Genomic DNA, 144179 nt, shown 5'->3' with positions numbered 1-144179 from the left:
TACATTTACATAATTTGTATTTTTTAATCTCAAAATAAGTATGTAAAAGTCTAAATGTACATAAAAAAATACCTTGTTGTGACAAACAGCATTTCTAATTTGGAAAAGGTTAATTTCTCTCAAATGCTTTTTTTAGAATGTATTTTTTTGACAAGGCCATTTTAAAAAGTGTATCTTATTATGAAGTAAAACCTTTACTATAGGAGCTTGATACACAGCCATTTTAAGGGTGCAGAGAGCCCTGTAATTGATTTCAACATTGTTGGTGATGAGACCCACCTCAGTAGTGTCATCCAAAACTTGATGATGGATAAGGTCAGTTGCTGAATCACCAGGGTAATGATTCCAATTTTCAGCACTCACTGACTCAAATAGACCGAAACATTGAATAAGTGAGTGACTAAGCGTAACCAGCGTCCATAAAATAAACTGAGTCAGCAGTATGAAGAGCATTGGCTTGAACACACTAATCTAATGTGTACTCTCAGTGCTCAGCATGGTGGTCTTGGAGGTTTTTCTGCCAACTCTTACAATTTTTTGCCTTCCTGACAGAAAGTCCAGAGTGAGGCTTTGAGTTGAGAGAGTTTGAGATTTTGCTTGAGTTTATGGGAGACGATTGTGGTGAATGCTGAGGTGAAGTCCGCTCCCTACCACCAAATGCCATCTATGAAATATCAGTCTGTGCTGCTTGTTTTGCAAACAGTCCCGATTTTTGTTTTGTTTTACAGTGAACGACGATGGACTATCTGCGGTATGGTTGTGAGGAGTGGGACAGTAAGGAGCTTCACCCCAAAAGCTGGAGGAGATAGGCGTTGCACTAAGAGAGATAACCAGATAGCACAAGCAATTTTGAGCTGATGTAACTCTCATCTATTAACAGTTAAATTTCGGGCTTGTGTATGTTTTATGTTTTGTTATGTGTAGGGATGGGCGAGTATCTTTACCAGGTATTGTATCGGACCAATACCCAGCCTTATGCCATTTAGGTGTAGAACACATATTTTGATTGGGACTTCTTCTGGGCACTGGACTATTAGCTTAATTTTATTCATTTGTTTAAAAGTAAAATAAAAAAACTTTTTTTTATTGAATGTTCTATACAAAATATGTATTTCATGAACAATTTAAAAAAGATAATAGAACATTTTCATAAATTTCATGCAATTTTAATGAAAATTTATATATTGGGATATATAGGTCTTTCTTTAAAATGATCTCTTAAAAAATATATATTTTAAATCCAAAGTGAGATTTTTTGGGGGGTGGGGGCAAATTTCATAATATGCACTTATTTTTTGTAATGTGTCTGTAAATGTATGTGTTCAATATATACACAATAATAAATATACTAATAATAATAATAATGCATGGGATTTATATAGCGCTTTTCTAGACACTCAAAGACGCTTTACAATGGAATGGATGATGGAAGCGTGGCTGCCAGTGTGCCCCTCCGATCACCACCAAACATTCACACCTTCCATACACCAGTGTGATTAGCACTAGAAGCAATGTGTGTGAAGTGCCTTCCCCAAGGACACAACGACACATGACTTGGGAACAGCAGGGATTGACCTGCCAACCTTCTGGTTACTGAACGACCGTCCCATACCCTGAGCCACGGCCGTCACACTGAGGCAAAAACTCGGACAAGGGAGGAGTTCGGTGAGGCCATGGAAAACGACTTCCGGATAGCTTTGAGGAAATTCTGTTCCATCATCCGGCGTCTCAGGAGAGGAAAGCAGTGCACCATTAACACTGTGTATAGTGGAGATGGGGTGCTGTTGACCTCGACTTGGTACATTGTAACTCGGTGGGGAGAATACTTCGAAGACCTCCCCAATTCCATCAACACGTCTTCCTTTGAGGAAACAGACTCTGGGGACTATGAGGTGGGCTCTCCTATCTCTAGGGATGAAGTCACTGAGATGGTTGGAAAGCTCCTCGGTGGCAAGGCCCCGGGGGTGGTTGCGATCTGCCTGGAGTTCCTAAAGGCTCTGGATGTTGTGGGGCTGTCGTGGTTGACACACCTCTACAACATTGCGTGGACATCGAGGACAGTGCCCCTGGATTGGCAGACCATGGTGGTGGTCCCCCTTTTTAAGAAGGGGGATCAAAGGGTGTGCTCCAACTTTAGAGGGATCACACTCCTCAGCCTCCCTGGTATGAGCTGAGCCAAAAGGCGATGCTCTTGATTTACCGGTTGATCTACGGTCCTACCCTCACCTATGGTCACGAGCTCTGGGTCATAACTGAAAGAACAAGATCCTGGATATAAGCAGCCGAAATGAGTTTCCTCCGTAGGGTATCCGGGCTCTCAAAGATAGGGTGAGAAGCTCGGTAATCCGGGAGGGACTCAGGGTCGAGTCGCTCCTCCTCCGTGTGGAGAGGAGCCAGTTGAGGTGGCTCAGTCATCTGGTTTGGATGCCTCCTGGACGCCTCTCTAGAGAGGTGTTCTGGGCATGTCCCACCGGCGGGAGGCCCTGGGGATGACCCAGGGCACGCTGGAGAGACTATGTCTCTCGGCTGGCCTGGGAACGCCTTGTGATCCCGCCGGGGGAGCTGGTTGAAGTGGCTAGGGACAGGGAAGTCTGGGCTTTCCTCCTAAAACTGTTGGCCCCGCGACCCAACCTCGGAGAAGCGGTAGTAAATGGATAGATGGATGAATAAATACACTTATGTGCAAAATCCCTTTTTGTGATTTGTGAGTCTCAAATTTAGATTGCACAACTGTACATGTCTGCAAACTAACATGCCTGATTTTCATTTTACCATCTGTGCAGTGTAGCTCCTTTCCAATTCTGTCTCTGCTTTAACAAATGTATGTCTGTTCCATGTGCTCAGATACTGTTTGTATTGATGCAATATATACCTTAGTAAGTATGGACATTTTTATAGTGCTGTACTTTGTTCTGCACAAAAATGACTTTGTTTACCATCTTGAATTCGAAATATCTTCTGCTTGATCCCATTTTGCCCAACATTAAGTATGATGACAGAGAAGTTTTACACATCACAAACGACTTTATCAAAACAAAAGTTTTGACTTTAAAATTAATCCCTTTTGAGCCTAATGCGCTTTTTCTGCTATGCCTTGATGCACTCCTGAAAGGATTCTTCTCGGATCCTCTGCAGCTTCATCATCATGCCCATATTCAAAATGGCTCCCCTTGATGACCCCCTTCAGGTGGGGAAAGAGAACAAAACTGACCAGGGAGGTGGCTCCAAGATGGTCGTGTTCTTCTCAGCTCGTGTCAGGTGCTCATTGTATCGTGAGCAGTCACGTCAAGTTGAAGCAATCACAGGCCCGCGGAAAGAGTCCAACTTGTAAAGAATTCTGACAACATGGATTTGACTTTGGACTGCAACTGTCTTATTGTCTTTGCCCATGGCACTATCGTACTCTAACTCTGGTTACACCCTAACAAATCTGGTCTCATTGGGCTCATCATCAGTTACTCTTACTGCTTGAAGACCTGCCACAGAGAATATGTGGATAAAAACATGGAAAAAAGTTCAATGGATGCAGAGAGATGCGGTCACAGTTACAATATGTACGTACGCGTACATCAGGGTGATTATACTCAAAGGGAAATCTTGCAGGTGGTAATTTGAGTTTGAATATACAAGTATAACTTTCACTACACTAGACTGAAAAAACTCATACATGCAAATGCTGTTTCCAGACTTTTATGTATATTTGTCCAGAAGTCCATTGAGTGTAGATAGATTCTCATTTGCAATGCTGACCTACCTGGCTGCAGACAGCAGAGTATAAGGCAAAGTAGAAGTAAATATAGATAAAGATATATACTCCAACTTGTACAATGTGATGTACACAAACTATACACATAACTAGGGTTGTTCTATACCACTATTTTTCAGACCAATACCAGTACGAGTCCTCAACTTGAGTAGTCAATAATATTGATACCAAGTACCTGTCATGTTTGTGTTCTGTTTTTCCTTGTGTGTCTCCCTTGGTCTTGTTAAGTGTAATCCTGCCCTTCCTCGTGTCAACCAATCAGAGCCCTCAGCCACTTGTGTCTTGCCCCATGTGTGTCTTGTGTCATCAGCGTGTGTGTATTTATCATTGTCATTTTCCTCCCGTCATGCTGCCAGTTTTAGCATTGTTGTCCTCCCCACGCTTTGTTTTCACTTGCCATTTGGAGTGCGCTTTTGTTTTGAATAATTAAATTTATTTTTGTCCATCACCTCTGCCTCCTTGCCCTGCTTCCCTGCGTCTGGGTCCTCCACCAAACTTTACCCTCATGACAGAATGAACCAACCACAGAAGGACCCAGCGGGGTCATGCCACGAAAAAATTATTGCCTCCGGAACAATTGCTTTGTTGGACGAAGCCCTGCGGCACCTGGCTTTGGCTGGTGGCGCTCTGGGGGTCAGGTCAAACAGGCCTCAAGTCCCCGAACCACGTCTGCCGCAGCCTCAAGTCCCCGAACCACGTCGGCCGCAGCCCTCAAGTCCCCAAACCACGTCGGCCGCAGCCCTCAAGTCCCCGAACCACGTCGGCCGCAGCCTCAAGTCCCCGAACCACGTCGGCCGCAGCCCTCAAGTCCCCGAACCACGTCGGCCGCAGCCTCAAGTCCCCGAACCACGTCGGCCGCAGCCCTCAAGTCCCCGAACCACGTCGGCCAGAGCCCTCAAGTCCCCGAACCACGTCGGCCGCAGCCCTCAAGTCCCCGAACCACGTCGGCCGCAGCCCTCAAGTCCCCAAACCACGTCGGCCGCAGCCCTCAAGTCCCCGAACCACGTCGGCCACAGCCCTCAAGTCCCCGAACCACGTCGGCCGCAGCCCTCAAGTCCCCGAACCACGTCGGCCGCAGCCCTCAAGTCCCCGAACCACGTCGCCGCAGCCCTCAAGTCCCCGAACCACGTCGCCGCAGCCCTCAAGTCCCCGAACCACGTCGGCCGCAGCCCTCAAGTGCCCGAACCACGTCGGCCGCAGCCCTCAAGTCCCCGAACCACGTCGGCCGCAGCCCTCAAGTCCCCGAACCACGTCGGCCGCAGCCCTCAAGTCCCCGAACCACGTCGGCCGCATCCCTCAAGTCCCCGAACCACGTCGGCCGCAGCCCTCAAGTCCCCGAGCCACGTTGGCCGCAAACCACGTTTTGGACTATTTTGTTTTAGGGACGTCTGGGAGCCGTCCCTTGAGGGAGGGGTACTGTCATGTTTGGGTTCTGTTTTTCCTTGTGTGTCTCCCTTGGTCTTGTTAAGTGTAATCCTGCCCTTCCTCGTGTCAACCAATCAGTGCCCTCAGCCACTTGTGTCTGGCCCCAGGCGTGTCTTGTTGTGTATTTAGTCTCCTGTCTCCCCTCTGTCTGTGTCGGTTCATTGTCATTTTCCTCCCGTCATGCTGCCAGTTTTTGCCTTGTTGTCCTCCCACCCGTTTTCTAAAATATTTCTGCAGGCATAATGAGCAGAGTAAACAAATGCCATTTTACCCAACTCCGTGCGAGCATAGGGGGACTGAAAACAACAAATAATCTTGTGACCAAGTGAATAGGATTAAACATTTTAAATGCAAATTGAGGAATATAATATTCAGGAATTTTTTTAAATTAATATAATTCATTTTCCAATCTATTTAAGGTGCAACAATTGGCTGGTGCAGGTCTAGCAGAGTGACCAGACGTCCCATTTACCCGGAACAGTCTCAGTTTTGAGCCTTGTGTCCTAAATCCCAACGAATTACGCCAGCCCCATTGTTTTGCCCCACTTTTACATAGGTTCTGTCTCACTTTTACGCAGGTCCTGGTCCGGTGTCCCACATTTTTAGTCAATTGTTTGGGCCATGTATATGTCAATCACAAAGATGTCATAACAAGGCATACATGAAACCAATTAAAAAGAAATTCAGCTGTTATATTCCTTCCTATGTACATTCACATTTCCGTTCTTAATCTTGTTCTCATCCGCTAGTAGGCGTGTTTTCATCATACCGGAGCTAGAACTACTTCCTGCTTCTGTGTCTAAGAATGATGGGAAATGGCCTGATTCTGTGGTTGCCAGTCAGACCCAATGCAAGCTGAGCTTTTCTGTTGGTGTATTTCCAATGTTAAATGTGGGACTGATGTGAGGGAAACCGAGCACAGGGTCATGATCCAGATGATGGACACTTTGTTGATATAGGTGTTGAAGTTCTCCACAACTTGCAGAGTGTGACCCAAGCATGCTTTATGGACTGATCTACGCATTCAACTTGAGGTATCCCAAAAGCCTTAAGGGTACATTCCAGGTGTACCAGAAAATCCTGATGGACCTGGACTCAACCAAACTTTCACCAAAGGCACGGGCACTGAAACTCAAATTGCTCCAGTGATTTGGCTGGTAATAAAGCACTTACACAGCCCTTCCTGTTTTTTTCTTCTGATTTGTCTTAATTTTTCTAATCAAACTGGATCTTGTGTTTAAATGATCTCTTAGTTCTTGAAGGTTGCTCCAGGGAAATACCTTTTTGATAAATGTATATCTGTAAAGTTGTTATTCTTTTTCTCTTGGTGCCCAAGCATTTAACAGAGGAGTGAAATGATGTATGAGTGTGGCTGTGTAGGTAGGTTCATAGATTGTGTTAGCTGGCAGTGCTACCAGATTTTTCTTCAATTGTTCACAGATTCAGTGGAAGTTAGTTTAGCATTTAAACAATATGTTCTGAAAAGGCACTTGAGTTCCTGTCAAAGCCTGTCATCACTTAAGTAACCCCCCCACGCCTAATATTTAAGGGAAACTATGGCCAAAATGTACTGTAGGGTCTTGTTTTGAATGTACACTATAGACTAATTTTGCTTCAAAGTGCCTTTTGAATGCATGTATGAAGTTATTATGTTACTATGGTTGCTTTACTAAGTTATTGCATTGACAGTTTTGCATTTGGCTCTGTTGGGATGAATTATTCATGACTTTTTAGACAGATTTGTTGAACTTTGTGTGTTTGCCTAATGTCATGCTTTGTATGCAAATGTATTTATTTATTTTTTTACAATTGAAAATTCAACTTTATTTATTTTTACTTTATTTGTTTTACAGTTATATAAAGTTTAACATGCACTGACAGTTTTGCATTTGGCTCTGTTGGGATGAATTATTTATGACTTTTTAGACAGATTTATTGAATTTTGTGTTTTTGCCTAATGTCATGCTTTGTATGCAAATTTATTATTATTTTTTTTTACAATTGAAAATTCAACTTTATTTATCTTTACTTTATTTGTTTTACAGTTATATACAGTTTAACAGTGGTTTTCCCATTTCTGGATGGAGAAGTGAGAATTATAATAAATCTCTGGAATCAACAAGGTGGTTGTTCATTTGTACTAAATGGAAAATAATTACATAAATGTGATGGATTTGGATTATTTGGTTTATTATATAAGCAAAAATAACATGTCATTCAAACAAATATATGCTTTTTATCTTGTATAGACAACCTGATTATTATGCAATTCAAACAATATACTTTATGTATTTTAAATGAAAATGTATTTGGTTCATTGGCAAGATAAAAAAAACATCAACATGGATAAAAACAAATTCCATACATAAATATACAACCGAGAGGGTGTTGACAGGGCGTAAAATTGGCATGTAAAAAAAAGTAAATAGGAATTTGTTATATAATAAAATTACATAAATCTTATTAAATGTAAGGCTTAACTATTTCTGTGAGTGTGTGATGTCATTTGAAGGCACTTTCAGTGTCATTGATGAACCAATTCTCCATATTTGTTTTTTCATGCTGCTGTTGACAGTCTAACTGTGTGCATGTGACTGTAGTAGACAATAGGACATGGACAGACAGATTACTATGGTAGTAATGTCAACAGCCTCTAATGACAGATCACAGCAATAATTTGACCCCTTTTATTATATGACACATACCCATGCCTAATGAGATTCCCGCTATCAGAGGATTATGATGAGCTAGCTCCTTTTGTACAGCAGTGCTGCCATCATACAAACATGTAAAAAAAGAATCAATTTGACACACACTTTGTTAGAAGCAGTTTACATATATTGTCTCCGCAAACCCCTCAAAAGAGACCAAGACACTCCAGTATGAGGAATAGTATGATTGATGGTGAAGAAAAAGTATGAGGATTTGTGGTGTCGAGGCATTCTTTGAAGATAGTCTCATCACTGAGAATATTACTTCATGAAACACTTCAGAGGATCACGGTCCATTACACTAGTCCATTGATGACAGAGGATTATTCCAACTGACAGGTTGTAGGAAAGGTAGGCTCTTGCCTGGCGCCTTGACAATTTATTTTATGATTACCCACTGAGTGTTCAACGCGTAAATAGTATGGGTGATTCGTCATGGACATTGCACTACGGCAAGGGGATGATACGGCTTCAAACAATCAAAAACAAGAAGCCGATCAGACAATTTTCCTGCATTAATTATGTTACCTCCGTAAATCTTAATATATCTTTTTTTGTTTTTTGTTTTTTTTACATATAATGTTCTGACTAACTACCATCAGAAAGAGATCATTCACAAAGCAGTCTTATCTTAAGATTTGATTTTCTTGTCCTTCTCAGAGAAAACCACAAGATTATATTTCAACATCATCCCAATGATCGCAATAATATATACTGTAGTAGGGATGTTCAATAAAAACATTTTTTTCAAAGTCACTGATACCGATACCACTAGTGCTTATGATACATAAAATCTCCTCCCCAACAAACAATGACGGATAATTTTACAGAAAAACCTACACTCTAAATACATTCTGTAAAGTAATTTTGACACTATTTAGAGTGGGACCAAATATACTCAGTTTTAAAGTAATATTTACATTTGGAAGAGAGTAAAAGAAAGAATTGCAGAAAAAAAGTTGCTCAAAGGTAGAGGAACGAACTCCCGACCTTCAGCTTGGGAGACTGCCACACTGCCACCTGAGCTATGGCACTCTTAATGTTTGCTTATATCCAAGAGGAAGATTCCAGCTGACACGAGCGATATACTAACACAGCAGGAGGTGTGTGGCCCAGGGGGTATATTGGCTGTCTCCTAACTCGAAGTTGTGGGTTTGTTCCTCAATCCTTGAGTGACTTATATATATTTTTTTTTTATTTTTTTTATTTTACTCCCTTCCGAGTCAGACCAAACAGACTCAGTTTAGAGTAAAATTCACTGGACAGAATTTCACCCTAACCCTGTGTCCATACTGAAATGTATATTTATAATATCTGTATTTCTAATTTCTAGTTCCTGATTGTAAAACGGCCACAAGATACCTGTATGGGCGTGAGTATCAATACATTCAAATAAGGCCAGGTATCAACCTGATACAGATACCTGCTATTGGTACTAGAAATAGGCAGTTTTACGGGGTGGCAAAGGTGGCAACCAAATTCAGATTCAGATTTATTGTCATTACAAGTGCAACAAAACAGTAAAGTGCAGGCCATTCAGTGCAAAGACCAAAATAAAATAATTTAAGAACTATGATAATAAAAATAATAAATAAATAAAAAACTAAAAAGAACAGAGAAAAAAAACCAAGATAATAATCAGCACATATTATAGAGTGATCATTTAGGTCATCTTGTTTTTAGTCTGCTTGTCCTGGTTTTAATCCCTTGCCACCTTGCTTGACGAAGGATTTTTATCAGTAAACATTCCATCAAAATGAATTCACATCTAACTTTGATGAAACGGACATCATGAAATACAGTACATGTGCAAGCTGGACAGGGGCCAACCCGGACTGGTTGGTCTCACTCTCACCGCTGCCTTGCTCAGCGGAAGTGAGAAACACAGTTCTCGCCGGAAAGACCGCCGCGCAGGGCATGCGGCCTTTATCGCCGCAGGTGGCCGTTGAGGAGATGGCGTACCATTGGTTAGTTTAGTGGGCATTTTTTCATTTAACCTTTATTTAACTAGGTTGGTCCCATTGAGATTAAAAACCTTTTTTAAGAGAGACCTGGTCAAGACAGGCAGCAGCAAAATAATACAAAGTTACAGACATACGGTACAGAGCGGGACCAATTAAAAAAAAATTACAAAGTACAACAAATGACAACAGGCGCACGGAGTTTCGTGCGGGCGACCCGGAAGCAAGCAACAAGATCTAGGCAAGCAGGGGGCTGTGCTGAGACACAGTGACACAATGGACAATGAGAATTGGGTCGTTCCTCAGGGCAAGTTCAATAGATGATTAAAAGAATAGCTCAAATGTGGGCCAGCACCCTCTATGATGCACGTCAATAGACTGTCACCCCGAAAAAACGGTAGGCTACACGATCCTTTGACAGTCTCACAACCTAAAGTATACTTTTTTTTATATAACTATATTTTCTGTGTGGACTATATGTACACTTTAAGGACTGTTGTTGCTATAGCAGCCGTGCTTCTATTCACTCTGGAAAATTGACTGATCGGTACGGATGTACAATACTACTGAAAAAATACATTTAGTCTAAAATCAACCACTAACTAACCCCTGTACACACAAGCATGGGGAAAACATGCAGACTACACACCAAAAAGCCTGAGCTGAGATTTAAATCCAGAGCCTCTTGACTGTGAGGCAGACATGCTAACCGCTAAGTTGAATAATTTTGATTTTGATGAAACCAACATAAATAATTATAGTGTGAGTATTAAACAACGTAGCCTTGTAGCAATTTAGAATAGATCTGTAAAGTGATTTAAACTATCTTTGGTTTGAGTGTAATTGCATGATGGGACTTTAACTTTAAGTTGCCTTGATGTTAATAACATCATAATAACCTTTGGGAAATGCAAGGCATATTAATTACAAACTTAGCCATGTGTAAATTAAAAACCTCACTCACAGATCCAGGACAAGTCGGTAATCGGTTTATGTTAATCCTTCAACAGTGTATCAGAATGCTAAATAAAAGCTTAGTTGAAAGACAAAAGCTTTGAAATCTTAAAACCTGATGGATTAAATGTCATGCTTCAGACATTTTGAGAGCTTGGAGACGGGATCTGCAAATGTGGATAGCAAATAATTCATAAAGAATGTGTTATGTGAAGACTTTCATTTAAAATACTGGGGTAAATTTCCTAGCAAGTATGGGAGGGGGACAATATTGTTATATTATGCAGACACTGTTTTGTATGTAGATATATGAGAAGGAAAGGTTTTTATTTAAAAGCCTAACAATACTTGGTGGTGGTCAAAGATAGTGTTGAAGGTGGCTGTCCTGTACACGCCACTCAAAGTATTGGAAGACTGAGGCCAATCATCTTTTATTTATTTATTTTTTGCAGTATACTGATAATATTGCGTCTGACATGAAAAGACAGCATTGCAGCTCTTATTTCCAGGTATTTACTTCTTCTTTTTTAACCCATCCAAGCAAAGCATTTACAACAGAACATGGTGGTAGTGGGCACAAAAAAGATGCTAGGTATTTTTTCAGGTTGTAGCGTTGGTCTTTGATTGATGTGACGTTTGAGAAAACAGCTGAGTTTGCACAATTTGGTAGCCTCATTTTACATCAGTGACATTATTTCTAAATCATTCACATTTGACAGGTTTGTTAACACAATAGTATCTGTAATTGTGTCAAATTTTGAAGACATTTATTTTCACTTTCCACTTTCCAAATGTGACTGGTGTATTGCCCGGCCAAAGACGTTTGGGTGCCAATTGAAAATTGGCATCACCGGGTGGTGGAGGTGCACCTAAGGCAAATGTCCAGGGCCGTAGCATGCCGCAAAAGTGGTTTGATTATCTGAAGTATAAGAATTTGAAATCAGGAAGAGGGTAAATAAATGTTCAATACGTTGCATCAATGGTTCATATTTAAGTGCTTTTAAAAATATATCAAAGATGATAATAATAATGTGTTCAATTACTAAGAGAAATTGATGCACACAATTGTCTATTTATGAGTGAGATACGATCACATGACACACGTCCCTGGAGAATCTTTTTGCCTGCACCTCGAGCAAATCCATCAATATCGTGTTACACCACCTGCGCCACAATTTAGACCTGCTTTGAGCAGGTTGAAAGATTAGTCTTTCTGCCACCAAACTGTTAGGTGTGCCGGGGTCTGTAAAAGAAAATGCCCTCAGTCTGCCGGAACACCCAACATGGTGCAGCGTGGTCTGCCAAATTCTCAATCACGCTAAATGAGGCTTGCACCTGCACAAATATCAAGATGCACCCGTTTTTGTTTTTGACTGCATGTGTGCTGTCTACGAAAATAGAGCCCTTAGGCTTCAGGACATTGAAATGCTTTCTTAAAGGATTTCCTGTTGTCCATACAAAAGCTTTATTGCAAGCTGGATAAAAAAAAAAAAAAAAAAAAAATACTTAAAATTAAATCTTCTTCAATTTGAAATGACATACATGAATTGGGATTTTTTTTTTTAAACATGCTCCTAGATTTTACAGGAATGTGCTATGCTGTTTCATTAATTTCTTTTTAGCGTTGTCTCAGTGTTAGCTGAGTAGAAGGAACAACAATAGTGTCCCATAAATGTAAAATGTTGTTGATGATATTTCTCAATATCAGCAAACTGACTACATTTACTACAGTCAACTCAAAATGGTTTACTTATTGACAATTGGCTGTGCCCTTTCTTGTAAAGGTTGTCCCTGGTCAACCTCCTAACACACTGAGCTGTGACTCCAAGGAGCAATAACATGAGCAGCAGCTGAAACTCAGCTTAACCATGTTGGGTAGCTGTTGAGTTGTAAACTCTCAGCAAACACGAGTGAATGCCATCCTAAACATGCAAAGTCTGGATCTCAGTTGAAAGCCAGAAGTGACCATCTTTTGCTCTGACAGGCAAACTTAGCAACCCTTGAAGAAGAGCTGGGGAAGAGGTACTGAAATATAAATCTTAAATAGTAACAAATACAATTTTAAACCAGTCAATTTATTGAGTTTAGTCAGACCACATTCATAGTTGGATTAAGCCTGGGTTGATTGGTCAGGTCTGGCACAAGGATGATGAAATAGAAAGACAACTGATGTTGCATTACCACCAGAGCTAGCCCAGTATCCCTTAGATCATGATATAAACGATAGAAGGTTATAAGGTAGGTAGTTCTACAGTGGCCGCCAAGTTCAACCTGTCACTAAGGGGCATCGAGATTTACAGTACATGGACAACTGACAAGAAACACGAGTTCCAATTTAGCATGAATACATTTCAACAAAATATCACAAGTTACAGTTTGATTCAATACTGATCTGTAGTTCCCATTGCACTAACTGAAAAGCTGTAAAGCTCCGTATCACCTTTCTTTTTGGAATGGTAAACAACAGATGTGTGATTGGTAGTCAAATAAGTCATCAATATCCTGATGTCCAGGGACTGATAGTTGCGAATGAAAACCTCTTTAGGAAGTCAAGGTAATGAAGAAGCGATCTATTACAATAAAAATTGTAAAACCAAAACAAGCAAACTGACACTGTGCAGTTGAGTCATGACACGTTTATGGTCTTTGGCATCATCACAGCCTCACACTACTTTCCCTATATATTCTCTGTTATCTGAGGACTTTTTAATTGAACGGTGGAAATAGCAACCGTCTTGTAACCTGAGAAAGAATAGCTCTTATGTTGCCAATTAATCAACAGTGTACTGTATCTTTTACAACTTTTTATCTGTTTGAAATCATGCTTTGTATTGTATGGTTCTAAATTGGCTCATGGTCTTGGCTTCAGTTTGTTCTCTAAATTTTTATCAATGGGTGATTTTCTTTTCTTTTTTTTTCTCTCCACCTCTGACATAAGTCTCCCCATGTCCAAAGTGAGTTATGATCAATCTGGTAACCTGAGAATATCATGCTCCCCAGGGCCTAAGTACTCTTTCCCTAAGATTTCCATTCTGGTATTATGGGGGAAGTGTTCCTTTTTCAAATGAGAAAAACATCTGACTGAGAGACAGTCATGCTGATATGTGGCTTAACAGGGGAAAAGCTAGCCTGAAAAAAATCTTTCTGTGTACGTTCCACAAAATGGACTTTTATGTATTTTTAATATGGAAAAAGTATAAAAGTGTGTGTTTGTTGGACAGCAGCATTTTATTTGACGTGTACGGCACAGTTTGTGTTGAAGACACTCAATGGCAATGTAATGACTGACTATAGGCAGTTAATATACAGCATAGACCAAGAAAGTGATGTAATATGACATATAAAGCATTTTCATATATAAAAAGTACGAAGCAAATAAAAATTGTTCATTCGTTCCTTCACTCATTTGTTTTATATTGCCAACCTTAACAAATTTTGAGCAAATGGCGGTCTACATCCTGGATTGGGCACCAGTCAATTGCCAGTCACATATTGAACACATCTTTTGAGACCTATGGAAAATTTAGAGTCTTCAATGAACCAAACATGCAAGGAAGGGTATCCAAAAAATAAACGCACACACGCATGGCAAAAGCATGCAGACCACACAGCACGGTTGACAGATTGAGTTGAGCAGACAAGAGACATGTGCTGCTTTCCCAGCCCATGTTTTCTTTTCTAAATTCATTGTTCTAATCACATATTTCCTCTCAGGCTGATAATGGTATTGCAAAGTAGTATAACAGTAATATCTCAAATTTCCACCCTGGAATCAATAAAAAGTTGTCTCATTTGACCAAATGTCTATTAGTTTTATCTTTTGAAACACTTTTATTTTATGATGACTCCAATACTCCACTTGGCCTTTAAATATCCTGCTTTGATTTCCACATATCATTATTTGAATTTTTCCTTTTGTATTTCACTGGACAAAAATAGTTATTATGCTTCTATCTCAAATATACACATCAATTAAATTCAATATATTCCAGACAAAAACAAGCAATATATATATATATATATATATATATATATATATATATATATATATATATATATATATATATATATATATATATATATATATATATATATATATATATATAATAAAAAAGTTACACATTAAGAAGACAGGCATACCAGTGTTACCATATGTTTGACTGGTAGCAAATTGCACTACATCCAATATTTGTGAGTGACACTGTCACGTTGGGGAGGAGGACCCAAATGCAGGGAGGCAGGAGAACCATGGCAGGGATGCATGTAATACTGAAAACAATTTATTTAACAAAAAACACTAACGGGGGAACTGCGTAAAACTCTAAATAAACAAAACCAACAAAGTTATGAAAATACCAAAATTCAAAGTAACAACAAAACACAAGAGTGGTGACAGCGACAATGATCCAACCCAGACTGAACTAAACCTGGAAACTAAATACAAGCCAACCGACGAGACAACGAGAGACACCTGGACAAGACACAAGTGTCAGGAGGAGATGATTGGACGACAAGGGAACATGATGACGAGTACAGGTGCAAACAACCCAACCAGCAAGACAGGACCCAAAGCCAAAACGACAAACCCAAGCATGACAGACACAAATCACAACAGTACCCCTCCCTCATGGGACGGATCCCAGACGTCCCAAACAAAAGTCAAACATGGCAGTGGGGCCAGGAAGAGGGCACAGGCGAAGAGGCCAGGGGCTGCAGCGGCATGATGTGCGCCGCCGGAACGGGAACTGGGTAGCCATTGCGGTAAGGAGACGCCAAACTACTCAAATATACAAGGAACATAATGCTAACAAAGAAAACCGTAGATGTGTGCTGTGCTTAGAGTAAACATGAGAGCAAAAACAGTAGGCAAAACTGTTGGATACACCAAATCTACAAACTGCAAAAATACAAAACTCCAATGTGACAATGGAGGTAAGCCTGACATCCTCATTCCAACACTGCTGCGATTGCCCTTGACATTGACAGCATGTGGGAAGCAAGCAGCTCCATCCATCAATGTTCACCAAGGAAACTGAAAAACAAAACACACACAGGCATAGAACCAGGAACATAACAGTTCTGACTTAAGTACAAATTCATGTTTAGTTATTGGAACGGAACGCTGTCATAGAAAAAGGCTCCTGCACTTGTGTTTGTCATTTCGTCACAAATCTGATAACTGAAGTGTATTTATAGTGTAACTAGTGTAAATTGGCAAAATGTCAATCCATCCATCTATTATGATAGATCCAATCTGGGAACTGACTGATTAATGTGTGTAAAATCCCATACTGAGTTTCTGCACCGATGACTGGGAGAATGTCCGCCAATGTTCCTTGCTATGACTCCAGAAAAGCAATTTCCTGTCAAAGCCAAAAAAGGTAAATAGATTTCCAGCTGTAGGACAGAGTATTAGTAATCTTAACATTAGCCAACAGCGTTATCAGCATTAACTTCTGATAACCCGCACATTTGTCCAGTCAAATTATTTACTTGGGGGCGGGTATTTATACATATACAAACTGCTCAGTCAGATAGATGCTCATCTTCCAATCAGATGACTCGGTTTCTAGTCCCAATAACTCCACTTATGGTTCACATTACTATTTATTTATTTATTTTTTGCTATTTACATGGCCGATAGAGGTTGCTAAACTTCAATACGTAACACCTGGTCGTATTTTGGTTCATGGTAAAACGGACCAATGTGGTCGTATTATGTTGGAGGACTTGTTGCCTCTGATTGCTGTCAGAGCACGGCTGAGGAGTATTCTGGTGAACAGGTTACTGGGGATACATAAGAGGGTAATGCCGCTGTGGTTGCTGCAGGTGAGCTTGTCACCTTTCTCCTTCCAAAAGGGGAAGATAAATGTCAGATGAAATAGGGCTGGACTGGCATAAATAAAAATGAAAATGAAAATGGCCCTGGCATTTAGACTATGAGACCGGCCCACCCGCCTTTTCTATATTGTAAATGGATTAATGGGCTGCTCCCTTTAAATTGTGGGTCAGTCTTTTGAGGTAAAATGGAGGAAAATAATAATTAATAAATAGCACCAAATTAGCCCTAATAGACCCCGGCCCACCGGGCCTGCCCTGAATGCCAAATGGCCAGTCCAGCCCTATCATGGACAGGCAGGATATCCACCAGTACAGTACATCCACTGGCTGTGCCGCAGCAAGGCGTCTTTTGAACGATAGTTTTAGCTATCAAACTACTGTTTGACATTTTGGAACTATGAACATGCTTTTGTAAAAGGCAGATGCAACCGAGTGCCATGAATTGATGAATTGTAAGGACACCATATCAGCATAGATGGTCTTTAATGGAAATTTATGACTGACTGTGAAATGCAAGCCATTGCTGTGGTTGGAAACCTACTGTGTGTGTGACTCAGATGGTGCAGTCATCATGCATGGGTGTCACTAAGCTAAATTACAGAAGTGCTGTTCAAGACAGTGTAACAGGAAACATTGAGCTAAAGATGGAAATCCATCAAGCATCATTTTACTGCTTGAAAGCTCAAATGGAGGAAAAGAATCCCTCATTGATTTCCTGTTTCCAAAGAGTTTTACTTATAAGGTACTCTATACACCTCAACACTATTTCTGTAATAATACTGTGCTTTGTCCATCCCTGTGTCTATTACTGACACTGAAATGTATTCTGCACATAGCTTCAAAAACAAGCAATATACCTAACAGTCTAACACATCTTTTGATAGTTCTTGTCATGTTCTAGGATCTATTTTGGAAAGCTGAATACAGGACTCCCTAAAAAAAAAAAGTGACAGAGAAATGATGCTCTTTCTTTCTTAAGCCCCAGATTCCATCACTTTCATGTTAAACAGACAAACACCAAGAGACTTCACTAAAAGGCAAGACAGAATCCTGTGTCCCAGTGACCTAAATTTGCTTTTCAAAGAATTGGACTATAATTAGACTGTATTCACATCCGTTTGCAATGTTAATGAATGGATCAACCCCCACACACTACAAAAACTCTCTTTGCTATTTTGAGTGTTAAGTGTGTTGCCACAGAGACAATGACAATTCTATACAAGCTACCATGCATTAATAAATGAATTACAAAATGCATTGTAACTGAGAGCCAAAAACATATTATGTATAGACATAAATAATTAATTTAATTAACGGGTACTGGCAATTGGTTGTGTTTTAAAGGAACTAAGAGACAAATGTTTTGAAGTTAGGGTTTCCTTTTCAGTCAACATGGAATTTAATATTTCTGTTTTAGCATAATTTTCAAAACTTACTTGTAATTCTTAATGTATGTGACAGGTATTATAGCAAAGTCAGGAGTGACTTGTGTCAATCAAAGATGAGGAAGAAAATGGCCATAATCGAAATTTGAGGAGCTCTTGTTCACTAATTTAAAACTCACATTATATGGCAAGCATAGAAAAATCTAACCTAATCTTTTGCTCCTCATTCATTTCAATAGGCTTCACAAATGGGACTCTACTACACATCTGTCACACATAATTTGTTGTTGTTTGCTTTTTGTCAACGGAACTGAAAAATTCATTGCTTTCTTTCCAATATAATTTTTTTCTCATGCAAGGCCATAAAAAGAAATATCACACTCATTAAAAATGTGCTCTGCTATTAGAGCTGACAAGCTCTATGACAAGAACAAATATAATTTTAATTGGCTTCTGTTACATCCCTCAAGATCAAGCTCATAGAATAATGCAAAATGTTATAGTCTGCATTTCAAGGTTCCTTCTCTTGACGGTTAAAAGACCACAGCATTTCTTTTTCCTACCAAAAAATAAATAAATACATGATGATTTCATATTCTCTCCATAGCAAGGAAAGTAAGGTGTTTATCAAGGTTGCTTGTTCAGCTAAAAAACAAATCAACCTTATGGTGCACAATAACATAAAGGTAAAAAAAAAAGAAAAAGGTCTCATTACTACACATCTCAAGAGAAAAATACATTCATACAGTACATTCTAAAAGGCCTCAGGACCTGAAATAAAACGGTATCTTGCTTCTTTGGCCAAAGGAACTCTATTTTTTTTTTAAATGTATGCTTGTTTCCAGCCTTCTATGGAATCACTTCCATACAGTTAACAACAAACACACACAGTTAATGGCCGTTGTACTGCAGTTGTGAAGCATAGTGAATAATTTACCACCTCAAAAGAGATAGCTTCTCCATTTTCCCTCAAGATAATATATGGCGTAAATTGAGAAAAGTAGATCCAAAAAGGTGGCTCCAATTTTTTTTTTTATCTTTGTTTGTTTGCAATAAATTATTACAACTTGTAGCACAGTCCATGTTTTAACTATTTTTTTATTGGTTTGGTGTGATAGCAGTAACATGTGCAAATACGAAATTCAGTTGACAATGTACTTAACAAGAAAGACACACAACGTAAAAGAAGAGTTAGGGATTTATTTAGAATGTATCCAGTGATTACATGTTGGCTGTCCATATGGTGATCGGTAAAAAAAGAAAAAAAAGAAAGGTAACTTTTAAGATTTGGACTGTAATTGATGTGTGATTGTGTTGAGGTAGTCAATATTACCTCAAATTGACAGACTGTGCACTGGTTTCCCTTTTCAAGAATGGATGAAAGGAGGATGTATTCAAATTTAGAGGATTCACACTTGTCAATTCCCAAGGAAATCTCTACAGCATTCATAAGTGCTGGATAGGCGACTCTGACTAATAGTCAATGTTATTATTAGTTCATCCTCCATTAATACTCAAGGGGCTGATGAACCCAACAGCAAAGCCCTTTGCCATTTCATGCCGGCACAGCCCATTAAGGTGCATTACACACTATGTCATATATTTTAACAGATGTTTTGAGGATTTCTGGGTGAGGATAATTGTTTCCAGTGTCAACTATGCCAGTAAATATACCATGAGATTTTTCTTTATTTTTTTATTATAATGTTTTTGCATGTAGTGGTTTCAGTCAACAAGCCAACAAAATGTAGATGAACGACTTACTGAGGTTCTAGATGAAAACAAAGTGTCACAGTGGTGGATGTGATAGGAAATGTTAAAAATTATTCACTAATTTGCAATAGCCTACATATTATTATTACTCCAGTTCGAAAATTAGGAATTAAAGTTAATAAACACGAACGCTCAGCTCTGAATTAAGTTCCAAAATTTAACTTAAAGTAATGAAATCAATTTTTTTTATCATTTACACATTCATGCATCAGCGACTTTAATTTTTGAAAATGAGGGACAGTGAGTTTGAAATTTTAATTTGAGACCTTTTATATTAAATTACGTGAAATTAAATGTTCTTAATTTAACTCATGACCATGTAATTTTTTTTGTGTGTGTTTTTTTAGTTTGTAGCTGCTTTGTAACATTGTTGTTGCTTTTCACAGCAATTACAATTGCAATAATACAGGTTATTGAATTCTATAGTGGACACCAGGATGTCAGGAAAGCAAATCTTTCATTCTCCATCTCAGCAGTCATTTTCATAATGTGAGCAAAATGGGGTTTAGCATTGTCTTGCTGAAATATGCATCAAGGCAGCATATGATGCTCCAAAATTTGGTGTCCTTTCTCGCATTAGCTATGAGGGCAGGTTACTATTGCCATGGGCATTGACACAACCCCTTAACACAGAAGACCCCAGCATCTGGGCCTATTGCTGTCCAACAGATTGGGTGCTCTTTTTGGCATCAGACCACATGGCTTACATTTTATTCCCACCCCCTCCAAAAAAAATAAATAAATAAATAAATAAATAAATAAATAACATATATATATATATATATATATATTTTCTTAACTGCTTGTCCTCACAAGGGTCGCGGGGGGCGCTGGAGCCTATCCCAGCTGGCTTCGGGCAGTAGGCGGGGTACACCCTGAACTTGTTGCCAGCCAATCGCAGATATATATATATTGATTTAAAATGATTTGATTGACAATGATTTTAGCTTCAGAGACATTAAAATGTCTGTAAATGTAAATATTTACATTTTTTATTTTGAAACGGCGTAGCACGGAACCTCCGCTCCCACGGCCCATGGTCATGGCTCCAGCTTCAGAAATGGCGGCTTTAGTGGCCACCGGAGGGCTATAGCTGCCCGTTGAGTGAGGACGACTAGCGACCCAATGAATGACACTGTGAGGGTGTGTTCCATTTGAGCTCTCCATTCAAAATGAATGAGCGCTCGCGGTGAGCTTGCCTGTAGTGAAATTATGACGGCACAATTTACTCCACGGTGGAAATGCAAAATGTTTGTCGTCTGTGTATATATATTGTGCATTTTTGACATGACGCTGGCCGGCTGGCTAGTGCCTGGTTCCCTTTCTGGATTAAACCCGGAAATAGATTTTTCAGCTATATGTAAAAAGCTTCTGTACATTTGATGGGCTGTACTCTGCAAGTTGCAACGGAAATTCATATTTTGAATCCAAGAAAAAACAGTGGCCGATGCTTCCCACTCATGAAATGTTAATGAATGAATGCTTTAACATGATAATAGTCATATTCTTATTGGAACTCTTAAAGTATGTTGGCTGTAAAAAAAAATAAAATGAAAGTGAGGCAGTTAAATTTACAGAATACATGCACGTCATTGCGCATGGTCAGGATTAGGAATATTTGATGCCACTTTGAGTAGTCACCGATACTGATACCAAATACCAATACCACTAGTAAGTAAAATTCTCCACCCAAAAATGACAGATGATTTGAAAGAAAGACCTATGTATCCCAATGTATAATTTTTCCTTAAATGTGCATGAAATTAATGGCAACTTTCTATTCATATAATTTCTCCTTTCTAGTTCCTGATCGTAAAACAGTTGCAGGAGGGTGGCCGATAATGGTATCTGTCACCGCTGCGAGTACGATACCTTAAAATAAGACTGGTATTGGCATCAATACGATATATGTTATCTGTAGTCAGGATGGTACCACCTATGCCTTAATTTGAGCCAGGAAAAACCTTGTAAGAGAGAACAAGAGAGAAACCAAATTATTGTGCTGGAATCTGTCGTTTTAAAAAAGTACAACAGTACAAAGTACAACAAATTATTCTGGTTCTATTCTATTCTAATCTATTCTGATAGTGGTGCATAAACAGATTTAATAATGTTCAGTTTCATTACACTGATAATGCTCGAAAAAACCTAAAGTATGTCTGAATTCAAATGATAAATACTCCTGGAGATTGTGATAAGATAAACATGAAGGGAGACCAACAAAATAAAATAACCAACAAAATAAAATAAAAAGTAATAATAATATAATATATATAATAAAAAATCTGACACTATTTATAAACCTGAGTCCAAAGTTGTGATGAGCATAAATTGAAATTAAACACAGCAACACAAAAGCCAGTTGCATGCCTAATACAAACAACGCCGAACAGTCTTAAATGACAGATGACTTGTCATTAACTGATTTAGTGTGTGTGCTGCACAGTGAAATCTGACCGAGCCATTATGGTGAAGAACAGCCGCACGGGTGTGTAAGATGATCGAAGGTATCGCCTTCCCTCAGACACCTCCATATTAGCCGGGCCTTTGGACAGCCGGATCTCTGTTGCTTTGTGAAGATGAATGACACACTGTCATCATTTGTCATGTCAAAGTAAAAAGACTTCAGGGTTAACTATGATCCACTGACTGAGTCACAAAGGTTAGTGAAAGACAACAAAAGAACATCCACGACAAAGCAGCAGACATATTGACTTACAACAGTGCAATTGCAATAGCATAATTTTTTCTTTTAAAAGTTTTTTTTTTCTCGGGCATGTATTTTGGGTTGACTTGAAATTGCATTCTCTTTTAAATTGCATGTGAAAGCGTACTGCCAAGCAGAAATTCTAATGGAAGATGATACATGATCATTGCAAGCTCATTGCAAGCTAGTAATATACTTACCGCCATCACAACGGTTCACAGTTAAATACTGTGCTGTATAACTATTGCAAATCTTTTTACCAATACCAATATTTCCTGTGTGATACTAGGCGCCATTCACTGGCATTACCGCACTCATAACAGAATCCTTTGGACCTTTGAACATGGATCCTGTCCGACGGCCAGGTCTGACACCCTTTGTGAATCATCTACAAGTGCGCTGCTGATGAGACCTGCTGCTGCAGGAGAGGAACCGATGCAACTCGGCGGGGGGCAGCTCACAACAACCGAGAGACATAGACTGATGCAGGAGAGGCTCTGTCTTTACTGCGGTCAACCGGGCCACTAGGGCCTGCACAGCGGCGACTCCGACTCCCGAGCAGGTCCTCGCCAAGTCCTAACAGCGGGAACAAATCTACAGCACCAAGTCGTCCCATCAACAGCGACCAGCCATGTGAGTTATTCGATGAAGACTCAATTCCGGATGAACTGAGAAACTGTGACAGCAAACAGACTGCAAGTAGAGGGTGAAATATCAGGTTTTGGGGGCAATTTAAGGGTGACTGCATTAATAGACTCTGGGGCAGATGACTGTTTTGTTGACCACTGTGTGGTGGAGGCCCTTAAGTGCTTATCATTTTGCCTAAAAAAACCTAGGCGGGTACTGGACCTCAATGGTCTACTCTTGGCAGAAATTACGCATGTTACAGCCACGTTTAATTTACGGGTCTCTGGTAACCATATCGAATCTCTGTTTTTTTGTGACGCCCTTTAAATCGGTTCCAGTCGTGCTCTGTCTTGCGTGGTTAAAACTCCACAATCCTGATATCAACTGGGAAAAGCCTCAGATCAAGAATTGGAGTGTATTCTGTCACACGCATTGCTTGCAGTCCGTTGCCAATCCAATTCCTCAATCTTAGAAGGAAAACGTGGAAAACGTGCCCTTTGACTATCATGACCTACAATTGGTGTTCAGTAAGGACCGTGCCAAATCCTTGCCTCCTCACCGGCCGTATGATTGTACCATTGATTTGGTCCCCAATGCTCAATTACCTGTTTCTAAGATGTACCAAGTTTCCAAACCAGAACAAGAAGCCTTACGAGAATACATCACCTCACTAGCCGCAGGGTTAATTTGTCCTTCAAAGTCTCCCATTGGCGCGGCTTTCTTTTTCATTGACAAAAAAGACAAAACCCTTCGGTTGTGTATAGATTCCCGGGGGCTCAATGAAATAACAATTAAGAATAAATATCCTCGTACCCCCATTGTTGGGCTCTGCTTTTGCGCCGTTGCAAGCCGCTACGATTTTCACTAAATTGGACTTCCGCAACACCTTTCATTTGATTAGAATGCGAGAAGGAGATAAGTGGAAAACGGCATTCAATACTCCGCTTGGTCATTTTGAGTACTTGGTGATGCCGTTTGGCCTAACAAACTTTCCCGCTGTTTTTCAGTGCTTGATTAATGACGTGTTACGGGATGTGTTGATGTGTTCTGTTTCGTCTACTTAGATGATATCCTGATATTTTCCAGGAATCTGTAGGAACACCGTCAGCATGTTAGGATGGTTTTGCAACGGCTGTTAGAGAACCGCTTGTACATAAAGACTGAAAAATGCCAATTCCACTCTGAGTCAGTCCAGTTCCTGGGGCACCTAGTGAAGAACAGTCAACTTCGTGCTGATCCAGCCAAAATCCAAGCTGTGGTCGAATGGCCGATTCCAAGATCAAGAAAGCGCTTGCAGAGGTTTTTGGGGTTTGCCGATTTCTACAGACGATTTAGCCGCAATTACAGCATGAAAGCAGAACCTCTGACTCGGCTGACATCCAATAAAATTCCATTTACATGGACTCCCAGAGCTGAGGCCGCCTTTGCGGGTTTAAAACAATTGTTTACTAACTCACCCATGTTGATCCCTCCTAACACTGATCTTTCTTTTGTTGTCGAGGTCGACACGTCGGGTACAAGAGTGGGGGCAGTCCTGTCCCAGAGATCCCCAGTTGACCAAAGGTTGCACCCCTACGCCGCCTTCTCTCGACGCCTTAGCCCGGCAGAGGTTAATTACGTTGTAGGCAGAGTTGCTCGCCATTGTCTTGGCTTTATAGGAATGGAGGCACTGGCTGGAGAGTGCCAAGGAACCATTTCAAATATTCACGGACCACAAGAAGTTGGCATATGTCCGGTCAGCTTGACACCTTAATTCGCGTCAGGCACGTTGGTCTCTGTTCCTGACCCAATTAAACTACATCCTTACTTACCGTCCTGGTTCCAAGAATAGCAAGCCTGACGTGCTGTCAAGACTACATGAACCAATGGTGAGGGGGCATTCCATGGAGACGGTCGTCCCTGGAACACAGATTGTGGGTGCACTTGAGTGGGTAGTCGAGAGGCTGGTGGAGGAAGCAGTGAGCAAAATCCAAGTTCCAGACAGCACTGCAACGGGGAAGCAGTTTGTTCCAGTGGCACTACGAGCTGATGTGTTAAAGTGGGGACACTCCTCAAAAGTGGCCTGCCATCCAGAAGTAAGACTGACACTGTTCCTTGTTGCTCTGAGATTTTGGTGGCCTACGATGCGCAAAGACATTGAAGAGTTTGTTTCTACTTGTCCTGTTTGCGCCTGCAGCAAGTCTTCGCATCGTCCGCCTGCTGGTTTGCTTCATCCGCTGCCCATTCGCTCTCGCCCGTGGTTCCACATTGCATTGGACTCCAACAAGCCTCCCAAGTTCATCAGGAAAGACTGTGATTCTGAATGTGACTGACAGGTTCTCAAAGATGGTTCATTTTGTTGCCCTGCCTAAACTACCTTCTTCCATGAAGACAGCGAGCCTGCTTGTTGAACACGTTTTAGAGTACATGGCATCACCTCTGATCTTGTTTCCGATAAAGGCCTGCAGTTTTTCTCGAGTATGGAGACGATTCTGTAAAGCATTGGGGGCCTCTTCGAGCTTGTTAGGATATCACCCATAATCGAATGGCCAGACTGAAAGGTTCAACCAGGAATTGGATGCCTTCTGTGCAGGTTTACCTTAGACGGGACTACCGGATTTGGAGAGACATAAGGGCGGCCCTGGCTCCAAATGCTGCTCGCAACAGTCATCTCACCGATCGCCACCGGAGGCCGGCTCCTTCCTTTTTTTTTTTTTCCTTCAAAAAGAGCTCAGTATTGTTCATTCGGTAATGTCATCATCATCGCTCTTCTTTTTTTTTTTTTGTATGTGGGTGAGTATGTGTACGTGTATGTACGTGCGTGCGTGCGTGCGAGTGTGCGAGTGTGTGTGTATTCGTTAGCTCACCAAAAACCTATTAGAAAAAAATCCCATACCGTTCACCTAAAGCGAACACCGCCGTCAGGAGACCCGAGGGGACCAAAGAAAACAAAGGAAAGTGAAATCCAGCACCGGCCAGACACCACCCACCGGGCCACCAACCAGAATTCCTCACCAACTCCAGAAACATCTAAATTCCAACAAATCCAAAAAATCAGGGAGACCTCAAGAGACCAAAGGAGAGACTGAGGAAAGGAAGGAAGGACAAACGAAGCAGAGTGAGATCCACAGACACCAGCCTCCACCGATTCAATGACCTGAGGAGGAAGCAGATTGTGTCTGAGTTTCGATAGATGCTGGTGTGGTGGATCTGGCATGCATGAAAATCTCCACCAAAGAGGGGAGCCGTCGAACCCTGCCAGGACAGAGCAAGCGCAACACCTCAGGGCCCCCCAGGCCGCGGCAGCGCCAAAGGACGACCCCCGGGCCCCGCCAGGGCCACCGGCCGGAGAGCAAACCCAGGAGCAGGAGTGCCCCCCACCCCAACACGGCCCGCGCCCCCAACTCAACGCAGCAGGACGGGGCACTGCAGGCCCGCCAGGCACCCCACCGGTCCACAGCCCCCGCTCCCAGAGGGAAATGATATCCCCACGCTCCGATCCACCCGCTTCCCAGGCATGTCAGTGAGTGTATGTGGTGCATTAAAAAAAAAATAGGGGGGGGGGGGGCGTACACGGACAGGGGACCGCAGCACTGCTCTATACTGCAGGAGACGACAAGAAGGGCAAGGGGCAGCGGCAGGGCCGCAGAGAGAGGGGGAGAGGAGGAGGAAGGGCGACGAGGGAGAAGGGACAGGGAGGCGGAGGATGGGCGGGGAGAGGCGAGGAGGGAGAGGCAGCAAGGGGGAGGAAGGGGGAGGGGAGAGGGAACCACGGGGCACCCCGGCGGCACACAGGCCCCGAACCGCGTCGTCGGGCCCAGAGCGACGGACCGCGCCGGAGCAGCGCCGCCCCGGACACCAGGGAGAGCCCCGCAACGCAGCACCCCCCAAGAGACCCAGGGAACGGCCAAGACGCAGCCGCCCCCCAGCAGCCAACAGAGGGGCAGACCCGCCCACGCCCAGCCAGGGGGGGACAGCACCTATAGAATTAACCCACTGGCATGCAGTGAATCCGAATATTGACCCTTAGTGCCCAATGGAGGCGAATCTGCTCGATCCTGTTGGCAGCAGCCGGGTTCCTGACTATAAAAACACAACCATTAGTTACAAATTGCCAAATACAGAAACATCAATGTAAGTTATCACGCTGCGGTGCCTCTCGCTAACAGGCAGAATTAAGTAACCAGGTTTAGGTTAAAAAAATCTATATACGTAGACCTTGTTTCTTTAAATTTTGAAATTTGTTTTTTTTTTGAGGCAGATATTTTTTCCATTAAGATGTGATTTATGAGGAGGTTAGACCATTGGTCGATATTCAGAGTTTGTTCATTTTTCCAGTTAACAAGAATTGTTTTTTTTTGCGATAGTAAGGGCTACAAGTGTAGATTGAAATTGTTTATGTGGTAAGTCAGTTGTTGTTAAGTCACCTAGCAAACACAAGTTTGGAGAGAACGGTATCCTACAGTCCGGCTCCTTCCTATTCTCCGGGGCAACAGATCTGTCCGCAAGGGACTTACACCTGGCCGGTGGGGCCTCGAAGTTGGACCCGAAGTAGATTGGGCCATTCACTGTTGACTCTGTGGTGAATCCTGTCGCTGTGAAACTTATACTGCTTCAGTCAATGAAGATCCATCCAGTTTTCCATGAGTCTTTGCTTCAGCCAGTTTCTTCTAGCCGTGCCTCCTCCTCCTCGCCTTGTCATTGGTGAGCAAGTCTACTCTGTTAATGCTATTCTAGATTCTAGGAAAAGGGGCCGGAAAGGGGGCGGGGGGGTGCAATATTTAGTCGACTGGGAGGGTTACAGTCCTGAGGAGCGTTCCTGGGTCCTCCGCTCATGGATCCTTGATCTGTCGCTTCTATGTGATTTCCGCTCTCTCCATCCGCAAAAGGATGGTGAGCCGCCTGGGGGTGTCCGTTAAAGGGGGGGGGGTTACTGTTATGTCTGTTATCTGGTGTTCTTTGTCTACCCCTATTGCAGAGTACTGGTGGGCGGTGCCCTGGCAACACACCTGTCACCCATCTGCAATCAGCAGCTATTTAATGGTGGCTGTAGCAGTGTGCTGCTGCCAAAGGATTGTTTGCTCTCTGCCATGTGCCTGTCAGTGTTTAGTGCTCTTTATTGTCAAATTAATGTGCTAAGGTTTTTTGTCTTTTGTTTACCCCTGCTAACGTGAGTAAATTATGTTTTGTGTCTAGAACTTAGTCCTTTTGTGTTGAACTTTTAGGCCAATCTCTTGTCGAGTTGTGGTGGTCTTTCCCCTTGCAGTTGCGAGCATTTTTTGTTTTTTCCACGCGTTTCGTGGGCCTTGTTTAATAAACCTTTTTTTAAACCTTTTTTTTTGTTTGGGATTCAGTTTACTCTGCATTACTGAACTCGTAACACCTTCATTATCATAGTGAATTAATATAAATGCATAACATGCTAATAAAATGTAAATGCTTTTAAATCCAGTTTAAAAAATATTCTCTATTTCCCATACCTATGATCAAGGTCTTTCAAAGTATTTTTAAAATCATGTTTTCTAAAATCTTCGCACTTTTTTTTATTTAATAAAGCTTTTTGCTTTTAAAGATTACTTTGCTTTTAAATCACTTTACTTTAACTGCTTTTAAATGTTTTACTTTTAATTACAGAATATGCAGCATTTTGAGTTATGTTGGGTATACAATGTGCTATAAATTAGTGATTTTATTTTGTTTTACAACCCTAGGTGTACTGGTAAATGTCTAAACAATGTGAACAGTTTTTTGCTTATTAAGCCCCCTTTATAATTTGAGGTGGTAAATCCAAATCCAAGTGGTAAATCCAGGTGCGAGCTAGCGCGCACCTGGGGCTAAACCTAAACTGTGACAGGGTTTTTACTTTCTGGACATCCCCAGGTGCTAGCTATAGCACCTGGATTTGCCACCTTTGATTATAAAGGCAGCTTAATAAGCGAAAACTTTTCAAATTCTCTTCTCTCTATTTGGGATAATTTTATGATATTCATAAAATTTTACAGTACATATTTATTCACAAAATAAACTGATGTGGAGACAAACAAAATGATCTTTTCAAATCTTTCAAAACACAATTTGTTCTCGTTCGTACACTGGGCAATACTGTAACTGGAATGGTAAGAGGACACTCATGTTTAAAAAAATTTGGCCAAATCATGCGTGTTGCTTCCGTGCAAGGTATCATTCTTGAGCTTAATAGAACACATCAGCACATATTTGACTTTTCTTTCCTGCTGTGGAAGCTGTGAATACTTGAGCCGCATGGCGTGCCGTACTAATCATTAGAGACTCGGCACATACTACTACTCCGCCGCAAAGACACTGGGGACATCTGTCATTCAGATGAAGACAAATGTAGGTCAGCGTTCCTCGTGCCTTAGCTGAGCAGTGCCTGATTAAAGGAGGAACCTGCATAAGTCCACAAGCAAGTTACACAACATTTGGCATTATTTGCCCTTGTCCAGGCGTGCTGATTCAGTGGCTGATGATCCTTACTCTCAGAGATTGGACTGCCCAACTGTCAATCAATCATATAGCCGATGATGCCAGCCCACTATGAAATATCCCAAACAGATGGCCAGCCACCACCACCACATGCGTACACCCCCTTCCAGCCTGGGTGTAGTCATTTGGTAAGAGACTGTAAGCTCCTTAGATTTTTTTCATGCTTATCACTAATTTAGTTTCTTTGATTAAATCTATCATAGCTTTTTTTCCCATCTCTACAAAATGCTTAAAGAATATATTTGCACTAAGTCAGCTGCTGTAATTCCCATTGTCAATTACTGATATGATCATGCAACAGCTGAGAAATGTGTGGAAAAGTATTAATGAGCGCCTAAATCCACAGCAGTGCTTAAGACAATAGCATGTGAGGGGGCTGAGAGATGGGTATAATTTGGGGCAGGGCAGCGACCCCCGACACCCGGGCCAAGCAGGCAGCATTGAAGGAGGCTGAGCCAGAGCAGGTGTCTGTGCTGACATCTGCTTCGCTTCTCTGGGGAAACACAAGAACCCTGCAGCTACAGACTATGCCACTGGAGTGTCCCGGGTCCCTCTAAATAAGGTAGACATCTTCTTGATTCACTTTTGGGATCCAGAGGGGTAAATTGTGCGGTGTTGTATTGGGAGCTTCTCTTTTGTGACTATAAAATGAAGCAGATATTAGAGGTTGGTTGATTTATTTTCCGGAATAATTAGTCTCATTTGTGCTTGACACTTTCTACATTTCATGTTCAGATTCTCAATGCTGCTTAAGCCATGAAAAAAAGAGGTTTTTATGCAGAGTATTAAGAGGATTCGACCCAGATCCCTTCCAAACATTAAAGGAAGAAATCGTTGGATGCTCAGTCTCATGCAATATTGATGCTGTCATGTTTACTCATCAACCCACTTTCCTCGGAATCTAATCAAGTTGACAAACCCTCAAGGCTGTTGATTCAGGCGCATCGATCCAACTTTGCCTTCTATTGACCCAAGTGCATTTATAAAAGACTTTGTAGTGTAATCAAAGCCTCTGTGGAGCCCCTTTACTTCTGGCTGACTTGCGCTGCGTAGCTGTAACAGATACAGACTATTTTTGTAGCTCTAACTGGCATTCGCATCAGAATATCTTGCTTTGTGAGTTTGCCGAACAGACATTGATCCCCAAAAGCTCCTTATAGATCTCTCTAGGTTGTAACAGGACAATGAATGATGTGGAATGTGGGGGTGGCAGGAGGATGATGTGTTGAGGGAGTTGTGCCGATATTGGACTAGGGGCAAAAGGGGGGCGGGCAGCTGCGAGGAGTACCTGATAGACATTCTGAGCATGCACAGGAATGGCAGTGAATCCCACGCAATGTGTGAAAAAACACTTTGGATTTGACCTATTTCCAAACTCAGTGGAAGAAACAATAGATTATAAAGTGTTCCATGTCAAGTTTGTCCAACTAAAAATTTGCAACCTTTATGATTTAGATTTCAAGTGCCTGGAAATATCGGCGAATGATCGAAATAGCAATAGGAAAAACATATTGTGACAAGATGAAGTGTCATGGTAATGGCTTGCTCTCAAGCAATGTGGCGCCCGACATCATTTCATTCTGATCACGCAATCTTTTTTCTTGAACCAACACAGTGTCTCGGCATCTCCGTTTCCATTAAGCACCTGTAAATACCAAAGGTCAGAAGGTGAAATTGATCTTATGTTATAGCGCGCTTTGTATGTTTGTGCATTGAAGGCGCTTGAGCATGAGCGGAATGTGCCCCTGCTCAAACGTTGTGAGCTTAGAGCAAATTCAGATGGTAGTGAGATTAAGCATAGTGCTTCTCCTGTTTTTTTTCTTCATTTTTACCCTTCCCTTTACATTTATTTTAAAGTTGGGAATTTTATAATGGAGGCTACAGCAACCCTACGAAAGGTCCCTAAGACCTTCACGTCAAATCTACCCTGAGGAAAGTCCTCCATATGCCCTTGTTTGGAGTGTCTTGATCGGCAAATGATGATGGAAATGATTTATGTTAAGAAATATGGATTCTATTCAACTGATGGATTTTCTGGGGAAGTATAATATGTTGTACTGTTCAAAAGTTGTGAGATTTTTCTGATCATTTGTGTGAAGAATTATAAAATAAGGAGACTGTTAATGGTGAATGCCAAAAGTGTTCACATTGAAGGCAATTCATTTGTTTGGAGGCCATATTCAGATATCTATGCTATACTCATTTTGATAAAAGGCCAGATGCTGCTGAATTAATTTCCAACACAATATTTTGCTTTATGATGTCAATGAATAGCAGAAAGGTAGCATAACACAATCACAAATGTATTTTAGAGCTGTAACTTATGGGGGTGATTCATTGACTAGTGAACAGTATTACCGTTTTGAGTGAGACAGGGGTCCCTCCAGCCTGAAGTCCACTGATCTGGCATCAGTCTGTCTGGGGACAGGATTAGGGGTGCTATAGAGATGAGGACTTGCTGTTAGATCAACAGACACTGGCTGAGCCATTCATGCAAACAAGCGCATTAGATTAGCAACAGGAACACTTAGCTTTATATATCACTTAGCGCGTTTCAGTCCACTGTCTTATAAATCGAGCTGGAGCTTTATACTCGGGGGGCGGGGAGGGGGGGGGGGGGATACGATAATTACACAGTCAACATGAAGCATATGAGTGGTCATACATGTCATACAGTATATTACAACAATCAAATGAGACATCCCAAGTCTCCGCATGTGAAACCCCGTATAGCTATGATAATAATAATGATAATAATAATAATGATCATAATAATAATAATGATACGTTCAATTAATTGATTTCTACAATCGGAGGTATTGACCACTCTATTTATTCATTAGATATGATGACATCCGCCACACATATCCACGGAGCTCAGAATCTGTCTGCCTGCACCTTAATCAAATTCACCAAAGATATGTTACGCCACAACTTAGACCTCCCTGTAGCTGGTCTAAAGTTTAGTGTACTTTCAGCCACCAAATTGTCAGGTGCGCCGGGGGCATATGAAATAAAAAAATGCCAAAAAGTCATGGCGCGGCACGGTCTTCCAAATTCCCAAACTTACTAAATGAGGCTTGCACTCATCAAGATGTGCCAGGTCTCACGCCTGAGTGCATGTGTGCTGTCTACAAAAACAGTGCCCAAGGAGACAACTTGCCAGCATACTTGAATCCAGAGAAAAACCTTAGTGGGAAAATTATTAAAACGTATTCACTCCCAGCCATTTTAACTGAAGCAACCCCCTTCGCTCGCAGCTGTTTTACTGGATTTTGTCTGATTTTGCAAGGCCCACAGAATATTGTGTTCTATTGCTATAAAAACATGGAACCCACCAAAAGAAAGATTAGAGTTTCTTCTTTCATCAGGAAAAAAAGTATATTTCTATCTGTTTCCATTTTGCAGCAATTAGCATTAGAATATAGCTAAGTTTTATCATTATTCACAAACCTGTTAAAAACACTGGGGAAAAGAGCTTGTTGCAACATGGCCATGGTTGATCTCTTATACTCTGCTGCCACCTGCTGGCCATTTTTGTAATAACTATCATTGCTTTAAGCGACCTCTTCAGGTCAGAAGCTGCATCAAAGTATTCTGTATGCTTTAACATAGCAAAATATTATTATTATTTTAAACGTATAAATACGTTTTTGAGACCATGGTAATATTTAAAATAGAACGTTTTTATACGTTTTTGGGAGCAAGTGAGTTAATTAAATTAGTAGTTTTTTTTTTTTGAAGTTACAGCAAACTGAAATGTCAACCAATATCTCTGAATGGTCGACTTTGGAGGTTTCATTATGGTGGCATATCTGCAAAGTTCCAGGACTGGTAATACATAAGATATATCAAACCTACACAACAAAAAGCGAGTTTTTCCTTTCAATGTGGGCCAGATTATCAACAAGCATATCAACAAAGAGGTCCTGTTGTCTTTCCATCATTCAGTCCACAAGAAAATACAAGAGTTGTGGCAGGACAACTCACAATGCCCTGAGCATCCGACAGTTCCTGGCTGAAAAGAAAATTGATGTGCTGGATCTCCCCACTGTGATCACTCCCTCTTTCCTAAGCTCAAGTGGGTCTTTTCAGGGACCAGATTTGAAGAAGTGGATGATATCAAGGGAGCAGCAGAGGATTCTGCAAGGAGTGCATCAAGACATGGCAAAGAAGGCTGAGAAAGTTGTGCATGTGAGGAGTACTTGGAAGGGAAAAACTTGCCGTTTGTAGTTTAGAATTGAAATATATCAGTGTCCTGGAATCTTTATGACACACCTCATATTTTGTTCACATCTAGATACAACGTCTACAGTGTTTCCAAGGGCAACAGACACATCTGCATATCCCTATTTGTGTTGCTATGGTACAGCTCTCCAATCAACAATAAACAGACAAAATAAAGTTTGGGGTCAATCGGTTTTCCATGGTGATTAAAAGTAAGGATAGAGCGGAAGATGAAACGTAGGATGAAAATGGTAACCTAGCCAGTTAGAAAATAGGGCTCTCTTTAACACACGTACACACACGCGTGCAAGCACTCATGCCCACGCCCTCCAGCAACGAGATATGCAGGAGATTTAGTTTCCTTTTGAATATGTAATGAGTTTAACATGCATACTGAGCTGGTGGTAGACTTCTGGGGAAGCAGCTGTGATCCATGCAGCAAATACAGGATTATCTGCAAGCCAAGATAACGGGCACAACAAAGCTAGGGAAATAGCTCCAGGCAGAGGAAACTGCGGCCATTCAGGAGTGCCAGGCCCTCGCAGCCAGTTGATTGGAGAGCGTCTTTCCACACACGTTACCTTTGCATGCCTCCAGGCTTTGCTCCACTTAAGGGTAGGCCTTGGGGGTGACGGTATTGGCTCAGCAGACAGCACGCATATGCTTACGTCTTGAGGGTGCAGCATAAGTTCTAAGCTCTGCTTTCCATCAACTCAGCTTTGATCTCAGTCAGGCTCCCGGTAAACTGAAGGCTGATGGCTTAATGACATTCAGCGAGGGGATACACTGTTATTCTGAGTGCAATTTTGCCAATTAAATATATATAATAATAATATATAATATAAATAATCATACAATAGATATCATAGATGATTGTACTTTGCATTCATTATAAAATGATAAGAGATTTACTGCAGCAGTCAAAACCAAAGACTTTTTGGGGTCAAGCTGGAAGGAAATTCTGCTTATCCCATGATGCAAACATTTCTGCTTTCACGATTAGTGGAAGTGAAAGTATTTTCCTGGATAAAGCAAAATCTTCCATAGCCACAAATGACTGTGACAATCGTTTTTGTTGGCAGACTTCAAGGTTACTGAAGAAAGCCCTTTTGACTCTCTGAGACCTAATAACCCATAACTAAAATCCTTAAACTACTTTGCAAACCAATGGATGACTCAACTATTAACTACATGAACATGAAACTCAGCAGTACGGTTGTCATAACCTAATTATATAATAATACAAAAACATGGAAAATCAAGCACACATTAAACCCCTTCGGACCCATAGATGTTTGCAGTGTCTAAACCAATAAAAACGCATAATTTGGATGGTGTCAATACTTCTGGTTCATGCTTGGATCCTAGCTAACCAATCATGCTCATGTTAAAATTGTTACATATAAGTTGGTAAGTTTACAACACAGCCATACTATCCTGGCGTCCACTACAACAAATTAAAACATGATCCCCCCACCCCCCCAAAAAATTCCATGTTGTTCTTATGTGGGAAAAGTACTGGCGTATTAGGGCCACGTATAAATATATTTTTTATAAGAGGGCGGGGGCAATATTCTGCGAGAAAAATCTCAAATTTGCCACTTTATAAAGTCATACATTTTCGAGTTTATGAAGTGGCCAATTTGCGAGTTTATAAAGTGCCAAATTTGTGGAAAAAATTTTCAGAAACCTACGAGAAACACACATACTACTCGGATATTTGTGCCAATACTTTTCGGCCGGGTTTTCAAATAAGAAGATAGTAATTGCTTTAGCAGAGATTAACCATATGATGTAAAGCATTCACTCTTTGAAGCGTTTTGTACGGCCAGCGACAAAGATGCCTCGCATTGCGAATGTCCACACCCTGAGGTTCAAGTATTTTAAATTAGTTAATAAGTTAATAAGTTAAATTATTAAAATGTATATTCACTTGTACATTTATGTTTCTAGAATTATTTACACATTCATACATTCTGATATTTTTTTGTACAAGTAGCGAAGTGGATGTGTCGAATCTGCTGCTCTCCGTCATTCACTTGCATTTACCTAAAGTATGCTAGCTTCTGATTGGTTAGTGTTAGTCAGCTGATAGGGGATCAGGAAGTGTTGTCGCTCTATCTCCCGGGTATGACGAGTAAAGTTTAAATTAAGAATGAATCCATCTTCATCATAAACAGTGTCCCATTAACCACCAACGAATCCTCACAGAATATAGCTGCGCTACGTGTATTTGTCGTAAGTTTCTGAGTTTATTTATCTGAGTTTTTTCTTGCAATTTTGCCAAATTGGCAAATTTGGGAGTCTTTTTCTCAGAATATTGGCCACGCCTTCTAAATTTTTGGGGGAACGTGGCCCTAATACGCCGCCATAAAAAAGAGTCAAAATCTGTTAAAAAAAAAAAAAGCCCAGCAGCAAAAATATGGATCTGAAGGGGTTAATAAACCCATTGCAGCTTTAAGTTTCCTCAACAAAAAACAAAAATGTGTTGGACTGAAAAGTGCATCACCTGTTCAATAATTTTACTTTAACCGTGCAATGCTGCATTCTGTTTGTAGTACAGTAAATCATTTTTGAGTGTGCGTGAGAGCAGGGTTTATGTACAGTAGTATTTGCTAATGATCAAATATGTATACTAAATCCGATTGTGTGTTAAGAAATAATATCAGTTTCATATTACTTTATCCCTAAAAAGCCAACTCCCCCAGTCATAATGCCACCAAACAGAACCTGTTGGGTCATCTTTCAGCGCTCCAAGATTATTATTTTTTATTGAATTTTTTTTTAGAAAAACATTTATGCACATATGATTTTTGTACATTCTATCTATCATTTCAATTTAAATGTTTACCGGTTACAGTTAGAAGAAAGCAAACCCTCCTGCCTTGGTACACCTGGAACTGCCTTGCGATTGGTGACCAGCACTGGTGACCAATCGCAAGGCCAGTTCTCACGCAAGCACAGGGAGGAACCCAGGATTTGAACCCAGGCATTTTGACAATGATGCAGACATAATAGAAGAAGAAGAGGAAGACAAAGAATCACTTCAAGAATATTGGACTTTTTCACAGAAAAAAAAAGCTATTTCAATGACACCATGGCGACTGCCTCAAATCACTTTCCAAGAGTCTATCCATATTGCTGTGGTGTCATCCCTCTGCTGCTTTTACGGATCATAATTGTAAGGTATCTGGGAATTGCTATATGCTGTGTCTTAGATTTCTGAATTGAACTCTTAGGCAGAAATGGCATTTTCCAGTTGGTTTAATAGTTCAACGTTTTCCAAACCATTTGAACATTACTAATTCTGTAGTGACATTAAGGGCTGTTCCGTTGCCAAAAGTTGGGCAGTGTGTGTCATGCATTGCACATCACTGAGTGCAGATGTTTTAAATTAGCCAGGTTGCATGGCCGAGCAACGATTTCCCCTCACAGTTTTCTGTGCCACCTCTTAACAAGGTTTCCTGTGGTGTGGGTGTGGGTGGGTGTGTGCGTGTGTGCGTGCGCGTGTGTGTTGGGGGCGGTATTTGTAGTGGTGGCGTGGGTGAGTGGTTTGTGGCGCATCTCTTGCTTCCTGACTCTCGCTTGACTTGATCTAGTGACCTAGTTAGGAGACCAGTAGTATCCCAGTCTTTGTGAACCCTGGCCTGGGAGGAACAACATTTTTCCGTGATTTGCTCTAAGCAGGGATTTCCTTTCAAGAAAGTCAAGAAGTCCTTTCAGGCTAAAACCAGCCTTGTGTGACCCATAATCTCAACCTAATCTAAGCATCCAAGCATTCGTGCTTGCTGGCAAAACGTGTATCTCATTTGGTGCACTGTTGGTGTTGGCATTTATTTTTGTATTAGTAAGTGGAAATTTATTTATTTTTTGAAAACAACAACAATTTAATTCTTCTCTTTGTCCATGATCCCAATAGCACAAGCCCTTCTAAATGTCTGCTTCTGCTCGAAAGAGGTAACCAGACTACGGCTTCAACCCCAGCTCTTAATCCAACTTTGTGTGGATGTCTTTACTTGCCAGCAAATATTGTAACCTGAAGACTGGAATGAATGAATTGGCCTTGCCCCCCTTCTCTTGTACTTCTGAAGGAAGACTCTGTTTCCCATCACTTTTTCCGCCCTTTTTGCTCCCCCAAAGAGAAGGTGGCACTCTGTCTCAGGATAGTCTGCCAATAGAGCTAAAGTCGTGCCAACTCTTCCTCATTCACACAGAATAAATGGCTGCATTATTCAGACTGCCATCACTCTAGAACAGCACTTGTTGGCTGCTGAGTGACACACTTGTGAAGAGATAACGTTCACCGTTCAAGTTAGATCTATATCCTTTTAATAGTCTTTTTCAGGGCAACACGGTTTGGATGTTTGGAACTGTTCTCTTTTTCTTCCATTTCTCTCTTTTTTTTAAATCATAGTCATTCATTTATTGATCTTTTTCAGTTGACAACAGTGTTGGGAACATTACTTTAAAAAAATAATTAGTTATAGTTACTCATTACTTGCTTAAAAATTGAACTGTGTTAATTACTTTATAATAAAAGTATATTCGTTATCAGGCAAAGTAAATATTTTCACTACTTACATTTTTTTTATATAAAATTATTTAAATGTTTTTATATTATTATTATTATTATTATTTTATACAATGAATTCAAATTATGTCCAGGCTATATAGGGTGTTTTCATTTATTTTTGTGAATATTTATGTCACACAAAGGCCTCACTCCATAATGACATATCATATAATAATAATAATAATAATAACAATAATAATAATAATAATAATAATAATAATAATAATAATAATAATAATAATAATAATAATAAATTAAATTTGGAATGGAATGGTGATGTATGTTCTACCACTGCCAATTACTAAAACAATCATAATAAAAATATAAATAAAATAAATAGTGGATATAGGGTGATTTGTGGCACATATGTCATCTGTAGGTAATTTGTAAACAGTCCTAGCCAGTCCCTCCAGGATTTCACGGGCATTTTTTATGATTGTTGCGGGCTAAAATAATCAATAATATATAAAAGAAATCGGCAACGCTATGACATATACAGTGCCTAATGCTATCATGGCCCAAATCATTGCCATAACTACTACTACATTTTCTCCTGAAAATCATCAGCTTTCACTTGATCTCTCTGAAAAACTTTTGTAGACTTTCAATTAAGAGAATATGGTGATATATCTTCAGTTTATAATTCACTCTTGTCAAAGTTGTCAAATTACTTCCAGGTGAGGGACACTAAAATGCTAAGCCTTAAAGGAAAGAAGACATGTCTAGAAGGAAGACGCGTCATTCATGTCATGTTACGCTTCTCGCGGCACCTCCAAAATAAAAGTCACTTTATATTTCAGCTGTCATGACACTTTTATTGTGACGAGGCCCGACAACAACATTGCCTCTAACTGTGCGCAAATGACATTTTTAGAGCAAGATTTCCGCAAAAGAGCAACACGACTGCACGTCTTGTAGCTTACTTCGAGCCTTGAAACTAATAAATGAATTGTAACGCAACGCATTTCACATACAATAACGATAACAGCGTTTCAATGGGAAGAATAATTAGTTAGATTAGTCCGTTCATGAAAAAATAACGGATTGTACTATTTGTTGGTTTACAGTACTATATAAGCAAGTACATTGAGATGCACTCAACCAGCAAACAATTGAAACAAACTTAGTGAAAGCAAGCAGACTTGGCTCGACAGTGCAGCAGCCTCACTAAGTAGCAGTTAAAACGCCACCCTTCTTGCCTTCAGCCTGGTTAATGGCCAAATGTTGATGTGTTGAAGGTCATATGGCAGGCTACCATGCCAGTGACCCAGTGTGTCAGAGCAATCTGCCAGCCTGCCTGCTGTTTGCTGTCATTACACTTGCTGTGGTTTCTCTTCCACTATCCAAACAGATAGTTTAGTTTGTATCACTGTATCTAAATGCAGCAAAACTGATGTCATTATTCTAATGAAGTGCTTGTAATTGATGTAACAGTTGAGACTATATACACAGGGATTATATGCATACTGTGCTCAGACCACGTCTAAAAAAGTACATTTTAAAAACATGAAACTGAGGTCATACACAGTATAAAGACAATAGGGATTGGACACATTTGGCCCTATTTTCGTGCCCAGTGCAAGTCTAGAGCAAAGCGCAGTCTAACAATGCAGATGAGTGGAGTTTTCTTTCTTTTGGTATTTTTCAGATTAAATAGGACAGTTTGCGCCATTGTGGGTCCGGCCAATCAAAGTGTCTCCCCCTCAATCCCATCAAAATCAGGGCAGTGGAAGCGCACACAGTGCTTGACGAAAGCAGAAATTGACTGGCTGAGTTACGTGCATGAAATTGGTGCGCACAATGTGCGTTTAGATTTGGAGACCTTCTTGTCACCCTCGATCGTGCATCTATGTGTGATAGTGGTGATACTTTTAAGATGATAATAATAATAATTCATTCAATGAATTGATTTTGACAACAACTCAGAGGGATTGTCCTGGGCAGTCGTCATACTTATTGACGAAATATGATCAACAGGGTTGGGAGAACTACTTTTAAAATGTATTCTGATACAGCTACTAGTTACCTAAAATGTAATTAGTAACGTAATCCAAATGCCATAATATTAAAGTAATGTGACTTGAATACTTTTAATTACTTTTTGGATTACTCCAATACCAAATATGTTGAAAAATGCATCCATCCATTCATCCATTTTCAAAACCGCGGGGTGCTGGACAAATGAAAATGAATTCAAACAAATGAAAAAAATAAATCTCTTCCGTGAGCCGACACCTTATCATGGTGGAGGGGTTTGTGTGTCCCAATGATCCTAGGAGCTATGTTGTCTGGGGCTTTATGCCCTTGGCAGGGTCACCCATGGGAAACAGGTCCTAGGTGAGGGAAAAGACCAAGCACGGCTCAAATGACTCCTTATGATGAATACAACCATTGGCAAAACGTTACCTTTGCCCGGGCGCGGGTCACCGGAGCCCCCCTCTGGAGCCAGGCCTAGAGGTGGGGCTCACTGACGAGCGCCTGGTGGCCGGGCCTGCACCCATGGGGCCCAGCCCCGTGTGCAACGTGGGTCCCCCTTCCCATGGGCTCACCACCGGTGGGAGGGGCCAAAGGGGTCGGGTGCAGAGTGGGCTGGGCATGAAATGTCACCTCTCTGGTAGGGAAGGAACCCGAACTGGTGTGTGAGACTCGCCTCCACACAGTTTAGACTCTGGTACCAGTCCTCTCGAGAGGGGTTGGACTTCCACTCTGGAGTTGGCCCCGGTGAGAGGCGCAGAGCAGGCGAAGGAGTCGGTGGGGAGAATACTCAATTCCACTGACACGTCTTCCTTTGAGGAAGCAGAGTCTGGGGACTCTGAAGTGGGCTCTCCTATCTCAGGGTTCGAGGTTACTGAGTTTTTGGAAAGCTCCTCGGCTACAGGGCACTGGATGTGGATAAGATCCGCCCGGAGTTCCTAAAGGCTCTGGATGTTGTGGGGCTGTCGTGGTTGACACGCCTCTAGGACATTGCATGTACATTGGGGACAGTGCCTCTGATTAGCAGACTGGGGTGGTGGGCCCCTTTTTGAGAAGGGGGACCAGAGGGTGTGTTACAAATATAGAGGGATCAGACTCCTCAGCTTCCCTAGTAAGGTCTATTCAGGGGTGCTGAAGAGGAGGGTCAGTCGGGAAGTCGAATCTCGGATTCAGGAAGAGCAGTGTGGTTTTCGTCCCGGCCGTGGAACACACCCTCTGAAGGGTCCCCGAGGGTGCGTGGGAGTTCGCCCAACCAGTCTACATGAGTTTTGTGGATTTGGAGAAGGCGTGCGACCGGGTCCCTCAGAGAATCCTGTGGGTGGTGCTTCGGGAGTACGGGGTACCGAGCACCCTGATACAGGCTGTTCGGTCCCTGTACGACCGGTGTCAGAGTTTGGTCCGCCTTGCCGGCAGTAAGTCGGATTTGTTTCCAGTGAGGGTTGGACTCCGCCAAGGCTACCCTTTGTCACGATTCTGTTCATAACTATTATGGACAGGATTTCTATGCACAGTCGAGGTGTTCAGGGGGTCCGGTTTGGTGGCCTCAGCATTGCATCGCTACTTTTTGCAGATGATGTGGTGCTGTTGGCTTCATCAAGCCGTGATCTCCGAATCTCACTGGAGCGGTTCGCAGCCAAGAGTGAAGCGGTTGGGATGACGATCAGCACCTCCAAATCTGAGACCATGGGTCGGGGATGAGATTCTGCCCCAAGTGGAGGAGTTCACAAGTGAGGACAGGATGGAGCGGCTGCAGCATCTGCAGTGATGCGGACTCTATATTGGTCCGTTGTGGTGAAGAAAGAGCTGAACCGTAAGGCGAAGCTCTTGGTTTACCAGTCAATCTATGTTCCTACCCTCACCTATGGTCACGAGCTGTGGGTTGTGACCAAAAGAACAAGATACATACAAGTGACCGAAATGAGTTTCCTCCGCAGGGTGTCCGGGCTCTCCCTTAGAGATAGGGTGAGAAGCTCGGTCATCGCCGCTACTCCTCCGCGTTGAGAGGAACCGTTGAGGTGGCTCGGGCATCTGGTTCGGATGCCTCCTGGACGCCTCCCTGGAGAGGTGTTCCGGGTATGTCCCACCGGCGGGTGGCCCCGTGGATGACCTAGTACACGCTGGAGAGACTATGTCTCTCGGCTGGCCGTGGATCGTCTGGGGAGAGGGCTTCCTTCCTAAAGCTCCTGCCCCCGCGACCCGACCTTGGATAAGTGGCAGGAGATGGATGGATGGAAAAAATCAATATGATATATAATTTCATATATTTGTATGGTCTATCTTATGGCTTTATTAATATGCATTGTTTGGGAATGCTGGAGGGAGCCTTAGCACCCGCAATTCAAATCCAAAGCACAAGAACTGTGAGGGAGAATCTGCCACTCCCGTTGCCTCAGTAGAGCTCAGAACATTCACACAGGTCACCATCTCTTTGACCTGTTACTCTAGGGCAGGCGTTACAGGACATTAAAATCAAGAACAAACAGATTCAAAAACTGTTTTATCAAAGAGCTGTTCAACTCATACTCATCCTGATCATTTAAATGACAAATTTTTTGCACTTTACACAACTGGGTACTTTATTATCACAATGTGTAATTTTTCTAATCTACCCTTTTAATCTGTATATACTATTATTTATTCCATACTGTGTGTTGATAATTGTTTTAATTTTGCATGAGGGAGCAACACAATCTCGTATCTTAATGTTACAATTACAATAATGGCTATTCCATTTTATTCAATTCTATCCATCCATCTTCTCAGGGGCAGGAACAGGCCTACATTCAAGGCTGCTTCTGTGGACTGCAGCCTGATAGTTGGTAAACTAAATGTGCATATGCAAGGAGTCTATCTGAAATAAGTGCATTTTTTCCTTCTTCTCTGAGCTCATTTTATGTTTGGATGTTGGCAAAGTGCATGTAGCAGTCTCTGTGATAGCTGCTGTTGGCTGGAAATGCAGCAGATTCCTTGAAATTTAACTTCTATATATAAATTATAATGGGACAATGCTTGAACATACATATTAGTCAAAGCTAATTTTCATTTTCAGTCTCTAGGCAAACATAAGCTATCCATTTAACATGTAACAAACTTTGTTTTTAAGGTTATGCAAAGCCTCTTCTGCTACTTGTACCAATTGGTCTGTCCACAGAAACACCAAATTTATACAGCAGTCCATTTCTGTGTTGTTAGCTAGAAAACTGTTTCAACAAATGTGGGCGTGTAATTGTGTAGGTCAGTTTTGTGACATTATGCAGACTATAAGGAATTATTTTTTTCCTTGTTTATTTAAGCGGCAAAAACAACACTTTGGAGATCAAATGTGGGAAGTCTGTCATATTTATTATGTGCAAAGTTCGCAATCACATTTAGACATTCATGTTAGAGAAACATTCATGTCTAAATGTGATTGCGAACTTTGCACATAATAAATATGAGCCTTACATTTTAAGAAGAAGGCATGACTTTTCAAAGAAAGTAACAATAAGGACTATTCCCAGTCAAGTTTAAAGACAAACTTCAACGACGTTGACGCATTTTACCTTTCTGAAAGTGACTGATGTACAAAAGTGTTATTTTAGCAATAAATGTGTCGATGTGTGTAGTAATATTTAGACACAAGGTATGAACTACAACAGCGCTTAAACATTAAAGGTTGTCAAGGCGCTATCTAAACCCGAAAAAAATAACCAAAAGGGCTTATTTTGAAGTGTGCCACTGGACAATAACCACAACTACGTCATGTAAGACGGACCTCGAGCATAGCTGCCCGCTCAGTTCGACGGAGCCGGTAACCCACAAAAAGTTACCGATCAATGCAAAATGTGCAAGAGATAGTCCTCCCTCGTTGGGGAGCGTTCAAATGTACAAAATCATCTAGTTTTTGTTATAACTTGTGAAAGGTAGAAAATAGAAGATCGCTTCAATCAAGTCAATGCAGACAATTTCTGTGAAGCCTGTTTTCAAATTTTAAATGCTTTTTAACAGACTGATAATCATTTAAGTAAAAAAATGTGTTGGTATTGAAAATAATGCATGCATGTACTAATACCTCCCTCAAATTGCATTCCTCACCAGAGTCCAACTTTAAATCTATCGTTGATTCCATTTGGGTAGCTTGAATTTGATCTACAAATAAATGATAAGGTTGGCTTTTGTTGGCGGAAAACATGCATGTTATCTTCATGCAAGTCTTCATGTAATATAATACAATGTGTGTATCATTGCCACAGGCGGGAACAATGCCCCAATGTCTACATTCTAGCCTCAGGTTCTTATAAATGTGATTTACAGCATCACTCAAGACAGACCTGATCTAAAGCCTGTGTGTTTATGGACTGCAGGTGCTTTTACAGTAGGATCTGTTACTGGTCATTTTTTTGTAATACGTCTCCACACTCTGAGGTGGTATCATTTACAAAGGCACTTATTGGAGTGACTGCTCATAAATTCTAGAGCACAACCACTCATGAATACTAAAAGGCATCATGATGTAACGTGCACCCCATAAAGGTCCTGTCGGTCACATTGTATACTGGATGTATGTATACTATGCCACCTTTCCCAACTGACTGGTGAGAGGCAGCGTATACCGTGTCAATAGTCAGGTTTCCATCTAATTGTTTTGAATCTTTTAAGCAAATTTATTGAAAATGCGCAAAACGGACATGTGACTTATGCCCGTTTCCATCTGTTCTTCTTTTGCGAATATTGAGAGGGGACTCCGCCGCTGTAGGTGGTTGTATACACCATAGAGATGTGATCCACCAGTAATTTAAAAGAAGAAGAAGAACAGGAAGCGACTCTGCCGTGCGATGACGTCGTATGAGTTTGCTTTTGTAATTCTTGATGAACCGTAGTGTTTCTTTGCTGTTTTCCATCTAAATTGCATCAATATTTGCTTCTTTAATTAATTCCAAAAAGATTTGTTTTGACGTCTCCCCAAACATACCTTATTTTATCGTCTGCCATTGCTTTGTGACTACAAACGTACATGTGACGTAATATCCAGTGAAAACGTGCGACGTGTATCCGGTCTTGTCAGCGTTTATTCGCAAAACCTGTTTCCATAACCAAAATTCGCATTTTCCTTTTTTCGATACGCTCCAAAATCTACCCCTTCCAAGCGTAAAAACTTTTTTTTTGCGAATTTTGGACCCTTTTTTGAATTTGTAGCGTTTCCATTCAATTTTATTTTCGCATTTCTTGACAATTCAAATAAAAATGGTTGGATGGAAACCCCACTAATCACAGAGCATATCAGGAAAACAACCACTCACACACAATCCCGAAAGAGTCAAATCAACCTTTTTAGTCTCTGTTTACATCGTTTCGAAAATCTCTGTGCTTTTGTTAAGCATTTATTTGTGAATCCAGCCAATAAAGTTCAAAAGGACCAAATAAACAATAACAGTTTATATGACAGTGATCAAGGTGTAAGCTAATAGAGATGTTCCAAAGCCTCAAATATCCAATGGCACAATAATCTTTTATATCACCCAGCATACTTATTATATTACATTATATGATCAGGTCCCTTTAGAGGTTGTAGCTTCTAATTAAATAAGTACTCCAGAGACTAGTTCACTGAAATGCTTATATTGGCTTTACCACAAAAACATTCACACAACAACACCATAGAACAGTTGTTATCATCTAACTATAGAAAATATTACTTATATGTATGTTTGTTTGTTTATTAAACATATAAACCAGTAACGGTCGGAAATATTGTAATTCAAAATAAAAAGATTTAAAAAAGAAACATTTTACATACATTGTCATCATTAAGCACAGTTTACATGTTGAAAAGAGAGTAGGAAGGAGTTAAAAAAAAAAACGTATCTAGTCCTACCCCTTATAGGAAAAAAAAACATTAACTTGCACATATAAATAACTGCACTTATACGTGCATAGATATGCCAACAGCATTGGGCATTTAGTTCATAAACTAACACATTTAAACATATATAAATCAGTATGTGTATATTAACCTGCCTAGACCAGACCGATTGTTCTGATAAGGCTAAATAAATTAATGAAGGTGTAGGCAATCTCGAAGAAGGTCATTTTTAGGTGAAAGTTTCATCACCTTTTTTTTTTTATATATATTTTCAGGATGAATCGAAAAAGATATGTTGAAAGTGATGAGAATGGAAACAATATAGGACAATATTTCACCACTCACTTTTAAAAATGCTTTCCCAATAATGGAGAATTGCTCGAGATAGGGGCTTGAAACAAATGGTGCAGGCGAACGGTACAGCAAAGTAGCCGTGCGATCAATCCAGGCTTTGGTTGACATGTCATCACAGCGTCTGTGTAGAAGCGCTCAATCAGGCCATGGCTCAGTGCTCTTAACAATGTAATACCGTCCATTCCTCTCCATTGCCGTCAAATGGTCGTTTTTTAGGTTCACGTGAATTTGTGACACAAGAAGGTGGAAAGTGGAGGAGAGCAAAAACTGTTTTGAATTAGCAGGAGCTCAAATTACTTCTACATTCAATCAAAGTGGATCAAAACCAGACCCTTGAAATAAGTTCAACTGAACCAGGTGGTGTCTGGTGAGGAAACGTGTTTGTGGCCACATGGAAAACGATAGCTCAAGATATCTTCTTTAACATGCAGGATTGGTCCCAAATGCCAGTATTTTTTTTTTTCTTGGATTAGCTAGACATCGTCTCAAAGCTGATACAACTATGTTTAAAGTATATATCCCAGGCTGTATTAAAACACTTTGCATGGAGGACCAAAACTGCCCAAAATAAAAATAAATAAATGACTAAATAAATAAATAATGTAAAAATAAAAATGTATATAAAAAAAATAAATAAATATATATATATATATATATATATATATATATATATATATATATATATATATATATATATATATATATATATATATATATATATATATATATATATATATATATATATATATTATTCATTTATTTATTTTTAATTTGGTCTGTTTTGGTCCTCCATAACTTTGTGATACTGGATCGTCTGTGAGACAAATAGTTGGTGATGGTCTACCAAATGCTCTCTCTCTCTAGTAATTCAGTTCCTTTTAATCATTTTTTCTTTAATTTCTTAGTTTCATAGTTTAAACACCGAAACCCAATTGAGGGAGATTTTTCGCTTGTTCAGGTCACACTGTCTTTTAGTTATGTAACGACTTAAATACAACTAATCACTATGTCTGCTTTCCCTAAATCCAACTCAAACTTTCAAATCCAATGTTGCGAAAAGAAAAGCCATATTGTGAGGTCTTTTCACCATCTGTTAATCCAAGAGTCATGGTGTCTGTGTTTGGTTTGACACAAACCTACTGTATAAACATTGTTCCTGTCACTCTTTTCTTCACCTACACATTCACACACTGAGCTCTTTGTATCACTTCGACAGGCACTTGCCTGATTGTGTATATGCTAGTGGAAGGGGAAAGAAGTGGAAATGACCGTGAGGAAACCACACGTCTCTATCTACTCAATCCAAGGACTCAGTCCATATGCCGATGTAAAGGCTTTATTCAAATGACACGGATTGAGTCACTCACCCATGCAACAAGACTGGCGAAACACAAGTATAGTACAGCACAATAATACCTAACACTTATGGGCTTAGAGTGATGAAAAGGTAAAACCATGTACGTTTTTCCAGCTTTTAATATGCAATCTTGCTGATGCATAACTGTTACTCAATCAGACAAATAGGATGAAGGGATGCTGCAGAATGATTTATGGGTTATTGAGGAAGAAGGTATTTTGTATTCTGTGCTGTCTTGGTCAAAGTTTGCCCAAGTTTACACTTTGAAATGTTGCTTTGGCCCAGTGGGATGGGATCACGCTGCAAAGCTGCAAAGCCACCGCAGGCTGAGTTTGCCAACATGAACTCCTGAAAATATTTGGATTTAGCAACCCCCTGCTGGCGCCATGCTATACCCAATTTAGTTGCACTTCTACGGTTTACAAGCCCTTTTCGCAATCTCAGCATGAGCAACGTACATATTGATTGACACACTGACACAAGTTGGCTAAAGCCTTGCTTTTCTGTTCTTCCATCATTGATTTACGCAGGCACACATATTTTGCTTGAACATCCTTTCTGTAGAAATCAAAATGTCGGGATGTGTCCACTCAGTGTCGTAGCATGGATTGCCAGCACCCAAAGCAAGCAGGATATTTCCAGCATCTGATCCGTGGACCTTTAGTGTCCATGGGTCCACCAGACTTGTGCCTCAAGGACCACAACAGTTTGGTTTCACATTAAGCTCAAGTCAGATTTAATTTGTTTGTGGCACTCACTCCATTTACATGCACAAGTAAAACAAATATGGCAAAGCTGCCAAAACCTCACAGCTTTCTTTGGTGATGGCTGACTGGGACCCTTAAACAAGTATGGATCAGTAAGTCAATATGTCCTGTTACAAGTAGGGCTGCTCGATTATGAAGAATATATTAATCACGATTATTTTGGAAATAATTGAAATCATGATTAGGACGATCATTTGTTTTTTGGTACAAAACAAGAAAATGTTTAAATGTAAAAAAAAAAAGTAAGACAAATAAATATTAGTGCTGTTCCGATACCATTTTTTGGCCCCCAATACCGATTCCGATACCCAGCTTTGCAGTATCGGCCGATGCCGATACCATTACGATACTTTTTTTTTCTCAACATGAAAAAGCTGTCCTGCCATTGGTTCAGAGCATTCAAGGACCAATCGAATATCTTAGCTCGGCATGCAGTGAACATATCACACATCAGTGAATGTCGTGCACGAGCAAGACACAAGATGCTGCATCCAAAGTCCTATATTAGCGTCAAAATTAATGGTATCGGCATGTTACTTGTTTTTACTCACCGATACCACTGTTTTAATGCAGTATCGGGGTCTCTGCCGATGCCAGTATTGGTATCGGAACAACATTAATAAATATAATTCTGCAAGTTCCTTTTGGTAAAATAAAATAAAAATTAAATTTGTTTTGGGATTTTGTTTTAAAAGGTGCAAATGTATAAATTTAAACAACTCAAAATTTGTATTAATGTGGAGTGTAATAATTGAAATTGTATGTATAAATTATGATGACCATAACTTACATTACTCCTACTTTTACCGGGTCATCTGTCATGTTCTTCCACATTTGACCGAATAATCCAATATCAAATTGTACTTGATGTTGGGAGCATTTGTGGCTTTATGGCTGACTACCAGTGTGCTGATATCCTACATGTTTGTCAGAATGATACATTTAAAACAGTTGCCATGTGTCAAAATACCCCATGAGTTATAGAACACTTTAGACACCCTCTGTTTTGTCTTGTTGTTTAGCTAATTTGTCAATGGGGCCATGGCAAGTACTCATTTTGTTAACAGGTCCACTGAGGACAGAGTTGGAGGTGACTGCACTTATTCTGATTCTAAAAATGAAACTGCCTACTGATGGACACACATGAGCCCTCACAAGGACAGCATGAATGACGTTTTCCCTTATGGTGGTAGCAGTTCATCAGCGAGTGTAAATTAGCGTGCAGATCTTTGTATGTGGTGCATGCAGCAGACATTTGTCTTGTTGTTGTTTTATTATGCAGCGAGCAAACTCTTTGTGGACTCAACTTCCACAATACTTGTATGTCAAAAAAGCTTAGTCTCAATAGCATTTGCTTCCAGTTCACTAACATTTTCCTCTGCTGATATCTTCAGGATGCTTCGGATTCTACTGACTTGCAAAGGCATGTGTGTGTACGTGTATTTAGCGTCTTGTGCTGTAATTACTTGGTCATGCTTTGAAGAGGCCACATGATTTGTGTTCCCTGGACCTAAATACAGTTGACATAATGTCACAAATGCAAAAGACATACAAATAGCTAATTGACAGTTCTTCGTTGCTTTATATATGTCAATTGTCCTTCAGAAATACCTTGTACACGCAAGGTGGTTTCAAATTGCCCACATGTGAATGTACAAAGAAATGACAAACAATAAACATCGTACCTGTGTGCATGAAACAATAAGTGTGTGCACCCGCGACATCCTCGTTAGCTCTCCTAGACGTCGAAAACAAATCTCAGTAAAAGGCGCTTACTATTGTTAGCAGCATTAGCGCCATTCAATGACAGACCACGGCTCAAAATATATAGTATAAGTATAGCGAGCACACCACTAGCTCTTAAGCACGGAAAACATCCTTAGCAATAGACACAATAACATGGTGCAACCCAATTAATAAAACACCCAAGTTTTTATTGCATTAATCATCGCGAGTAACGGGAGAGAGCGGCATATGTGTTTTCCCTCGGCCACATTCGGAGCGATAGTGCCCGAGGCTCGCGGATGTAAAGTGACGTCACCGTGCAGCTGTCATCCGCAGTGTGCACACTAGCTCACGTTCTCTCATGCACAGGTCATAAAAACAAAAGAAAAGCATTAATATTTGATCACAAATATAATGAGTGCTTTTGGTGAAATGAACACTATAACCTGTTACACCGGCATACTAGGGTTGACTGCGCTGAGCCCTGCTCCTTCTGCAAATGAGGGAGGCGCTTACGATTGGCCGGGAAAACATTTTGTGCTATCCCACAAGGCGCAAAATCGGCGCAAACAGACCTATTATGCCTAATTCTACTGGCGCAGTTTACAAAAATACCAAAAGAAAGAAAATCTACCCATGAGCACAGTTAGACTGTGCTTTGCACCAGACATGCACTGAGAAGGCAAATAGAGCCCTGTGAGTCCAACGGTGAGACAATGATACAGATTGTGTTGAACAATGAACACTAACTTGTAAGAGGAAACTCACAATAAGTCGCGCTAAGGTTTGTTTGTTTGTTTTTTTAAATGCTGTGTGCTCGAGAAAACGAGCTGTTTAGTCAAAGCGGAATATGTAGTAGGTTTCTGAACAGACTCAATTACATGTCATCACATTTAAGTTCAGCAATTGCCTTATTTTTACACGTTACAACGATAATGTCAAAAAGTTCTGCCTTTGTGTATATCCTATGCGTCACACATTACACAACCTAAAAGGGCCAGCAGTTGTATTTGTTTGTTTTTCGTTCAAGAGAAGCAAACTTCTTTAAACTTACACTACATGACAATTAGTGGCACAAAAAAATGTTGGAGATTACTGTACTTTGGTAGGAAAATATCAATGACTTCAACTAGACTTCAATGGCATTCTAGTCAACTAGAGGTAATGATCATTATTAAGAATGTGTGAAGGTGCCCTTTTTTCTAACAGTAAAACAAAGGAGTGCAGAGAGACTTTTACATACAGTGTGTCTTTTGGACTCAATTGCTTGAGTTCATCCATTTGAATAAGTGCTGAAAATAACGGAGCTATAGCCTACTTCCTTTTGCATTCTTAGTGGCAATTACCCAGCAGGCTACCTGCACTCTTCTCGAGCTGCCTATATAATTAAAGTATATGCTTCTGGTACAGGAGCTATAGCTTGTCCTCTCTGTGGACCAGACTTGTGTAAGCAACATGAACATGCACGCATAGATGTCCAAGCAGGAACACACGCAGCTAAGGAATTTGTAGGAAACATGTACACACCATATACTGTACACGCAATTGAGTAGTAAACAGTGTTTTTGAGGCAGTGTGAATATACAGAAGGACACAGCTGGGGAAAAAGAAGAAGCTTGGTGGCTGAGCAATGTGTGGTGTCTTTTTGTATGAGCAAAAGTATAACATACACATGGAAGCTATTACATTCCTGTGCTACTGTTTCAAAGAGTGCACCTCTGCAGTGTGTAGTCATTATCGTGAACAAGCAGAGCAGCAAGCAACCTTCAGCTGCACTCTCTCTCTCTTCTCGGCAGCATTCACAGTTTCTGGCTGGTGTGCTGGTGGCATACAGATGTGCAACATGGCTGCTAGTTTTATTTTTAAAAAGGGGATAAAATATTGTGGAAGTGGAAACGCAACAAATCTATTCAAACATGTAGGAAATCAGCTATTAAAAATGGAAAGCTGCAGAAATAGAGGAAGAGAGATATACTGTCGTGCTAAAGCACTTTGAGCACAACGTAGGTAGAAAAGCGCTATACAAGTGAAAACCCATTTACCATTTGCTTGTAGTACTTGTATGCATCTGCAGGTTTAGGCTCAAAAGCACAAATTTCACTCCAGGGATGAATGCTGATGATGTAGCTCTTAAAACCCTCATTATAAGGATGCAGAATATACACTATTTAACCAGTTCATGTTGCATAAACACATCATCATCGTCATCAGGGATGTTCAATACCACTTTTTTCATTCTAGTATGAGTACCCAACTCTTGAGTATACCGATGCCAAGTACCGATCCCACTAGTACTTTTGATACATCAACCCCCCCACCACAAAACAAAACAAAACAATGTAGCCCCTTCAGACCCACACTTTTTTCTGCTGGGCAAAATTTATTTTATTTTTATTTATTTTTTGCTGATTTTGACTCTTCCCACGTAAGAACATGGAAATACTTCTGGGGGGTTATCATGTTTTTAGTTGTTATAGTGGACGCTGGGATAATATGGCTGTAATGTGTGTGTAAACCAAGCTTAAATGCAACATCTTTAACATGAACATCATGCAAATCAACTTGTGATTGTGATTGGTTCATTAAGATCCAATCATGAACCAGAAGTGTTGACATCATCCAAAGTATGCATTTTATTGGTTTAGACACGCAAATATGTCATGTCCACTGGGACCATCCATGGGTCTGAAGGGGTTTTAAAAGAAAGACCTATATATCCCAATATAGCATTTTCCTTAAAAAAATAAAAATTGCATGAAGGCAATATGTTTATTCTTCTAATTTCTAGTTTCTGATTGTAAAATGACCATCGGCCATCGTCACAAAATAATAATAAGAAGAATATGGGATGAAAGTGATGCCATGCATTTGTACACTACTGAAATCTATAACTACAACAATAAAATGTGACAATGTCAATCATGAGCCTTGTTCCAGTATATTCTAAACTCAAGAGTCTTTGATGCAATCCTGTTATTTGATCTCTCAGCGTAGTGGTGTCAAACTTTAGACATTTCAGCACATACTTCATGCTAGTTATTAGCCCACATTCAAGTATAGTACTAACACAAAATACATGACATCTCCCCTCTGACATTAACTATCCCCTTATATACGTGAGGTAGAATTGTATTTTTTCTTTCTTTCTTTTTTTTGCATAACACCGTCAACCAGTTAAGACCATCTAGACTGATTAAGTACTGAGGTTCAACTGTCTCAATTCCTCTACTGATTTGGAGGGGATTATCTTGCCCTGAATTTGGAACAGTCACTTTACTATTCTAAAGATTTAGAATGCTGAGGAGGCTGTCAGACTCTTGTAAAATAGGTGCACTCCATTGGTGCATCAGTCCCTTCATTACCTGACGGGGAGATATACTCAACTGCACAACTGTCTCAACTCCCTCTAACTATTCGTCTGTCATGGGGGCCATTGTGTCTGGTGATAAATAATGCCATATTGTGCAAAGGAACAGGCACATTAGTCAATACATCGGTCGAGCGCTCAGAAGGCCCCACATCTGATCCGGGTGACAGTGATAAGTGCTAAGCTATAAGCTTCTGTCATATCAGGTCCCCTGCCTGGACAGTGAAGGAGCCTAGTTCAGTCTGGACGAATCACGATGACCATCGTTTGAATACATTTAGGTGCTCAGTTATAGTTCCCAGCAAAGAATATCTCTCCTGACTTGTAGAGTCAGCCCTGAGCTTGCCATTGTACCTGTTTCTACCATTAGCTTTGAACGTCGCTTACTCCTGATGGCTTCAACAGGTGAGAGGTCTTGAGCAGGTCTCCTTTGAATGTTAATATTGTAGCAGACTCCCTTGTGGTGCTGCGTGGGGTGTTTCTGTAGGCCAGCAGAAAATTATGCAGTCTTTGGTGTTGAGTTACTTGTCCTTGAGATATTTTAATAGCACGCTTAAGAGTCTGCACAAGCTTTGCAGCTTGGTCATTCATGGCAGGGTGGTAAGGAGCTGAGATGTTTTGGACTCCTTTGGCATACAGAAAAGAGGACATCTCAATTGTAGCTCATTATCTCACACTAGTTGGATGGGAGATCCAAATAGAGCTTTTTAATGGTCTTCATGTAGTGGTCAACCTCATTATTGAATAATCAGGCCACTTGATGGATGCATGATGGTCACCAAGAACATCCTGTCTTCTGGTGGAGCTGCAAATTCAATGTGGACACGCTGCTATTGTTTTGGTGAAAATTGGCATTGATGGAGATAAGCTAATGGTTGGTTGTTTCTGGTTTTGGTGGCACGTGGCACATGAAATGGTTATTTGATCCATCTTTTTGTTTCAAGGTTACAATTACACTATGCTCTGTCTGTGTGCAGCTGCTGCAATGTTTTTGCGACAGTTGCATTATATCCCTTATCTCCCATACCCTTCCTCCTCCTGTTTTTCATGCTACTGTCAGGACTCACGTGAAATAGGTATACGTCCCAAAGACCAAGTGTCAACTAGTAACGCAATTAATTAACCCAGTATATATATATATATATATTTTCGGTACACTCTATTGTCATGTTTCAATATAATTTGCAAGACATTTTGTGAGGCTTAATAACTAAGCACAGTGGGAGCTCCAAATATAGTATATTCTCTTGAACATGCCTGGCAGGTTGTTTGATTAAATAGAGCAGACTTGAAGCCCACCGGAGTTGCTCGTTTATCATTAAGTGCTTAGTGCAATTCCCATTCCCTTTCCCATCAGCCTTTGTACCATCAAATTTGGCAAAGATGAAAAGATCTTTAAGAGACTAGAAGAAAACCTTTTTATAGTAGGGGAAACATTTTTTTCATACATTGGCAAGTAAAATCAATCATAAAATGTCAGAATCATATTTATTGACCAAGTATGTGAAAACACACGCACACACACACACACACACACACACACACACACACACACACACACACACACACACACACACACACACACACACACACACACACACACACAAAAACCAAATACGGCCCCTGGGTTACCCCTTTTATAGCCCGAATTCTTGTTCATATAAACGGCATTCGGAATACCTCTTCTTCTTCGTCTGGGGAGGAGGAGGGGTGTTATGGTTGGTTGAACGATTTGGTGAACAAATCTTTTGAACGGTTCTTTTTAATGAACTGATTGTAATGATTCAGTTCATTTAAAAGAACTGTCATGCCCATTACGAACTTGAATACATTGACTACTCCGCGGCATTTTCATGTTATTTTCTGTCTCTAAGGCATAGGTGTCAAACTCCGGTCCTCGAGGGCAGTAGTCCTGCAGGTTTCGGAGGTTTCCCTCTTCCAACACAAGCTGATTCCAATCAGCAGGATCGTTATCAGGCTTATGCAGATAACTGTGTTGTGTATCAGCTGTGTTGGAGAACGGAAACATCCAAAACCTGCAGGATTGCGGCCCTCCAGGACCGGAGTTTGACACCTATGCTCTAAGACAACAATGCCACAGTCCGTGCTTCTGGCGCGCAACCCACTGGAAATTTCTCACGCAGATGTAAACAAACATGGTGATGCAGGAAAGAAATCACACTTTTCGAGCGAGGAGGAAACTGACTACTTTTCAGCGTGGTGAGTGACATTAATATGTTTTTTTTTATTGAACGCTAAAAGCTACGTCGCGCACACGAACGGGGTATTCCAGGCGAGCACAATAACCATACGCATGTTGAATGTTTCAGAAACCAGAATTCTGACCTTAACCCGAATATTGACAGCATGTAAACATAGTCAATGAAGTGGATTCGTCAAAACATGCAAGAGATCTAGGGAGTAGTGAAGGGTATGTCAGGTTTTTAAGTGGACTGAATCATTAGAATCAGTTCTTTAAAAAGAATGGGAAGTTACATCACTGGCTTGTTTATGAACGCCAATAGCGTGGCAATATGTACATTATAGTCCCGCCCTCGTCTGACACTGGTTGATGATTGGTCGTTCACAAAGATTGATGACATACAGTAGCTGAGCTCAAATGAACATAGCAAAGAACAAATCACTTCAGGAAGTCACCCGTTCACTCACATTCACTGAAACGATTTGTTCTTTTGAATGAAACGGTCGTGAATGATTCAACACGACTAGGGAGTGAGGGGATGGGAGCAGTCTATGTGAGCCCATGTGTATGATGTGGTAACGCAGTAAAAATTGTGACTCTTAGCTTCTGACTAGTTGGCCACCACGGTTATAAAGTGATTTCAGTGATTGAACAACCCAACGGCCAGTCTCTTTGGGTGTGTTTCCAATGCATTCAGCAATCACACCCACGGCATCTGAAAGCTGAGATTACAACTAAATTCTGCACCAAGTCTAATTTCATGTACTTTATGTTTGTATTGATTAAAGTTTGGCAGGCTTGTTAACAACACTCTTCTCAGTGGTGTGCCAAATTTATATTTAAAAATGAAATTAAATTAAACTTTACAGGGACTTTAAACTTGTTTTAATTGGCCCATCAGGAGATAACTAAGAGCACAGTATCGATTTAATGGGAATGATGAAAAAATATGTTTGAAAAGTGAGCAATTCACAATCATCGTTTTCAGTGTGTAGCACAACCTTGACACAGCATGTTTACTAATGGTTCATTCTTCAAGCTGACTAATAGAACAATAATGGATGAGGAGAGTAAGTGCAGTATCTCATGCACTAGTTCCCAGCTGCTTAATGCGGTTCTTTCTGTTGCTCCTGATTTCTGCTCGCCTGTCTGCCCTCACCCCTCATCTGTATTCATCACAGCAGCCATCAGGTTATGATAGATAGAGGGGGGTGGGGGGGGGGCGTGCGTGCGTGCGTGCGTATGTGTTATTGTGATGCTACTTTTGGATCATAATATCTCGTTTATATACTGATAAATAAAATAAAATGTATAGATACTGAAATTGCAGTGCATTTAATGTACCTCTAATTATTCTGCATAATAGTAAAATCTGTTGAGATAATCTATAAAAGTTAACGCCCTGCATCAAAATACATCCTTCATTGGGTTTATTTTAGACTTAAGCTCACAGTAGAATTTAATTAAACCCTTGTTCCCCAAACAACTTTCTTTAGAGCTGAAATAAATGTCTCCAAAATTATTATTATTATGATGATTATGATGATGATTATTTTTTATGATTATCATCATCATCATCATTATTATTTTATATTGTCATTTATAATGTCTTTATAATAGCCTCTTTATTTGACCATTTGTAACTTAAACGTCTTCTTATTAGCAGATTAACACCTTAGCTGATCACAATGGGTACTCCTGCAAGCTTCTGGCCAATAGTTTTCAGACTGGATTTGGTTTTTAATTTGCCGCCATATCTCTGCAGTTGTGATGTCATGTATTCCGTGAAGAAGGGAATGTGCAGTTTCATTGAGTGGACATGACATATTTGCGTGTCTAAACCAATAAAACCCATAATTTGGATGATGTCAACACTTCTGGTTCATGATTTGATCGTAACTAACCAATCACAATTGCAAGTTGATTTGCATGACGTTCATGTTAAAAATGTTGCATTTAGGCTTGGTAAGTTTACAACACGTTACCGCCTTATTATCCTGGCGTCCACTATAACTAAACTAAACTAACAACCCCCCAAAAAAATTCACTTTCCTTATGTGGGAAAAATCCGCACAAAAAAAAGAAATTTTGCCAAGCAGAAAAAAATGCGGGTCTTAAGGGGCTACAAAGCAAAAGAAGGTTTTGGTCCCTATTTAAGTGTAGTGCAAAGTGCATCCTGTGCGGATGGATGGAGTTTTCTTTCTTTGGTATTTTGTTTGACTAGCGCAGATAGAATAGGGTGTTTTGCACCGTTGTGGGATAGAACACAGCCGACTCTTGCCCAATCGAATGGGTTCCCCTCATTCTCATTAAAATCAGGGTTGATCGAAGCGCACACAGTCACAGAAATTGACTCGCTGTGGTCTGTGCATAAGATTGGTGCACACAAAGTGCGTTTATACAGGTAAACTATTCTCCCCTTGCAGTTGATGCAGTCGGCCACGCATGTGATGTGGGGATTTGGAGACCGCCTTGCACCATCCCCACCCCCAGATCGTGGTAAAGTTAAGTTAAGCCACATGGTCGGAGGGAGGGGGTTGGGTGAGGGCAATAAAAATATTTTTAAGATAATAATTTGTTCAATTAATTGATTTTTATAATGATTCAGAGAGATTGTCCCACACAGCTATGTTTATGAATGAAATACTATGACGTCCACCAATCATGTCTGCGGAGTGACATGATATGTCTGCCTGCACCAAGATCAAATGCACCAAAATGGGCATTACGCCACCTGTGCCACCATTCAGACCTGTCTTTTGGGAGTCTATACTTATGTCACCAAATTGTCGGATGCGCCGGTGGCATTGTAGATACCCTCCACCGGAATGCCAAGTGAGGCATAACGCTATCTACCAAATTCACAAACTCGCTAAACTAGACTTGCCCCGGCACAAAAAGAAGATATACTCGTTTTTACAACAAGCACAGTGTACTTTCCGTCACCGAATTGGCAGATGCGCCAAGGGCACGGCAGCTGTGTGTGCGCACTACAAAGCCCAGCGAGGTGTAACACGGACCCAAACACGGTAGACAGATTTGCCGCGGCAAGAAAATGACGATGTGCCTGTTTTTACGCCAAGCACATGGGCGCCTGTCTACGAAAATACATGTGTCATTGTGATATGACGTAGACAAGAGGTACAACTCATCCACCTTCAAGGACCACAGCAATCTGTCAGAGCGTGAGTGATATGAGCTGTACCACATTGTCTTTTATACATGCTGGCTGTTCTTTATTCAACAAGGAAACTGTGAGTAATTCTGTGAGAACAGAATTAATTGCAACGTCCATGCATCCGTCCGTGTTCGGTTGTTTCCCATTGCCTCAGCGCTTCTTGTTTTCACAACCACATATCCTGCTCCCAAACACAATGTTGCTTTGTGATTGGTCCGACCCACTAATGGTACTGATCGGTGAAAATCAGCGGGCTCGGTACAAGATGGATTCTCTGGGTTTCGTGAACTCACAAATCCCGCGAGAATTCAGCTTGCAGTGCAAGGTTAATAGACAGTAGCAGCAGAAGAGAATATGAATATCAAAGAATCCAAATGGTGCTTTACATAATTAAAATATAACATTTACTGGAATTTAATAACAAAGAACTACAGACATTTATTTATTTATTTAACACTGGCTTCTTCACTAATAACGGACCCGTACTTGTTCAAATTCCAGTTATTAAATTAATTAGATTTGGGCCACACTTCAGCTTCTCCTCTCTCCTAAGAAATATTGATTCTGAGAGGAATCAATATTTCTTATTTGGGTTACATATAGCTGTGGGCAAAAAGTGCAATTTGCCCTTGCATTTCTGTTCTATAAATGAAATAATAGTTGAGGTTATAATCAAGCAACAGACCAGAAAATCCACTAAGGAGTTTGCAGAAAGCTGGTTGGGTTACAAAGTGAATAAAATAAAAAACTCAAATTACATTTGTGATAAAGTGACATTTAAAAAAAATAAATCTTAAAACGAATAAACATTTGCTTGATCCCAGGGAAAGGGCAAAGGAATATATTGTCACCGATAACAAAGGGGAAATATTTATGTTCAGAACATCTGTGACAGTATGGAGCAGCTGTCAAAGCAGATTTTTTTTTGTGTGTGTGAGTGTTGAATTGTAGTTGTCTTCACATTGAGAAACAGCAAGGGTGGTAAAATGTGGCCATTATTATTTATCTCAAATGTCTTCTCTTGAGAGACTACATAGCGTTGATAGTTTTTTTTTAAATATATACTGTATATATATAAAATTATTTTGCTGTGTGCTCTTTGATATTGATCTAATAGAACTGAGCTGATGTTGGCAGTTGTACTATGACAAATTGGCAGATTCAAGAGTCTTTGTGCACAATGTTTGTTGTTTTCCCTGTTTGGTAACTATTCTGGTGAGTCACCAAAACACAAATCTAAAAGCCTTTACCAGAGGTGAAAAGCAATTCACAAGTACTTTTTCCCCCCATCCACCCATCCAACCATCCATTTTGCGCATGGAATTTAAAATACATTTGAAATATATTAAAGCTGCTCTTTGTAACAATTTGGCCAAAAATACAATAGCCTTTTTATTTGGCCATTTTCATTTATGACTGAAACATATAATTAGTAGATTAACACCTTAGCTGTTCGCAATGGGTACTCGTGCAAGTGTTTGGCCAATAGTTTTCAGACTGGATTCGGGTTCAAATTTTCCGCCCTCTGTCGTCGGATGTGACATCATGTGCGCGTTGTGTACGTGAAAAAGGGTGTGTGCAGTTTCATTTTTCATCAACAAATGGCGGTAGCAATTTGAAATGGAATTTTCTGCGTTCAGTCGTTTTAAGAACATGATTTCTTATTTAAAATATTACTGCATATTACTTTTCTAGTTAGTATTGCACCAATATGTATTTTTGTTGTAAGTAACAACAATTCCCAGCATTTGTACTGTTTAAAAGACAAAGGTGGGGTAGTAAAGCTTTCTCTTTTTGTGCAAAGTTTGTAACAAATATTCAACCCAAGTGTCGATCATTGCCTGAATGGCGGGGGTGAAAGTTGAAACAACCACATTCTGGTAAGATGTTATTATTTGATGTCGACCTGTAGTAAGTTCAAATCAATAGGCTGCAGCTGGATAGGGTGCAACATTTAGGTGAAACCCCACCTCCTTCTCCCCGTTGATGGATGAAGTGTTTTGAGTGATCCTAGCAGCAGCGCCCCGCATCTTGCCACTGGAGGTTCTCACGGCAGGTCGAAGGTGGCAGCAAGCCAGATTGGTTTTGCATGTGTTTACTTGGTCTCTGACATTATGTGGCTATTTGTCACACACAGAAAGCCTGGCTAAAAATGAAATATAGAAGCAAATTGACATTTAGGTGTGCTTGAGAAGGCAACCATACATTTATACAGATGTTAGGAGTAGGTTCTAGATACACCCTGGAGTGGTCGCCAGTCAATCATAGGAGAGAAAAAAAACCACACAACTCTTAAAAAGTACAAAACAGTGTGTCATCCATAAAAGGCAATAATTTACCGGCTTTCAGCAAAGTATCAAAGGTGAAATACGGCCAGTTAAGACCACATTGTGAAGTTTAGCACCTGTCTTACATCCCTATATATTGAAAAACAGCAATTTTTGGACTTGGCAATGTCCGTCTTCGTTGGGTTCTTTCTGAAAGACAAAAACAAATAACTCTTGGACCATTAATTAGACCTTTGATGAGCCATAACCACATAGAGGGGGGCTTGCCAAACGTTAAGCTGCAGCCGGCAGGTCATTCCAAGGATGTCAATGAACAGGTCCAACAGCTCTCAAGGTTGGACTCTCTGGTTCTCTTTAAAAGCCTTCACAGTTCTGGCGGTACATAGGATCCACCATAGCTGGTATAAAACCCAGATCTTCAGCCGTAGTGCATTTAGATTTGGGCTAGCCTAATTATCACTAAACATAGGTCCTGCTACATTTTCCATGTTAACCACATCCCCAATCAGAACTAATGGTTGCCATAGAGAAGCATGCAATCAGCTGGTGTTCGTCTCCCTTTCACCACCCGTCAGCTCTGCCCCTTCCTCCACCCGTCAACAGTCTGAGCCTGTTGTTGTCAGATAGTGACAGAGCATGTGCTGTGTGGAAGGAGGATCTCAGCTGTTCATCTTGCAGAACTCATCTCCCCTCCCGTTCCGGTACTAGGTGAGCCTCAGACCTCCCTTTTCCTTTGGGTTGACATTACCCAAACTAAGCTCATTTGTCCCCCTCAATAGACCCATGATCGGCCTTTTGTTTGGGCCAAAACCTTCCATTCACATCCTCTCTGAGAGCAGACAAAAGAGGAAAAGACACAGGCCTGAACCCTTTGCCCAGACAGACTGTGGTAAAGCGACCATAAAGAGATGCTAGGCTTGAATGGAACTACGCAATGACAGAGCACTCACAAGCTTTAACTGTAGCCTGTGTGGGTCCTGTGTTTCCTTAGTTGTAATAAAAATATGCAAAAACAATCAATAGCAGAGCTGCCAACTGTTATGGAATGTCTGTATTTTGTTTTGAAAATCACAGAACGCTAGCTTCTTACATCTGTAACACTGATTGTTCCGGTTATAAAAAAAAAAAAAATCATGGGTGTCATTGCTCAAACAGGTTGAAAACCAGCAAAAGACTAGGTAGATAATTACGATATTTGACAACACGGCAATTGCAGATGCGGCCTTGTTCTACTAGTATGCTCTAGTAAAGCAGTTCTCACACATGCGTGGTTGAAGTTAGCAGACGAGTCCAACGTTTGCCGAAAGCTAACAACTTGAGGCTCACACTGATTTCCACGAGTCTTGATAAACTCATATGAGTAGCAAGGATCAGCAGCGACACAGTGAAACTTCATCGTCAGTCTTATTATGTCTACTAATGCACAGACAACACCTGTGTGCTAAAGATTACTTTATTCACTTAATTAACACTTATTTATAATACTTAACGGTACTGTGTTGTTATTGTTGTAATATATATGTCGGAATTAAGCTGCAGCTCTTTGATGAGTAGTTATCGCTAGTGAGCGATATTAAAACATATATATATATATGTGTTTGCGTGTGGGTGTGGGGGTGCGTGCGTGTGCGTGTGTGTTTTTTTTAGTATGAGCTATTTTTTTTCTTTTTCTTTTTTACAATATTGTGACCTTTTTTTGTATCGCCAACCTCCCCACAATATCGTGATAATTATTGTACTGTGACCTTCATATCATGATAATATCGTATCGTGATGTTTGGATATCGTTACATCCCTAAATGAAGAACCAAAAAAAAGAAGAAGAAGAAAAAAACACAACAATCACAGCGTTTTATCAAAAACAAACAATGTAGCTTGCTGAGATGTGGCAGTTACAGTAATTAATTGTTGGGTACAGTCCCAATAATAAAATATTAACATCTACAACTGCAGAAAAAATAATAAAAGGCATTTGCTCTTACCTGAATCAAGCTAAATGTAAAGTATGATGTTTTTTATGGTACTTGCACTATAGGAAAGTCCTAATTGTGTTATTTAAAATGTAGATTTCATTTTTATTTATGTGAATTTGTTGTTCATAAATGATTCTTCATACACAGATGTCAAAACGTTTTATGGTGATTGGCATTGCAGACAAAAAACAGTTTCATTATGTGTGATTTATTGTTTAGCCATTATTTCAATTAAGAATTTTGCAATGGATACCCCAACACACACGCACACACGTACGCACACACACCCCTACATACACACCCTCTAACAATTTCCTGAGCTATTCATCTACCTTAAGCACCCCCCAACCCTTCACACATGGCGGCTCTGTGGTGACCTGGGTTCGAACCCCAAGTGACCCAAAAGATGTGTGAATCATTAGAGACGCAACCCGCTGGCAGATGCGCTTTGACACCTAGTAACAGGTAGCGAAGGTAGCGACACAGCGGCTATGTCGGTCACGTGGTTTTCACAAAGCGCTACACGCAGCGACACGGGGCTTCCTCTACGAATTTGACACACGCATCGATGCATCGGTGTTGCCGGAGCCATAACTACTTCCTAGCATTTTTGTCATTTGTACATGCACTGAGTCTTCAGGGACTCCACAGACAATCGGATAGGCCAATTTGTGTTTGAGCCTTGTGTGAGCTGTTGAAGAAATATAATACAAGACTTTAATTTTCCCTCAGCGGTAGGGCAAATTGCTTCTGATGGTGAAATATGAACTCTGGTTCCATGTTGTCAAACTGACTCCTTCAGCTTATGCTTGTGGCATAAATTTCATCCTATTGAAACTATCAGCTCTATTAATGTAAACTTTATAGGCTTGTTAAAATGTTCTGAACTCACTGACATTTTAATCTACAAAGCAAGAAAGCCTGACATATAGTGCTGTTGTATCTGTCTCCACCTGTTTGATGCGAATAGTGAGCTGGGGTTCAGCTAGGAGACAACGGGTGGGATCTGCCATAATGTTCTATAGGGGCTGCTCGGCAAAGCTTAAAATAGAAGAGATAAGCACAGAGTCTCCGGAGGCGTTGTGGACACATTATTACGGGGAGAAAAAAATGGTATGTGCTGATATGTGTTCCACGGAGAAATGAGGCATGTAGAATGCCAAGGCGAAATTAGAGGCTTAAAATGTGATAAGGTTTTATACCTGTTATCTGATGAAAGCGATGTCAACTCCTAGAAAATTGTGTTGGTATGAGAGTGAACACACACAGCAACAAATAAATCACACCCTTCTTTGTCAGTTGCTTTTCCGTAACACACAGTGAATGAAAAGTATTGTGAAAGGTAGTTTACCAAGCTGCTCCATGATATCAAATACACTCACTTCCCTCTATTGTTTAGTCAAGCATTTCCACAGGAAATTAAAAAGCTCATAATTGAGTAATGCAATGTAATCTTTCACATTAAAGAGAGAGTCTGCAATACAATACAAAAATTTTTTTAAATAGTCATTATAGCTTGGCAGTAGTACATCATCAATCAATCGATCAATCAAAACCTTTATTTAACCAGAAAATATAACCCATTGAGAGCAAGGTTTCGTCTTCAAAGGTGATCTAGCCAAGAAGGCGGAATACAATTTATATCATAATAATGATAATAATATAATGTGTATATAAAATAACACAGTAAGTGAACATAAAAGTATACATAAAAGAGCGCAGTAAATTTGCAATCAGAAAATAATGCGTAATCTGTTTTTCTTTCACAGATCATATTTATCATATATAACTGTCAAGTCATATTAACTTTTTTTTCTCAAACAGCACCCACAGGATTTTGCTTATTTATTTAGTATTATTTTTTTTAACTATTTAAAAACTGCCTCACAGTCAAATGTTCTGGGTTTGAATCTCACCCCTCCCCTTTTTTTTGCATGACGTTGCATGGGTTTTCTATGAGTTTCCTTCCACATCGAAAAATACTCGTGCTCTAAATCGCTCATATGTGTTAATATGGGTATGAATTGTTATCCAAATGCCAAAACATCGAAAGCTTAAAAAGATCTCCAAATCCTATCAAATTTAACCTTATTTCAGAGAGCATTAGCATATTGTGTTTCATCAATTTGCATCTTTTTCTTTTCTATTACCTGGATTTTGGCATCTGGAATCGTAGCTTGCTTCGCACTTAATATATTTTTGTAAGCAGTATCATCAAAGTAGTCACATCATAGGATTCAAGACGCGAAACAAATGGTATTCCACACCATCTTCTGAAGTTTTGAGTGTCCCATGGGTCAGTTTGACATTGCTTTTTTCAGTTTACCTTTGGCGGGGGTCAGATAAGGTCATTTCACCCAGGAAGTCCAAGCTCCTACATTCCATTGAAATGTGAGGAATAGCACATGCAAACCTTTTTTCTGCACAGGAAATTTAAGTCTTCTTTTTAATGAATGTTTGATTTATTTCATAACTCTAGGAATATATTATATATATATTTTTTCCCACATCAACCTTTCACCACTTTGGCTTGCATTCAGCTGCGATATTACAGATATTATAACAGTGAGCAATATAATAATATATATAATATATATGTAATATCCATCCATCCATTTTCTATAAATGTTTATTCTCACGCTGATGAGATGAAGTCTATCCCAGCTAACATTGAGAGATTTGCATTACTGGTCACCAGTCATTGGCATTGCATATATAGACAAACAACCAGTCACACACATTCACATACAATATATTGACAATTTAATCTTCAATTAACATAAAATGCTAGTTGTTGAAATAAGGGAGGAAGCAAGAGTATCTGAAGAAAACACACAAAAAGCACAGAGAGAAAATGCAAACTCCACACAGGAAGGGTGAAGCCGTAATTCAAACCCGTGCGTCAGACCTGTGAGGCAGAAGTGATAAACACACACAATACAACCGAGCTGCCCACAGCTGAGGTCAAATGTCCCTGTTTTCAACAGATTGTCTTTAAATGACTCGTTCTTTGTCTGAGAAAGAGCCCTGCTGTATTTGAGTGATATACTGACCAAGGTGACTATGGTCATTGTGCGGTAATTGTGGTCAAAGGTCATATAAGTACACATTTCTGACTTCTAGTTGGAAATTTCTACCGATTTTATTCACCAAGGACAACCAGTTTTCAAGAAAGGCTATTATGGCATTTCAGTGTACTACTTGATTAAAGGGAACAAAAGTGGTCAGCGCTTTGCTTGGTGTACTTGTTTTATGTGTACCTGTTAGACCAAACTGATTCATAGCTGTACCTCTGTGCACTTTCGGGCCAATATGACTGCAGCAATTGGAATGTCAAGGGGAACCGGGAGCCAACTGTATCAACACGCAAGGTGAGAGGAGCACAGATAGAGTTCAGAGGTCAGAGACCAGAACACAGATACAAGGTCTTGACATTATGTTGAGGAAATTTCCAGGTCACTTATACAAATGGCTGCAACAGTTGCGACTGTGTGTGGTCCTAACACACCCCTACCTTGTATGCACCAACAGAAGGTTCCTTTTCTTCAACAAAGAGCTGAAAAGATGTCATTATCATTTTATGTGCCGTGCAAAATCTATTACCATCCACACATGTATGTCAGGTATTTAGCCTTTTCAACAATTCATGGGAATTAAAGGCATTGCCTTTTGTGCCAAGAACAAAGCTGTTGTCACGTTTGTCAAAAATGGAAAGGGCGTTATCAACTTGGACGGCTCTCTGCTCTCCCGAAAAGTCTTATTAATGCAAACCATCTATTCTTTTCTGCCACACAGGTCTTCATTTTATGCATTTACATCTCTTAATCATTAAAGTTATTCACAAAAACTGATCACATTGAGACAAGAAAAACCTTCACGCTCACTTTCACACCGACACAGAGTCTAAGCTGAACCCATGATGCAGGCACTGAAGTCGGGCGAATATACCACTGCACCATTAGTGGAATATATCAAAATGAAATAATAATAACATAATATTAATAATAATAAAAACAGCTCCCAGTATGATGCAATGAAGTATGAAAATGTTATAAAATTACATCATCATGTTTCTATAGTCAGGAACCCGGCTGCTGCCAGCGGGATCGAGCGGATTCACCTCCGATGGGCACCAGGGGTTGATATTCGGATTCACGGCATGCCAGTGGGTTAATTCTGTGGGTGCTGTCCCCCCTGGCGGGGAGTGGGCGGGTCTGCCCCTCTGTTGGCTGCTGGGTGGCGGCTGCGTCTTGGCCGTTCCCTGGGTCTCTTGGGGGGTGCTGCGTTGCGGGGCTTTCCCTGGTGTCGGGGGCGGCGCCGTTCCGGCGCGGTCCGTCGCTCTGGGCCCGGCGACGCGGTTCGGGGCCTGTGGGCCGCCGGGGTGCCCGGTGGTTCCCTCTCCCCTCCCCCTTCCTCCCCCTTGCTGCCTCTCCCTCCTCGCCTCTCCCCGCCCGTCCTCCACCTCCCTGTCCCCTCTCCCTCGTCACCCTTCCTCCTCCTCTCCCCCTCTCCTTGCGTCCCTGCCGCTGCCCCCTGCCCTTCTTGTCGTCCCCTTCCCTCCTCCCTTCCCCCTCCCCGGTACGCCTTCCTTCCCCTCCCCTGGGCCGGGGGCTCCATCCATGGCCCGGGTCTCGGTGCTATGGGGGCCGGCGGGGGTGGCTGGGGTTTGGTGTCGTGCCCGCCCCGCTCCGGTGGGCGTCCTGACACCTCGGGCGGGACCCAGTATCCGGGGGGCGAGCCCTATCGCCCCGCCGGACGGGTCCCATGTGCCCGCCGGGGTCCTGGTGGGGTGGGTGGGGGCTTGGTGGGCCGGTGCGCCTCCTGCCCCCGCCCGGTTGGGGAGGGCCCCGCTGGTCACTCCTCTTAACTCACTACACTAGGTTTGCACAATACACTTTTATAGACATATAGGGCACATAACACACTTTGGGGGGTGGGGTAGGGTGGAAACACCGTCTTCACCCTACAACTCCCCTCCAATTTTAATACACCACACAACTTGTGGGTGGGGGGGGGGGCTTGTGGGGGTGCCATCGGTTGGGGGCCGCAGTATAGAGCAGTGCTGCGGTCCCCTGTCCGTGTCGCCACCCCCCCCCCCCCCCCAGCCCTATCTATTTTTTTTAATGCACCACATACACTCAGCAACATGCTTGGGTGGCGGGTGGATCGGAGCGTGGGAATATCATTTCCATCGGCTCCGGTTCACCTGCTCCTCTTCGGCGCCGGTGCCTGGGTGCGGGTGGTCCCCGGGGGCTGGGGGTCGGGGGTTGGGGGGCTGCCGGTTGGTCGGGGTGGGGTCGGGTGGGGGGGCGGCTTTGTTGGGGGGGCGGTGGTGGGGGTTGCGGGGTGGGGGGGTGCTGGGGGTGGGGGGTGTCTGGGGGATTGGGGGCGGCTGGGTTGGGGTGGGTGGCGGGGGTGGATGGGGGGCGGGGGGTCGTGGGGGGGCGGGGGTTGGGGGCCGGTGGGGTGCCTGGCGGGCCTGCAGTGCCCCGTTCTGCTGCGTTGGGTCGGGGGCGCGGGCCGTGTTGGGGCGGGGGGCGCTCCTGCTCCTGGGTTTGCTCTCCGGCCGGTGGCCCTGGCGGGGCCCGGGGGTCGTCCTTTGGCGCTGCCGCGGCCTGGGGGGCCCTGAGGTGTTGCGCTTGCTCTGTTCCGGCGGGGGTCGACGGCTCCCCTCTTTGGTGGAGATTTTCATGCATGCCAGATCCACCACACCAGCATCTACCGAAACTCAGACACAATCTGTTTCCTCCTCAGGTTATTGAATCGGTGGAGGCTGGTGTCTGCGGATCTCACGCGGCTTCGTCTGTCCTTCCTTCCTTTTCTCGGTCTCTCCTTTGGTCTCTTGAGGCCTCCCTGATTTTATGTTTTTTGGATTTGTTGGGGTCTGGATGTTTCTTGGGCTGGGGAGGAGTTCTGGTGGGGGGTGTCTGGTCGGTGCTGGATGTCACCTTCCTTGGTTTTCTTCGGTCCCCTCGGGTCTCCTGGTGTTCGGTTTAGGTGAACGGTATGAGATTTTTTCTAATAGGTTTTCTGGTGAGCTAACAAATACACGCACGCACGCACGCACGCATGCACGCACATACACATACTCACCCACACACACACACACAAAAATATATATATATATATATATATTAAAAAAAAAAGAGCAATGATGATGACATTTCCGAATGAACAATACTGAGCTCTAAAGAAAGAAAAAAATAAAATAAAATAAAAATAAAAAATAAAAATAAAAAAAATTACATCATCAAACATCTACCCATCATTTTCTTGGTAACCAGAGAAACCTATACAAGCACGAGAAGAATGCCATACAGAGCTGTTCCAACACACATTCGAACCCTAATCTCCTGATTGTGGCCATGAATGCTACTGTGCTTAGTGTGCTGCCATAATATTAAATGTTATAAATCTTAAGAAAAAAGAAAAGAAAAAAAATATTAAATGTTAGAATACAGAAAATATGCAAATAAATTATGTACAACTTGTGTACTGTAACTGACAAGATGTTGTGCTCTATCCTTATTTGTGCCCTTTGATTGTATTGCATTGTTGTATTGATTGTATATATTGTTGTATTTTGTTGTTGTTTTTGCTTTAGCTGTCTCAGGTATGAAGGGGCCTTCACTGCATGTCTCAGACACTTTCATGTTTCTGTTCAGTAGGACATCAGAAGCTCATAGATGGCCCATTCAGAATAATTCATTTTTTGTTGTTGACTATACTTGCATGTTTTAGCTGTGTGTTGGTTTTTATCCCGTTGGGGGGACCTATGATATTTGAGAATAGGACCATGCTTTCCACATGAAAGCCCTTTGTGATACTGGATTGCCTTTGAGACAAATAGGTGGTGGTGGTGGTGGGGGTGGGGGTGGTGGTGAAATCAAATCTCTCTCGAGTTAGGACGTGGCATACCATATTGCCGTCAGGCAGGGTAATTTGGATGGCATATCCCGTCTCCCTATAGCTATGACTGCTCCATCTAGTATGTTGGGAGTGCACATGTGTGAAAGCTACAGTACGCATGCAGTTGTTTCGAGCAGACACCCAGAAGTAGTTACGAGACTATTTGGCCTTCTAATGCCTCGCTGTTGGCTGGCTATGTCTAACACCTTGCTGTTGACTGGCTAACGGCGTCCTAGCAACAGGAATATTTGGCCGGTCTAATGCCTCACTGTTGGCCAGCGAATGCAGCGCTACCAACAAACAAAAGGGAGTTTGCAAATTTGTACGCCGGACCTGAGAGGGAAACTAGCTTAATGCTAGCTAGGTTCAGGCCAGCAACGTAGATTTAAAATGAGACCAAAGTAAAGAAAAACATCCTTTGTTCTGCCATTGGCGAGGGTACGGTGCAGGATCCTGGAGTTTAGAGTTATTTTGAACAAAAAAGGTTATCCTTTCCATGGGTTAGTACGCTGTCAACAGCCGGTTTAGGTAGGGTGACCAGACGTCCCATTTTGGCCGGGAAAGTCCTGATTTTGAGCCTTGGATCTTGGGTCCAGGCGCCCAAGCTGAACTTTCTAACTGTATATGTTTTTCCAGTGTTACAATACATGACCGGTGTGAGGTAAACGGCTCAGCCAGATCCCAATAGCTATCGTAACCGAGCAAAAAATGTTGGATAATGGTGAGTGCACTGCATTGACTTATCATTTATCACTTATAGACACTTATCATTAAATTATTAACCTTTATCTGGAAGCTCCTGGGTTCTATGTACTCTGTGAGCTTGTGAAAGCCTAATGGACTCTTTCCATCCGCATTTAACATAACATTGTGACTGGCTTATTGCTGACGTCTGCTTCCACTTGCACTCATTTTCGGTGCTCATCACCGTCATCATACATCCCATCTCCTTGCTATTGTCTCATTAAAACATCAGAAAGGCAGGGGCTCCAGAAGGAGAATTTGGTCTGGGTTGTCGTCCAAGTGACCCTCCCTGAGGACTTAACCCACACCGTCCCTCCATACTGCTACATAATGGATGAAGGACAAAGATTGGAAGAGAGGAGGAGTATAGGAGTACCTTGTGATTCATTTTTAATGAGGTAAACAGGTCTTTGCAGGTCACTTGCACGCTCTCACACACACACCCATGGCTGGTGGTGTGTTTTCACCACTGCCTTATTACTGCCCACTTTGACATCCTCTATGGCTACAGGGGCTCCATAGCATAATTGGGTCGCACTGTCATTGAGATGGTGTCTCACTTCTCACAGTTTCTATGCTCCAGGTTAGACGCTACCAATTATATCGAGCCAAGAAAGTCTTCTTTTAGCTTCTGGAGACTTGGCCAGTTTTCATCAGGTTATAATTTAAGTTCGAGTCAAAAACTGCAAATTCACCATCATGATTTCTTTCTACGTACTTCTGCAACTGAGATTATACTTGCTAAGGTTGCTAATTTTCTTTCCTGAATGCAGACCTTTTGGTTTCACATTAACACACATTGCCATATGCACTTCCGGTAAAACATCAGTAAATTAGTACATTACAGAAAATGCAAGGCAATTAAATGTCAAATAACTTGAAACATACTCATGGTTGAAAACAAAAATGTTCAAACTAAAATCTTTTAACCTATGGAAATAAGACATTTCTTCACAGTAACAAAGCTATGAAGTATTTTAGTGAGGATACAAAATACAGGCCAATTGCAGTATCAGTTAAAAATAGTCATACAGATTTTTGTACTGTCTTCACTCAAAGATATTGCAATTGTAATAAGATAATGGAATGTGAAAAATATCCAAATGTGTTTGCCACTATACAGTAGTAAGCCACTACATGGCACCCAAGCCAGGCCACTGCAGGGTAGCGCCGAGTAGACCAAGGAAGAGACCAATAAATTGTAGTTTTGGATCTCAATAAATTTGCAGGACCTTGGTAGTGGACCTTCCAGTTCCAGAGTTAAAGTGGGCATGCATTGTTTTAATTGACATAATAAGTGTAAGTATCACTTGTTTATACCAAAACAGTTTTTTTAAACACTCTCTTAAAATTAATGATGGTGCAGGGTTTAGAAAAAGAAAAAGACGTTACATTGCAGATGTACCTCACGCTTTAGATTTTTCTGTTGTTTTTATTTAACATTTTCCCTTAAGATGTCTTATTAATTCTGGTTACATAAGATACACAAAGATGAATAATGGCATCTGAAGTTCTAAACGTTTTTGTACTGCTGAAGAGACATATTTTTCCCAGAGTATTGTGGTTTATTTGTGGCTTTTACAAACCTGAATAATGCACGTCTTCAAAGAAAAACAAGGTATATGCAGGATGTGAATCTGTAAAGGAGTTCATTGTGATATTGCTTTAAACTGGGATTACATGTGCATTGTGTTGAATGCTATTCAATGTTGTGCCTGCCCCCACAGTCAGTGTATGTTGACTGACACTTGAGAAACAGAGAGTTGTTGTGCTTTCTATGAACAAAAATGGGTTACTTCAAGAAATTCGATGACTGGCATAGTGTACATTTGTGACTGTCACAGGGAATCAACCCTGCTCAGTTTAGATAAAAATCAATATACAGGTACGCTTCCATAAACAGAGAGGTGCAGAACTCAATTCCCTCTTAATCTTTGTGAGGCTGTAAAGGGAGGGCAGAGCGAGAGAGAGAGCGACAGGAAGGTGAGAAGAGGAACAGATGGTGTGATACAGGAAATCTACACTGACACTCTTTTAAAACAGGTGCTCTCCATAGACGAACCATCATCTCATCTAAATGATATCATTATAGCCACAAGTCATTAAAAAACATACTTCCTCCAGAGTACAGATATCCCCCTCCTCCCTTGGGGGTAAGGGCGAAAATGAATTCAGTGCCCCTTAAGTCATTGAATTTGATTTATTTTTTTCCACCCATAAACTGTGCTTCATATGTGTCATTGTACTGTATAGAGGATAAGAGAGGATTCTTTCTGCCTGACTGGCTACAGCAGCTCTCAGCAACAAGATGAGGATCATTTCCCCTGCTGAGAAAAGCGCTACTCATCCAGGATGGAACCATCATCTCACACACGCTGCCACGCACACGCACGCACACACGCAAGCACACACGCACACACACACACACACGCATGCACGCACACACACACACACACACACACCCCCACACACCCACACACACACACACACACACACACACACACAGCCGTTCAGTACAGATCATCACTCACATAGCATCAGCATTTATCAACATGCGCTGCATTTGCCAATTGGAAATTATAAAAGCCAGTTGGAAAAACATTTGTTTTTATAGTCTCAAATATATTCATATAGCACTCAACTCAACTTTATTTATAGAGCAGTTTAAAAACAACCATAACTGCAACCAAAGTACTGCACATAAAGTAAAAATCTGACATTGTTTTAACACATGGGACAGGGACCGGCAACAATAAGCATTAAAGCTCTTTCCTACAGCCCACATACAGGGACTTACTGCCAGGTTCAGTCCACCTAGAACATTTAATAAACCTCAGACCAGGAAGGAAGACGACAGACTTAGATTATTTTTGCTCGCGAGGAGAATGAATGCCCAGATTGTAATCTCATATTCGTTCTGAAGCACATTCTGCCGAATCTCCTCTTTTTATTAGGTAGGCCCTAGTTACATAGCCTATTGCTGCTCTAAAGGGTTTGGGGACTCACATAGCAACAACGTGACAATCACCCTGGATATGACTCATTGCGCAGACAATAATGCAAATGTTTTTCTTCAGCGTGGAACATTTCAGTCAAAGTTCATAGTTCAACCGCAAAATGTTCCAGCCGCTATCTTGTCAGGTTTCAGTTACTGTGTTGCAACTGCAGCTTTTTCTCTCCATAGACAACCCCAACCCACATGGTTCAAACATAGGTCACACTGCTGAATAAATGCTTTGCAATTACTAAAAGAGTACATATGGGATAACTTATGTACATTTATTCTAACACTTACTTAGGGGGCATAAAATACAGCACAATTTTTTCCAAACAAGCAATGTAAGTGTTAATTAAAATTAGGTTACATATTGATAGTTTCACCAATTTCTGACAAATTAAGAGGTAGTGTGAACATTAAGGTATAATGTGGAGTGAGTTGGTCATTATTGTCACACTTATTATCACCCACAGATCTTTTAGATCAAATATTATGGATATTTTAAATACACAGTGCATGTGTCATAAAGTTAAAAGTGTAATCCAGAGACTGCTAAGACTTATCAATGTAATAATAATAATAAATGTATATGACTGATGCGTTTAGTAAAAAAAAAATTGGAGACGGGTTACTAATAAGCCATGGCTTCTACTCGTCAGCCCTTCTTTCGGATGTCAAATAATGTGATGTGCTGTGTGATGACCAGCTCAGTGTCCGCCCTGAGACTGGAAGGTTTTGGGTTCCATCCCCGGCCGGGTCATACCAAAGACTCTAAAAATGGGACCCATTTGCCTCCCTGCTTGACACTCAGCATTAAGCGTTGGAATTGGGAGGTTAGGTCACCAAATGATTCCTGAGCGCGTCCCCTGCTGCTGCTCACCGCTCCCTCAGGGGATGGTCAAATTCAGAGAACAAATTCCGCCCCACTTAGTTGGGTGTGACAATCAGTGGTACTTTAACTGATGACCCTGTCATAATTGGTCCGAAAGGGAAAAATGAATGAAATAAAACTTAATGTTCATATTTTCTTGGTCAGATTGTATTTAATTATTATGTTGATGGATAAAAGCTGGTATGACATTGATGTTGCATACAAATAAATTACACTGATTAATAATCTGCAGTTTTATATCTGTTAGTACACATAAATTATCGTGGTTATGAAAACTATACATTTGGGAATTACTGACCTTGGTCTCACGGGTTGTGGTTTTGTTGGTCTTCAGATTTTCAGATTTTAAATTGGAACCTGGCACTCATTAAAGGATCATTGTGGAGTTTGTCACTTTTTTTTTTACTCACAACAGCCACCTCTGGGGTAAAGTGTAACTGCAGCCTCTGTGTTCCCTTGTGCATGGCGACACTCCACCTCTCCCCCACCCAAGATACCATGGCCTGTTCGACCCATACACTCCAACGCTTATAGGACAGTTGGAGTAAATAAATCAGGGCACTTTGTACTCATTTGGGCATTGCTGGAGCATGCATGATGTAGAAAAAGATTTAATATGACCTTTTTGAACTGCACATTAGTCCTTTAAATTTTGGAAATGACTCAGGTAGGGTTTGATTAAAAACATGTCAAGTAATGGGGAAAAAATGCTGATCAATTATGTGCTTCTTGTAATGATACTTGAGCGTAAGAAATGTCTGATCAGAGAATTGTGGAATGTATATTTGTAGGGATGGCGAGCACTGATACAAGGTATCGGGCCGATACCCGGCTTTATTTCAAGGTATCGGTACTAGCGACGGGGGTTGCCCTCTTGTGGCTACTTTACAATCTGAAACTAGCAGCTAAAAGAATAGAACATTTTCGTGAATTTCATTCAATTTTAAGGGAAAATGCTATATTGGGATATGTAGGTCTTTTAAATTATTTGTTTTTCTGGAGAAATGTTATGTATCATATATGAGTGGTATTGGTATAAGTGATTACTCAAGAATTGAGTACTATTACCGGTATCGGCCTGGAAAAAGTGGCAACAAAGTAGTCACAAGGGTGTCTACTGTAGAGGGCCAGTACCTGATAAGATTGGAGGAGAGGAAACTTTCTTGCACATTTTACTTTTGGTCTAGTGTATTTTTCATCTTTACTTGTTCCTATAGGGAAAGCTCTACCCCCTCTTATATTGAAATTGAGATGCGGTCTCATTGCAGCCACTACTCTCACATCCTTACACACTATGTTAATGTGGGGTGTGCTTTCATTCTTATCTCACTTACTATTGGCTCGCTGCTACAATTAGCAGCTAATGGACTACAGGCACCCCGCCACCCCCACCCATTTCCCCACCCATTTCCCCACCCTTGTCTCACTCTCTCTCTCTCTCTCTCTCTCTCTCTCTCTCTCTCTCTCTCTCTCTCTCTCTCTCTCTCTCTCTCTCTCTCTCTCTCTCTCTTTTCACCCCCCAGCCTTGAGGCATCCCGTTTGAGCTCTTTCGCTTTCAGTCACAATGCTGTGAAGAGGGTGAATGGGTGGGGGGCGTCTAAGAGAGCAGTAAGTGGGAGTGGAGTCTGACCGCGGAGGGTCCACTGTTTAAGCGAAAGGGAATTCTCTCTTTCATTTGCTCTCTTTCTCTCTCTCTCTCTCTCTTTCTCGTTCAGACACACACTCTCTAGCTCTCTCACGCTTCGTCTCTCTCTCTCTCTCTCTTTTTTCACTGGCTGTACAACATCAGCCGGCTCTCTTGGTAGACTCCAGTAAACACTCAAAAGAGAGGAGAGAGAGAAGCAAGATGATGACAAAGCTGTCATTGCTCTGAGAGGTGCAGACTGCTGATAACAGGCTTGACTGATAAGCTGTTCACGGCTGTTTAGGCAAAGATTCACAAATCAGTGAAGAGCCACTGGGCGTTGTGCAGCAGGTAAGTTACCTTCTTTACCTCTGTGGATAAGAAGCAGAACTGATTATTTATTCCTTAATTAGGATAAGACGTAATGCATATTTGCAAAGTGACAGATTTCACAGCTTTGACAACAGACTCTCGTCTATTGTTTCTTGACTTATGTATATGTTAATATTAAAACATTTTTTGTCAATCTTTGTCAGAAAAAAAATAATGGAGTAATAATGATTCAACTTGCTAGCTTCATTTATGGTTAAGTAATGTGTCTCATATGTAAGGAGGATGCAGTTGTATCGTATATTCTGTCAATTACGAGCTAATTGGGCACTTGTTTGGACTATCAGGTAACCATGCATGACTAACGCTGTAGCAACAGAGAAGAACGCTTAATGAATATGTTGCTAAATGAGACTTGAATTCAAGAATTTTGGAATTGTAGCTAAGTGAGGGTTCTAGGTGCATACACTTTGGTGTCAACTTTTTCATCTTGTCCCATTGTCAAAAAATATTTCAAAGGTGATGTCTTCCCAAATGTATGAATGAGCTACTGTGTTATTGTAGTACATTAGCTGATGTCGAGCTGTGGCATATTAGAGGGTGTCAGTGTAGGTGTGGGGTTAGTGTGTGTTGTCTGCTTGCCAGAGTAGGTCCAGATGTATACTTTATGGTACATGGCAGCAGACAGTGGGCTTCTGTAACCCAGGAAACAGACAGCTGCTTTACATTAGATGCTGCCGCTTGGTTCCTCTCTCAGGTCTCCAGCATCGACACTGCAGGCTGTAAACTGGCAGCCTCACGGACGCACACATACAATCACTGACTGTTCTTTCACTGTGGTTCTTATCTCCAATTTCGCATCAGCATCATTTGTTAGTTACTTCAGTCCCATGGGGAGATTGCCAAATGGAAAGCAGACATGATTGGAAAAAAAGGATATTTGAATTTGTAAACAACCTATTTATTTGTCAGTAGATATCAGTTAGGCGGATTGTATGCAGCAAAAAAAAATTATGCTGTATATTTTGAGGGTTAAGCAATTGTACATAATTTTGCAGAGCAGTGTCCGCTGTGGTCAGAATGAATCATAAGATGAAGCTAAATGCTAATGTGGGTGTGAATAGGGACCAGTCATACATGACAATTCTGCTGAACTGAGGTGACCGGTTATCGACAATCTATATTTGCAAAATAAATTACATTTGCATGGCTGTCATGTACAAAAATACAGTATGCAATATAGTCATGAATGTTTTATTTGTCATTATAACTTTTCTGTTAGTTTTTCCATTACCAACTTTAAAATACATACTCTATAGTAGTTTTAGTTTTAGTATAAATGTTTGGAATCCAAAAATCGACATTAAAAGACATTTTGAAAGTTTTATTGAAGTATTATATGAAGTACTTTCCCTGCCCCAAAGTTATTTGCGGAAAATCAGAGTTAAGGTAAGAGAGCTAAAAGCGTGAGCCAGTGGGAGAAGAATTATCATAATGGAAGAGACCCACCACAGGATAGCACAGCATTGTGTGCTGCATGCTAATTTTGTATGACCTCAAATACATGAAAAGATCATGTTGGTGTTCATTAGCTGTAAATCAAAGTTCAGTGAGGCTTTTTTTTACAATTAATTTCATATAGGCTACCCATTAGATTAGTGGTGCAATGTATCATCGTTGTTCCGTGGTCGGTTTGGAACAGGCCCCACGTTTCGGATCCCGTACGATCCGCGGATTGGTTGGTGGGGAAAACAAAGTGCACATTCACAGTCGATAGCATTCTGACATGTCAAGGAAGCTGAAACATACTCAACGTAACACACTAAGAATAACTAGCCTAGCAAATAGCCTTAGCACACTTTTACTTTGAAGTTGGCCCACGATATGGCGTGATGGCTAGCTTTATTTCCCTTTTAGACGTTTCTGTATCATAGTTGAGTGACATCAACATCAACAACGCTACCCCGAACTCATGTTCAATCGCTAATTTAGGACACTAAGAAACCGCTAATTAATTACGCAGTCATTGTATGATACGGCAGAAGTCTCCAATGTAAGTGGCTAGCGGCTAGCTGTTGGCATTACCAACGAGTGACTTGCTGGTAAGGGAGTTTGACAGCTAGCACCTGGCTTACTTTAATTATTTTTCAATATTCTGGACCAAGGCTATTTTATAATTTGCTCTCCATGTTTAAAGGAAGGAAATGTGCCTTGGATTGCACATTGAGGTATTTTCATTATTAAAAAAAAGGATAGAAAGAACTTTGTCTTCATTTTATTTTATAAAACACTTTTGCCCATTAAAGAAGAAAAACGTTCAACTCAAAATGTCAAACTTAGCTGTTTAGATTATAGGAACACAACTTTAAGCCATTAATACTAATACCTTGTTATTTTACACATGTACATGTAAAAAAATAAGAATGGTTCTGCCTCATTTGGCACAAGTTGTCTTCCTAAATCCTAAACGGCTATATTAGACATTTTGAATAGATTTTTTTTGTATTTATTTAATGGGAAAAATAAATGAAAACAAAGTACTGATTATCTTCTTTCTTTCTTTTTTTTGCTGATCCGAACAACGATCCGATCCGTGACTCAAATTCGTGATCCGATCCATGACTTTTGTGATCCATTACACCACTACCTCAGATACATCTTTTGCAACTTAAAGACATTACTGCATTTTTATGTAACCCCATTTTATCTCTCTGCTTATGTTGTGATAACTTCAAAACAATATGTGCGCTATCCATTCATAGGTGGTCTTTTATGATTGTTTGGCTACACATGTGAGTAGTCGCTGTCAGACAGTGACACTCAGCATAACGTGGAGTGGGAAACGGGCCATTGTTTGCACAGCTGTTAGCTCCCTATGCCCCGTGCCCTACAAAGCTCGATGAGAGGGCGGTTTCAACCCTACTTAGCTCCTTGACTGTTGATGGAGCACAAACAGTAATTGTTGATATTCATTAACACTCATGATTGGAAAGTCTCAGAAGTGATGAGATTGAATCACACTCATGAAAATAATCAATTGATCTCCATATATATATTCAGGGGCATTCTTTAAAATGTAACCTAACTTGATATAACTTATGGTTTGGTTGTTTGCATAATTTCATGTGGACTATATTGTTGCTGTAAACATGAATGTCTGTGGACCAGATGGCTCCACAGAACAAATATACCTTGAGACTCAAACAACAGTAAACTTCAAATGTTCATACTGGAGCTTCTATTATTTTTGTTTTTGGTCAAATTGTAAAGTGAGATAATGGATATTTTACAGCGGTTCAGTCGAAGAGAATGTGCTGTACCGAAGTTGAGTGTTTGCTGTCCTCAGTGTACGCTTATTAATGAATTATGACTCAAAAATAAATATTCTGCATTAGGACGATACCCTCTGGACGATACCATCATTGGGTGCCCTCTTGTGGCCATTATATGATCAGGAAATAGAAATGAGTACAGTGGTACCTCAGAGTTTGAACATAATTCGTTCCTGTGAAGTGTTCAAAATCCGAATTGTTCAACCTTCGCAACATTTTTTCCCCATAGGAAATAATGTAAATGCAATTAATCCGTTCCCAAGCTCCAAAAAAACTGACAATTCCTGTTTTAATTTATATTTATGTTTTTTACATTTACAGTACAGTACTTAAACAATAAAAAATACCTTACCTTTTTTGTTGTGGTGCGATGGCATCAGTGGATGATAAATGCTATGTTAATGCTAGCTTTAGTTCAGTGCTGAGTTTTTGTATTTGACAATGGGCATATTGTTAGACTCCTAAGTGGTCCTTGCGTGCGTTGTTTAACCTAAGGCACGTTGTTGAACAGCTAAGGGGTTTCCTCGTGCCAGTATTTACAGAAGTAGTCACGGTAGTTACAACAGCGCGATAATCTCTTTCCTAATAACACTGTGGTTCGTAGCAATGTTTTTCTTTGCTGCCACTGGCACGGTTGTCTTTCTTTGGGCCCATGGCGAAAAAAATTGTCGTTGAAAAATTAAAAAAGCACTCGCGAGTATGGAGCCCAAAGCATTATTGCAACATCTATGGCTCGTTAATGGTGCACGTGCGAGTACGTGCACGATCTTAAAGCAACAGCCACAGTTGGCAAACAAAGACATGACTTCAAATGAGGTAAGAAAAACTCCGTCCCTCCCCTTCCCAAAGCAATTGTGAAGTGTGAGGGTCCGCACACTCTACTATAAATGGAAGATAAAAGCTGATAGGTGCAGCCAGAGTAAAACAGTCAGGGTTCTTCGTACTCATCTGGGCATTGGTGGAGCATGCATGATGTTGAAAAAGCTTTAATATTACCTTTTTAAACTGCACAATGCACCTTTAATCGGACGGCGCATCCCATACAATTCCTGACTCCCGACGTTAAGATTGGAGTTTGAGGTCTTTACTGCATTTCCAGACTAACCCAGATTTGCCCCCTGCCATTCAAAAATCTATCTCTGCATTTAAACCATCCAGATGGCTTGTAATGTTCCTCTGATGCTAATGTGTCAAGTAAAAAGAGTGGAAGTCTTGGAGCACTGGTATTTAGGATTGCTTTGTCTTGGTCAGCCCACCAATGGAGGCAGCCAACAGATGAACACATATGTCCGACTCTTCACTGTGACACTGTGCCAGCACTGGTGACCTCACACAATATAATGCATACACCATAGGAGTCTTGGAAAAGGATGGGGCTCCTTTTAGAAGTGGCAAAGAACATAAATTGGAAAAAAAAAAATTTAAAAATGGAAGCCAATGAGCAGCCGACCTGAGGCACTAGGGTCATTAGACTCATACAAGTGTCTGAATGCACGACAACACGCTTCAGGCTTTCATCACCGACAAGGACTAACAGATGTCCCAGTATCACTGCCAACTTAATCATCGCCTTCTAGAGGAAAAAGAATTACTCCTGCTATTGAGCTTGAAAGGAAGTAATGAAGAAGTGTTAAATACAAAATGCTAAAACAAAAATATAATGTAAACTATTAAATACTTCTAGCGTCTATTTCATACATTTATTATAGTCTGTGTAGAGTGTGGCATTTTCTTTTGCATCGTTTATTTTTTATTTCATTTTTGGTAAGCAACGAGAGAGATGAAATGGGTCAGTGATGGGATCGCTCAGCTTGTCAGTCATTTAAGTCATATTTTACACCAAAAAAAACAGGCCCATACATCACTCATGCCCTAAATACATTTGTCTGACCTTAAAACATCACAAGAGTTTTAATTTGGTGGAATAGATTCTGATTATTATGTGAAGGAATGCCTGTAGGAGTACATCTATCTGACAAGACTCGCCACATCAGCTTACGTCACTCACTCGTTACTTTAAGCAGCCAGGTACAAGCCAAGTTTTATTGTAATTATAGTGCAACGTGAAAGCTGGGGAAAAGCTAAGCAATTACAATCCTTTGGACAAAACAGCAGGTGGATGTGTAAATGTTACACATAAGGCTGACAAGCCTCCGCACCACACAGGGGATAGACTAATAAAGCAGGATCCTGTAATGTTAAAAAGCTGATGAACAATGACTTCATCCAACCTCTCCATCTGGACCCAGTGAGAACAGAGGCGGAAAACAGAGGCACTGCAGGGGAAGAGCCATAAAGAATATTGATGGGCCTCACAGCAAGAAGTCATCCAAATAACAATACAATGCAAACAGGATTGTGCCCTGATTGCTGTACGGTTGACCTGGTAAGCACTGTCATCCACTTTACATCCTTTGTCTCCATATCTTACTGTCAACATCAAAATTGGTTTTGTTTGGAGAAATTGTTTTTGGGGATGCTATCGGGCATGTTAACTGAAGCTCTCTATTACTCCAGCACCTCTGTAAGGCAGATTAGAGCTCAGCCTTGGCAGTAACTTCCCATATAGTGTTTCTCATGCATGATATCTTAAATCCAGTGAGTTGAGGTCTTATCAGCTATGAACACACTCCCCCCACTACTCCCTCTTGTGTCATCGGACCCAATGGGGTCAGAGCTGAGAGCTGATGTGTGTTGCCTCAGTTCCCATTCCCTCCCAAATCATCATCTGTTGGCAAGTCAAACCATTCATCATACGTTATCATAAAAGGTAACATGATAGCAGAAGCATTTTATTTACAGTAATTTTTTTCAGTTAGATGTTAAAGGGGAAGTCAAACCCAAATTGTCTTTACAAGAATATGTTCTATGCAGCTCCACTATTCTAAACCCAGTATTTTTTATTAATATTGCATTTGTGGAGTATGTATGACAGCGTATTAGGGCGAAGTATAATTGTTTTGTTTAGTTTTTCAAGGTGGGGGTAATATTCTGAGAAAAAATTTGCCACTTTTTGCCACTTTATGAAGTGGCAAATTTGCGACTTTATAAAGTGACAAATTTGCAAGAACAAATCTCAGAAATTTACATCAAATAGACGCACCGTAGCTATAGTATAATGTGAGGATTCGTTGGTAGTTAATGGGACACTTTTTATAAAATGAAAAGGCAGGATGGAGACCGATTCATTATTCATTTAAACTTTAATCATCATACATAGCAGCTAGAGCGACAACACTTCCTGATCCCCTATCAGCTGACTAACACTAACCAATCAGAATTTAGCATAGTTTAGATAAATGCAAGTGAATGACGGAGAGCAGCAGATTCGACACATCAACTTAGATACTTGTACAAAAAACTACCAAAATGTTTGAATGTGGAAATAATAATTCTGGAAACATAAACGTACAAGTAAATATCTATTTTAACAAATTAACTTAAACCCGTGGGTGGTATTTTATTTTGAAATAGCTTGGTCAGAACCATCAAAAAGCTCAAAATGGGTCACAATACCACCCACGGGTTTTAAATGATTGATCCTTAGGGTGTGGACCTTCACAAAACAAGGCGGCTTTGTCGCTGGCCGTACCCAACGCTTCAAAGAGTGAATGCTTAACATCATACGGTTAATCTCTGCTAAAGCAATTACTATCTTCTTTATGGAAAACCGACCGAAAAGTATTGGCACAAACATCCGAGTAGTACGCTACGTGTATTTATGATGAGTTTCTGAGTCAAAAATAAATAAACTTTAAATAGCAAATTTGCTACTTTATAAACTCGCAAATTTCCGAGTTTTTTTCTCTCTCTAAAAGTATTCATACGTGGCCCTAATATGCTGTCGTAAGTATGAGTTAAGCAGCTAAATCCACCCATTTTTATCCATCTCTGGGAACGGCCATCTTGGTAATGCCAGTTGCTGTCGACTTAAAACAAATCACAGTTGCTGAGAGCTCAAGTAACGACCAATCACAGCTCACCTTCAGAAAACAGGTGAGCTGTGATTGGTCGATATCTGAACCTGAGAAACTGTGATGTCATTTTTAGTCAATAGCAGTATCAATCAGAATGCTGTGTTTAGACTAGTGGGGGACATACAACATATGATTATTTCATTTAAAGAAAATGTTTCAGTGGGCTTCCCCTTTAAAGATGAAAAGACTTGAAGAAAAGAACATTTCCAGTTGTTGAAGGTGATGAAGCTAATCCGTAATGGAGACCATGACCACTTTGGAAGATTTTTTTAATCATTATTATGGGCGAGCCAATCAATGAGTTAGCTGAAGCTTTTCCTTATCTTCCGTTTTAATTTCCTTTTCAAGAAATCTGTACACAGTCATTATCTCCAGCAATGCATCACTTTGTCCATGAGCGCACCAGTTATCTTTTTTCTGCAAGTGTCGATGGTTCTTGTAGTTCAGCACAACAGCGACAGCCACATCTGTCATATCAGCCAGAAAGAGAGAATGGCGTGTGCCCTTCAGAGCGTGCGGTGATAAAATGTTAAAAACCCTTTCTGAGAAGCAGCATAAAATTCAGCCATCAATTCCGATGGAGCGGTCGACTCGAGCTATAGTTGTCGTCCTGGAAATGAATTTCTGTGTTTGATTATCATAACTCACAGTTGTAGTGCTGCCCTCAGCAACTCGCTATCTCTCCGACTATGACCTTGGTGGAGATGCAGGATCCAAATCAATACTCACCTGCTCTAGCTTTCTTTTACCTTGCAGCACGCTGACTGTGGTTAATATATCTATCACCAAACATGTATTTGGCGGGGAAATGGCATTGCTTTAAGTCATGATTTGAAGCAGTAATGTATTTGATGATTCAGGTGTCCGTAGTTGGGGCTGTTTCTCATCACTGCATGATGCCTTTTCAAGGTTTAAGGAGCTCCAGGCAATAACCCCACATTCAGTCATAACCGTGACCCAGATTTGGATTATGTACCATTGAAGGCAACTGAGTTTTTGTCACTTGTGACCTACAAAACAAGAGAAGCTTGATAAATTCTTCAGAAACTAAAAGAAAACGTGCATCCGATCAAATCTTTCAACAATACATCCTGGGATTCGGATTGTTGTTGTAGTCACTGAATATTTACAGCTTTGACACACCAAGTGGGCTGTGTTGCTCCATTATTCAGTTTGTTTGTTTGTTGTCAAGATATCAGGCAGATGCTGTGCAGTCTCAGCTACTGATAGTTTGGAAATGTATTTTAACTTTTTTCAGAAATTCAGCCCTCAAAAATAGCAATAACAATAACGGTGCTCCAGTTTTGATTGACATGATCAGGTTTGACAGTATTTTTTATTATTGTAGCTGTATTACGTTAGAATATCAAACATAGCTCTGAGTATAATGTAGTACAGTTTTACATACATGGCAAGGTGCAACAACAACAATAAATATTTTGTTAATCTGTCTGGCAGTTTTAAACTCAAAACTGAACATTGTTGTATTTAGAATGGCTTGATACAAGTAATGTACAATGTAATTGATCTCATTGGCTTCTGCAACTCATCATCACGTAGTTGCTCAGTTTGTCTACCGTTGAACATGATCTTTAGCAAAAGTCTGACTTAACTAATAATACCAATGCATGAGCAAGTGCGACCGGCTGAGTTTGAGAGAAAACCTAACTTCTCCTTGTATTATTAATACTGCTTGACAGCGAGAATACAAATTTATATCCCAAGGATGGAGCTGCAGTATGACATGTGAGATTGCAAATGACCATTCAGGACCTAGGGCAATGGGTCGTATCTAGACTTACACTGCATGGCTGGTTTTTGTCGTTTCCTGCCTATCTCATGTGAGTCTTAAAAAGTTCGAAAATAACTATGGTTCTTAATTTACACAAGGATTACGGTTTATTATGCTTTTTACGTCATATTCTGACCCTAGTGAAGATAAGCGGTATGGATAATGGATGAATGATGTCTGTATGACATATCTATACTGCATCCAAATTGTGAACAAGTATTCACATTTGGTGAGATAGGGCAATGTAAGAAATAGTTCCAGTTGTTCAATTCTCGGTTATTTTAACCACTGTTTTATAACCCCTAACCGGCGGTTAAATTCTTAACACGCCGTTAACTAACCGGCCGTTAATTATGCGTTGTTCAAAACACGGTTAGTCACGCTGTTTGTTAACAGCACCGTCAAAGTTAACCATGCCGTTTACGTCACTGGTTAGCACCGATATATCCCACAATTCTTCTTTTTGTTTACTTCCGTGTCGGCAAAAGAAATGGATACTATCTAAACGACCCCTCGCACTCGGTGCAAAAAAATAAGCAGGAACTTTTCGACTGACGAAGAAAACGTTATTCAATCAATGGTTGAAGCAATTTAGGAGTTTTTGTGAAAAAAGAAAAAAAAAAGTTTATTCTTTATAATTATTTTTTTCTACTGTGTGTATTTTCAGTAAATATTTTGTGTAATATTTTTGTATTTTTGCCAATATATTTGTAGCATATAATAGTGCATGTTTGTCTGATTTTGTTTCTCGTATTTTTGTCAGTTTTTTTGTCTAATATATTTGTATTTTTGCCTGATTTGTATTTTTTGTAATATTTTTATAGAATAGTTTTGAATTATTTGTTATTATTTACATACATCAAATATGTGTGTATTTTTCATCTAATATTTGTAATTATTACTAATATTTGTAATTGTTTTATATTAAAAAAATATATATTTTTAACTTATAAATTAAAATGAAATAATTAGCTGCTATTCACAGTGTTGTTGTCTGTTTGATTATTGACGTGAAAGCAAAGAGTTAACCACACTGTTAAAGAGTTAGCGGTGGTCCTTTGGTGTGTTAACTTTAACAGCAAGTTAACAGCCGGTTAAAGTTTACAGAGTTTTGAACAACAAGATAACAGTGCCGTTAAAGTAAATCGTCGGTTAAATCTACTTAACCAGTGGTTAAAGATATAACCGAGTTTTGAACAACCGGGCCCAGATGGTTACACAGTCAATTCTGTAGAGCAAATTTTAATCTATTTAGAGTGAGACCAAATAGATTCAGTTTAAAGTAAAATTTACTCTATAGAATTTTCTGTGTATCTTTCAGCAGTCTGAGCATCTTCATTGTCTTGTTTTGCAAATTTAAGCTTTTTGAACAAATGCACGCTACGTTTAAAAAAAACAATAACAAAAACATAGCGGATATCCATCAATATGCGCCTTGTTAAAATGTTAATTGCTGCATTCATAAGGAGTATTTGCACTACTGACAACTAAACAGCAGGTGCAAAGTAATATACTGTATTGTATTTTATTTCTTAGCTTTTGTTTCAGTAGTTTAGTTTGTGTATGTAAACACCTGTGTTGTTCCTCACAGTTTTATGGAGAGGTAGTAAAAAACACTACTTGATACATGATTATGAATGTGTCAAGGTAGATCAAGCTAAAAATTAAATTAAATAAATTTTAAATTGTCTGATTGGTATTAACGATGTGTGAAATTGGCTAATAATTTGAGCAACTAAGCTTGAACTCTCAGCACCTCATTGAATTGCATAAAATTTCCATTTTATGTTGACACTTGCTGTCAATTTGGGTTGATGAAAGGACAGAGGACACTCACAGGCTTAAATGATACACCGCAATTGCCCCAGTAAAAGACTGGGTCATTATTATGACACTCATTCTGTCTGTAATAGACTTTTACAATCTACCGGTTGAAAACTATGTCCGACACTAATTCAATGGTGTCAATGGTTGGTCCAAGAATACTGTTCACATTCACGCTTGTTAATGAATAAGATAGTAGCGCAATTATTTGCTGATTAACCAAGTAAAATGTGACTTGTTTTCAATTAAGTAATTGTGAAACATTTTAAATGGCATGTAATACCACAATTCTCCAATGTCACATCCAATTTAAAAATTCTCATCTTGCTTTTTAAGACAATTCATAATTTCCCCCACCCACCCCAACTTTTCCCCTCTGTCCTGTCTGTCCACCATAGGGGACACAGCCTCTTTCTTGCCTGTCTGACCGCCCGCACTCCCTATTTGGAACTCATTATGATCACCTGACCTGAGAAAAAAACAAATTTGTCGTTTTAAAAAATAAAAAATAATAAAAAAAACAAAATAAAAAATTCTCGCTTAGAATCAAAACATATTTATGCACGCCATTTGTGTTATATAGTCTCTAGATGGATGATTTTCTGAATTTTGCATGTCCTGCAGTACCTAAGTGCCAGCAGTGGAATAAAAATAAACATGTTCCTTACACTTTGTAGAAGTTTGTTTCATCTATTTCTGAATAAAGCGGTATTCTGGAGCCAGATTTTCCCACAAAGCTGCACTAGTCTGTTGGGGTTGCCTTGTTTCGGGGTCCATGTGGAGAGCAGCCAGCCTTCAAAATGAGAAAGCCAACCATCCGGCCAGAACTAAAACCTGAGCTGCAACTCAAAGCAATTTTGTTGATCTTATCCCTAGTTTAAGATGCTTAAAGTCAGTTGTGTTTCTGTACTGGTGTGCATGCACCAATGCACACAACTGACATATGTGTCAGCCACTGAGAGGATTTCTGTGCCCCCCTACGTTCGGTTCATCATCACTCCCAGCAGCATGCTACATTATCACATTTGCAGTTTACCCAACATGGATACGCTCATCATTCTCAACTCATCTCATCAGGAGATTGGTGGGTGAAGCCATGGGAATATTCTGCACTCAGTTCATCTGTCAACTTGCCTAGTCACACGTGAAGACTAGAAGACTGAACATGTCTCCGTGGACCAGTACCTGCTGTGTCTTAACACATACCGCCTGATGAACATTTTGCTAGATAAACTGAAGCACACACACACACACATAGAAACATATCACTGGCGTCAGGCCAAAAACTGGTACCGCCAAAATGATCACTTTCATTGAGACCCCAAAAACTGAAACGTTTGTTCAACTATTAACATTGCATCATCAAAGACAGCAAGCCATTTTCAACACTTTAGATTGGTCAATAATTCATAAACATGTCACCCACATGTGTGGACAGACCACAAGAATAGATTGTTTTCAAAAATATTAAATTTGCTAATCTCTCTCTCTCTCTCTCTCTCTCTCTCTCTCTCTCTCTCTCTCTCTCTCTCTCTCTCTCTATATATATATATATATATATATATATATATTGATTCTCAATATACTTTATTTTGATGATTTTACAATATTTCCAAAATTTTGCTTGGAAAATGTGATTAATCGCGGGAAATCGTGCGATAATTATTTTTTTTTAATTATCGTTTGACGGCACTAACATATATATATATATATATATATGCTTTTCACCCCCAAAAAATTTCCTGCAAAATTTGAAGAGCACCTGTTATGTGTTAATTCTTTCTACATTCAACGGTATGAGGATGTCTTAAACATTTTATGATCCACTGCACACTCATGATTGGTTCAAACGAAAGTTAGGTAGACGTGCACAAGATGCCGCATTGTCCAATCAGCTCGAAGTATGTCCCGCCTATCCCGGGCAAATCACCGTGGAGCAGTCCCAGATTGATATTGTAGAGAATTTCCTTGAGTGAATCGCAATCATCAATCTGGCTATTGCCAGGTTACTACTTTGTTATTCAGGCCGAACATCAAATACTGCGTCTCCCTACGCCTTGCATGCTTTTGGATTGCTTCAGGGAAAAAAAGGAGGGACTCCTAATTCTCCACCGACACAAGAAAAAAGACAGTTTGAACATCGCTAGTCAATCTGGTGACTGGTGGTTGTGTTGGCTAAATAGTAAATACTATCCTTTTGGTTCACTCACTCAGATACGCCAACTAGCTTTCTTCCCATGCCCCAAGTCTCATCCCTTTTGGCTCGGCCTCGGCTTTATCTTTAAATGTGGAAAATTTATCAGCATAGACCAAATCCAACTCCATCACGGCAGCATTAACAATCAGATGTGGCAAATGCAGTATGGCATTGTTCTCACGTGATTCACGGCAAAATAACTGTTCAATCAATTCAATTACCAACGGGCTCATGGCAAAATAGCACTAGTGGAGAGGTGCCGTTCCCGTTTGAGGGTACCACCCTTAGGTCTGTTGCTACTTTGTGTTCTGGCTGACCATTATATAAAATGTATTATGAAGGCAGTTCGTCAGAATATGAGTGGGAAATCACAGAAAGAATCACCAAAAGCACATCATTTTCGAAGTTACATAGGGCATACCATTAGCGGTTAGCTGTGCATTGTGTGCAACATTACCAACACCAAATGGTTTACTTATCCGTGCAACAACTACACAAGTTTCTTTGGATGCAATTTTGAAGTTTACACTCTGTATCCATCCTCTTACAAAATAGTTGTAAGCCTCCAGTGATTTGTAGGCTTCCATCTGGCGGTGGGTGTGTTACAGAGCATGTTGTCAACACCAGGTAGTTCACAATATCTGGACCAGGGCATAGGTAAACTAGGCGGTCGCCTAGGGTGCCACCTAGTGGAGGGAGTGTCAAATTACAGGGCAAAAAAATATATATATATATATCCAGTGATTTGTAGGCTTCCATCTGGCGGTGGGTGTGTTACAGAGCATGTTGTCAACACCAGGTAGTTCACAATATCTGGACCAGGGCATAGGTAAACTAGGCGGTCGCCTAGGGTGCCACCTAGTGGAGGGAGTGTCAAATTACAGGGCAAAAAAATATATATATATATATATATTTTCCCCCTCAGGTTTTCTAAAATAAATTATGTAAATGCTATTATTTTTGTTTTTGCATTTTTGTACTATTATAATATAGATAATATAAACTTTTATATTGAAGGATACAGAAAAAGGTCTCATAAACCGGTAGGAACTGACGTAAGTAATCGACGTACTTAGTAGTCTTCCAAGTGCAGAGAAGACGTGTGCGCGCCACAGGAAATCAGAGAAAACTGAAGTTTACAACTAATTCAGTGAACGATTCTTTAGCCCCTGGCTGAGAAAGGAACAAGGTTCGTATTGGAGCAATGTTTCATTGTTTAACTAATGTTGCTATATTTCATGTTCATTGTGTAATTTACTGCCTAGTAAAATGTTACCGTTTTCGTCCACTGGAGTGTGCTAGCGCTCTTTGGTAAATATTTAGAAATGCTATTGCTCAAGATTCTGATTTTATTGACTAAGAATCTGTATTTCTGTATGGTTTATTTTTGTTTTAAGGTATTTATAAAGGCAACAGGCAAGGTTAAAATGTTTATTATTCGTTTATAGTATATGGCAGGGTGACCAAATGAGTCCTCTTTTGGGAGGATAGTCCATTTTCTTACGTCCTGTTGGGGCGTCTGGGGGTTTTATAAATTCATGAAAATGGTTGACACTGCGTGACTAATAGGATGTGAAGTACACTGTGTAACTGTGACTGGTACCACAATTTCAAGGTCGGGGCAAGTGTTTTCTTTTTTTTAATGGGAATATGGTCACCCTAGTATATGGCTTAAATACGGTAAATGATACACAAAACATACCGTTTGAGTTATTAATGGCAATTTTTGTTTATTTTTACTGTAGCTCTTACAGTGTGTTCACATGGATGGAGAGACCACCTTTATTTCAACCGAGGATCCTACACAATTTTATAGAGCATATATATTTTATTTATTTTACATTATTACATTACATTATTTATATATGTTATATTATACCGCATATATATTTTATATAATAATTCGTTTTTATGACTTCTAGTCCAAATAAATATGAGATCATGACCTGGCACCCTGAATCTGACCTGCTGCTGTTTACAGTGAAAGGTAGAGGGAGGAGTCGCGCATCATCTCAGAGTGTTAGCGCTATTGATGGCTTGCTTATGTTGTTGTCTATACATCAAATACCTTTACAATGAAAAGGTCCAAGCCCTCAGGTACTGCATTAAGAAAGCGGCAAAAGGAGGAGGAAAAAAAACAGGCCCAGGGTAGAGGCATGTATGTCACTCAATCAGAATTGTCTATAAAAATAAACATCAAAATAGCGTTAATTTTCGTCAATTTTTGGACGTTTCCCGTCAATTGTTAACAAAATGGGCGTCCGTCATTGACCTCATTATTTTTATTACTTTTTATACGTATCTTACACATATATATTGTACAAAGTTTGAAAACATTTTGTAGTTAATAATATCAGCACAAATTGCACTACACAGTTGTATTGCACTGTACTTATGCTATTTATTTGTATTACTTATAGTTGCCTGGGGGGGTCGCTACAATCTACACTTTCGCCTAGGGCGACAAATCACCTAGGGCCTGTTCCGGATAACACACACTTGGCCAAACCTTCTCCACTGAAAAATCACCCTTGGCCAACGCGAATGGGTCAATCCTGCCACACAGAGACACCTTATGTCGGTATCGTGGTTTTAGATCTTCTGGTAAGTTGTCAAAATACTTGGAAAATGCCATGATTATTCAAGTAGACGATAGCTGGGTCTAGCGTGGAGCTCGCGAGTGTACCGTGTGAGCCTGTGAGGCCAACCAATGTGGCGCCCATAGAAAAAAATTCCCAGAATGCCTTGCGATGTGCAAGTGACCTATTGGAAGCTGGCTGTGTTGTATGCCTCCCGGTTCCACAGACCACAACAATAATGTCCATATTGTTATTTCACCATGCAGTGTGTTTTTAAATTATTTGGCTGTGAATCTGTACATGTGCTACTGCTGTGTGTGACAGAGTAAGTTTCAGCATAGATTGGCAATACGAATAAAAGGTTCACAATTTTCGGTTCATCCGCGCCGCCCGGCATGCAACCGCAACTGACCGTGCAAATTACATTGACATTATAATATAATATACTCAACTCAACTCCTTCAAGAGGATTTTCTATTACTACTCTGCTTTATATTTTTGTGTTGCACACAACACCAAACCAAATCACACATATTCAGTAATTCAAGGAGAGATGTTGGAGTGAACGGGATGTGTAAATAGTGTTGAACCTCTTGAGCTGGGCGTGAGGACAGTGCCTTGCTCAAGAGCACCTCACCAGTAGAATGAAGCAAAATAGCATCTCTACAACATCTAACTGTCATTTTTTTATTTAGTTTTTTTCTGCAGCAGGGCTTGAGCCTTCTGTTTCCAAAGGCCAAGTCCTTACAGATGAGCTGCTAATGAGTTGGCTCTTTATTAGGAGAAGCCTAGGGGTTCATACTTTTACTTAGTATTTGTGGTAACAGTTTTACACAGACTGCGACTTAGATGAAGATCAGATCAAGCTGTTTTATAACCAATTTACGCAAAAATCAAATGAATTCCAAAGGGTTCACATACATTTTCTTGCAACTGTGCATGTGTTTGTGCCTTACACATCTTGAAGTTGACACAGGTAGTCTGAAATTGATCAGTACCATAATCTGGTACACTTCTAAATAAATAACACACCGTATTAACAAGCATGAGAACAGTTTGAAAGTTGCCCTCAAAGGCACAAGCTAAGCATTTTTTTTCCATCAGACCTTTTAAACAAATCATGTCTCAGAGAGGTTTGGTGAAAGGTAATGCGAATCATGTTACACAACTCAAAGAAGCCCCAGTGGTTGCCGGGAAGGCTATTTGGGAATGCTGACCAGCAATTTTCCAGGCAGTAGTGAAGCTGCAGAACAGTGAGTGTGCTATCCAGGCAGCCCACAGATGGTTGGGCCATTCTACTCTGTCTTCATCTACAGAGGAAAGAGCAGCCTGCTCACCAACATGCAGGCTTCTTGTATTAAGTTAACAGAAATAGACATCCATGTTCACACGCTTGTGTCCTCCTAGAAAAGACCGGTCAAAAGAAAAAAAAGGGGAAAAAAACCTAGAAAGTACCTTTTATAAGGTGTATGGTTTAGTTCACTTTCCTGATTTGAAATATATATATATATATATATATATATATAAAGGCAACATGTGGTAAGTTATACGCTAATAAATTATTAGACACCTCTCAGTGTTTCTGCCACAGATGCCCAAAATTAACACCATTGGAAATTACATTACCAAATCTTTTTTTGTGTTTCTGCCATGGTTAATAATCATGTACAGTTATGTAGAAACGTAAAAAAAAAATTTTTTAATAAATAACACAGGGGTGTAACAAAAAAAAGGTTTGAATCTGAAAATCGGTTTTGCTTTAGAAGATTATCAAAGTACACAAACTGTGTGTCTAATTAATTGGTCTCAATACACACTATACATCTTAAACCGGTCAAAAGCTGATCACAAAATTTATAAATTGTTTTGATGTTGCTGATGATTTGCTGTTTCTTGGAATTTAATTGACTTTTTGTAGATGTTTTTGTGACCTGTTAATTAACATTACAAGAACTACAAATTCAATTTCATCTTTGAGTCTGTTTGAAGGAAATGCCACATTACCAGTGCTGACAAGTTAATACATATTGTAAAATCATTGTCTGCTTTCAACAATAAATTCATTGCATCATTTCCTCTCTAATTTAGCCACACATTATCAAATTAAATCGTAATCCCTCTGAATCAGAACCTGGCAAGATCCAGATTGATAATGTGAATCACCCAAAGGAGTAATCCACATCATCAATAACAACCTGGGACTGCGCCACTCCTATCTGCTCGAGAAAGGTGCGACATTCAGTACAATACTTCAAGCTGATTGGGCGATGTGGCAAGTTGTTGCATGCTAACCAAACTTTTGTTTTGACCAATCAAAGGATGAAAATGACATCGTTGTCATAGGTAAAAAAATAAAAATAAAATAAAAAGGCACAAACATTTTTACCAGGTAAAAATGTACGAAGCGCCTCTCGCTGTTCTTCTTTCAAAAAGGAAACTGGTTTATTCAGCGAGAACAGAATTAATTGCAGAGTCCACCGCCTCCAAACACACTATTGCTTTGTGATTGGTTCGAAGTTTCGAACCACCAGTGGTGAAAATCAGAGGGGTTGGTACAAAATGGATGCTCGGGGGTTTGGGAACTCACAAATACTGCGGAAATTCCGTTTGCAAGCAAGATTATCTGAATCAAACCGAATCAAATTATTCCAATTTAAAATGTACTGTGCTTGAATCATATCTCACCACATGTATCGTGAACGTGATACATAACGAATCGCCTTTTATTGGAGAGATGCACGCCCCTAGTACTTATGGTACAATTTTATGCTTGACAAATTTGTGTCTGCTCACTGAAGCATAGTATGCAGGCTCAAATTTGGATATGTGTGGTAAAACACTGCCATCTCACTGAAAACGAAAGAACAACATACTATGGTTCTGGCTGGTTTCTTCACTGTGTTCTTATTCACTGCATGCGTGTGAATGGGCAGTAATAATAATGATGTAGCGCGTAGAGCTTGATACATCATTCAAATTGGCATTGCAAGTTGCAAAAATACATATATACCGACAGTTACAATATGTACATATAGAAATGGATTGCTTTTTATATAGCACTTTTATCTACACCATATGGTGCCCAAAGCACTTTACAATTAGAGCCTCAGATTCACCCATTCGCCCATTCACACACACACACACTCATACGCCAGTGGTTGGCTGCTGCCATGCAAGGCTCTGCCAGGTCAACTGGGGAGCAAATCGGGGTTCAGTGTCTTGCTGAAGGACACTTCGACACAGTCATCAGGGGTGAGGATCGAACCCACAACCTCACGGATGGTAGACAACCACTCAACCACTGAGCCATGCCCCCCAATTATTACCCCAATTATTACAGTATGTTTATAACATTATGTATGTACGACTAATACTGATCCGACATAATATTCAAGATGAGTAAATAAAAATTCTTCCTTTCCTTCCCCTCTGTTTTCATTTTCTTTGATGAAAGGTTACGAAAGAAGAATTGGAACACCTACAATATATACTCCACTCTTGGTGCTAGTGAAAGGTCATCATGGGGATGAAAGGCCTCATTTTGGGCTGCGTGCTTGTGGCCATGGTCCTCCAGCCCTCCACTGCTGGCCTGGTAAGGAAGGTCATACGGCATCGCAGAGAGGCTCTAATGCCAAAGAAGAACCAAGAGAACCACACCCTGCCAAACCCCGACCAACCAGTCGTCTTCAACCACGTCTACAACATCAATGTTCCCTCCACGTCCCTCTGTTCCGTGGACCTTGAGTCACCTGGCGGCACCAATCACAAGAATAGCCCACTGGACATGCAGAATACTGAGCACATGGAGCACACGGTGGATGGTGACAATCAGATCGTCTTTACCCACCGCATCAATATTCCCAAGCAAGCGTGTGGCTGCAACAACCAGCTACCTGATATAAAAGAAATCCTGAACAGGCTGGAGATGTTGGAGTCAGAACTTTCCAGCCTGAGAGAGCAGTGTGGCAGCGGTGCAGGTTGCTGTGGATCTCAAGTTACTGGTAGGTTAATGACACACTGCAGGGGTTTTGATGTCATGTATGCAATATAAATAAGTCTATTTTTAAAAGAATTGCTCAAAGATTCATGAAAAAGAAAGAAAAGGAAAGCCATCATGACAATTCCAACATTGTGGCAAAACCTGACATGTTGTGTAGACATCTAAAACTCTCACAGTAGATGAAAAAATCTAAAGTTCAATGGCAAACTTTTAAATGCAAATTACTTCTCTTCTTCAGTGCTGTCTACTGACAAAGAAAAAAAGATTGTCAGGGTTTTAGTGTGATAAATAAATTGTGGCAGACACAGTGTTTGCAGCTTGCAGTATCAAATGAAAATCTCACTATGCTGAATGACAATGACTCCATTAAGGGAAGCACAATTTTAATATGCAGTATACACTACAACATCGAGTACTTCTGCACAATCAATTAAAAATACTTTGTCAAACAATGATGAAAAGAATAGTTACGTTTTGCTTGATAGTGTCAAAAGAGAACTAAGAATATATTTTGTATTGTGGTTGACAGTTGCAGTAGTGTAGAACTACTCTGCATCCTTGTGAGAGCTATCAAGAAGCTGCAGGTGCAGAAGACTACCACCACCACAAAAAACACTAAAATGTGAAGAGAATAAGACGACATCAGTCAAAATGTGTGGCGTCGGCCTGAACGTTGGCACGTCACTCAGTAAAAATGACAGAAATACCCGCCACAACAAACGACTATTAAGTACCTCCTGTGCGCATGCATGAGGAGTAATACTACTCCCACCATGCCATCGGTGGCGGTACTAGTCGCTATTATTGTTATAAAAAGGCAACCGGACAGCTCTTTATGGGGGCAGGATATAAAAATGTAAAGCATGCCCACGACTATATTTTTCAGTATTACAGAGTGTCATGTAGTATAAAAGTAAATCCCACCTGATATATCCAGTGTGTCTCCATAGCTTGGCTTTCATCACTCTGTCAACATACTATTTTAGGGTAATGTCTTACAATGGTGGTCTCTCTTGAATTATAGTGATGAATTCATCTTCTCAATCTTCTGTCCAGAGAGATGATGAGCGCAATTGTAAAGGCTTTCTATCGCTTACTGTTTATCGGCATTTGTCACTTCCTGTTCTTGTCCCACGTGCTGATTCGCTAGCTAACAGCCAATCAGCATGATCAATTATCACGACGATCTGACGTTGATTCAACATGTTGAATCTGCCGAAATTGCCCCCACACACACCGCCAACAGCTCCGACGTTGTGACGGTACATTATACATTAATCAGACGGCGCATATCGACGGCACGGCGCTTTCAGACTTCTAACGTCAAATTGGTGTATAGGCTATAGGCCTTGTCTGTGCAGAGGTGCCCAATGTAATGCTTTCCCAGAACAAAACAAGCTGTAATATTGAGGCTGTGATGAACAATAATTATACTTAGTGTTTCAGAACATTTCTAGCTTAATAAGGAATTTATAATACATGTTTGCATTAGCTTAGTTAGTGTGTCAAAGATCTGTTTTGAAATTAAAATGTTTATTGCTTACTTCTCATCTATCAGGAGAAGTCTCCACAAAGCCCTACTGTAATGGCCGTGGGAACTGGAGCGCTGACACCTGCAGCTGTGTGTGTGATCCAGGGTGGAAAGGCCCCAATTGCACAGAACCTGAATGCCCCAATGACTGCCAGGACCAAGGCCGCTGTGTGGATGGGAAATGTGCATGCTTTGAAGGCTTCAGTGGTGATGACTGCAGCGTTGAGCTATGCCTGCCGGATTGTGGTGATTATGGTCAATGTGTTGAAGGGTCTTGCCTATGTGAGGAGGGCTTCATTGGTGAGGACTGCTCCCAGACAAACTGCCTCAACAACTGTCTGGGTCGCGGACGTTGTGTTGATGACGAATGCGTCTGCGATGACCCGTGGACGGGCTTTGACTGCTCTGAGCTCATCTGTCCTAATGACTGCTATGACCGTGGACGCTGCGTCAACGGCACTTGCTTCTGTGATGACGGCTTCACTGGAGAAGACTGCGGCGAACTCACTTGTCCTGGCAACTGTAACAACCGTGGCATGTGTGTGAACGGACTGTGTGTGTGCCATAGTGGCTACAGTGGAGAGGATTGCTCCAAGCTCACCTGTCCACAAAACTGCAATGAGCGAGGCCATTGCTTCAACGGCAAATGCATCTGTGACCCAGGATTTGAAGGGGACGATTGCTCTGTTCTGTCATGCCCTGAAAACTGCAGCAACAAAGGCCAGTGTATTAACGGAGAATGTTTGTGTGATGAAGGATACCAAGGCGAGGACTGTAGCGAGCTCTCCTGCCCTAACAACTGCCAAGATCATGGGCGCTGTGTTACCGGCCAGTGCATATGTGATAAAGGGTTCGCCGGCGAGGACTGCAGCATCAAGACCTGTCCTAAAGACTGCATGGGACGTGGGGAGTGTGTGGATGGCAAGTGTGTGTGCTTTGCTGGCTTCACCGGTAAAGGCTGTGGTGAACTGACCTGCCCTAATGACTGTCTCAGCCGTGGCCATTGTGTGAATGGCCAGTGTGTTTGTCACAAGGGTTTCACTAGTGAAGACTGCAGTGAAAAGACATGTCCTAAAAACTGTCTGGATAGAGGATATTGCAATGACGGCAGCTGTGTTTGCTACGAAGGCTTCACTGGGCCCGACTGCTCCATCCTAACCTGCCCAGGGGACTGCCAGAACCAGGGAAGCTGTGAAAATGGAGTGTGTGTCTGCAATGAGGGTTTCATAGGCGAAGACTGCTCTGAGGGTAAGGACAATCAGCTGAATCATTACTTTGTCTTTCAGATATTGTTATTTTTACAAAACAGCTTGCAATACATTCTCAATTAAGATCTGTTTAACATTAACATTAAAGAAATGCAAGATTTATTAAAAACTAACCAGCTATTCTGTGAAATAGTTAAGTTTACCACTTCCCTGAAAAAAAATTCAATTTATGTTGAGCCATTATGGTTTTATAGTACTTTTTATGAATATTTTTACATTAAGTACAGTATCAACCATGTTTGGAGAGCCACGTGATGATCGCGACGTATCACGTGCTGTAAACACGCAATGAAAAACATGGCTTCCATTGACTACAAAAAGACTTGCGAGGAATTATTGCGTCCGTCAGCCGATATCAAAGGGGGAATTACACCATATAGCAAAGAAGCACTTCTTCAAAAGCAGTACAGCCACAGGGGACTCGCCAAAGATTTGTGTCCAACTGAAAGTGAAGATGAAAGCGTGGCTTAAAAACGACAACACTTTCAGCCGGTCCATAGTGAGTAGAAGTTAGGGACCGTCTGCAAGTTGCCTGTTACAGAGGCTCAAATTAAGTTACCATTGACATTGGTCACTCTGGAAATATAAGTTAACCTAAACAGTAAACATAGGGTGGCCAGACGTACGGATTTAGGCTGGAGAGTCCTACTTTTCAGTGTTGTGTCCTGCGACCTGCGCAACCCTAAGCCGGAAGCTGCTTTGTCTGCCTTTTACAGAAAATGAGCCGTGGTTGATGTTATGTGACCCAACATCAGCCCCACCCCCGTTTGTCACAACTGGTCTGTATTGGCCAAGAGTGGCTTCTCGTATATCATTGGTTCAATAAATGTAAACAAATCTCCACGTGTGGCTATCTGACTGTACGTAATTTCCTCGCCGCCTTCTTTGACAGCAGCGAAAAGGCAGCGCTAGCAAAAATGGACGAAAGAGCAGAATTTCCAGGCTAAAAGCAATCAAGACTGGTTTCACGGTTTCTGCACGCTTTGACTTGATCTTGTGATGTTGACGTGAGCAGCCAGGGCAAAGCAGTCAGAACGTCACGTGGGGCAGAGAAGCTTAAAGCTACTTTTCCACATGCTAAAATAGTTCTCAAATGTGTAAAAGACATGTCTATGACATGCATTCGTCAAAACTGACTTTGGACCTAATATTTTTGCTTTCACTAAAACAGCAGAAAAACGCCCAATGTGCTAATGTTGTGAATGGAATCGACTCGGCCATGGCCAAGCAGAAACAGTGTGGTACAACCCGTACCAAGCGGACACATTTGAGAACTACTTTAATACTGTATGTGGAAAAGTGGCATAACGTTTTAACATAAGAAAAAGTAGCATAACATTACTACAGACACAATGTTGTAGCGTTAGTTTGCGTGATTATTTTGCTGTAACTGGCAATTCTTCCGCGAGCGTTATTTTGTCGTGAATGTCTGATTTGCCGTGAATGCTTGTAGACATTTACAGGCGGTTATGAATTCCACAAATGTGCACATTTAGGCCACTGCGTGGTCACAATGTGCAAGCCATCTCGTCGTGACCACTCAGCGGCCGGTTAGCATCACAAAGTCACGTCAACTAGGTGGCAAATTTCCAGTCACGGCAAAATAACCACCGCGGAACATGCCGAATAATATTAATAAAAGGGGTAGATTTGGGGGATTTTCGCCCCCATATCTCCGGAACGCTAAGACCTACCGGAGACATAAACACGCCACCGGACTCAGCCCGACAAGAGCTTTCCAACGGTGTCGAACTTTTTATTCCGGAGATAGAGGTCCAACAAATGCCCAGATTTTACCCGAGGTATGCTCCAGCGGCCATGGGATGCTCGGCCGGTACTTTTTTATCCAACCACCGACTGCTTTATCATATCCGACCTCTTGTAACCAACAACCTCCACACAACAAATGTAACACTAACTATATTCCAAATAAAATGTTAAACTTACATCTTTCACGTTTGCAGTTGTGTCACACACCGTCAGCTGGGACCGATCCATTATGTTTGCAAATCCAGCTCGGAACAAGCTTTTCAGTAACAAAACAGTCCTTTTGGAAATGCTATCGGTACACTTCCTTCAAAAATTAAATTAAACCACTGTCTTTTCAAAGACTCGGACGAAGGAAGCAACCACTTGTTCCTGATCGGTTGTTTCTCCATTGCTCTCCACAGAGCGTATGAGCAGCCAGCTTCTCGAATTTCTGTAGGCGTGACAAACCTTTACCAGAGGCGTTGCCACTAACCCGAGGGGGCGGGGTCGAGTGCACTTCGGTGACTTGGTGACGTCAAACGGTTACGGAAGTTTAATCTGCCCGTTCGAAGCACACAATTCAGGAGAAAGCTAAAAAAGTCGCGGACTGACTTTTTTCATACCTGGTTAGACAGTCCGGGGATGCATATTATTGATAGAAAACCCAGCTCAAGTGCATTTTCATAATATGGGACCTTTAAGCAAGAGGCGAGCAGCAGGTGCGTCATCATTGAAGAAATGTTTTCCGTATTAGTTTTTCAAAATAAGTTATGTTTTGTGGCTATATTAAAAATAATTTATATCTCAGCTCCTGAAGCAAAACGTTTCAGAGCTTACACCTGTGGTGTTCACACAAACATAAGTTTATTTATTATAAACCTTCAATATATATATAAATTAACAAACAAATGTCGCATCTGCGGGTACATATTTACCTTTAACACTGGAGCGCAGTTGTAATAACCTTGGGGGATCGATTCGTCGTCCATTCCGGTACACGGCCATCAAAATTTTCAACATCCTCATTGTCTACAAACATATTTCTTAACAGTATGTCACTGTCGACTGGTTACACTGATTCGAATTCCTCCTGTGCAGTCGTCAATTGCGTCATTTATTTCATAACTCCCGCGAATCTGCGTCAACCAATAATGCTTGAATAAAATTCCAGGACATGCTATGAGGCCCACGTCACCCTCTCGTGCATATTCTGATTAATTTAATCGACAAAGAGACCAAGAATTGGTCAAAACAAAACCAAATGACTTATTCGCTCTCGTGGCTTTAAATAGAGAAAAGCGCTGGAGCACTCCCGGCTTTAACGGTAGAAGCGCGGTCACGCGGTCCCGGCCTTAATGGGTTAAAAACATGGTACTTTAAACGAAATAAATTGTCAAGAAGAAGTTTTACTTTTTATTGATATTCTTTACCATTTAGTGCACAAACATGATCTATAAACCATGCAAAACTTTATTGTTGATGAAAATACACTGCAATTCTGATGTACAGTGTTCCCTCGTTTTCCGCTGGGGTTAGGTTTAAAAAAATACTCACAGTAAATGAAATCCGCAAAGTAGTTATAGCTTTATGTTCTACATTTATTATAAATGTTTTAAGGCTCTAAAACCCCTCACCACACGTTTTATACACTTTTCTCATCGAGGCATTTACATTTTCTCACATTACTGTCTTGTTTAAACATTCTCAATGTTCATACCTTCATAAATTTTATAAAATAGGCACATTACTGTAAAATAAAATTACACAAAAAAAATCTGTGAAACAGCGAGGCCGTGAAAAGTAAACCACGTTATAGCGAGGGAACACTTATTAATGTTTTTAAATATGTCCTCCTTTTTGACCTTATGGAAGTGGCCACCCTAGGTAAACATCCGGGTAACTTTTACTCTGCCAGGCAAGCTACATGTCGTGTGCTAAGCGCACTTTAGCCCACAAAGAGTTTTTGAGTGTCTAGAAAAGCGCTATATAAATTTCACGCATTATTATTATTATTATGTTCTGTTTGTCCACAGTTTCACCTCCAAAGGACCTAACTGTGGAAGAGATCACACCTGAGACGGTGGATGTGTCTTGGGAAAATGAGATGCGCGTGACAGAGTACCTCATCACCTACGTTCCCACAGCCGCTGGAGGTCTGGAGCTAGATGTGCGGGTGCCCGGGGACCAGAAGAAGGCCACTATTAGAGAGCTCGAACCAGGCATTGAGTACCTGATCAGCGTCTATGCTATTCTCAACAACAAGAGGAGCATTCCTGTCAGCGCAAGGGTGGCAACACGTATGAGAGTTCCAGTTCATATGTGACAATAAAACAGTCTGCAGCCTATTACGAGGGTTATAAATTAACGGTTTCTAACCATCGCAGACCTTCCTGAGCCTGAGGGACTGAAGTTTAAGGCAGTGCGTGAGACATCTGTGGAGGTACAATGGGACCCACTGGACATCCCCTTTGACGGATGGAACCTCATCTTCAGAAACACCGTGAGTCTTGACAGCCTCTGTTATTATATACTGTAGCCTTTTTGTTTTTTGGTATTGCTACAAATAATTTGCAATCCAAAATTAACTCACAATTCCACCCTGCCTTAGGCTGAGCGGGCTAAAACAGCATGGAAACACACAATATAACAAAACACACGTTTTTGTCTTCATTTTTAATCTTTTGCCACCGTGGCTCAGAGGCATTTGAAAACACCACTGAAATCAATTCAAAGTCTATTAAATGAAGGTTTGTGTCTTGTCAGTCAGAGTAGTGCTACTCAATTTTCACCTCCATGCAGCTAGCGTGGGATTGATTTCCACTGCTTCACTTGGAGGTGTGCAAAAAAAATGGTTCTCTGAACCGTATGTGCCTATATGAGTGGAGAATATGCATGCTGCAGCCATAATCATAATAGCAATCAGTTGAAACGGTGTGTACACTATATGCGGATATACAGTATTATATGTCGTGTTGTTAATGAGGATTGTAAGAGTCTTTTTTTTCTGTCTTACTTGCATTGTTTTATAGTTTGGTATTGTGGGGAGTCCCAACAGGGGAAATGCATTGTGAATTAAGAAATGTTTTAGGCCATCCTTTAACAACACAACAAAGAAAGACATTGAAAGACACTCATCAATGGTGTTTTTTGGTTCTGCCAGAAAGAGGAGGATGGTGAGATTTTGAGCTCCCTCGGCCGACCAGACACGACCTTTGAGCAGTCTGGCTTGGGCCCTGGCCAAGAGTACGAAGTCAAACTGGAGGTAGTGAAGAACAAGAAGCGTGGACCGCCTGCCTCCAAGAGTGTTGTCACAAGTAAGTGTACATACTGTATATCTGCTGAAAACTACTACTACTAGTACTACAACAACGATGATGATATTTATGATGATGATGATGATGGTGGTGGTTGTTGTGGTTGTAATTATTATCTACTCGATGGGCTGGGTATGTGCCTGCCTTTTTTTCTTTTTTTTTGCTTTGACTATTGCATTTAATGTTTTTTCTTCTAAAATATAATTTACAATACAGTATTTTAATTGTTGCCAATGTAAATATATCTCTTAGGCCACAGGGGAGGAGAACATGATAGAGAGTATTGATCCTAAACATTTATTATTACTTGCATGATATTAATCCAAACAAAATTACTTTAAATCAAATTCAAGGAATTGTGACAGGACCTCCTGCTTAAAACAGGCCGAGTTCAGCGAGATTCAAATAGGAGAGTTTAAAGTGTATAGCCTACCGGTATTTTTTTTTTTTAATCTTTGGTGTACAGGATATCGCCGACGAATATGTTCTCAGGATAGCTGGGAACTGTTTGAAACCATAAGAAACAATGTGTAACCTGTCTCCTTATGAATATGAATACAGTAGGATCCTTGATATAGCTGAGTGATTCATGCTGCTTTGCATTATTACGTATACAACATATCAAGCGTGTCTCATTAATTCAATCAGTGCATTGTTTAGAGGCTAAGCACAAGCAAATGTGGATTTATGTCTTCATTTAGAGTGGTTTAACGATGAGACCTTTTTTTTCAAGAGTGACAGCAATATTCTGATTACAGTATCTTGCTGTCACATAATAGGTGATTTATTTTTATTTTTATAAATTAAATAAAAAATAAAGACTTTGGCGGTGCATTACAAGGCCCAGCGATGCAGTCATCTGTATTGAAAATCGTTATTACAAATATTTTTACACTTTATTTTTCCTTGCTGTCCAATTCCTCCTTTATAATTTTTCGTTATTCAATAATTAGCCCAAGATTACAGACAAACAGACAGAATGTGTGTGAGAGTTCATGTGTGTGGTGTACGCGAAAAAATGACTGGCATTTTTTTTCAGTTGTGTCAGTTTCTGATTGGTTGGCCAGGTTTGTCACACTGTGACAAGTTTTGAAATTATAATTTAAAATTAAATTAGAGGCACAAATTGGGGTCAGTTAGGGATGATTTTGCAAAAGATAATTTCAATAATCATCTACAGTCAGGTAAAACAAAAAGTTTAAATATATGACAAAGATCCTCACGGTCAAATGTTACAACAATAATAGTCAAAAGTACCTAAATAAAATTGTGACTTGAAGTACAGAAAGCTTGACATGTTACACTCACTCATATGCATGACCTGAACAATATAAATACAATTAATGTCATGTCATGATGAAATCTGGGTGTGGTAAACAAAGCAGACATATAAAACAATATGAATCATTTTTCAGCTCTGTGTGCTCATAGAATTTCGGTATGGCCACAGATAAGGGAGAGCAGAAGCAGCTTCGTCTTCAATGACTTGTGGTGCACATTTGCTGCACATCACTTGTACTCTCCAACTTAAATTTTACCTGCAAGCAAGCTGAGGGGCTGACACTAAAGCAGCACCGCTTGAACACAAGAGATGGCTCATACACAGAGGTTTTGGAATTCGCTCATGCAACAGTAACAATATTTGCTTTTCAAATGTAGTGAAGTTAAACCAAAGTTTCCAAAACAAAATGCACTGAAGTAAATTGAAGATCCTTAAAAACATCAGCCATCAAATTTCTTATACCGCTTATCCTCTTTAGGGTCGAAGTTAAAATGAGAAGATCTCAGCTGACTTTGGGCAACAGTAGGTTTACACCCAGGATCGGTAGTACTTCTTACAGTTTAAGAAAAATTACTTTGTTACTTATTGTTCACCACTGCCCATGAAACAGCTGAAGAATTGTGTAAGTTCCTGATCTCCTGATGACACATTGCAAATGCAAGTGTTGTTAAAAGAGTTTAACTAGTCACGTCTGTTTACCTGGTCTGGGCAGACATGTTGTTTTTAAAGTGTTGTCCTGTTCTTGCATTGATGTGGGTTTGTCTTAAAACTGTAAAACACCCTAGGAGATGGAAAAGTTGATTATTCAGGTGTTTCGTAACTTTACTAAACCCAGCCATGTTTTGAAACAAGTCAACAACATTTATCTATGTGTGCTTTACTCCTCCAGGAATTGATGCCCCGAGCCAGGTGAACATACGTGATGTGACAGACACAACAGCGCTTGTGACCTGGGTCCAACCTATAGCTAATGTAGATGGGATCAGCATCTCTTTCGGTCCTGGCTCCAGTCTTGCCGACCACAGTGTGGTTGAGCTTTCCTCCACTGACACTCAATACCACCTCGGAGGCCTCATCCCAGACACCCAGTATGAAGTGTCTCTGACAGCCCGGAGGGGAGAGCGGTCCAGTGTCCCCGTCTATGACTCATTCCTCACAGGTACACAAACGGGTTTTTTTGTGGGGGGGCTCAACTGGTGGATCGGGACCAACTGTGGGTGCTTCGTAGACAGCTAGTATTAAAATTGCATGTATTCGTATCAGAAGTGGGTAGTAACGAGTTACATTTACTCAGTTACATTTACTTGAGTAAAAAAAATTGTACGTCACACACAGCGTCCTGTCTGTTGTCACCTGCGTGTAACAACACGGACAGCCACTTAATACCCCCGTAAAAAAATGTATCCCCTCCTGCGGGTACAACACATGTTTTTCAAGTAATACATAAAAACACACATGGGCTTTGTTTTGAAACAAAAAAAAAGTATTTGTCGCAGAGAAGCAAAAGAAAAGCAAGCACTCGCGCTGCATTCAATGACCACACACGCAGTAGGAAATCTCATATATACATAGAGAAAGCTGAGATGACTGAATGTTACCGTTTTTCTGTTTTGTTCCAGATGTCTGAAGTTTAAATATCAGTTTACAAAGTACCTTTTCAAAGAATCTCCACTGTTCTGTGGTAAAAGTTATAATATCCCACGGCAGGGCATGCAATTTTTGTACGGGGGTAAATACTTTTGGCACGACAGCGGAACGCTTCCCCCTATTTTGGCGTGAACATAGCATAAAGCGCTTCTGAATTGTTCCAGTGTGCTTGTGTAGCGTAATCCGATTCCAACGATATCTATTATTTATTTATCCCAGAGTTCTGTCCACCGGCTCCGTTCTCTGTGTATCTGACAAGTCACGTCGATGTGTGTACATCAGTGTTTTTGTTATCTGCTGTTTTCCACATCATTTAAAACAAAAAAACCATCCCCCATTCATTTTAAACCGTTTTCGATAGTATAATGAACTATGCGTGTGTTGTCCGAGACTACTTTTGAACAAAGCATGTTTTCACGTCTGTAAAAGTCGCAACTATGCAACAAGAGGAAAATTCCAGGGTGACAACAGTTGAGAATGGTAATAATCTAGAATTCCATTACCTGAATAAAAAGCCACAGCCAACTAGCTATTCACCTAAAAAAGTTCAGAATCTGATGTATTATATCACCTAGGTGAGGTAGAAAAAGAGAGGTTTGTGTGAAGGACCACACATTCTATAGGTTTATGAGGAAGGATATCCTACTGCGGTGTATTTAATGATGGCTGTTCTTCAAAGGAACACATATCCCACTAAATTCAGAATAATGATGAATACGTAGTTCCTGTGGTAGGAAGCTTTCAGTCATTGCCCCGAATGGAAACATCTTGTCAGGGCTAAGCATTAGTATGAAATCATTCTTCTCTGTGTGTGTGTTAGACTTGGATGCCCCCAGGGATCTTCAGAAGCTGGAGCTGACTGATGAAAGCATCACTCTGGAGTGGAAAAACAGCCAAGCGCAGGTGGACAACTACCGCATTAAGTACGGACCTCTGTCTGGAGGCGAGCACAGAGAACTGCTCTTTCCTGCCGGACTCAAAGACACAACACAGGCCAAGATCATTGGTATACACAGTCCTAGTAACTCTATAGTATTCCCACTAACTAATGTTTGTATCTCTACGAATATATAAATATATAAATTGCATATTGGCAATTTAAGTAGTCTGCCCAGCATCTCATGTGGCCATTTGTTCTGAAAATGATCATATTTAAAGTGAAAGTCAGTTTCACGATGCATGATAACTAGTGGTGCAACAGATCATCATTGATCTGTGGTCGGATCGGATCAGGCCCCACGGTTTGGGTCACGCCCGATCCGCGGATTGATAAAACAACAAAACAAAGTGCGCATTCAAAGTTGGTACCATTCTGACATGTCAAGGAAGCTGAAACATACTTAACACGCTAAGCCTAACTTCAAAATAAAGTTGACCAAATCCATTAATATATTGACGGCAATGCAAATAGCCTTAGTACACTTTTACATTGAAGTTTGCCCACGTCGTGGCGTGATGGCTAGCTTAACTTCCCTATTAAACGTTTCTGTATCATAGTTGATTGACATTGTAGTTGCGACCATCATCACCACAACGCTACCCCTAACCCATGTTCTATCGCTAATTTAGGACGCTAAGAAACCGCTAATTAATTACGCCGTCATTTTATACGGCAGAAGTCTCAGACGTAAGTGGCTAGCAGCTAGCTGTTAGTATGATCACACAGTGTATGGCTCCCTGCTGGTAAGACGATGAAAAGAGGGCTCCAGGTGGCGGAGTCGTACCGTAACTTGCCTACGATGCAAAAAAAAAAGACGATGAAAAGATGATTTGACTTCAGCGTCGTGCTGGACTGTAAGTTTGACAGCTTTTCTTTCTTTTTCAATATTCTTGAGCAAGGCTACTTTGTATTTCACTCTCCATGTTTGTTTGAAGGGAATGTGCCTTAAACTGCATGTTGAGGTCTTTTCATTATAAAAAAAAGTAGAACTTTGTCTTCATTTATTTTATAAAACACTTTTGCTTATTAAAAAAGAAAAACATTCAATTCAAAATGTCAAACTTAGCTGTTTAGATTATTGAAACACAACTTAAAGCCATTAATACCTTGTTATTTTACACATGAACCATGTAAAAATGAGAATGTTTTTGCCTCATGTTGCACCTACACGGCTATATTGAACATTTTGAATTGTTTTATTTATTTATTTAGTGGAAAAAGCGCTTTACAAAATAAATGAAAAAAAGTACTATTTAGCTTTTTTTTTGCAGATCAGAAAAAACGATCCAATTCATGACTCAAATCCGTGATCCGATCCGAACCGTGACTTTAGTGATCCGTTGCACCACTAATGATAACATTGCCATTCATGGTTGGGCTCTAAAACCAGTTAACCACAAGCAATATCTAGGTCACAAGTTACAACAGGTAGAAATGTTGGATGAGGAATATGATATTTTGATTATATTTTCTGCAAACAAATACACAGGATGCAGACATGCTTTCTGTTATTATCCAGCCATTTATCATCTCCATAGCACGCTGTCTTGTGCAAGGAAAATAGGGAATCCACCTAAAAACAGTGACAAAAACAACTTATTTCTCTTTCTTTGACGAAAAGTTATAGAAAAGTGGCATTAATTAGGTCACGCTATTGGTGGGGTTGAGGACGCAATCGCAGGGAAGCATGGCGGGTGTGTGCTTGAAAAAGGTAGTTTATTTAATCAAACAAAAAAGATACGTCATTGCAAACCCAAAATCCAAAAGTCCAATACCCGGAATCAAAGAAACAGACTAACCTTACAGGGACACATTACACGAGCAATTAACCGACAAAGACTGAACAAAAGCAGGGAACTAAATACACGCAAACCTACAAGATGAGAGACAACTGGACAAGACACATGTAGCTGAGGGAGCTAACCGGATGACAAAAGGGACCAGGATGACATGATAAAACTTGACGAGACATTGAAAAAGGCAGACACAAGGAAAACGTGACAACATAAATCCAACAAAAAACAAACAAAACACAAAAGGGACGGATACCAGGCGTCCCAAAAAAAGCCAGAACAAACAAAGCAGAGTGTGCGGAAGCGGGCACAAAGGCAGACCACAGACCGGCAAACCCAATCGGGTAAGCGTCCCGGACGGCAGAAGAGAGGCGATCGGCAGGGCTGGTGGGCGTCCCGGACGCAACACAGGAGGAGGAGCAGAAGGCGGCTGCAGGACGTGCGCTGCTGGGTCAGGATCAGAGGACGGCCACAAGACGTGCACCGTCGAAACAAGATCAGAAACGTGGGCGTGCAGCTGCCAAGGTGCAGGAAAGGGAGCCTGAGTCTGCAGGAACGGGAGCCTGCAGCTGCTGAGGTGCAGGTACAGGAGCCTGCAGCTGCTGAAGTGCAGGAACAGGAGCCTTCAGCTGCTGAAGTGCAGGAACTGGAGCCTGCAGCTGCCATGGAGCAGGAATGGCACCCTGCAGCTGCCATGGAGCAGGAATGGTACCCTGCAGCTGTCATGGAGCAGGAATGGTACCCTGCAGCTGCCATGGAGCAGGAATGGTACCCTAAGCCCGCAGCTGCCAAGGTACAGGAACGGGAGCCTCAGCCCGCAGCTGCCAAGGTACAGGAACGGGAGCCTCAGCCCGCAGCTGCCAAGGTACAGGAACGGGAGCCTGCAGCTGCTGAGGCGTCGGAAGAGGAGCCTGCAGTGCATGGGCGCGAGACCAGGTGAAGAGGTGAAAAAGACGGCAGGGAACAATGTGGCATGGGGACAGATTCAGAAAGATGTGACTTGGAGCAATGAGGTGTGGAAGATGGCAGGGAATGAAGTGAGGAGAATGGCGGGGAACGTAGTGCGTGGAGACAGGTTCAGAACGACGTGACTTAAGAAGTGAAAACGGAATGATAAGGGGAACCAGAACCTTTACTTGAGCGACTTCATTGGTCACCCCACAGAGGTCCCGGATGGATGTCCAACCAGGTGCCCAAGTGGTCTGAGGGAAAGAATTTGGAGGTGGACCTATAGTAAACAAAAGAAAACGTGACAAAAACTGCCTGGGAGGTAGGGGTGGAAAATGACTTGAAAAATCTAAATCTGTACCAGAATCGAAGTCAGTAAGCAGATTAACCAAAATTGTGCCGTCTTCAATAACTATGAGGTCAGAATCGGAATCTAGAAAAACATGGAGGTAAAATAGTAGGATAATGGGAGACACGACATGATGAAAAAGGACGTAGACAAACACGAGACAGAGCTAAAAACAGAACCTATATGAAAAAGGTTGGGATGGTAGGCAGTCTGAGGGCGATAGGCCGCAGACTTCCAGCATACAGCATACTTTGTTTGCCCTCTGTCCTTTTTGTGGTCGATTTATTTTGTCAGATTTTGGATGGAGGTTGGGGACCCAAACGCAGGGAAGTAAGGCAGGTATGCTCAAAAAAGTAATTAAACAAAACATTTTAAAAAAGGCAAATGAGATACTAGGTATCCAAAAACAAAAATTTGACAAAGTCCAAAACGAGATTCGAAGTTATAAAGAAATTTTGGGAAATATCTAGACTTAACTCAGGACCGGGAAACAAGGACACAGACATGACATTAACAATGAATCAACAAAGAATGAATGAAAGCAGGGAAATATACACAAATTGACGAGACAATGAGAGACACCTGGACAAGACACACGTGGATGAGGGTGCTGACACAAGGGACTGGGATGACAAGCACAGGTGGTCATGATAAAACTTAATGAGACATTAACAAAGGCAGACACAAAGAACATATTAGAACTAAAAGTCCAACCAAAACCAAATCAAGCAAAGCACAGATCATGACAGATTATTTTAATTACTTTATATGCTAACCAAGCACAGCAACATCTTCACAGTTCAGCCTCTAAATTTTTGTGCATCTTAGAGACTCGCAAAAAGTAAAAAAAAAAATGATATCACTGGTGTCGGGCCATAACCTTGTACTTTCAAATAAGTCACTTTTCAGGAGACCCCAAAAACAGCATTGTTTGTTAAACCCTGTACATTGCATCATCAAGCAAGCCATTTTCAACACTATATTGCTTAATACATTGTAAAAAAAAATTAAAATAACACCCACATGTGTGGAATGACCAATAGTGTAGATTTGTGAAAAAATATGAATTTTACACAAAATGTAAGAGATGTTTACGAATTCTCTTAACATGAAAAAAACATAAAAAAGGTATCAATAAGTTTTTTAATAGTTTGTCCTTCACTCCCCAAAACGTATTTATACGTTTTTTATGTTTGTTTGTTTTTTATGCTAGAGCATACAGAAGGCTTTGATGCAGCTTCTGACCTAAAGAGGTCGCTTAAAGCAATGGTAGTTATTACAAAAAACGACCAGCAGGTGGCAGCAGAGTATAAGAGATCAGCCAGGGTCATGTTGCAACAAGCTATTTCCCCAGTTAAACAGATTAGTGAATAATGATGAAAGTTAGCTATATTATAATGCTAATTGCTGCAAAACGGAAACCGATACAAATATACTTTTTTTTCCTGCTGAAAGAAGAGACTCTAATCTTTCTTTTGCAGGATCCATGTTTTTATAGCAATAGAACGCAACTGAAAAGTGTGTTTTACAGTATAAAATGCTTACTCTTACGATCATATGGACACGTATTTGTAGTCTGCCTTGTTAAATGGACAGTGTTATTTTCTGCCAGCACATTTCTACAATGGCTTGCCTTTGTTTTGTATTGTGAAATGTTTGCCCAAGTTCAACAGGCCCACTTTACAAGGAAACCAACCACCCAGGGGGATTTGGCATTCACCGTTTAAATTGAATCACACTAGAGCTTATTTCTCTTTGGCTCAAGCAAGAGAAGCGGACATGTTTTCATCTATCAACACTGTTGACATTATAAAGCAACGCTTTGAGCCTTGTTTTTTTGGTTGTTGTTTTTTTTAGTTTGTTTATAACTTAGCCACAATAAAAGAGAGGAAAAAACTTTGTCTAATAGTGTCTTTGTCTGGCGCAATTCTTTGTCCTTGGGAGGCCCATCTCATGGAAATAAAGCATTGTGTCCATTCAGCAGACGTCCCCCTCTTCTCCACACACCTCAGTAGTGCTTTCACACAGTTATTATCTATAATTGCCTTCACGCTCGTGATTTTATTGATAATGACTTTCCTGGGTATTAGGTGTAATTTCATGCTGCAGAACTCTGTGTGTGATGACCTCTGTGGGACTTAATAAAGGAATTAAAGGCGATCAGGCCTAGAGAGGGCTTAATTGTGGAAAGCAGAGGGTTTCCAAAGCTGGCTATATCATTGGGTGTAGTGTTTGTGCTGCACGACAAGGGCCCTATAGATCCATCAATGCAAATACACCAGCCGTGTTCCACTATGTGCTCAAGCTTACCATGAAATGCAATTTGGCTGCAACCTATTGTGCCATCACGCCACATGAAAGTGTTTTTGTGTTTGCCATGGCCACCGAAGCCATTAGCAGAAACAGCTGGCCACTTGACGACACAGTCTCCCGGCCATTCAACTGGTGAAAGATTTCAGCAAATAATTACATGATTTTATTTATTTTAAGTTGTTTTATTTTTGCTTGCTTACCTAGGCCTGAGACCGGGCACCGAGTATGGAATGGGAGTGACAGCTGTGAAAGGGGAACGAGAAAGTCTGCCCACGACCACCAATGCTGTGACTGGTATGATGCTTTCTCTTACTACAATAACACAATTAATACCTTAACAATCTAGGGAAAAGTCAGCAATGTTTGTATATTATTCAACAGTTACATTACAGTAATACGAGTAGCATATATACAAAATTGTATATTTTCTCAGTTTTTGTAGTATTTCCTTTAATATATACTGTAGTTCAGTTTGCTTTGTCCATGCATTAGCTTATACACTAAAAAAAATTATTCTGGGGTTCACATCTTTGCAACAAATGTTGGCCCTTTATAAATAATTGTGTCACAAGTTCTCTCAGTTGTCAACCTAGCATATTAATTTCCATTTTGTGTGAATGCAGTTACTGTTATCAATGGGTATAATTTAGTGAAAGATGAATGGAAGGGGAAGACCCTAACGGGAGTATTTGTGAAATGTTGCAATTTTTCATTATTAACCATTGATTACTTTCAGGCACAGGGCCTGTAAATCACTTCTACGTGGGGCAAACATTATCTGTGTCCTTATTTTAGCTCTCATTTTATTTTCCGTTGTTTGGTCAAATCAAATACTGATACCTGCTTTGTGATTGACTGATGAGCAGTGTTGCCACAGGTACCTTGAAAAAGTAATTTAGTTACTTTACTAATGACTTGAATGTAAAAGTAACTTAATTATTATCAGAGCTGGGCACTTACATTAATTGTCAAGTCCTGTTAATGACGATGCCCACCTTTCATCAAGTGCTTCCGCATATTCAGCAAATGCTTTTTTAAATTTGTTATTTTTTTCTTAAAGCTCAGTATTGTTCATTCGGTAATTTCACCGATTTGACATGTCATCATCATTGCTATTTTTTTTTTATTTTGTATGTGGGTGAGTATGTGTATGTGCGTGCGTGCGTGTGTGCGTGCGTGTGTGTGAGTGTGTGTGTATTCGTTAGTCAGCAAATGCTTTATGACGCGAAGCCTCGCAAAATTCATGGAATAATCACTCCAATCTATGTAATCGACGTAAACATGCTTCAGTCGGTGCTCAGTAGGGATGTCACGATAATGACAATATCATGATATCACGATATTAAAAGGGCCACAATATTGTCTTTGTCATGTCATGATTTTAAAAGCTGCACATCTGTAACAAGGTTAAAAAAAAACAGGGGTGCTCAAGTTCGGTCCTCAAGAGCCCCTATCCAGCTGTGTTTTCCATGTTTCCCTCCTGCAGCACAGCTGAATCTAATGGTCAGCTAATCAGCAAGCTTTGCAGAAGCCTGATAATGATCCTGATCAGGAATCAGGTGTGTTAGTGGAGAAAAACATGGAAAACAGGCTGGATAGGGGCTCTCGAGGACCGAACTTGAGCCCCCATGGTCTAGGGTATACCCCACCTCTAGTCAGCAGGAATAGGCTCTGGCTCACCTGTGACAATGAAGTGAGGTCAAATCTCAATTTACAAGCTACTGTCCTCTATTTTCCAGCTCTGGATGCACCGAAGAGTCTAACTGTTGCAGATGTGACAGAAACAACAATGATGTTGGAGTGGAGACGCCCCCTGTCCAAGCTGGACTCCTACCGACTTGTCTATGTTTCTGCTGATGGCCAAAGGGCAGAGGAAGTGGTCCCAGGAGGCTCAGAGTCTCATACTTTGAGAAGCCTGACTCCAGGCATGCTCTATACCATCAGCATCACTGCTGAGCGGGGTCGCAGGACCAGCGCACCAACCACCATCTCAGCACCAACAGGTCGGTGAATATGAAACATTAAGAGTGATATTATCAAATGAAACCTTGTTCCATATTGGACTAACTGACGGTATTGAAGGTATCAGTGAAGTTACAGTAAAACACAGACTTCAGCTCTTAAAAAAATGTGGAATGCCATATTTGTGTGCTTTTCTGTTTATTTGTTTGTTTGTTTGCAGGTTACTTTTTTGTTCATGGAGGATAACAACATTTTTATGTGTCCCTCCTTGATCCATTAACCCATCCAAAATACTGTATCTTACTGAAGCAACAGAGTGATCAATACATAACCTTCTGCTTCACTTTTCAGTTTGGCTACATATCTGGTGTTGTAGTGTTTATTTTTCTGGCAATTAAGAACAATTAACATTACTTTTCCTTCTAAAATCACAACCATATTTAAGCTCTTTTCCACAGAATTTCCTGTTTTGCAACAAAAGTGACATCATTGCTTTTGTCAAATGTCCCGTGATAGCAGCATCTCAATTTTGAATGAGCTTTACCACTTTTTGCTATCTCATTTAATATTCTGTCATGCTTTTTCTGTCTCTGCGCAGACTGCGCCCTTCATAAAGAAGGTCAGGAAACTACAGCTACAGGCAAAAACAGTTGTTGAACAACTTGCCCTGCCAGGCTTTCCAGCATTTTTAAGTTGGAAAATGAATTTCCAGTAATGTACAGTCAATGTGTGTGTGTGTGCTCCCGACTTTATGCAATGAAGCTCACTCATCAGAATCACCAGAGGACGTAAAAGTGCTGATATCCCCCGAGGCCTGCCAGAATGTCCCGGAAATTGAAAAATGAAATCTGATTAGTTAAAATTTTCTTTTTATAAAGCTGCCATTGTTTCAATTGTACAGAGCCTGCAAACCTGCGTCTGAAGGCCTTGGGAAGTTTATGGCGCTGGTATAGCAACACACAAAAGCTGAAATTTGATTGGACAAATAATAATAATAATGATGATAACCCACAAGATTGTAGGCAGCCCCGCCAAGACACACGCAATTAAATGAAGACAAAAGTCCGTTAGAAATAAATGTAGACAGTATTTGCAGTATTTACAGCCTTGAAGGCCCTTACGGTACGCCACTGCTAAAAATATAACATAATTGTGGCAGTCAAACCGCCTTCAAAACCACACATTTCATGAATACATTTTCCACTTATGCAACAACGTCTGTGGACAGAAATCAAAATACAAGGGAACAAGATGGGGTGGGGTGGGGGTGATACCTTGGAAAGCTTATACAAACTGTCCATTGTGTATTTTTGGACTGCATAGTAAGTATAATGGGTAGGGTGATGGCATTGGTGGTGTGGTGCGGCACTGAACAATGTTCATTCATGTGGTAATTGTTGACGTCAGCCTAGCTCCCCTCTGGTTTTGTGCGATTTGACCACGATGAACTCTGGGTGTGTCAGATAAAAGACCACATGCTGGGACTCCTGTTAAAACATTGTCTCCCAAATCAGCAGCCTTCTAATCCACAGCCTGCGCCGGTCTGCAGCCTTTATCGTCTCCAGACATGAACATAGATTGGTCTCGTTTTACAGGAGCAATTGGAGAAAAGAGGAGGGGTGGAGGTGAAGCGAGGTTTGATGGATGTTTCAGGGATCTCCTTACTGCCTTGGTGTCAATGAGAGGATTAAAATAATTTGATTTGAGTGTTTGAAGTGACCTGCTGAGAGGCAACACGAGACGCAAATACATCACACAAATGTAATATTGGAAATGAATGATCAATGGAGAAACTAACTTCTGTCATCATGAGATTTAGACCAATTTGTGATGGCATACCGTCACATGCCTTGTGTGGTCATTCTGAAGGTGGATGTTGCGGATCTGAATGGTCATGGATGAACAATAGTTTGGTTCAGTTCAGTGTTCCACTTGCCGATTTTGAAGTGCTTTAATGCACTTTATGTCGCAGCATGTTCATTGTTGACCTTTGTTTGATTTGCCACGCTACTTATATATAATTAATTCAATGGTGGCCTACACTGTCTTCATGGTACGATGTCACACTATTCATCTAGCTCAAATGCATGTAGTGGAAATGATTATAGCAAGGGTCTACAACCTGCAGCTCTGGACCTGCATGTGGCCCTTCCATCTTTTGCCGTGGCTATCTGTGACTTTGGAAAATAAATAATTATTTACATTTTAATTATTCTCTTTCAGTTTTAAAAGATGTTTCTAAATTTGAAGGTCATGGTACTTTTGTAACCGAAATAAAACATTTGCTTGCAATGTATGACACCTGGCACCAAGATTGATTTCTATTCGACCCCAGTAGGCAAACCATGCATGCATCCGAGGATAGAAAAGGTTCTGAAGAAAACTGATTTTTTTATGTTATGTGCTACATTAACTATATTATAAAAACAAACATAGCTTAAGCCTCACGGATCACAGCTTAAAATTTAGTGTGAAAATATGCTGGCGCTGTAACCTGAGTTTTAGGAGCAAAAATCACTTTTACCAGGTTTGTCAGGTCAAAATGTTATTCAAATGAGGGGGCGGCCCTAAGCGTTGCAAACTGCCTTTCAATGGTCGAGTAAGCGAGTCAGCGAACAAGGAAGTCTCGCCGGCTTGCATGGAGAGCTCCAGCAATGGACGACTATCTTGTCCACTGTCACCACGACTTGTTGTTGAGCAACTCAAGTTGCAAGTTGTGCAGTCGACAAGATAGTCATCCATTGCTGGAACTTTCCACGAGACTTCCTTGTTCGCCGACCCGCTCACTCTAGACAGTTTGCTACAGCTCTAACCTACGCTCACTTGTGAACAAGACCCCAAGAAATTTGGCGCACTGCTTTCCTCTCCTGAGACGGCGGATGGTGGACCAGAATTTCCTCAAAGCTGTCCGGAAGTCGTTTTCCATGGCCTCACCGAACTCCTCCCATGTCCGAGTTTTTGCCTCAGCGACCGCCGAAGCCGCATTCCGCTTGGCCAGCCGGTACCCGTCAGCAGCCTCCGGAGTCCCACAGGCCAAAAAGGCTCCTTCTTCAGCTTGACGGCATCCCTTACCGCTGGTGTCCACCAGCGGGTACGAGGATTGCCGCCACGACAGGCACCAACCACCTTACGGGCACAGCTCCGATCGGCCGCCTCAACAATGGAAGCATGGTCCACTCGGACTCAATGTCCCCCGACAAGGGAAAAGTTCTGCCGGAGGTGGGTGTTGAAACTCTTTCTGACGGGATGCTGCCAGATGTTCCCAGCAGACCCTCACAATACGTTTAGGTCTGCCTGGTCGGACCAGCATCTTACCCCGCCATCGGAGCCAACACACCACCAGGTGGTGATCAGTTGACAGCTCCGCCCCTCTCTTAACCCGAGTGTCCAACACATACGGCCGCAAATTCGATGACACGACTACAAAGTCGATCATCGAACTGCGGCTTAGGGTGTCCTGGTGTCAAGTGCACATATGGACACCCTTGTGTTTGAACATGGTGTTCGTTATGGTCAGTCCGTGGCGAGGACAGAAGTCCAATAACAAAACACCGCTTGGGTTTTGATCGGGGGGGGCCGTTCCTCCCAATCACACCCCTCCAGGTCTCACTGTCATTACCCACGTGAGCGTTGAAGTCCCCCAGCAGAACGAGGGAGTCCCCAGGGGGAGCGCTCTCCAGCACACCCTCCGAGGACTCTGAGCTGCTGTTTGGTGCATAAGCACAAACAACAGTCAGGACCCGTCCCCCCACCCGAAGGCGGAGGGAGGCTACCCTCTCATTCACCGGGGTAAACCCCAACGTACAGTCGCCTAGCCGGGGGGCAATGAGTATGCCCACACCTGCTCTGCGCCTCTCACCGTGGGCAACTCCAGAGTTGAAGAGGGTCCAGCCCCTCTCGAGAGGATTGGTTCCAGAACCCAAGCCGTGTGTGGAGGCGAGTCGACTATATCTAGTCGGAACTTCTCAGCCTCGCACACCAGCTCGGGCTCCTTCCCTGCCAGAGAGGTGACATTCCATGTCCCCAGAGCTAGCTTCAGTACCCGGGGGTCGGACCGCCTTTGGCTGCCACCCAACTCAATATGCACCCGACCCCTTTGGCCCCTTCCACCGGTGGTGAGCCCATGGGAAGGGGGACCTACGTTGCCTTTTCGGGCTGTGCCCGGCCACCAGACGCCTTCGAGCCCCACTTCCAGGCCTAGCTCCAGAGGGGGGCCCCGGTGACCCGCGTCCGGGCAAGGGAAACGAAGATCCAAAGTTTGTGTTCATCATTGGGGTCTTTTGAGCCATGCTTTGTCTGGTCCCTCACTTAGGACCTGTTTGCCATGGGTGACCCTACCAGGGGCATGAAGCCCCAGACAACATAGCTCCTAGGCTCATTGGGACACGCAAACCCCTCCACCTCGATAAGGTGATGACTCACAAAGGGGGAATCTCGTTTTTAATGTTTTAATCTATTTATTTATTTTTTAGGTATTTATGTGTATATATATATATATATATATATATATATATATATATATATATATATATATATATATATATGTGTGTTTTTATTTCCATTTATTTTTATTTTTGTATTTAAGTTTTTATATCCGTTTTTATTTTCACTTTTATTTATTTATTTAGTCATTTATTTACTTCTAAGTTTGGCAGTTTTGGTCCTCCATAGGATAGGCTCCAGCATGTCCGTGACCCTCATGAGGATAAACGGTTCAGAAAATGGATGGATGGATTTTTATCTCACATCAATCATAAAACTATACGAACACTATTTGTGATTGGATGGTTGAGGGTGCGAAGGTGGAACTTCTGGCCTCCCAGTGCAAAAGCTTTCCGCTTACATGACACACGACAATACTAAAAATAGTTTAGTTTACAGGCTCACACAATACATGATGGCAGCACAGAAGGTCCTGGGAGTGAATAAGATTGTGTTTGCTGTTTTTTCTCAAGTCTCATTTTAATTGCAATATATTTCATATTGTTATGTAAAATAGTCCTTCATAATTCTAGTCAACAGCTGACTGCATGCTCCACACGTGGTAAGCATTTTTTGGTTTGCTGCAGGAGCATAAGTTAGGTTCGGCTGAGTACGAGAAGGACTTCAAACAAATGTCACTTTAGAGGTCCACTAATTCAGACTTTTTCCAAAGTTGTACAGGATTGATTGGAATGGAAAGGCATAGCATAGCATAATGCTTCATCAGCGATCATCTGATTTCAACGGGGCACTCACCGCATGTCACTTACTTACTGTTTCTTATGACATCTGCTCTTCATAAGCTTGGCAGTGTTGAGAGGATAATAGGAGCTGTGATGTTTATCTGCACCCTCTATCTCATTCTAATCTATTCTCTGAATGCCGCGCATATAATGGACTCCGATTACAGGCTGCTGTGCATTGTTCTGCATGGCTTCCGCATAGGGTTGAAGTGGACAGCGTACTTTCTACCGTCCGGGCAGGGCTACGCTGCACCTTCAAATGTTAATGACTCATTCTTGGTCATTAATGCACCCAAGCCGCATTGCATGTCTCGCTACTACTCTCTCTCTCTCCTCTCTCACATATGGTAATATGGAGGGGATGGCTATAGGCAGGCATCAATAATGAGCCACTTTGTTCAGTCTGGTCTTTTGTAGCGAAAATAGCGGAATTTCTTCTACCCCAGTCAAGTGAAAGCAGCATTTTCCTTTGAGACAGCAAAATTAAATTGCTGAAATACAAATGTGATGCCATTAGTGTCAACAGCCATTTTCTGCTACTATCATCCACTGCCTCACAAAAGCCCTCTCGTGTTTGCTTGGATGTTCAACACATGCATCATAACAAGCATTTTGCAATGCTTTCTATTTTTTTGCTGACAGTTAGACCAATATCAGCTGGACTTTATCAAAACATTGTCATTATACTACCAGCGATCCAGTCCAAACTGTCAGCACCACCAGGCAAAAATTGAACTCCGTATTGTTCTAACCCAGAGCTTCTAAAATGTGAGGTGCGTGCGTGTGTGTGTTTGGGGGTTCCACAAGATCATGTAAAAAAAATAATAATAATAATAATAAAATAAAAATGTGGCTGCTCATTCTTTGTCCAATATTGTAACTCCATGTTGATATGTTTTTCATCACCCAGCGGAGGAGAAGCCCATGGTGACTAATGTCACTGTCAGCGATATGTCATGGGACAGCTTCCTCCTGTCGTGGTCCGCAGAGGAGGGGGCCTTTGAAGCCTTTCTGATCGAAGTTACTGATGCAGAGACGGGCGCTGAGTGGCAAAATCACACTGCGCCCGCCGATGCTCGCAGCATTGTCATCTCTGGCCTCACTCCCACCACCTGGTACAGGGTCAATCTGTACGGGGTGTACAGGGGCCTCGTCTTAGACCCTGTCTTTGCAGACACCATCACAGGTATAAACACAGTCAACGCTGGGGCCTTGCGCTTTCCTTTGCTTGATTCCTGTCTTGCTGCTTCACACTTGTGAGAGTGACTATCTGTGTAGACTTTCCAAATGAGAGGTAGTTGAGACTGTCTATCACACTCTGTTCTTGGAATTTTGCTGTGTTCAGCATCGTCCCAAAGTGTTCAACTGACTCTTGTGGAGGTTAGAAAACATTTCCTATTTTCTCCTTATCTTTTCCTTTGAAAAACTGAAAACTGCAGCAAGAAAATTACCTTGGGATGTTTATTTTATAAACGGTGAAATGATTGGCATTTGCCATGTGACTGAAAATCTTCTTTGGTTGAAACTCTGCATAGAAATGAAGAAAGGTTTTGTTCCCTCTCATTCGTAAGCATAAACATTTAAATTGTTGGAAAAACACATTAAAAGGAGAACACAGACTAACCATCACACACTCTGCCAGAATTGATGCCAGACACGCCACTCAGGCAGTGTAACCAATTCAAATTCACAAACAACACCCTATCAAAAGACATAATTCAGGCACTAGTGCTCCATTACAGGATGTAGAGAAGTCATGAGACACATGGAATAGACTTACTAACCGTAACCTGTTCCAAAATAGCTCACCACTGATGGGACACTGACTTGCTAAAAAGAATTAAAAGAAGAAAAATGTCTGGAAAAATGTTAACTTATGGTACACGTTTCTTAATTTACGAAATATTCTATATTTAGTTTTAAAATGGAATAGATTGTGTTGAATGAAAGAAAGCTGTTTTTATTTACTCAAATATTACAAAAAAAGACAAAAATAGCAGCATAAACGTACACAGATAATAATCCGTGATAGAGTGAATCCGCAATAAGTGAACCGCAAAGTAGTGAGGGACAACTGTATTATTATATTTTTAATATTACCCTCCTTGGCCACGGCACAGCTGTTGGTGGAGGAGAGGGGAGGTGAACACACGGACACGAACGATGGCGCACTTCACAGCAGTGATCTGTGCCGCTTGCAGTTCCTTATTAACATACTTTGTGTGTTTTGCTCTTCTGCATGAACTCTAGCGAGTCTATTCCTGCTTCCCCGCCATGCACGCTGATTTAAAAGAAAATGAATTATTGGCCGGGAAGCAAGTTGGCTGTGTTCACTCTCACAATGGCGCAAACGCTTAACTGCAAGGCGCCTATGAAACTCCAAAAGAAAGAAAACTCCACCCATGCGCACAGTTAAATCGCTCTTTACGCTAGACTTGCAATGGGCACGAAAAATAGGGCCCCTGTTCTGTTACGTGGCCAAGTATAAACTAATTGATGAGCATTCATTGAATGTGTAACTGGTAAAACAGGTGTGCTGGTGTCGCCCCACATCACCAATTACACTTATTATCAATTACAATGCTCTGAATTTAACTGTCAGTGGACTGTATGATACATCGTAATGTCTCCAGAGAACCTTTTCAAATATAATATAGCCTGACCTAAAACAATAACCTCTTGAGAAATAATAAGAGTCTACATAATAGTAAAACTGAGCCGATCCTTCGTTCGTTCATTCGTCTACAGTTTTGTGAGTGTGTGTCATTCCAGCATCATTCAACATTTTAAAGACTTGGATCAGTCAAGTAAGAGGGAAAAAGAGAGAACTGACAGGAATTAAATCAAAACCCTGAAGCTTTTGTGAATTTGTTCAAGGCTGCTCGTCTGTATGCAACCCAGGTCTCCCAAAGACTGGGCCGCTCTTCATTCTCAGGCTGCCATTGCTGCTGGGCTCTCGGGCTTGGGTGCCAGGGGCTTCTGAGGCCATGCAGAATATGGCATACACTCAACACAGTCTATTGTCTGCATGTTAATGGTCGATCAAACCATGTTTTTTTCAAGAGCGTTAAACATTCCGAGTAGTGAATGCAGGCACTGACTAACTTAATTATGTTGTGCACAGTAGTCAACACTAGTCAAGTGGAGAATGACATTACAAGGGAGATTAAGTCCTTTAACTGAAAAACATCAACCGAGGAAACTTTGATTAGCCAAATAGTTTGATGGAGCAAATGACCGATGGAACCACAAATAGACGTGGACAGCATGCCAAATTCGCTCACCACAATCTAACAGTAAAGTTGTCAGGTGAGAGTAGCACATCGTTTCTGCTTGCAGACCCTTGTTACTGCAGGCTTCGCTGCATAACCTCATCCAAATAACAAGCTCGCTTTTGTGAGCGGGGATTCTGTTCCCCCAAACGTGGAGCTGTGTGGCGACTGAGACACACAGTGGAAGTAGCGAGAGGGTGAAATCAGTAGCAAGCTAAGGCTTGTAAACTGATGGATGTGACCCTCTTTCTGTTGCACTGACCAGTTAAAGCTGCTGTTGGTGGCTAATGAAGAGTGACAGCTCCCTGGGATTTGTCTGCTCCGCTTCTCATTTCCACTTCTTTTTCTCATAACAAATGCCTCATGCATTTTTTTTTCCTCATAGGAAAAAAGGGGTTTGAGGCGGACCCCTGAGACCCCACATTTGGTGGTGTTTTAATGAGCAGCGGCACTATCCTTTATTCTGAGGTTTTTCTGTGCTTTAACATGCCTTTTATATTTCCAGACAGCTTTAAAAGCTCAGCCTGGTCCATGTGTACTTGTGGCCATACCGGAAGTTTCTATGCCTTATTAGCTTGCGGGTTTTCACTAGCTGCTAATGATGGCTGCTCGTCTAGCAGCTTGTCATCAACCCATACACTCATTTGTAAGCACTTGATGCACAAAACCCTTGAAGTGTTTTCTCCTCTCGTACATGATTGGCACAAAAGTGTTAAAGCACTTAAACATGAAAATAAGACCCTGTTATGCTCAATATTTGTGTATGTTAAAACAAGAAAACTTAATTGCTTATGCAAACAGAAATAAAACCTAGATCTATTAATTGGGCACACCCATGATTGCATCTGCCAAATTGGCAATTTTGCTGTGCAGTTAATTTTGCGGGAGGACTACAGTGCATGCAAAAAAGAACATCTTGTCTGAAAGGAAGAGCATTTACACCGCCGCCAGTGTAGTGCAGGCAAAATGAAAGATGACAGGATGAACTTTTCCACTCAAACAAATGTTTTTGCAGCATACCATCTACAGTGGAACCTCGGAGTTCGAACATCTCGGAACTCGTACAAATCGGACTTCGACCAAAAAATCTGAGTAAAAAATGCGGGTAGCCGAGTCAAGCTGAGTGATGCCGAATGTAGACGTCACGGTAGTCGAGACGAGCCGCTGCTCATTTCGAGTCAGAGCGTGAACACTCCCGGATTTTGATTTTTCCACAGCAATTTTCTTCGTCATGGTCCCAAAGAAAGACAACTGTCAGTGACAGCAAGGAAAAACATCAAGTGCTACAAACCACAGCGCATTTATGGAAGGAGATAATCGTGCCATTGTATCTACCGTGACTACTTCCGTAAATACTGGTGTGAGGACCCCTGCCTTAGCTGTTCAACGATGTGCCTGACGATAAACAGTGCATGCAAGGACCCCTTAGTCTAACAATATGCCCAATGTAAAATACACAAAGTCGGCACTGAACTAAAGCAAGCATAGCAACATAGCAATGAGGATGAATTTAGAACAGTACATTTGCGAGTGCATTTTCCATATACTGATGCCACCACAACAAAAAAGGGTATGGTATTTTTTTCATTGTTTAAATACTGCACAGGGTGTACATGTTTTTACATAAATAGAAATTAAATTGAAATTAAAATAAAAAAATCTGCTTTTAGAGCTTGGAAACTGATTAATTGCATTTACATTATTTCCTATGGGAAAGAAATGCTTCGGAGGTTGAACAAATCTGACTTTGAAAACTTCACAGGAACGAATTATGTTCAAACTCTGAGGTACCACTGTATTCACTAATGACATTTCGGAGTTTATAGATTACCTAAGAGCTGACTTGAAGCTATTCACAAGGAGGAGTCATGCCATATTGCTTGACAAAACTCCTTTTCAACTTTCCTTGCATCTGGGTCATTTGCTTTCAGCGCACTGTGACAATTGGTGCTGGCCTGTCCTGGAGCAATTTTTCAGATGTGCCGTCCCAAGTCTTAAACTCAGTGTTAGGCAGGATGAATCCAATTCACAAGCACCCAGGGCGGGCAAGTTAAATCAAACAAAACATGGCTTTAATGCACTTGCTGGCTTCTTCAAAATTACAGGCGGGATTGATTTATTGTCTCTGTGTTTCTTTTACACTAACACTTTCAATTCATTTTCAACAGTTAAATATAAATTGGGGTATGAATAATTGTGTAAATGCAAAACATAGTTGTTTTTGTAAATTAAGGACAGTATTTCTACAAACAAAACTCTGGCTTTATGCTGCTGATCTTCCACATCACCAATACTTGGTCCATACTCATTTATCACAATGTTTCTCTAACATCAAAGCATTCTTGAGTTTCACATAAGAGCAAAACTGACTTTCCCTTGTCACTCAGAGATTGAACCACAGGTGCAGGCTCTCCTGCTGTCTGACATCACTCCTGAGAGCTTTAGATTGGTCTGGACGGCAGAAGAAGATTCTTTCGACACCTTTGTCATAATGGTGAGCCAGGCTGAGAGCCCTGACCAACCACAAGAGCTGGTGTTGGCCGGCGAAGAGAGAAGCGCACAAGTGACAGACCTCAGCCAGGACACAGAGTACAAAATTGAAATCTTTGGACTATTTTTGGGAAGGCGCTCCAAGTCTCTAATCGAGGGGGTGAGAACAGGTACATCTTGAAAGGATGGTAATAATAATGTCAAATTGGGAAGGGACAGGTTGTTGTTGTTTTTAGTTGTATTTGTCTTGTCAACGTGATCAGTGTTTTTGTCCTATTATGTACATTTTCACAAGCATGGGAAGGTGAAGGGTCATATCTTATCTCTCTTATTATTTGTTCACTAACCAAACAATGAACAGTATGTGTCCAAGCCACTTGATGCAGGAAACTCCAAAACCTATATTTTCTTTAAGAAACAAATTTCGAACATGCATTTTTTGTGTGGCCATGTGTCAGTGGCTTGGTGTCTACCAGTACTCCTGAGTGGTTGACGTGAACTGCAGCCGTCTTGAAAACGAGAGAGATTGCAAACTGGGTCAAAGTTTTATCATCAAAATATCAGACATGTCAGTTTCCTACCACTCAGGACATTTACTGAGCTTTCCTACAATCCTACTGTGATGTCATTTTTGTCTTGTTATTCTACCAGTGATGTCTTTGGATCTTTTTCACAAAAAAAGAGGTGGAGTTACTGTCTCTGTCATATACTTTGTAAAATTGGTGTCTATGGCTGTGTCCTTTTTCTCCTCCCTGGGGGTAAGGCTTTACTCTTGGGTTGTCTGGCGGATGTTTTGTCTCCTGATGAAATGGGGGCAAGTTAATCTCCTCAGGTCTGTCACGCAAGATACTGTTACTACTGGCCATTTACTGGGAAGTGCTCTGTCAGCGCTGGCTTCCACTGGGCTCCTTTTGTCTGTCTACATCACTTCACAAGCTCACTCTGTTCTGCTTTCGTCCGTGCTTTGTAGTGAAGGACTCTGATCAAGCTAGTCTTCTTTTCTGCTTTAACAAATGCTAAAGTGCTTGATTTCATGCATAATTAGATGCTCATTGACCCACTTCCTCCTATGTTCTTGTTCTGTAGGACTCAGCAGTCTGACAATGCAAAGACCATATTGGCTCACAACCTTCTGATTTGTCCATTCTGTGTCCCATGTGTCATTTCTACCAGATCTGGGGCCACCCAAAGGAATACGCTTCTCTGATGTCACTGACTCATCTGCTACTGTCCATTGGGCAGTTTCAAGAGCCCGAGTGGACAGCTACAGGGTCACGTATGTGCCTGCTCATGGAGGTCAGTCACATCATGTTTGACCAGCATTATTTAAGACAACTTGATGAGCTCTGTCGGAAAAAAAAAAACTCACGACAGATTTGAATCACAACTGCTGCCACTTTAACTCTATACCAGGCAAGGGCAACTGCCGGCCCCTTGATTAATAGAAAAAATAATAATTCAAATCCATGGGGGATCCTGGAAAAAATGGGAAAATCCAAAATATAAAGAAATACTTTTAAAAAATGTCAATTAATCTGTGAAAAGGCAATTCCACAGGGGCTGAATTTCAAATATGCAGGGGTCGACTGTAGTTTTAAGTTGTAATGTCACAATTCATTACTAGATGGCAGACGTGTCTAAAGGCCTAGATACACCAATCCGACGTTGGCCAAATGTAACCGACACCTACCCCCTGTGGCGTCATACACACCGAAACGACACAGACTATTACGTACCTTCAGCGCATGCGTGAGAAGTAATTTCCCTCCGTACCATCGGCGGCGGTAGTCATTATTCCTGAAGGCAACCGGCAACCTCTTTACGGGGGCAAGATATAAAAACGTAAACAACTCATACCGGTGTTGACAGCGGCGCCGGTGTAAACGCGGCGGCCAGCTGGTGAAGCGAAAACGGGCGCTGGAACAAGCTTCGTTCCCGAACACATGATGTACTCCGTTGTGGCGTATCCTGGACCATTTTGACTCCTGGCTGCTACCGATCGTCGGTTCATCCGAAAAGCTTCGGCCGTGCTGGCCTCTGCGTTTTGGACGCGGTGTTGACCTCCAGCTTCTGAAGGAGCTTCCTCGAGACCGCCGGACGTTAATTCAAACAAAACAGAAGTTATTTTATTTGGCCCAAAGGAAGTCTCAGATAGACTACAATCCTTACTTGGCCCTCTTGTTTCAAATATTAGACCTTCTTCTCGAAATCTGCTGTGTGATATTTGATTCAGGACTGAAGTTTGATATCCATGTAAAGAAGCTCGTGCAGTCATGCTACTTGCAACTCCGCAATATTGCTAAAATTAGGTCTGTTCTCTCATTGGAGGATACCGAGAAAATTATTCATGCTTTTGTATTGTCAAAGATGGATTATTGTAATTCTTTATTTACTTGCTTGAATAAAAATTATTTGAACAAACTACAAGTAGTTCAAAATTCTGCTGCACGACTCCTTACTAGAAATAGTAAAATAACTCATATTACTCATATATATGCCGGTACAATTTAGAGTTTATTTTAAAATGTAATTAATAACTTTTAAAGCACTCCATGGCATGGCACCAAACTATATTAATGAGCTTTTAAATCCGTATAGACCAAAAAGATTGTTAAGATTCGCCAATCAAACATTATTGGCAGTCCCAGAATCCAAGTTAAAAACTAAGGGCGATCGAGCTTTTGCTGTTAAGGCCCCGAGACTCTGGAACAGCATTCCTAACCATGTTAGAAATGCGGAGTCTCTAACATCTTTTAAGTTTCTTTTAAAGACTTATTTTTTTGGGCTTGTTTTTTCTGATTACATTGTTTGACTTTTATTGTATTTGTATGTTTGTTCTTTTTATTTTTATTTGTTTAATTGTTTTATGCCTAACTGTTTTAACTGCCTGTTGGCCTTTATGTGTTTGTATTTTATTTGTTTGTAAAGCACCTTGGGCTGTGTTGCTTGAAAGGTGCTATATAAATAAAATTATTATTATTATTTAAGTTTCCCATCCCTGCTCTGTATTATATAGTATAGAGCAGGTATATATTTTAGTATATTAAAATTTGGCTCAAAGGGTACATACGCATATGATGCAAAATATCTGTCTGTATACAGATACAGTACAGTCAGTGCCCGCCCTGGCCAAAGGCGAACCAGCTGGTCGCCTATGGCGCCATCTGCTGTAGGGGCCGCCAAACAACAGTAAAAGTCTCATTTGATGTGGAGGAAAGTGAAATGAGTAAATCTAAGGCTGTCATGGAAATTAAAATAGTGTGTATTATGTTACTCTAACGAATTACAAGTATTTACAATCACACATTTTCTCTTATTTTTGTAATTTTTTCTCAAAATGCTAAATTTAGTTCAAATGCAAATTCACCTAATGCCATTGCCAGTGACTAACAGAATGAAACTTCTTGATGAACTGTCAAACTACTGAATGTTAAAATAAGACAAAAGAAAAACGTATTCTTTTTTTATCATTGTATACAATCTTGTGTGAGTGGTTTAATTTCTTTCAAGTGGGGAAGCTATGTGTGCCTATTTACAAAAGCTGGACAATGACAACTAAGCCTGAAAATGAAACAACTAACAGAATAAAATTGAAAGCAATGCAAAAGAAAAGAGCCTGTTCAGTTAACATGTAAAATAGTATGGACATGGACACACATAATAATTATGTTTCACCAACATGGAAATTGCACAAAATGAAATCATATTTATGTTAGTAAAACATGATTTAAATGTGTGCATCCATCCTTTTTTTTCTTCTTTTTTTTTTTTTTTAAACCCAACATACATTTTTTTCCCTCAGTGTTCCAAATATCCACTCTTCTGGCTGACCGGTTTACTGTTCGCTCTCTGTGAGCACAAATTCATTGATGTGACCCTAGAACTTTGGAAACATATCAAAGCAGACCAAAACTATCTATATCACAAGGAAGAAATAAAAGAGTGAAAATGGGAGAAAGAGAGGTCAAATTGTAGCTCATTTCGGTTATGAATATGGTCATTTTTATATTTAAATTGTGTGACACTATCTTATGAATTAAAGTCAATGTTAAAAAATCTACTTCTTTTGTAAGCGAATGTAAATCGCTGATGAAGGGGACCATATAAAATCTTGCCTAGGGAGCTAAATACAGTACAATGTTGGGGATTGGGCACAGTGTTAGTACAGTATTGTTTTGCTAACATTGTTACAGGCAATAGCCTCTCATAATAATAATAATTGTGTTCAGCTAAATTGTCAATGTGGTGTTATGCATCACCCCGCCAGATAAATTGACAACTGCAATTTGGTTGATGAAATGCTGCCTCCTTGAATTGTCTGGAATCTCTCTGGGCATTCGCTTTGAGTGTGCATGTGTTTCAAATGTGCAATATAAGCTCTTTAATAATTGAATTATTTTCATGGTGTGTGTGATTTACATTTTGTATGGTGGTACTTCATATACAGTGCCATTAATATTCCTTGACTGACACTGAATTGTTTGGACACTCAGGAAATGCTAAGACAGTGACAGTGGATGGATCAAACTCACAAACCGTCCTTCCCAACCTGATACCTGGTGTCACCTACGAGGTTACTGTCATTGCACTCAAAGCTCAACGGGAGAGTGAGCCTGGATCAGACAGTGTCACTACTGGTAAGTTTTGTGTCACACTGACTAAAAAACACGCATGCCGTTTTAGCTATACAATTGCCAGAAACTTCACTAGGTAGACTTACACAATCAAATGAGATGCAAGATTAAAAACAAATATACTTATCACTAATAGTGGCTGGTGAGACTTGATTCCACATCCTTCAGATCAGAGGTGACAGATCCAGGTCCAGAAAGTAAAAACCCTGCCACAGTATAGCTTTAGCCCCTGATGCTAGCTAGCTAGCTCGCTATCAGGTAAACAAACACCATGGGAGCTAGCTAGGCCCTAGGGAGCTAGCTAGCTAGCACCTGGGGCTAAAGCCAAACTGTGGCAGGGTTTTTACTTCCTGGACCTGGATTTGCCTCCTGCTTCAGACGTTTCAACCTGTTACTAATGTTTGTCTATCCTTGTTTTTGTGTTGCAGCCTTAGATAAACCCCGTGGTCTGACTGCAGTCAACATCACAGACACTGAAGCTCTACTTCTCTGGCAGCCTGCCATCGCTACAGTAGATGGTTACGTTATTACCTACAGTGCAGACTCAGGTAAGTAAGAATTTGTATACATTGCTTGAAACCGAGCACAATTACCAACAATCAACTGTGGGGCATATTTGCCATATTAGTAGTAGGCATACACAAGTGATCCTAATAGCTTCATGGTTGGGGGTTTGATACCTCAAACATCATTAAGAAATTATTTCAACACAGCATTTAATCAATTTAAACTACACACAGCCTTTTTCATGCTGCATGATTTTTATTCTGGCCTTTTTGTGTCCCCCAGTAGCTCCAGTGATGGAGCGCGTGTCAGGAAATGTGGTGGAGTTTGCAATGACCACCCTGGTGCCAGCAACACGATATACTGTAAAGGTCTATGCCATTCGAGATTTGGCCAAGAGCGCAGTCACTTCAACGGAATTTATCACGGGTGTGTTTTTGTTTCAGTATAAAAGCATCCAGTTATTATGTTGCAGATTGAATTAATGAAAATGTTGATCACATTGTGATTCATTAGACAATGAACATTCCAATTCATAGCCGCTAACAGCCCTTTCTTTCTCTGTTAAGATGTGGATGCCCCTCAGGACTTGGCAGCCAGCAACATCCAGACAGAGTCAGGCATGTTGACGTGGAGACCGCCACGTGCTGACATTACAGGCTACATCCTCAGTTTTGAATCCGCAGATGGCATCATCCGGGTGAATAGATACCGCACTTCCCACATTTTAACCCTATAAAGCCTCAACCATGAAATATATGAGATAAAATTCTGATTCTTTGTAAAAAGAGTATTTATTGGTCCTTTTGGACAAAAAAAAAAAAAACTTTTTTTGAAAAACTTCCACATATGGCTTTTGATCTGTGTCATATTTGATACAACCGGTCACAATGCTTTAAATTCGTACATTTATAACTTCAAAAATATAATAATAAACAGACATATCAAACATATTAGTATTTAAAAAAAATCTGAAAGAACATTTCCCACTATTAATAAGTGTCTCTCCTTTCTCAAATGGGGCAATCTTGCAAGGTTGCTCAGCTGGGTGATACTGCCCTCGAATGGATTATTCGTGCAATACATGTGTCGGATCATATACGTCAGGGTTTTAATGGGGGGGGGGGGGGGGGTTGATATTATACTCATGAAATTGAGGGCTCAAAATGTCTTGTATTTAACTCATTCACTCCCAGCCATTTTCACTGAAGCAATCTGCTTCGCTCCTGGATGGTTTACTAGTTTGGCTGATTTTGCAAGGCCCGCAGAATATTCTGTTCTATTGCTATAAAAACGTGGAACCTACCAAAAGAAAACTTAGAGTCTCTTCTTTCATCAAGAAAAATAAGTATATTTGTATCAGTTTCCGTTTTGCAGCGATTAGCATTAGAATATAACTAAGTTTCACCATTATTCACAAACCTGTCACAAATCACTGGCAAAAAGAGCTTGTTGCAACATGGCCATGGTTGATCTCTTATACTCTGCTGCCACCTGCTGACCGTTTTTGCAATAGCTGCCGTTGGTTTAAGCAACCTCTTTAGGTCAGAAGCTGCATCAAAGCCTTCTGTATGCTCTAGGATAAATAAATAAAAAAACACATACAACACATATAAATACGTTTTTGGGAGTGCAGGACAAAGCATTAAAATTGTATTTATATGTTTTTGGGATTGAATGAGTTAATGATACATTTGACATTATAGGGTTAAAGATAGACACTGCCAATATTTGTTGTGGCATTTCTCACTTTAATTATAAGAAATGCACTCAGTAACATAATTTTGCTTCATCTCAGGAGGTGGTTCTCAGTCCAACTGCAGTTTCCTACAACATGGTTCAGCTCAGCGCCTCAACAGAATACTCAGCTAGGCTGCAGGCCATCGCTGGGCCCAAGAGAAGCAGAGTCATCAGCACTGTCTTCACCACCAGTAAGGAGATTAAAAAAAAATTTGGTTTTAATAAAATTAAAAAATCAAATATCAGGTTCAATTTGAGAGAAAGTGTTTTCAGTCCTATAAAACTTTATTATTCACCCTATAAAGAGACGGGGCTACAAACTAATTTTATCACCATAAAGCAGGGATCGGTAGCCCAAAAATGTTGAAAGTGCCATAATTTTTTTTTATTTGTCTGGACCATCCTTAATTAACAGTTGAATGTGAATTTCGGGATGGAGTTGTGTTGACACTGGTGTGTGACGATATGAACTGGTCCCAACAAACGAGTCAAGAGATGAGTCAAGACAGCTACCACATGCTGCCAGAGACTACTTCAAAATAAAAGTTAACCAAGGCATTGATATTCGTGTAATCTTTGGATATGCAAAGGTTTATTTTGAAACTCGCCGTCATATAGTGTCATCCTGACAACACACAACCACGGTTGTTGATGTTGTTTTCCATCGAGAATGCCAATAATGTTCGCTTCTTTGATTCATTTCTGAAATGATTGCTGGTTATGTCACCGGCCTTTTTAATGGCCCTTTCCTTCACTGTCTTTGTGGAGTGTTTGCAACAACCACTTCCCTGGCACCATACCGAGCTGACGCAAATCTTCGTTGACAGACATGTTTAAATGTAATATTCATTCCATATCCTTTGACAATTACACGCCAATATAATAATTCGCTAGATTATTTACTAATAATAATGCATCAGATTTATATAGCGCTTTTTATTCTTGAAACTCAAAGACGATTCACAATGGATATTATTATTCATGCACTCACACATTCACTCTGTGGTGGCGATAAGCTACTTAAGTAGCCACAGCTGCCTTGGGGCAGGCTGACGGAAGCAAGGCTGCCAGTGTGCGCATTTCTGAAGACAGGTCGACGTTGACACAATCTTTTAGAAAAGCTGCATGATTAATCGTGTGTGAAAAAAACAACAACAATATGCGTCCCCTGCGCACATACACCCGACCTAGCTCTCTCTCTCTCTCGCTCGCTTCCTTTGTCACGTGAACGCTAATCACCCACGGTTGCGGTGTGGGACAGACACACACACGCGCATCTCCTTCCCCTGCTGCTCCACCCCAGCCAGGTAACTGTGTTATGAATCCAGTGAAATTGTATTGTTTGTTTGCCCTCTATTCCCTACCTATAATAATTTTGTTATGAAGTAGCATGTCTCATACGGCACAAACAACTGAGCATAAATTAGCCGATATTAGCCACCTAGTTTAAAATTCTATAAGCTAATTCAATAATAGATAACGTGATAACCACCACATAGTAAGACTAATGACGGTGAAAGGAAGCTCTCTGTGATCCGTGCATTGAAAAGCATTGGACTTTGGATCATTGTAATTTGATTTGTGGGGATTCTTTTGACTTCAAAATGTGATGAACTGTTGTTTGTGTCTGGTTTGTATTATACTAGTAGTCACAGGCAAAAACAATCCAATGCGTCATCGGTGATCAAAGCATTTGCATTGATTTGCATTGTGGAAATATCAGAAATCCCCGGATGTTTGGAATTGTCAATTGCCTGTGAAAAATACCCTTTTGCCTTCTTGTAATGACAACAGTCAGTCTTATTCATTCTCATGCCATCGGTCTGTTTGGTTACAATTGGTCTATTTATTTAATAATTATAGCATAATGTCTAGAAAGGAGAGGCTGAAAAGGGGAAACGAAAAGGAGCTACAGCAAGCAGTCTAGGAAAGGATGAAATCAAAGACGCATGAAGATGAAAGGTCAGACTAAGAGTCAAGGACAGAGAGTCATGTTAACTAGAGTTTGGCACCTTTTAAAGATCCCATTTTAATATTGATTTGCTCCTTAAGGTTAATTGTATTGAAAAAATTTTTTTAAATGTAGTTTGTATTAAATCAGCTGGCATGAAACTATTATTAGCTCAATTATTAGCTATTATTTAGTACAAACCATAAGTGTAAATTACTTCTATGCTACAAGTCTTGCAGTGATGTTGCCCTAATAGGCTGTCATTAAAACTAGCTGTGGGGTATTATTAATTATTATTATGTGTGTGTAATGTTTATTTAAGAACTTCTATTGACATTTCCGAACATCCGGGCATTTCTGATATGTCCCCAATGCAACACAATGCAAATGCTTCCTTTATACGGTGAAAACAAACAGCAGATTGTAATGTTTTTTCCTGTGACTATCATGCAAACGACATCTCATCACATTTTGAAATCAAAATAATCTTCACAAATCAAATAACAACAATCAAAGTCCAACGCTTTTCAATGAGCAGATAGATTTCGTTCACCAAATAGACGGCCATCTTGACTTGTGACGTCTTCTCGGAATTGTCAATAAGGTATATTTCTTGTGCACAAAAGTTTTTGTGAACTTGTGGGATCCATGGAATGAATAAAAAAGGGGAAAATATTCATTCCATAACATGCCATTTTGACAGCACTGGAAAACGTTATGTTTATGTCATGTTTGTGTGGCTCGAGAGCCGCGGGTTTCCAACCGCTGCCATTCTCAACTGATGAGCCATTGTAAATTGTCCAATTCCATTTAATACTATACAGAACCCCCTCGCATGCCGACCTCATGACATTGGTGTATTGCTCGGGTATTACTGTCGCGATCTCTCTCATATAATGTTCAAACTATTTAAATTGCCTTAATAACATGATGCTATGACGTCATGCTTTAATCATTATTATTATTACAATTATTGCTCTTGATTGGGAAGCTCTTCTAAGAGCAACGTCTTTTCTAAGAGCTCGGGGGCGGTGATAAACAAGTACCAACAAGACTTTCAGTCCTGTCTCCCTCTGTTTATCATTGTTTTTTAATTTTTCTTGGATGGGTTGAATCTGTTTTCAATCAATTTTGTTGCTCTGTGTTTTTGCATCTGCAATAACAATAAAGATCCATTCCATTAGGGAGCCAGAACTTATGTAGTGTGTGTGTGTGTGTGTGTGTGTGTGTGTGTGTGTGTGTGTGTGTGTGTGTGTGTGTGTGTGTGTGTGTGTGTGTGTGTGTGTGTGTGTGTGTGTGTGTGTGTGTGTGTGTGTGTGTGTGTGTGTGTGTGTGTGTGTGTCTGTGTCTCTAGCTGGCGTGCTCTACAAATATCCAAGGGACTGTTCCCAGGCTTTGCTAAATGGTGACACCACGTCTGGCCTGTACACCATCTATCTGGGTGGAGATGAGAGCCAGCCCCTTCAAGTCAACTGCGACATGACCTCTGATGGAGGTGGATGGATTGTGAGTTCCTGACATACTCCACATATGTTGAATAGAGATTGTAAACTTAATTATTTTTAAATCCTTTAGAGGTCACTCATTGAAACTCCAGAAAGTGATAGTAGCAGCAGTGAAATTTTACTTTTACTTTAGTAACTTTCTCAATTTTTTTTTTAAAAAGCTCTATAATAAAATGAACTTGATAACTGTCATTACATATCCTATGTTTCTGCTTGCCTTATAGCTTTTTTTTCATGAAACCTCTGTATACAGTAGTACCGTATCTTTTAAAAAATAAGTCATATTTTGACTGAAAAAAATATATATTTTCCTCATGAGGCTTGCCACCTCTGCTAAAATTAGCTCAAATTTAAAGGTAGGGTCTTAAGTTTTGACCGTTTCTGTTTGTAAACAAACAATTCAAAACAGACCCTACCGGTGGCTCAACCCCCACTCTTCTCGTCAACATTGCGCCTGCCTTCAGCGACACGCCCCCTGCTTTGTGATTGGCTGGAGGGGTAAACATTGACTTTCCGCCCAGAAACGTCCGTCTTATGGCAAAACTCATCAAAATAGCAAAATACAGGTTGGAAGGGTGGTGGTTGATGACAAAATGACTACCACACATTAACAGAAGCCCAGAGGTGTTGATTGAGAAGGATTTCATATGAAGTGTTTATTTCTGAGTGAAAACTTAAGACTCTACCTTTAATTAAACAGATTATTAGTGCTGTCAAACGATTAAAAAATTTCTAACCAATCAATCACACAATTTTCTCTAATTAATCGAGATTCATCGCGATTAATCACATTTTTCTACTTCTGCTTCTACTGTTTTCTTGAAAGGTTATAACAGATATTTATTTGGGTAAAATCTGGGAATTAATGTAAAATCATCAAATAGAAAGTATATTTAAAATGTGACTGTTCTGATAACTTTCTTTGATCCTTAAATAGAATACTTCTCCTGTAAAACACAACTATTAAACAAAATGATGAAAATGGACTCAAACAATTCTCAGAACTTCTCGCTTACAGGTTTAGTTCTGCTCACGAGCTCCACACGCCAGCATTATTGGTTTGCGAGTCCCCGTGGAAGAAACTTGAGCACGGAATTTTGCTCTGAGATGATACACCAAAGGTGTACACATAATATGCTGTTTGAATTTGGCTCTGCAAAGTGTGCAAATTACTTCTCCAACAAGCATCAAGCAAGTAAATCAGGAAGTAAAACTACCTATATATATATATATATATATATATATATATATATATATATATATAGTATAGTCCATGTTTATTCATCTTCCTGCCAGTCACTCCTTCAAGTTTGACTGCACACTGAGTTAATTCTAAATTCATCTCCTAAATTAACGCTTTAATATTGACAGCCCTACTAGATTATTGAATTCTACCCCTGAAATGAAGTTATTAATAAATACAACATAACCGGTATTTGGTTCAGTTTTTCGTGTTTTCTGGAAGAAGAAAAAAAGTGGGGACAAGAAAATGACTTAGACCATTATTTTTTTGATCCTGCAAAATAAAAATACTTTTTATCTTATCTTTTTAAAATCTTTTTTTCATTACAGATTTTCCTCAAACGTCAAAGTGGCAGACTTGAGTTTTTCCGCAACTGGAAGAATTACACAACTGGCTTCGGAGATTTGAATGATGAATTCTGGCTGGGTAATTTCTAGTAAACAATACACCAAATCATTTTGTCAAAGATTCTGTATATTGTTTTCCATTGGGCAAATGTTTCATACTTTTCATACAAAATAATGTAATACATCAATCCCTTTATTATTGTCATGTATATATTTCTGTAAAAATGTAGTGTCATTGATTCATGATCATGTTTAATGGGTAGGAAAAAGGCGTATGTTTTACTTCGCTAGCTTTCCATTAAATTGGCTGACCAATATTTATTTGGCGACTAATTAGCAGAGTTTGGTCTCAAGCTGACCCTACAGTGAATACTAAAAATACTTCACCGTGGATATCAAACCTTTAAAATCTGTCTTTGACTATCCTTCAATGTGCAATTCTAACACTTTGTTATGCCCCGCAGGCCTGTCCAACCTGCATAAGATTACCGCAGGCGGTCAGTATGAGCTGCGAGTAGACCTTAGGGATAAAGGAGAAACAGCCTACGCTCATTACGACAAGTTCTCTGTCTCCGAACCTCGTACTCGTTACAAAGTTCATGTTGGGGGATACAGTGGAACGGCAGGTAAAAATGAACAAAAGTATTTTGTACTTTCTTAACAAATCTCTTGTGGTAATGTACACAAAAATGACACTATTGTCTGTCTTTGAAGGTGATTCAATGACCTACCACCATGGTCGTCCTTTCTCAACTTATGACCATGACAATGACATCGCTGTTACCAACTGTGCTCTTTCATACAAGGGTGCTTTCTGGTATAAAAACTGCCACCGTGTCAACCTCATGGGAAGATATGGTGATAACAGTCACAGCAAGGTACGATTGATTGAATAAGTTCCTGGGAAGAGGGAGAAGGGCACACTCGCCGCAATGAACATTTTTATCAGCAACTTCTTTTAACAGCTGCACTCGGGCTGTGCAATTAATCGAAATTCAATAAAAATGTCAATTATTAAACGCCGCAGTTACAAAATCAGCATAATCATAAAAAAAGATTCATACTCATTTTTGAGTTGTTTGGATTTATACACCTTTTTTAAATTATAGAATAACAAATTTAATACATTTTGTTTCATCCAAAAAGAACTTGCATAATTATTGTGTTTCGAAGAATTCCATTTGTCTTAATATTAATATTATTGTTTTTTTACCACACAGTGCATATGCTGCACTCCAACTTTAAGTTTTTGCCAACATAAATAAATAAATATATTCTCATAAATGCTATTTGGTCCAAAAGGAACTTAGATAATTATAGTGTTTCTATTTTTTTAATTGGTCTTAACCCAAAAATAATAATAATTGTTTGAATAATCGTGATTTCATTTATTGCCAAAATAATCGTGATTATTATTTTTTCCATAATCGAGCAGCCCTAAGCTACACCATATGGACAAATGTATTCATTAAAACAGGGCTGATTCTCCTGACAAAACATATTTACAACATCATTTTGACTGTTTCCAAACCATACCTATTTTGAAATGGATTGCACTTGTTCATCCCCAGGGCGTCAACTGGTTCCACTGGAAGGGCCACGAGCACTCCATTGAGTTTGCAGAGATGAAAATTAGGCCATCCAACTTCAGAAATCTGGAGGGACGGAGGAAACGCTCATAAGCGCATCATCTACAACAACATTGCTACTATTCTTTTTGGAGTCCCCACAAGACACCTCAACCCAGACCTAAACCTCGACCCACCATGCAACAACCAAAGCCACTGCCAAGGCCCGTGCTGCTTCCATGCAGATCAACACAACCTACTGTTCTCTTACAGGCTGTCTATACCCACTCACTGCTGCCTGTGCCAAAATGTGTATGCTTGTTGCAAACTGGACTTAAGTGAAGCCCGAACAGATCCTCAGTTACACCAAAGAGAACAGAACAATTATACGAGACCTGGTTATCCAAATCTCTTGTGTTTGCAGCATTTGTCACGAGGCATGTGTGCAGCTTGGGTATTATGTTATATAAAGTAATGAATCGATCTATCTCACGAGCCAAGCCATATTAAGTCTGTGGATTTCACCGTTAGCTCTATAGCGTGCAAAGCACAGTTATGATTACAAAATTGGAAGAGATAATAGCACAAGTCAAATCAAAGACCCCCCCCCCCCACCTTCAACGTAAATTGCCATTTGTTGGTCTTTGTGTGACTTAACTTGTCGTCTCTGTGCCACTTTATCCTCCCCTGGTTTCCTCACACCCCTCTACAGCTAGCGAATTGATGATAGGATAGATATTGATACAAACAAAATGAAAGACATATTGGATGCAATACTTTCCACTAGTCATGGGGAAATGAAGCTTCATGAAGCACTTGGGATATTTTTTACTACTCTAAATGGTTTAAAGGTAATGGCTACCAAAAACATATAAACATGTTCTCTTGAATATTGCCATGGTCCCAAAAACATATGTATATGTTTTTTATGGTTTTTTTCTTATGCTAAAGCACACAGAAGGCTTTGATGCAGCTTCTGACCTGAAAAGGTTGCGTAAAGCAATGGTAGTTATTACAAAAAAACGGCCAGCAGGTGGCAGCAGAGTATAAGAGCTGAACCAGGGCCATGTTGCAAAAAGCTATTTTTCCCAGTGTTTTCAACATATTTTTGAATAATGATGAAACTTAGCTATATTCTAATGCTAATTGCTGCAAAACAGATACAAATATACTTTTTATCCTGATGAAAGAAGAGACTCTAATCTTTCTTTTGGTATGTTCCATGTTTTTATAACAATAGAACAAAATAGTCCGTGGGTCTTGCAAAATCAGTCAAAATCCAATAAAACAGCCGGGAGCGAAGTGAAAATGGCTGGGAGTGAATTAGTTAAATTTCCACTACATGTTTAAACCAACAGTGCCATCTAGAGGAGTCAAAAAATATCACAAGTGATTCATGAAGCTTCATTTTCCCATCAATACTTTTCACTCATTTCAGGAGCCCCTGAGTCAATAGCCACTGTATTGTGAATTAAAGGAGACATATTGTGCTTTTTTTCTTTTTTTTTAACAATTCATCAGCTAATAATGTAATATCCACTTATAACGCTCTACTTCAAATTGGGGGGGGGGGGGGCATCTACTGTACCCCTTATTCTACAGAGCCAATGGGCTTTCTTTTCGATGACAACATTGAGTGCAGCTTAGGTGTTTTGTTTATGGGAGAGGCTACTAGGTTCTCAAACGCTTCCGAGTCCGAAGAGAAAGGCGAGCTTAGAGGCAGAAATTTATTACAGAGCCACACTCAAATATACACTTTTCAGTTTATTTTCTGCAGATCTATGCAGCAGACATCTGGCCAGACAAATATGCTAGTCATTTTGAAAACTGTGTATCTTGGCCACGCCTACCTGCCAAGTCATGGGTGGAGAAATTTGTTGTGGAGGTGCTGTTAGTCACACGGTTGGTCACAGTGACTCAAAATTCAGCTCGCTCAGACGCATTTCCAGAAATCATCTCAAAAGATTGACTGGCTTAATTTCACACTTGATGGGCAGGAACTCTCTTACCCAAGCATTTGTACACCAGAAATGACATTTTGTCATAATATGTCCCCTTTAAAACACTGAAACACTCCTTTATATTAATGTGTTTGATGAAACCAAGGCAGGACCTATTATTGAGTATATATATTTTTTTTCATACTTGGAATAATGCGAATACGATAGATATATGTGGAAAAAGAGGATTTGTTGTGTTGTGACACAAAAGAGTTTGATGCTCTCAATGTATAACCCTGGTAAACTCATTAAGTTTGTTGTTGAAAATGTTTGGATGAGCAAAGTAGAAAACTGGTAAATGTTTTCAAGCCCCTCTGTTTCCCGCCATGGCAGGATACTAAACCACTCACCATCAATAGAATGCCTGTGTATGTTTATTTGGTTCTTATGGATTTGTTTGTTTATAACTGGGTGCACAACAGGTGTTTCTCTGTAAACTGTATTACAATAAAATTTTGTTTTAAATGATGTTTTTTTCTGACAATTTACTCCCTAGTCCAGAAAATTATAACATTTAAAATGGAAGACCAAAGAAATACATAGAAGAAACTTGGAGCCATGAATATTTATTATCCTTAAAGGGACACTTAATTGGGATGAGCAAACATGGGCGCTTAAATGAAAGGTTTCTATGTAAAAAGGATGTCAGCACTAACCATTCACCCCCCCTAAAAAACTCTTTTTTTTAAATCCGTAGTGATGTAACGTGTTTTTATCTGACAATGGTGGCAATTTTGGTCTCCGTTTTAAGACCGTGTTTTGTTGGACTCCAGGCAAGCAGCTAATTAGCTCCCTGTCTAAAAACACACAGCTACAGTATCTAACCAAAGCAGGCAGCTAGTTAGCCCCTAAGCTAAACACACAGCTATCAAGGCAGCAGGTAATGTTCGGCCGCTACACAGACGAGGTACACAGGCAGGATGAAAACAGCTTGGTCTCGCCACCGGTACCTGGTCAGGCAAGCCACGGAGCTTCAAATCGGCCGCCCATGCAGCCATAGCGGCCGGGATAAATGCTGGCTTCTATCCAGCCAAAAGTGTGAGGAAAGCTGCTCGGCGAGGCTGTGTGATGATCGCTCGCTGTAGCCGCAAGACAGCGTCAACTATCAGCTTGCAAACTGCACGACAAGCCCCGCAGGTTGTCCTGTCGAAAAGCAGGACTTTAAAAAAATCCTGCACACATTGCATGTGATGCCAAAGGTGGTACCATCCTGACAATGATGGGAAACTACCAATGCCAGGTATTGGTATCAGTGCCATATTTGTGTCTTATTTTAAGATATTGGTTAAAAAAAAAAAAAAAGATCGGTTCTCGTGGCAGTGCGGCCGTTTCACGATCAGGAATTTGAAATTATGTGAACACAAAGTTGCCATTATTTTCATCCAATGTTAAGGAAAAATAACATAATATATACTAATAATAATGATAATAATAATAGTTTCAATAAGAATGTGACTATTTTCATGTTAAAGCATTCTTTCATTAAAACGGTTCTGCCATAACATTTCATGAGTGGGAAGTATCAACCACTGTTTTGTTTTGTTGGATAGAAAATATGAATTTCTGTTGCATGTTAACTCCATAGGACATCTTAAAGTACAGCCCATCAAATGCACATAAGCTTTCACATATAGATGAAAAATCTATTTCCAGGTTTACCAGCAATACAACCAGGCGCCCGACAGCCAGCCAGCGTTTTTGTAAAAAATGCACAATATATATATATATATATATATATATATATATATATATATATATATACATACAGTACAGGCTAAACACATTTTGTATTTTCACCGTGGATGAAACATTGTCATGATATCGCTACAGGCACGTGAAGCTCACCGGAAGTGCTCACCATAAGACTCTTTTATTTTTGGCCGTGTCTCAGTCAACGACTAGTGTCCTCACTCATCGGGACGCTGAAGGTTCGATGGTGTGATAC

General features: G+C 40.7%; 1 protein-coding gene across 6 annotated transcripts; it reads left to right on the top strand.

Annotated features, from left to right (window-relative positions):
* The first annotated feature begins 30003 nt into the window (after positions 1–30003).
* Positions 30004–142702, top strand: tncb (tenascin Cb). 6 transcript variants are annotated; one of them, XM_086075674.1, is made up of 23 exons: positions 76588–76979; positions 96114–96660; positions 98218–99438; positions 103241–103504; positions 103592–103707; positions 104368–104521; positions 106693–106962; positions 108271–108456; positions 113998–114087; positions 115533–115796; positions 121891–122166; positions 126640–126912; positions 127916–128038; positions 131236–131379; positions 131805–131924; positions 132166–132309; positions 132450–132580; positions 133679–133811; positions 136926–137077; positions 138649–138745; positions 139131–139292; positions 139381–139544; positions 140238–142702. In XM_086075674.1, the coding sequence occupies exons 2-23, from the start codon at positions 96180–96182 to the stop codon at positions 140346–140348; spliced, it is 5076 nt and encodes a 1691-aa protein (XP_085931800.1). In that variant the 5' UTR covers positions 76588–76979; positions 96114–96179; the 3' UTR covers positions 140349–142702. The 6 variants fall into 6 exon arrangements, with proteins under 6 accessions (XP_085931796.1, XP_085931800.1, XP_085931798.1 ...); XM_086075670.1 differs by lacking the exons at positions 76588–76979; positions 126640–126912 and adding an exon at positions 30004–30195; XM_086075672.1 differs by lacking the exon at positions 126640–126912 and having other exon boundaries at positions 132169–132309.
* Positions 142703–144179: the final 1477 nt, after the last annotated feature.

Source organism: Leptonotus elevatus, chromosome 5, assembly GCF_054856555.1.
Source record: "Leptonotus elevatus isolate MCC_2025b chromosome 5, RoL_Lele_1.0, whole genome shotgun sequence".
In the NCBI taxonomy this organism is placed as follows: Eukaryota; Metazoa; Chordata; class Actinopteri; order Syngnathiformes; family Syngnathidae; genus Leptonotus; species Leptonotus elevatus.
This window is presented reverse-complemented; position numbering and strand designations above follow the sequence as displayed.

Coding starts and splice junctions, on each gene's coding strand:
- tncb (XM_086075674.1), top strand. CDS start 96,180: ATGGGGATGAAAGGCCTCATTTTGGGCTGCGTGCTTGTGGCCATGGTC. Junction 126,913..127,915: donor AATCGAGGGGGTGAGAACAG/GTACATCTTGAA, acceptor CATTTCTACCAG/ATCTGGGGCCACCCAAAGGA. Junction 138,746..139,130: donor GAATGATGAATTCTGGCTGG/GTAATTTCTAGT, acceptor TATGCCCCGCAG/GCCTGTCCAACCTGCATAAG.